The sequence below is a fragment of the Leptonotus elevatus genome, chromosome 1 (assembly GCF_054856555.1).
Source record: "Leptonotus elevatus isolate MCC_2025b chromosome 1, RoL_Lele_1.0, whole genome shotgun sequence".
Taxonomy (NCBI): domain Eukaryota; kingdom Metazoa; phylum Chordata; class Actinopteri; order Syngnathiformes; family Syngnathidae; genus Leptonotus; species Leptonotus elevatus.
Window position 1 is genome coordinate 5,494,379 of NC_141239.1, and position 144,179 is coordinate 5,638,557.

Here is a 144,179-nt window from a genome sequence, read left to right on the forward strand (position 1 = left end):
GGGAGAGAGAGAGGGAGAGCAAGAGAGAAAGAGAGAGGGAGAGAGAGAGCGAAAGAGGGAGAGAGAGAGAGAAAAAGAGGCAGAGGGAGAGGGAGGGAGAGAGAGAGAGAGAGAGAGAGCAAGAGTAAGAGAGTGAGAGAGAGAGATGGAGGGAGGGAGAGAGAGCGAGAGAAAAAGAGAGAGATAAAGCCTTCACCTGAAGCTACTGTCCACCTTCAAAACTCGCTCCTTCCCGAGGTTGCCGCCACATGCTTGATCGTCCGGCACGGGTGTGAGGCTCTCTTCATCGAAACAAGCGTCCTGACTCGGAATCGTTCTTCTCCCTCGAGGAGGGCGAGTAACGGAACCCAGTCCAGGGAGCATCTGCGGTCGCTTGAACTTGCGCACCACAAGGGGACATGGGGGATAAAAACGCCGGTAAGAACGCCTCATAGCTCATTTTTGTCAAGTTGATGTTCATTTTCTTCTGCTGGATCAGTTGTCAGCTGTTTTGTGTGTTGAGTCAAAACTGCATCCGTCTTACCTGCATTCAAAAGGTTGCGCACTCTATATGGGTTATGTTGTATACAACTGCTGGGTCAAATCAGAAGTAACCCAAATTGCGTGAAATAGCGAGTTAAAATAATGCTGGATTATTTACACTCTAAAAACAGTTGGGTCAAAAGTAACTTAATTATGGATCAAAAATTGACCGATCCACTTCATGGGTCAATTTGACCCAACTTTCTGGGTTGTTTTATACAAAGTGACCCAATTTTTTAAATTTAAGTTATTTTACACTGAAAGACCAATTTCTCACTCAAAGTTGGGTCAAATTGACCCAAGCAAAGGATCGGTCCATTTTTTACCCATCGTTGGGTTCTTTTTGACTCAACTGTTTTTAGAGTGTAAGGTATACCCAGCGTGTTGGGTTCCGGATTTGACCCAACACATTGGGTCAGGATTTTGAAATTGGGTCAAGAACTGGGTTACCAGGTTATCAATATGGCCGTAAACTAGTGCCAGGACTTCTACACTTAAAAATAACCCATAATCAACTGAAATGGGCTATTAATTGAACTCTTTGCCGAAAAATACGTCATAGTCCCCAAAATGAAAACTCCAATTTGGTCATGATGGTACATAGAGTGTTTTATCTACATCATATGTTGTCCATAAAGCACTTTACCGAGACTCACTGCTCGCTTTTTGGAAAACATACAAAACAGTCGCTTAAACATACAGAAATATTTTCCTTTTTAGTTTAAAATAACTTACTTTAACCCGCAGGATCCCTCCTCGTACACGGGGCAGCGGCAGAACCCGGGGCGTTTTTTTTTTCACTTTTGGTTAAGTCTATCCGCGTCACTCATCCATGTCACGCAAACTAGCTTGCGCTAAGCTAACCTCGGAGGGTTACTCCGACATTTGCAAACTTCCCTCGCGCTAGGACGGGCGACGGAGGCCAACAGCGAAGTAGCGCCAAAGAAGACGGATCAGCCACCGAGTCATCCAGCCGGCGCCAAAGTCTTCTAAGAATGTTACATTTCATTGATTTGAACGTCAGTACCCAACATTGCCCAAAAACGGCGACCGCAGCTTCAGCTCGTCAGCCTGCCCAAATCGGACTTTCAACAACCTAATTTGCTCAAAAAGTCGCGGTTTAGGAAAACAACCCAGCTTTTTTGAGTGTGTATGTTGTTGGAGGAATGTGTTCATAAGAAGCCAAGTAAGTACAATTTCCTGCTGCAGCATGTGGTTAATTAAAAGATCGCTCCTCATCTTGTTATTTGTGATTGGGTGGGAATTATCATGCCCAGTGCATTGACGGTAATTTCTCCACTTAGTTTTCTTCTCATATATTGTAGATCACATGATTCATTCTTTTTTTTTCTGGGTCATTGAATAGCTTTAAAAAAAATATATATATCGGACTAATTTTTTGCCAAACATAAGGTTCGGAGTTACGGGCCCAATTTTAGGTCGCCAATTGTTTCAGTAAAATGCTATTTATAATAATATAATATAAAAATAATATAAAAATAATATAAAAAATATATAAAAATAATATATAATAGTAATTTATTGTCAATTAAGCGTGGTTTTTTCCATTTATGTTTGTTCTATTCTGTACATTAGTATATGGTGATGTTATTGCAAAATCTAACTTATTTTAGAAAATGTGCCTTGGTGGAATCAAATCTTTTTAATTTGAGTGTTTAGCTGAATAAGTCGGCAAAAAATTGCCTTGCTCAAATAAAGTAAGTGTGTCTTGTCTTAGGTGAACAAAGCGCACACACTTTTAGCTATCTTGGATTAGGATTCGTTTCCATGACATGCAGTGGTGCCTTGAGATACGAGCTTAATTCATTTAACGACCACGCTCATAACTCACAGCATTGGAATCAGCACATTTCTCCATTGAAGTAAATTACTGTTCATTCCAAGCGCTCCCACCCCAAAAAAACTTTACTAATAAAATACCACTCTACAATATTGTACTTAAAAAAAACTATACAGTATTGACATAATTAAATATAATGTAAAGAATTCAACAGTTTCTACCCTTTTTTTACTCTTGCGACATCGTTTGCTGCTCCTTGTGAAGCGAGTTGAGCCACCAGACAGCACTCGTATATCATTTTGCTCTCAAGTCAAACCAAACAAATTTGTCAAATGACAACTTGCGTCTCGGGTCACACGTATCAGAAAACAGCACACGTCAACGTACGGTTGTGCTTTAAAAGTTGACAAACTTAAGAGCACGACTGTAAATGTGACACAAAAATGCTACGAATTGTCACCAAAACTATTGCAAAGTATTTTGGGATTTTATGGCCATTAAGCCTTTTTTCTCATCATAAAGTGTGCTCCTAAATTGACATATTAATAATAGTAATAGTCGCGTGTGCACACATTTGTTATCGACGTAAACCGTCTGTGCGATCCAAATATCCCGATAAATTGACTGTTACACAAAGTGTCTGCATGATGAAGCGACTCTTTTACGTTCGCTCCGCTGTGGGCCGCACTGCCGTAAACCACCGAGTCATCCTGGCATCCCTCGTTTTTACTCAGCATCTGTTTCACACGATGTCAATGAAAACCTCCATCCCGGATAGAAGTATTATCTATGAAGCCGTGTTGAAGTGAGCTGAGGAGTTTCATTCGGACAAACGTAGTTCTTTGCTGCCCTCTTGTGGAATCTTTAGGTGGATGAGCTATGTTGAAGTGTGTTGTAGAAGTTTCACTCAGGCAAAAAATATTGCAGAGTATTAAGGTGAGAAACTTCAATGAGACAAAAATAGTGCTTCGCCACCATCATGTGGCATCTTCATGTCAAGGAACTTCAAATGAATTGAGACGCTTCATTTGGGTAAAGGTAGTGCTTTACCACCATGTGGTGGCATCTTGTGCCATAGAACAATGCTGAAGTGAGTTAAAGCGACACTAAGGAACTCTCAGTTTACCTTGATTATGGCGACGCCATATGGACAAAAACAGTATTGTTATGTCTGAAGGAAGACCACATTTCCTATCAGGACAAGCAAATTGCGTTTTTTTTTTTTTTTAGCTCACTCAAGCGAGTGAAATCCGGGCTAATGTTGATTCTGGACTGTTCTTTTATCCGGGGTAGCTTTTGACGTACGCCACAAAGCAGTAAGCACATTTGTCGTTTTTTTTGTGGCAGTGTTCCTACCATCCTCCTCAAAGTTACCTAGTGCCAGTAAAAATGATACAGACCCTTTCAGGCAATGGCAAAGGTACCATTCCACTAGTTTTAAGTTGATGTTCCATCAGAAGAGGTATGGGAAATATTTTATTAAGGTTGAAAAGTTCCTTAGTGCTACTTTCAGGAGCTTTTACGTTCTAAAATGAGTGCTTTGCCGCAATCCTGCGGCATCTTGATGCAAAGGAACTTTGTTACAGTTTGTTGAGGAGCTTCATGTATAAAGAAGTTGTGCTATGCTGCCATCTTGTGGCATCTTGGTGCCAAGGAGCTGTTTGAAATGAGTTGAGGAGTTTCATTCAGGAAAAAAAGTATATATGTATATATATATATTTATTTAGTTGAAAAACTCCATTGAGACAAAAGTAGTGCTTCGCCACCACATCATGGCATCTTGATATGGAAAAATGGAAATAGAAATGGAATTTTATAGTCATTGCACGTCACAAGTACAGAGCAGCGAAATTCTTTTAACAGTTTCAACCCGTCCAAGAGACATAAAAAAAACATCAGGGAAGTCTGACGGCTCACCAGGGTGCGCCCTGAATTTCTTTAGATGGAAGAAAAAAACATAAGAAAAGAGGAGGGGAAAACAACTATGCTCTTAAAAGGGAGTGGCAATGCATGAATAGAAGACGTCTTTTAGAGGACTTATTTATGTGAATATTTTCATTGCTCATGACAGAATTGTGCCATTTTTTTTTTGTCCTGCCCGATTTGAATAGCACAACAACATGTTTGTTTGCCTATCGCCTTCCAAGGTGAACTTTTCACCCGGCGTTCTGCGCATTTACTGCCAGCGCAGGTGAAAGCAGAGCTGTCTTATCTTTCCGTGGTGTCATCACATGCAGATGAGAGTTTGTTCCGAACGCGCTCAGGACATCTTGTTTGAGGGAAGGTTAAAAAAAAAAAAAAAAAAAAAAAGGGCAGCAAAACACTTGGAGACAGAAAGTAACACGACTTTAAAATAAAAATTAAAATAACATGACTTAACCGTATATAACCCGTTTCTACTCTCCCAGTTGAATATTCAGCATCGTCACGCTATCAGCATGCCCCTCCCACTTTCCCTGGCCTCACCCAATGGCTGCACTCCTCTAATTTGCATGGCTGCTGCTGCTGTTGAGACGTTTTGCTGACCTGAAAACATCCTCGTATGTACATCGTATACATTAAAACACTGACAACGTGTAAGGCCAAGGTCGGCGGCGACGTAATTATGTTGTGCTTGTCGTGCAAACTTGCACGAAACCTTGTTAGTGCTGCAAATGCTCATTTTTGCAACGCCTAAGGAAAATAGCGCTCTATAATATTGTACTTAAAGGGGATGCTTTACTTATGTAGTCATTTTTTGCCAGTAAAAAGTAAACCATCGGTCTAAAATACATTTTATATTTTAAATTGTACCTGAAAAATAAGGAATATAGCAAATTAATTCCAGACAAAATATGAAGTTTTTATTGCTGTCATGGGCTAAACAAGTGAAGTATTCCTTTAAATCCATCCTTGTGAAGTTTCATGACATTCAACACAGTGGTTTCAAATAAAGGAACACTCTTAAAACTGCTGGGTCGAAATTAATAACCCAACGTTGGTCAAAAATGGGACTATCCGACTTACCGGGTTGTTTATTATCAAGGAACTACATTTTTTATTATTATTATTATTTTTTTTAAATAAGACAACAAAAAATTTACTGTTTTCATAAAAAAAGAAAAGAAAAAAAAGAAGTTGCCCAAGTAAGACCCAAGTAGCGCGTCAGTCTAATTTTTGACCAAAATTTGGTCTTAATTTTGATCCAATAATTTTGGGCTGCACGTTATTGATGATGTTTGCTATCGTTATTCAAAATCGATTAATGGACTGGTCCCTCTAAATTGTGGGTCAATCATTTGAAAGCACTGCATCGGCCCCAAAAGAGGCCGGCTCACCGGGTATCTGCCCTGACATCATACGTTGTTTCATCTTCTGAAAAAAAAAAGGTGTATTATTTTAACCTTTACTGTAACTGATAACATCGTAGCCTATTTTATTGGTAGCTTCAACTCAACCGCATGCAAGCGTAGTTTTTACCCCATGTTGGATCAAAAATCTTGACCCAATGTCCTGTTTGGACCCAATCCCTCAATTTGTGTTACTCCTAGCAGTCATAAGCGTATACGTTTTATTAGGAGTCTTTCTAAACACATCTATGTAATGACTTCTACTCAAGTACATCATGTGAGTACTTTTGTCACCTCTGGCGTAAGCCCCCTCCCTCCCCCACAAAACTAGCAGCAGCAGCAGTAGCAGCAGCACTACCCGGCACCCCCTCCCCGATCTCTCCTTTTTTTTTTTCTTCTTCTTTCTTCTTCTTCTATTACGTCCGCTGCCGGTGCCGTACGATTGGAGCACGGCGCGTCCGTCCTTGCGTTGCGTGGATGACGACTCCGCTCTGTAGACGAACGCGACGAGGTGGCGGAAGGTGGCGGCGGCGAGACCGCCTCGAGATGCCTCGTTGCAGCCTATAACGTGTCCTGCGGACCGTGCCCTTCCGAGGCTGTAAAGCGAGCGAGCATAGAGGCGGGCTCGTACCCGCGAAACGCGATGCTGCCCGAGCCCGCGCGCGCGCCGCGCCGTCCTCCTGTGCCATTGTTTGGACTGAGGAGGGCTCCCGTCCGAAAGGCAAATCAATGAGGATTCTGAGGCCATTCCTCCAGAAAGGAGCGCATATGCTGCAGTGCTTCTGCGGACAACGATCGAAGTCGACCGCTATCGCCGAGGGTGAGAGAAGCACACGCCGCCGCGCTCGCTTTGCATGATGCCGAGGATGAAGAGGAAGGCGCTCGCTCGAGCGCTTTCATTGGCCGCGCACACAACAAGTCCGAGTGCTGCGGGCTCGTCATTCGGCCCCAGTTGAGTGTGCGGTGCGTGCGCCAGTTAGCGCCGAGCCCCCCCGCAGCCTTCTTCCACGAACCGCGCACACGCCGGTGCGTCAAAGTATCCCCCCCCCCCCCCCCCACCGAAACAATTAGCAGGCAGGGATAGCGCAAGCAAGGCAGCACAAGGCCCAGGCTGGCAAACTTTTCACTTTTGCACTACTTCTACCGCTTGCTCTGAGTTAGGCAGCGACGACAGCGCATTACGCAAAGGTGGCTAAAGTACTCACACGAAAACCGCAGCGTCAAAAACAAAGAGTAACCCAATTTTGGTCCAAAAATGGAGACTGACCCAACTTTCTGCACCGTTGAAATTGCTGGGTCAAAAATTGGACCGGCTCACCAACTTTGACTTATACGATACGATATGATACGATACGATACGATATACTTTTATTTTCCCCGTGGGGAACTTTTTCCTGGACTCCGTCCAGCTGCAGTTACAGTAAGGAAGAAACAACAGAATAGAAAGAGATAAAATTAAAGTTAAATAAGAAGTGCAGCAATAAGAAATCTTCACATAAGTATACATGTGTAGAGAAGTACATACATGAGGACTACATAAAGACAAAGAAAGAAAACAACCCAATTTTGGGACTTATATTTTACCCAAAAAATAAAATAAAAAATTGGCACCCAACAACCCAGGAAGTTGGGTCAAATTGACTAAAGTGACCAGATTGGTCCAATTTTTGACCCAAATTGGGTCTTTGTCAACCCAGCAGTATTAAAGGTGTACAGTGGCTACATCTTTAAACCTGCTGTTTGAAAAAAAAGTAAAGGGCCAACATTCTGTCTGACAAAACCAAGGTTGAACCTTTGGCCAATTCCTAAAGGTATGCTTGACAACATATGTCGAGGAAGCATGGTTGTTTCGGCATCATGCTTTTGGGCTGGAACCCTAGACAGGCTAGAATGATTTATAAACATTATTTCCAAATACGAGCAGTCAATGCTTGTGAACAAAACCTTTATCAAATTTTTTTTTAGGGAAAGCCTACTACAACTTTATTTGCGGTACTTTAAAAATAGTGGCTGTTGTGTGTGCTGACTCCCATGACTTTCAATGTGATTGGTTCATTTTGAACACAATCCTAATTTTTAAGGTGTGCACACATTAGTTTGAATTATGAATTGTACAGGTTATTGTACTTTTAACTATTAATAAACATTTTAAATGAAATTTAAAAAAAAGCCTGACATTTGAACATGGGGTGTGTAGACTTTTTATAGTCATTTTAGAGCATGAAAGTAATGAAATCAAAACAGGCTGACAAGTTTGACCGTGTTTAGTTCAATGTATGCCTGATGTTCTCCATTTACTCAGCACCAAATAAGGTTGCCCTTAGGAAGCACTTCCAAAATGAATTATTAATTCAGTAGCTTACACGTTTTTAAGCTTTAATTAACCGCTGTAAGTCATTGAATAAGGACGGCACAAGTGACCTCCTGCGGCAGTAAAGGCTGATGGTAATGCTCTATATCTAATATATGTTTGTTTCCCTTTTGTGCCATTGCAGTTGTCTTTAGCGTAAAAGTGGCGTCCAATTGCAGTCCTACTTACATGTTTAAGTGACTTTACAAGCGCTTTATCAAAACACTGTTTGTTTGTTTTTCCACAGTAAAACTGAAGCGTGACCTCTCTGGGTCCATAACACAAATAAAACTTTTCCGAGATCCCGCCGTCTACCTCTTCCATTGTTGGTGACAAAAAGTAGACACGATTTTAAACTAGAGGTCTAAGTTGTGGCGCAGGTGGCCAGATTGTGAGCTCCATGGTATTGTATTTCATTCATAAATGTGACAACAGCGTGGGGGAAAATCCCTGTGAATCATTGTCGTAATCAGTTCATTGATCAAATTATTATCACTACCATCTTAAAAATATTTTAATAGCACCCCTCTGATTGCGCAGTGAACTTAACTGTACTTTACAATACTGTACTTAAGATTTTTTCATTGAAATGACGTAAGATCTGTGGGAAGCCAATAATTATCATCTGCATTCATTCCCTAACTGTATTACTTACTGTATGTCCCTCCACTATACTCTTAAAAGTTACTGGATTGTCGTAATCTTCAGTATTTCAGTTGAAGTCTGTCTTAAAATTCAGGCCAGTCAATTAGAATTAAGCACAGTCGACTCCTCAGAGACAAGTGGACCAAAAGCAGCATATCGTCGCTGTCCTGTGAAAAACACTTATGTCCATTTTTGTCTTTTTTTTAAAAAACTTTTTGGGGATATCTGCATTCAGTTTCATCCCATAAATGTAAAAATGTAAAAAAAAAAAAAAAGAAGACCAAAATGGATGTCTGCATTCAGTTTCATCCCAGAAACATAAACATGTAAAAAAAAAAAAGTAAAAGAAAAAAAAGAAAAAAATGAATGTCTGCATTGAGTTTCATCCCATAAACGTAAAAATGTAAAAAATAAATAAAAATAAAAATATGGATGTCTGCATTCAGTTTCATCCCATAAATGTAAAAATGTAAAAAAATAAAAATAAAAAAAGACAAAATGGATGTCTGCATTCAGTCTCATCCCATAAATGTAAAAATGTAAAAATAAATAAATTGATGTCTGCATTCAGTTTCATCCCAGAAAGATAAAAATGTAAAAAAAGGAAAAGAAAAAAAAAGGAAAAAAAAAAGTCAAAAATGAATGTCTGCATTGAGTTTCATCCCAGAAACGTAAAAATGTAAAAATAAATAAATTTAAAAAAGACAAAAATGGATGTCTGCATTCAGTTTCATCCCATAAACGTAAAAATGTAAAAAAATATATAATAAAAAATATGGATGTCTGCATTCAGTTTCATCCCAGAAACATAAAAATGTAAAAAAAAAAAAGTAAAAGAAAAAAAAGAAAAAAATGAATGTCTGCATTGAGTTTCATCCCATAAACGTAAAAATGTAAAAAAAATAAAAATAAAAATATGGATGTCTGCATTCAGTTTCATCCCATAAATGTAAAAATGTAAAAAAAATAAAATAAAAAAAGACAAAATGGATGTCTGCATTCAGTCTCATCCCATAAATGTAAAAATGTAAAAATAAATAAATTGATGTCTGCATTCAGTTTCATCCCAGAAAGATAAAAATGTAAAAAAAAGGAAAAGAAAAAAAAAGGAAAAAAAAAGTCAAAAATGAATGTCTGCATTGAGTTTCATCCCAGAAACGTAAAAATGTAAAAATAAATAAATTTAAAAAAGACAAAAATGGATGTCTGCATTCAGTTTCATCCCATAAACGTAAAAATGTAAAAAAATATATAATAAAAAATATGGATGTCTGCATTCAGTTTCATCCCATAAATGTAAAAAATATATATAAAAAATGGATGTCTGCATTCAGTTTCATCCCATAAACGTAAAAATTTAAAAAAAATAAATAAAATAAAATGGATGTCTGTATTCAGTTTCATCCCTGAAATGTAAAAATGCAAAAAAATAAATAAAAATGGATGTCTGCATTCAGTTTCATCCCATAAACGTAAAAATGTAAAAAATAATTTAAAAAAATGGATGTCTGTATTCAGTTTCATCCCTGAAATGTAAAAATGTAAAAAAAAAAATAAAAAATGGATGTCTGCATTCAGTTTCATCCCAGAAAGATAAAAATGTAAAAAAAAAAAAGGAAAAGAAAAAAAAGCCAAAAATGAATGTCTGCATTGAGTTTCATCCCAGAAACGTAAAAATGTAAAAATAAATTTAAAAAAAAGACAAAAATGGATGTCTGCATTCAGTTTCATCCCATACATGTAAAAATGTAAAAAATAAATAAAATTTAAATTAAAAATATGGATGTCTGCATTCAGTTTCATCCCATAAACGTAAAAATGTAAAAAAGAATTAAAAAAATGGATGTCTGTATTCAGTTTCATCCCTGAAATGTAAAAAAAAGAAGACAAAAATGGATGTCAGCATTCAGTTTCATCCCATAAATGTAAAAATGTAAAAAAGAATTAAAAAAATGGATGTCTGTATTCAGTTTCATCCCTGAAATGTAAAAATGTAAAAAAAAGAAGACAAAAATGGATGTCAGCATTCAGTTTCATCCCATAAATATAAAAATGTAAAAAAAGAAAAAAGAAGACCAAAATGGATGTCTGCATTCAGTTTCATCCCATAAATGTAAAAATGTAAAAATAAAAAAATAAAAAGACAAAAAAGATAAAAAAGACAAAACAGATGTCTGTATTCAGTTTAATCCCATAAACGTAAAAATGTAAAAAATAATACAATTTAAAAAAATGGATGTCTGCATTCAATGGACATAAGTGTTTTTCACAGGACAGGGACGATATGTTGGGATCTGCATACCATCTTTTTGTTTGCCCTTACAGTGGATAGAAAAAGTCTACACACCCCTGTTTTCATGCCAGTTGTTTTGTGTTATAAAAGAATGAGACCAAGATAAATAATTGCAAATCCTTTTCCACCATTTACGATACGCAATAAAACGCAATGTCCTCAAATGTTTGTGGGAAGAAAAATGTGGAAGTCGGGTTCTAAAAAAATGTATATGCTCTTTGTACCTAATTTAAAGCTTTGATTTAGGGCAATAATTTATTCCTTTAATTCTCTTTGTTGGTGCAGAACTTCCAACGATGCATTTTTCTTTGTTTTTGTTCTTCAAGGCAGCTAGTAGCACTTTCCATAATTCCTCCTTCCCTTTTAATTTCTTTTAGTTTAACAAAGTTTTGTGCTGTCTGAAACGCTTTGCCTTTGGGAGAAATCCAGTATGCTTTCTGAAGTCTGTTCCCATTCTGCTCGATTGCAAGAATTGACTTCAAGTCAGTTTGGGGGTCAAACAAGAGCACATAAAGCAGGAAGTGCACAAAGTGGGCACTGGGCCAAAGCTGCGTAAGATATTTTGCGTTGTCTTACATTTGGACCCCCCCCTCCAATATTAACTTGACATCAGGCTTTAACACATGTCAATAAAAAAAAAGGCAGCAGGAATATCTTGTATGGATGATTAGTGAATTTTGTGGTTGATTGGCAAATTATAAGAAGTCCATATTGAGGGATGATTTTATATTTAACTCATTCACTGCCATTGACGGGTATAGACGCCAAAAATTCTATTATTTTTTTTTTTTACTTTTAGATGTAGGGAGTTGTCTTCTATAGCCTCCAAAATTCTACATTGCTTCCTTTATTTTTAAAATCGCTTTTCCACAGCATTGTTGTTGAGTGGTTGGCACATGTCTTATTATTTGCAGGTACTTCAGGTAAATCAGCTCTGACTGTCCTGTGTGGAATTTCCTATGCATATATTCTCCCTTTATTGGGTTGAGTTTGCTTTGACATAAAAAAAAAAATCTGCATGTTTGGTTTATTGAAGGCTCTAAATCAAAGAATGACAAGTTGGCTTCAATGTGTCAAGGTCACTAACGTAATGATGAACTTGAGTGGACAAAAACTTCCAAGTACCCTTTAATAGCTGTGGTTGGGTCTATGACCACAAGGGGGCAGCAGACATAAAGAAATGCATTAGTACCACACTTCAGTTATATATTGGTGGCTTTTTGGTTCATTTTCTTCCTCATGTTCAAACGCATAAAGTGGCTAAATTCAACATATTCATCGTGTATAATCAATCTACTTATAGTATATAGCAGAACATAACATTTTGTTTTTACTGCAGCAAGCTTTCATGCGCCAGCAGTTGTTTCTTGGCTGGAAAAGAACATCAATTGTCTCTGTAGCAGATGCCATTAAGGGGATACTTTATACATTCATAATATACACCACCCAAGCCCAGCCATTCCTGTGAAACCTCATTCCACATCCACCAGACCACCAGCTGATGCCCCCCGCCCCTTTTAACTCATTCACTGCCATTGACGGCTATAGACGTCAAAAATTCATTTGAACTATTTCTATTAGTTTAACTTTTTTTTTCCATTTTTGTTAACAAGAGTATGAAAACCTAGAAATTATTTTTTTGTACATTTAGAACAGATATAAAATTTGTGATCCATCGTGAGTTAACTAGTGAAGTCATGCGATGAATTACGACTACAAATTTTAAATCGCCTGATGCCCCTAATTTTAAAAAATATTTTCTTTTAATTTTACTTTTTAATAATCTTTTTTTTAAAGAAAAGGTTATTAAAAATGAGGGGGGGTCAGGCGATTACAATTTTTTTTATCGTAATTAATCGCATGACTTCAGTAGTTAACTCACGATTAATCACAAATTTTATCAGTTCTAATACAATAAAAAAAATTCTAGGTTTTCACACTCTAAAGTGTGAAAAAATGTTAAACTAATAGAAATCGTTTAAATGAATTTTTGACGTCTATAGCCGCCAATGGCAGTGAATGAGTTAATAACACAACACTCCTGAGAATGATGGATGCGGTTGTTATCGACGCTTCTTTTTACAGTCTTGACGTATCCTTCCCACCAAGTCAAAACAAGCCAATCGCATTTCGGCGAGCTATAAATGAAGAGATGTTGATTTAGGCTCTTGCCGAAGAGCCCATTTGTCTTTTGCTATCTTTATTCTCTCCCTGGGAAAAGCCTGCATGTGTTTGTCCGTCTTATCTCACTCTCAGACAAGAAGGGGGGGGGGGGGGGGGGCTCCACCGATGATATTCACATCTTATGTAAGGAGGGAGTATGAATAAAATACGTATTTGTCCCTATTGGAGGGAATGTGCCTGGGAAAAACCTTTAAATGTTTCATGCTTTGCTGTGTTGGTTGAGACTGATACTCGCTCTCTCTGTCACGCACGCACACTCACAAACACACACGCTCTGTCATTGTTTGAGTCTTTACTACATTGCTGTGTGCTGATGAAACCTGTTGTTCATTATTGTGGCCCGAAGCGGGGTACGCATACTGAGTTTTAAAATTGCAAAATGAAATGAAAATGTAAAAAAAAAAAAAAAAAAATGCATTTTTGACAAGAGTGTGTAGTAGTGTACTCAAGACGGTCAAGACAACGTAACGAAAAATAATATGTCTGCCGCAGTACCAAGACTGACCTGTGAGAGGCAGCATATACCACAGGGCATCCAAATTTGCGAGGAAGTAGTCGTAGAAGAAGACATAGCGGAAGCTAGGCTAACTGTTATCTGATAACTACATGGTTGTAGTGAATGACGCGTGGGACACATACAAACGGTCAAGTTTAGTTTCTTGTCATATTCATGTCAAAAGTACAAAATACATTCCATTGAATTGAGATTTGTTGTGGCCTGGCACTCTCTCAACCCTACGTTGTAGCTAATAGGTCTGTAAATACATACAACCGAAAAACATAGAAACATACCTCACAAACACATATCACACGCATAAATACATATGTTGAAGTTTTAGGCCAGCTGTTTTAAATCTTAAACAATCCCTGAGGCAAGACCCCTAATTTCTTGTAGGCACCTACTTAACTCATTCACTGCCATAAATTCATTAAAAAAAAAGAAGATTCACACAAGCCAGTTATCCCTGTGGTAACTTTTCTGACTCCTCCTGCTTGAAACCCAAAAAGTAGTTAACTCACGATTAATCACAAAATCTGTTCTAAATGAACAATAAAAAAAAAATTCTAGGTTTTCCTACTCTTGTTAACAAAAGTGGAAAACATTTTAAACTAATAGAAATAGTTCAAATGAATTTTTGACATCTATAGCCGTCAATGGCAATGAATTAATTAAAAAAAGAAAGAAAACAAAAAATTTGAGGCGTCAGGCGGTTAAAATTTGTAATCATAATTAATTGCATGACTTCACTAGTTAACACAATTAATTAAACATTTTATATATCTTTTTTTTTTTTTTTAGGTTTTCCTACTCTTGTTAACAAAAATGGAAAAAATGTTAAACTAATAGAAATTGTTCAAATGAATTTTTGACGTCTATAGCCGTCAATGGCAGTGAATGAGTTCATGGGAAGTACCTCAAGAGAATGTGTGCTGGATGGCTACAATCTGCCAGGATATTAAGAGCTTTCCTCCAACTGGTGTGGTAAATATCTTGAATCTTTAAGAGGGTAGACAGCCGTTTTTCTTCATCTGATTTCACTCCCCTTGTTGCTTATGAAACAAAACCACTTGCTCTATTTATGTTCATCCTCGGGTCGGAAAAGGCCCTCGACACACCACACCACAGGATAATTGGTCAAAGATCATTTTTTAATCCGACAACTGGGCCTTTGCTATCTTTGTATGGCTGTGTTAAAAAGTATACAGCACATACCGTTTGTCAGGGGTGACGAAACTTTGGCCTGTGGGTCAAATACCTTTAAGACCCCAGAGGAAAATATGAATAAACCTCGCTGTATATAATAGGGGTTGAACATCTTAGGATTTTTTTTTTGGGTCGATGCTAAGGTGATATAGTCGAGTCGACATTGATTAATCGATGATTTTCAATTGTTTTGTTTTCGTCTTTCGCCGCCAAGCACAAGCTCGCTAATTGACTTTACCCTCCGTCCTCGTTGCACAGGCCCCGCCCCCCGACTTGTTCAACCAGTCATCTTCAGATACCTTCGAGCACTCACTGACAGTCGGAACTTCTTAACGGCAATTCATGTAACAACTGCAGGGTCACTACTTGCTACAGTGTAACATTAACTAGCGCTCAGACTTGAACCAAAGATCGGCATTCACTATTTGTGGTATTGACATTAGCCAGCAAATGACCGAATCGAATCGAATGATCATAGTCCAACAAATGAAAAATCCAATTTGATCAAAATGTTACATTGAGTGCACTTAAATTGTGCTTTATCTTTATCACGTTTACAAAGCCACATCCTGGCCAACGTCAGAACAAAGGATGTTTTTTTGTCTTCGGTCCCATTTTAAATCCAGCTACGTTGATACTAGCCTCATCCTAGCTAGAGCTAAGCTAGTTGGTCTCTCAGGTCTGGCATCTAAGGTTGAAAACTTTTTGTTTGTTGCTATCAAGGCGTTAGCAAACCAATAGATGCTAGCTGGCCAAATATTTGCAAAACGACTTCCAGGCATCTGTTCAGTTTTGCACATAGTACAAGTAAAACAAAAAAAGATGTAAGTAGTGTTATCGTCACTTTTGATACCAAAGAGGTTTTGTGGCTCCCAGTGAATTCTTTTTGGGTCAAAATGGCTCTTTGAGTATTTAAGGTTGCCAGCCCCTGGGCTAGACGGATTGCCACTCAAATTTGATAGGTTCCGAATGTCGAGACTTGAGTGAAACGCTAGCTGTTGGCGACATTAAACATTAATTTTGACAATAAAGAGTTTACTGATCAGCCACCGCTTGTCTTTGTTTTGTCGTCTAGGCAGAAGCGACGGTCTTCTTTGTCTTTTAATTATTACCGGAGGGCATTTGGTGAATTTGCTGACGGTGGACATGAGGATTTAGACTGCTTGATGTGTGTTCATAGCAATTGTGCTTTTGAATATTTGAGGATAGACTTTGCGTATTTTACTAGTAAAAGTGCTTGAATATTTTCAGGTTTTGCTGTACTTGCAGACCACCTGCTGGTTTCAGTGAGGCGTCCGTGTTGTTAATGCTGAAAGACATGATTGAAGATTAATCAACTTCAAGCTACAATATTCATTGCGCAGAGGTAAAATTGAGGCATTGACTAGTCAACTAGTTGTATAATAAACATTTGTTTATTTGTAAACCGTTTCTCAGCCCTGAGATACAAACGTCCTCATATAATTACGATTCGATGACCACGTTGCTTAACATCCCAGATTCATCCAAAATGGAGCAATAGTGAGACATTTAGCAGCGCCCTCAACTCACTTCCTTTTTTTGCCTTCTCATTATTTATTCACATTTTCCACCAGCGCTCTCATTTCATGGCTGTGAGAATTTCTAATACAATCACGTATGATTGCGTTAAAAGAGTTGGGAGAGAAAGGGAGAGTGGGGAGGACGAAGAGGAGGAGCAGGAGGGGGAGGAAGAGGGGGGAGGCGGTCTATGGAGCGTTCACTTTGTCTGTCGGCGCTGGAACAAACCCACAGCGTCCACGCAGCGAGACACGCCGAGGAATAACGCCGCTCTCGTTTTTGCACTCCCGTCAAAACTAATTGTTGCTTTTGAGACGGAAATCCCCCCCCCCCCACACCCCTGCAGACTTCTATCACATCTCTGCAGCATCCTTTACTGCCGACCCCCCCTCTTTTTTTTTTTACCCTCATTGCATTGCATTGAGAGGTGCCAACCGAAGCGTGCAGTGTGCATGCACGGGCTCATCTGGACTGCCGCTCATGCGCATGGATTAAACCTCTTTTTGTTGGCGGTCCATATGAAGAATTGTTAAAAAGAAGGCAAAAGGAGAGGCTTGGCGTGCGGTTGAAGGATTCAGAACCACGCCGTTCAGACGCTGTTCACTTGGAATAGCAGAAGGCAGAAGCTCTCCGATGACACGAGACTTATCAACACTGTTGCATGTGTGCACGGTCCACCGGGTAGATTGATCGCAATTAAGTCCCGGCAGCGAGACAAAGTTCTTCTATATTGCACGAAGATGCAACTGGAATGTCAATGATGTTCCGGACTCAGTCCCTCATCAGGATGACATTTGGTTGAAGCGTCTGACACTCAGAATCTACCGTCTCCTTCCTTTTTTTTTTTTTTGGCATCAAAATTCTGCGCCAGCTTCTCCTGTCAGACTCTTGGCAGTTTTTTGACTCGGCTCGGGGAGATGGCCGCGATCGCCAGCTCTCTGATCCGCCAGAAGCGCCAGGCGAGGGAGTCCAACAGCGACCGGGTGTCCACGTCCAAGCGTCGGCCCAGCCCCAGCAAGGACCCCCGCTCTCTGTGCGAGCGGCATTTTTTGGGGGTCTTCAGCAAAGTGCGCTTCTGCAGCGGCAAGAAACGACCCGCGCGCCGGCGACCAGGTCAGTGCAGTGCTCCGGCCACCCTGATGCGCGCAATGTATGCGAATGGACCCCTCAAAATAACCCCCCCCCCCCCTACAAGCGAACCCAACCCAAACCCTCCCCGCTCCTCTTCGGAGCAGCATTATGCTGCAGTCACTGGCTCCCGAACGACCCGCAGAAGGTAGAATGTCTCCGCGGTGCCAGAAAACAAATCCACCTGTTCCGTTCTGATGTCTAGAACATGTCTCGGCTGTGACGTCACCCCTCGTTTCCTGATCAGAATCCACGAGGAGTTTACCGTCGTGCATGTGAACAATGAGCACACCCCCGCCCCCACCCCCCCAACCCCTTCGCCCCTCAAAGCTTTAATTCCAAATGAATGCTGATTGGGGTTTTCCATAGGAGGGGAATAAGTTGCACCGCAGTGCACCACAAGGCTCTTTTCAGATTAAATGTTTTAATGGTAAATGTTTATTGCAGAGAGTGGCATTACTGCAGTGGAGAAATGGGGGGGGGGGGGGGAGGGGGCGTATGGCCTCAGTGATTAAGAGCTACTCGGCTTTTATTGATGCCTCACGGTAGTTCCGTGTTGGTGCGCAGTGATGTAAGTCACCCCCAGGTAGTTCTTATGGGAGAGTCCCGCAGACAGACAAGCAGACTGATTAAAATCTCGTATGGATCAGCGCCAGTAAACAATTCCGCTGCCATAAAATGCCAGATGAGAAAATGAGTTGGCCGCTGTTTGGCAGGTAGGTAACGCTCGGCCGGGTATTACACCACAACGTGATGATTCTGAATATGAACCCCCCCACCCCCCCCACTGATGCCTTGACATATTTTTCACTGGATTCACTGGATTTTTTTTTTTTTAAATAAATCAAATCTGCCTGTTTTAAAAGACTGTTTCTCCTTCTGTCCCAACCACCCCCCGTACTTGGTAAGATGCACCCTCGAAACCTCCACAGGTGTCCCATAAGGGCTGCAGGCTAGGTCAGTAGCTCAGCCTCCATCCGTGTGTGCTGTGTTTCTTCTTGTCTCCACCCCATCTTGCGCCCATGTCGACTCCCCCCCTTTCGCCCCCCCCCTCCTCCTCCTACTTTTTGGGCCGGTGGGGGGTGGTGGGGAGGGACACATAGAGGAAAGAGGGGGGGCTCCGTTGGGCTTCAACACCTGTCTGATTGCTGACTTTTTTGCTGATTTTTTTTTTGTCCTCTCATCTCCGTGTGGCTGCCTTTCAAAAAAAAAAAAAAGATTTGGCTCTGCCTCATTTGATTTCTGCTTATTTTTATTTGTGGTCAATGTTGGATTTCAAACCCTTACGGAAACGCGGAAGTGCCAACGTGGGGTAATATTTTTGACTGGCAAATACATTCAAACATATTTGCAAGTATGTTTGAACATATTTAAATACGTTCAAACTAGAGCTGTCAAACGATACATTTTTAAATCAAACTAATCACATCTTATATTTTGATTAATGTCTTTGCAAATACATTTAAATATATTTGCAAATACGTTCAAATGTACGTGAAGGCTAAATGTTAAAACATTTTTCCCACAATGCAACGGGATAATCACTTGTGCATGCGCAAGTAAAAAAAAAAAAAAAGCATTTGGCCTACATTATATACAATGCGTTCATAAATTAATTACGTAAGCATTGTTTATTTGTTATTTTTATGACTTCATAATTTCATAATACCAAGTGGCATTATGGGAAAAAATGCTATGTTTTCAGCATTTAGCCTACAAGTATGTTCAAACGTATTTGCAAATACATTTAAGCATATTTTCAAATACGTTTTAAAATATTTGCAAATACGTTAAGTTTGAAAGTACGTTCGAGCGTATTTGCAAGTACGTTTGAACATCTTTAAATCCCTTTGAACGTAGAGCTGTCCAAATTAATTAAACAACAAGTAATCTTTATCAAATTAATCGACAACTATTTTAATAATCGAGTAATCGTTCATTCCAAATAGTCCAAATCCTCTGATTTCAGCATATCAACAGTAACTGTTCACCGATTTCTGTCGTCCTTGATGAAAGGAAAGACTGATTATCTTCTGTGTTTAATCAAAATAAGACATTTGCAAACATCTGTTTTTACTTTGGAAAACAATGAACCGGTAACATAATACATCAATCCACTTAAAAAAAAAATCACTATATGAATAAACACCAGCCAGTAATCAGGGGATTTTTTTTTTTTGTAATACACTTTAATGTAAAATTACAATGAATCCGATGAGTCGATTAATCGATTGAATAATTGACAGATTAATCGACGAAAGTAGGTTCGAGTGTATTTGCAAGTACGTTTGAACATCTTTAAATCCCTTCGAACGTACTTGCAAAAATACGTTTGAACGCATTTGCCAGTCAAAAATGTGAATTCCACATTGGCAGTTCCGCGTTTCCGTCAACCCTCGCTCCTCCTCCGAAGTCTGTAAATATTGTGTGTGTCAAGCTCTAGTGTAGGTGTACATTGGTGTTGATGAATATGATGTGTGTGTGTCCCCCGCTATTAGAACCGGTGATCATTCACCATTTCACGGCCATGACACCATTTGTCAGCGTGCCTAAATGTCTTGTCCTGTTTAGTATGAAGTGCGTGTGTGACCTTTTTATACTGGCTGCTGTCAGCCATCACGCTATACACATACACACAATGGCAATCATTACACTATTGTGTGTCTTTGTTGGTACTGCACCCACACAGTACACATTCAGTGTTCAATGATCGGAACTGATGAGCCAGTCAGTGACGGCCACACACGTTTATGGAAGCGCGCGCTTATCGCATGTCATTTACTGACGTGTGTGCACGGGCACGTCAGCCAGCCTGGGAAGGACGATGAAGGGCTCGTCCCAGGAATGGATGGCGCTCGGGGTTAGGTGAGTTGGTGATTGATTGATGTCTTGGTTGACGGACGTTTGAGTTGATACGGACCTCTTGCGTCTGCACATCTCTGATAGTTGTTTTTATTGAACTGTTAATCAAAGAGGTGTATTTTGACATCACTTCGGTTCTAAAATACGAAAAAAATTGACAATATGTGCCTATTGTGTAGCTCGTACACAAACTGGATCGAACTGCAGCCTCAATGAGAATCGAACCGATTGTATCCAGAGATGTCCGATACCACTTTTTTTTTAGACTGATACTCAAATAAGTCAGTACTCACCGATACGAATTGCCGATATCATTAGTACTCATGACACAGAAAAATTTCCCCACAAAAGACAGATAATTAAAAAAAAAAATATATATATATATATATGTATATATATATATATATATATAAATAAATAAATAAACAAATACATAAATAAATAAATATAAATATATATATAAATATATATATATATATAAAAATAAATATATATAAATATATATAAATATATATATACATATATATATATATATATAAAAATAAATATATATATATATAAATAAATATATATATATATATATATATAAATAAATATATATATAAATAAATAAATATATATATATATATATAAATAAATATATATATATATATATATATATAAATAAATATATCTATATATATATATATATATAAATAAATAAATATATATAAATATCACTTCCATATATATATAAATATCACTTCCGTGACTTAGTGACGTCAAACGGTTACGGAAGTTTAATCTGCCCGTTTGAAGCACACAATTCAGATAAGAGGAGAAAGCTAAAGAAGTCGCGGACGGACTTTTTTCATACCTGGTTGGATTGTAGACGGGCCGGGGATGCATATTATTAATAGAAAACCCCACTAAAGTGCATTTTCATACGATGGGACCTTTAAAATAAAAAAATGGCAATTATATTTTTTCAACAAGTCATTTTGCATAGAGTACACAATAAAATGAATTTTATAGGAATTCAATAGGACTTCAAGTAACATGTTAAGAATTCCTCAAGCTGTTTAGTGTGTGATGTTTAATTATATCTTGTTTTGAAATCCATGCTTTTAATTTGGAAGGCTGCTCTGTATTTCCGTTTCCTGTTTCACGTTCTCCGTTCATTACAAATATAATGTCGTACGTATAGGAGCTATAATTAGCAACTGCGTGGGTCGTAAACCGCACCGTTCTATTTTTAGCACCGCAGCTCGATTACGTTAACGAGGCAATTAAGCGCACGGCAAACGTAAACGAAGCAATTAAACACAACAAAGTTACGCGAGCTACATGCATATATAACACACTTTGGGGGGGGGGGGGGTGGTCAGAAATCAATTAACATTAAAAAGTGTTAATTGATTAATTAATCCCAAAAAAATTATCGCATCAATCATGAATTAACGCAGATTAATCGCACTATTAATTTTGACCATAAATGATCCTTTAGCGAGACAGCGGATGGCTACGTTTAAGATAGCGCAGGTTGTGTTTGAGCAATAACCATAATTTCATGCATTTAATGAATGTTTGCATATCACATTAAGAATATTTGTCAAAATATTGGGGTAAGTTTTTTTCCACTTTTAAATTATGCAAGTAATTAATTAACTGATTCGAAAAAGAAGGATGAGCGTGTGTAGTTGATCAAATTTTTGACTTCTTCATAACCGGTGCTCTTCAAATTTGGCGGGAAAAAAAAGTAGATAAAAAATGCTTTTTTATTAAGCGATTAATCGTGATCAATCAAAATGATGTGATTAATCGGATAAAAAAAAGTTTTATCGTTTGACAACTCTAGTATTCTTTCTACCAGGGTGCTTGGTTTACAAATGAGTTCCAATCGTATTGGCGGCAACTTAAATCCAAATTACAGTAAATATTTGCATAAATTGCATACATTTCTAGACCACAAATACAAAACCAAAAAAAAGAATAATATCAAATGAAAGCTAGGATGTATGTTGCTAACTAAGCGTTTGCTGCATTCTTATACTGCTATGCAAACTATTTCATGGTCATCACGCTGCTCCAACGCGTAGTACACTTTTTACTCTACCCACGGCAAATTTCTCAAAGTAGGATCAGTTTTTAAAACCACCAAGCGGAAGGCCTGCTACGACTGCCACTGATGAAAACACCGAACTCCTGGAGCAGGCGTTTGCACAAAGCCAGGGAAAGTCAACCCGCTGCATGACGTGCTTACAAGAACTACAAATTGAGCCTTAGTTGTCAAATGGTGACAGCCTCACATCTGTCAGGATGTTGAAATGAAATAGAACGTTTTGGGCCACCCTGTAGATGGAACTGATTCCGACTGTACCTCTGATAGTTTGGTGATGTCTACTGCAGTTCAACTTGAAAATATATTTACCTTTATTACTTTTTTTCTCTCTTATTGACTGTGGTCTGAGCTCCTTTTTTCAAAGTGCTTTATAACAGCATTGTTTTTAAAGACACACACGGGGAACCTTATTCAGTTAAAAAAAAAAATATGCTTGAATGCTTCGATTAATTTAACTGACATGTTAATGGACTCAGTGACCAGCTTTTTACAACCACATCGTGATGTAAATTACGGCCCTAGGGTCTGTTTTAAAAGGGGCGTGGCTACTGTGATTGACAAGTAAAGTCTTTCCTGTGGAAAACGGTGCCGTGCCCGAAACCAGAGCAAAGCCATTGTGACAAACTCAATATCCTTGCACACAAAAATATTGTTGTAATAAAATTAATGAATGCCATCCACCCATTTGTTTCCACTTATCCGGGGTCAGGTTGCAGGGCAGCAGCTTTAGCTCACACTTCCCTCTCCCCAGCCACTTCGCCCAGCTCTTACGGGACAATCTCTCCAGTTTGTACTGGTTTGTCCTTGGGGCCTCCTTCTGGTGTCTTGTCCCCCGAACACCTCACCAGGGAGGCGAGGAGCCATCCTGATCCGATGCCCGAGCCACTTCATTTGCCACTTCATTTGCCTCCTCTCAATGCGGGGGAGCAGCGGCTATATTCTGAGGTGCTGCCAGATGAGCGAGCTTCGCTACCCCATCTCTAAAGGAGAACCTGGACAGCCCGCAGAGGAAACTGATTTTGGCCGCTTGTATCTAGGATCTTGTTTCTTCAGTAACGACCCACAGCTCGTGGCTATATGTGAGGATAGGAACGTAGATGGACCGGTAAACCGAGAGCCTTGCCTTTGGGCTCAGCAACTCTTCAACACAATGGGACTGATACAGAGTCCGCATCACTGCAGACGCTGCACCGATCCGTCCGTCGATCTCCCGTTCCATTCTTCAAATCAACTCATTTGCTCCCAAAAAGTATAAAATCGTTCTATTTTATATACTGACATGGTCCCAAAAACGTATTTCTACGTTTTTTAAGTTTTTTTTGCTAGAACATACAAAAGGCTTTCATGCAGCCTCTGATCTGAAGAGGACGCTTGTAGCAATAGTAGATATTAAAAAAACGCCCAGCAGGTGGCAGCAAAGTAAAAGAGATCAAACAGGGCCATGTTGAAACTTAGCTATATTCTAAAGCAAATTGCTGCAAAATGTAAAAAGACACAAATATCCTTTTTTTTCCCCCTGATGAACGAAGAGACTCTACTCTTATTTTGGTAGGTTAAATGTTTTTATAGCAATAGAACACAATATTCTGTGGGCCTTGCAAAATCAGTCAAAATCCAGTAAAGCAGCCGGGAGCGAAGGAGGTTGCTTCAGTGAAAATAGCTGGGAGTGAATGAGTTAATGTTACAGAATACAGATATATATTAACCCGACCGAGTGATGATTAGGGCTGGGTATTGATTCTAATTTCCTCAATCGATTCGATTGAGATTTTTTCAGATTTTTTCTTCAATTCACTTCAGTTCAATTCGATATTGATTAATTATGGAACGTCAAGTCTTATTAAATATCAAGGAACGCCACAAATATTAAATTCCAAAATTCAATTTTGCAAAGGTAGAGACCGGTTCAATGATTTCGTTTATTAATGAAAGTAACGCATGTTCTAATCACTTAAGCGTTACGCAAACATTGACATGAGCAAGGATGAAATAAAAATATTCTCATAATTCAAATTCAATAATTGTAAATATAAATTAAAAAGATTCTGAATTGTCCTAAAGTGCAATAAGTCAGGTCTTTTATAAATGTAAGAAAATACTTTTAAATTCATGTGAACAGCAAATTTCAAGAAAACCGTAAGATACCCCAAACAATTCTATTTTTTGATGAATTTCTGGGAAAAATAGATATAAAAAATAATAGATTCATGGTTTTATGAATCAATATCAGGCTCGAAAAGGAAAATCAATTCGCTAACGATTATTCAAATTTTTTTTTAAACCCAGCCCGAGTGATGATGCAGATACATGGATTAAAAAAAATCGAATTGTGTATTGAACCATGGATTACAAATCGAGATTGAATCTTAACTCCGACGTATCGTTAGCGTCCAAACAGAAACCATCGGATGAGGTCACAGTGGCTGCGTCCACCTTGACTTTTTTTTTCTTTTTCTTTTATACGTTCCATTGCAACATCCCTCTTCTTCATGGGCCTGCTGTGCCCGCAGCAGATGGCCCACGATGAGCTGACATCAGCTCGACATAAAAGTTGAGGGAAAAAAAAAAAAAAAAAACGTGTTCAGTAGTCTGAATCCTGAGCCTTCAGCTCTCCAGAGATGTAGTAAAAGTAACTCGGGGGGCTCTGTGTTGCTTCCCTTGAATGGATCGACCTCAAAGTTTGTTATGACCTTGGAGGACAATTAGGCTTTCACTCAGATAGCAATTTTTTCAGAACTTGTCACAAAGGATATTTCCGCGTTATGGAACATTGATAACTAGAACTCGGAACGCTGCTCTGCATACATTCGACTGGTCGCTTTCCCTAAGGGTTTCTTCCATACATTAGAATAATCGTTCTCCAATTTCTACCACTTTATTTTGTAGTTTTAGGCATGCATGTGCAGTCCACTTATGCATGCCATCCCGCATTCCCGCGTGTGCCTAAAATAAGCGCAAATGCTCGCAGATCTTCAACAAATCTGCTGTGACAAACTGCATAATTTGTTCCCTTTGTCAGCCGGAGAATACAAAATGATTTGTTTTGTTTTGTCTCCGTGCTTCCGCCCCCGAAAGGCTCATCAATTGCAGGGAACAAAAAAAAAACAAACAACTAAACAAATTTCATTACTAGCCTCCAACCTTATCAAACAGCGCTATTTGTTTTCTCACGCATCCGTTCTCTCCCTGGCATTGCCAGACGCCCGGTGGTTATTTCACCTGATGTCCGTCCCCCTTCCTACCCCCCCCCCCCCCCACCCCCCACTGAAGCGTTGAGCATTTCCAGCAGCGCCCTGGCGAGGCACCAGATGACACAGCCTCAAAGTTAGAGGTCAGTCAGGGTTATCGTAAATGAAAAAAAAAAAACTCTGGAAACTTTGAGATGAAGAAATAGCGGTCGTCAGTCAAAACTGTTTGTTGAATCTCCTTTCCGAGGATGATTCCGTCAGGGGGAATTCCATTAGCACCAAAACACAAACGTCTCACTACAAATCATTATTGGTGATCAGTTGGTAAGGTTCAAGTTCCATTAAATGTATTCTTAACACATTCTGTTCTTTGGTGTTCACTTCAGCCTTCACTATAAATCTAAATATGCGTTTGTGGTGAGACTATGAATTGGTGGTTTGTTTCAAAATTGTTGTCTGACATATTTCTTGCCGGGCCGGGGGGGGTGGGGGTTGTGGCTTGGCCCAATGTGTGTGTGTGTGTGTGCGCGCGTGTGTGTGTGCGTGTTGCAGAGCCACAGCTGAAAGGCATCGTGACACGACTGTTCAGCCAGCAGGGCTTCTACCTGCAGATGAAGCCTGACGGAACCATTGATGGCAGCAAGGACGAGAACAGTGACAACAGTGAGTAGCGTCTTCGCATCCGTTTGAGGAAAAACAAGTCATATCTACATAGGTTGACAAAGGATGTGCTGTAAAATCCTGTGAATATCATTCTTTTTTTTGCAAAATCCCAAATTAAGGAAAGGTATTATCCAAGGGTCTTAACTCATTCACTGCTAATATAGACGTCAAAAATTAATTTGAATTATTTTTTATTATTTTATTGTAAATTTAGAACAGATATAAAATGTGTGATTAATCGTCAATTAACTATTGAAGTCATGCGATTAATTACAATTAAAAAATTTAATCGCGTGACACAACTTATAGATTATTAAAAATTCGGGGCGTCGGGCGATTACAATTTTTAATAGTAATTAATCGCATAATTTCAATAGTTAACTCACGATTAATCACAAATTTTATATCTGTTCTAAATGTACAATAAAAAAATAATTGGTTTTCAAACTCTTGTTAACAAAAGTATAAAAAAAAAGTCATCCTCAGTCGACAGCAAGTGGCAAAATGGCCGCCCCCTGAGATGGATAAAAATGGCTGGATTTTGCTTCATAACTCATATTCCACAAACGTAATATTAATCAGAATGTAATTTTTAGACTAGTAAGGTTTCATATAACGTATTATTGTCAAGAAATGTTGATGGTTGACTTCCCCTTTAACTCATTCATTGCCATTAACGGCTATAAACGTAAAAAAATCATTTGAACTATTTCTATTAGTTTCACATTTTTTCCCACTTTTGTTGTATGCTTAGAACAGATATAAAATTTGTGATTAATCTTGAGTTAGCTATTGAAGTCATGCGATTAATTACAATTAAAAATTAGGAGCGTCGGGCAATTAAAATTGTAATTAATCACAAATGTTATATCTGTTCTAAATGTACAATTAAGAACAATTCTAGGTTTTCATACTCTTGTTAACAAAAGTGGAAAAAAATGTTAATCGTCTGACGCCCCTAATTTTTAAAAATATTTTTTGGTTTGTTTGATTACTTAATTATTTAAACTCAAGATTAATCAAAATGTTTATATCTGTTTGTGTATAAATGTAAAAATTGAAAATTTAAATCCAACCCTTAAAAATAATGCATGCGCTGCGAACAATGTGAACTGTTGCATCAGCGTTATGTCCCTGTTACTTCCATGACTCATGCCTCGTGATCGTACGCCATATTATTGAGATGAATTGAACATGGAGGCAGGTGTGATTATCGCAGCAGTTTCCTCCCTACAACAACTCGAACTCTTATAACACGCTTAGTGTTGTTGTAAAGGTTACTCTGTTATGTCACGAGCAGTTTCCTCTCTTCCTGCAAAGCTCTTCCACCTTTCTCCTCCCAGTGAAACACAAAATGCGAATACTCAAACACAATATAGATCGTATGATTTTGGGTAGAATTCTGAGGAAAAGTATGCCACTCGAGTTCAGTGAGCATCTAAGGCCCACTCTCGCACACCAAGCGATCGAGCAACGCACATCTACGTAGCGGGTTTTGAAGTTCCATACACAATATTATTCAGTTTTATTTTTTACTGAACCATAAAAACATGCTGCGATTGTCAAGGGGGAAACAAATTGCCACAAAGACAAAAAGTAAAGGAGGAAAGAGGACAATCAGGCTATCTGAGTGGATATTTTGAGAGATTGTTCATAATGATGTACCCCCCCCCACCCCCCACCCTTTCACTGATTGCATCCATGCATCTTGGTGACAGAGACTTTCCACGCTATGCGCTTTCTAGTCTTAGGCACATGTGAAATTATAAATATATTTACATGTTGTTCAAAAACCTCATTTGTCTACAGAAGCGTATTGCATTCACTTGGAAAAAAAAATCCTGTTTTTCTGACAAATTTTTGTTTATTTTCCTGTTTTTTATGACAGAATTTTTTTTTTCAGAAAAACAGGGAATTTTAATTTTTTTTAAACAGAAAAAATTACTCATAAAACCAGAAAAAAATAATTCCAAAACCAAGAGGGGGGGGGGGGTGGTGTTTTGTGGTTAATTGCTCGAAAAAACAAACAAGCCCCCCCAAAAATAAAAAAAACGGGGATTTTTTTTTAAACAGAAAAAAACATACTCCGAAAATCAGTCACTTGGAGTTCAGAGGTCAAAAAACAAAAAAATCTGAAAAACAAAGCACCAGCTTCTGTTTTTCGGAATTTTTTTCAGTTTTTTTGAATAATTTAAATAATTTTTTAAAACCGTTTTTCGGAATATTTTTTTCCTCCTGTTTTTCTGTTTTTTTAAAATGAAAAATATGCACTTAAACAGAAAAAAAAACATTGAGAAAAAAAAAAAAAAAGCTCTCCCCAAAAATTAGTCAGAAAAACAGGATTATTATAAAAAAAAAATTATTCAAGTGAATGTAATACGCTTCAGTATTGTAAGTCCAGTTCATATTTGCGCCACAAATCTATACTATTGGTCAATCCTCACAAGGGTGTGTTACTTTTTACAAATTCCTGATTTCAAGTGTTAAAAATAGATTTTTGTCTTTAATAATGCAATTTGAATGGATCAGCAAATATGCCTGAACGTGTTGCGATGCAGGGAAGTGATGTCGCGTGTCGCTGTCCTGACTGCTTAGTTCAATATGGCTAAAAATGACAAATTCTACATCAATAATAAATGAGAAAGAAAAGAATAGAAAGTACAATGCAAGTCTGCTGTGTTTAGTGTTAATGTGGTGTGACTCACCTCCCAGATACACGCAGTAAACCTATGTGTGCAGGTTCGTCTGAGCTTCATGCCTCTTACTCCTCATTATCGTTTTCAAGATTTACCGTTCAGCGGTTGACTTCGTTTTACAGTTCCAATTGTCAAGGGGAAAATGTTAACCCTGCGGAAGACAAGAAACAGGACGAGCACATGGAGAAAAATGAGAGATTGTTCCAGACGACCCGTACAATAAGTGGAATCCAGCATATAGAAACACAAGATTGAAATTCTTATAGGCAGATTTTTTCCTTTTTCTAGCATTTCCCAAATTTTCTACATTTTCACCCATAAATTCCACATTCATTCCCGATGAGGCGGAATTTCCCTCAAGGTTGTTTATCATTCATTCCCAATGGCACATTCAACTTTGAAATCTAAATTGTTCAGCTCATTAAAGTTACCATGAGAACCATTTTCATCTCCCACTGACCAAAAATTCAACATACTCACCATTAAAATCCCACAAAAAAATCCCTTACTGATCCCCAATGGCATTTTTAACATTTGAAATTCAAAAAATGACCAAAAATTCAAAATTTTCTCAAATCCAGCTCCCACAAAAGCGCTACCCATCCATTATTTTGATTTTGGTTCGTTATTGAACATATAAACACAAAGAAAACACATTACAAGTCTAAAATATAAATTGAAGTAAAAAAGAAAAAAAGAATAAGAAGAAAGAAAATAGTTTGTATGTTCAAAAGGGGTAGGAGGAAGTTATCTTATCTAATCCTACCCCTTATTCGTTTTATGTTAATAAAATAATAAGGTACATTTATTTCAACAAAAGGAAATGTATAAACCTTGTCATATATACAAGAGCACTTTAACATACATAATAGACGAAAATTGTATATGTGAGTATGAGGATAGGATTTATAAATGTATGATGGTATATATCACACTCATACCGATACATCCAAAGAAATTACAGCATATGTACATTTTTAACAGCTCATGTCTGATGTAAGTAATTTTTTTAAGCAATTGTTTTTTAATTCAGCAAGTGACTTGCATCTTTTGAGGTCAGTTCCAAAATTATTCCACAAATTAACACCTTTTACAGAAAGACACATTTGCTTAATATTTGTTCTTGTTTTAATTTTTTGGTATTCATTCATTCACTGATTTTCACTGCGTGACCTAAAAAACAACATAATACGCTTGTCCTCAGGAAATGTGGTCTCCCTTTAGGCAGAACAGTACCGCTTTCAACGTAAAATCAACGTAAACGGAAAGTTCCTTAGTGTTGCTTTAAAGTCAGAATTCTCACTTAAATCTCAGAATTCAGATTTGAATTGTGAGATTAAAGTGAGAATCTTGCCAAACTCGCCGCCCCCCTTCGCTGGCCCTAATAATTTAAAATAAGGATTACAGTGGATGATGTTAAACCAATTTTTAACAACAACTAGCCTTTGCTGATGACTTCCTGGTTTTCGTTCTTCTTGTTTAAAATTTACAGAGTCTCAGAGTAAGTTGTCTGCCACACCATAGTGGTAAAAAATGGAATTGGTTCGAAAAGACGAGATTTAGAAGAGCATATTTATTAACTTTAAATGTACGTGGGGGGGGGGGGTTGGGTGATGGAGTGGGATTTATTGTATACCGTAAATAAATGAACCCCTAAAAGGTTCAACCAGCATCTTGAAAGTGAATGTGTTGAACTTCAGATTTCTAATGTTTTAGAACATGATGCCTTTTCAGTGATCCGCGATAAGGAAGATAAGAGGAAATCATATGTCAGTGTTGAATGGTTTGTTGGAAACCAACCCGTGATTTTGTCTGAAAACGTCTTGCCAAATCATCCGGAACCCGGCAGCCTTCTGGTGGACAGAATTAGCTCTCTGTTTTCTATGTTTTATGAGGATAAATCCTCAGTTGGAACCATCCATCCATTCATCTTCTATCCGGGGTTGGGTCGCGGGGGCAGCAGCTTTAGTAGGGAAGCCCAGACTGCCCTCTCCCCAGCCACTTCAGCCAGCTCCTCTGACGGGATCCCAAGGCGTTCCCAGGCCAGCCGAGAGACCTTAGTCTCTCCAGCGTGTCCTGGGTCGTCCCCAGGGCCTCCCGCCGGTGGGACATGCCCAGAACCCCTCCCCAGGGAGGCGTCCAGGAGGCATCCGAACCAGATGCTCGAGCCACCTCAACTGGTTCCTCTCAACGCGGAGGATTAGCAGCTCAACACCGAGCTTCTCACCCTATCTCTAAGGGAGAGCCCAGCTCCCCTGCGGAGGAAACTCATTTCGACCGCTTGTATCCGGGATCTTGTTCTTTCGGTCACGCCCCACAGCCCATAGGTAAGGGCAGGAACGTAGATCGACCGGTAAATCGAGAGCTTTGCCTTTCGGCTCAGCTCCTTCTTCACCGCAACGGACCGATACAGCGTCCGCATCACTGCAGACGCTGCACCGATCCGCCAGTCGATCTCCCGCTCCCTTCTACCCTCACTCGTGAACAAGACCCCAAGATACTTGAACTCCTCCACTTGGGGCAGGATCTCATCCCCGACCCGGAGAGGTTGGAAAGGGAACCACTTCTACATTAATGTCATGGCAAGAGAAGGATTACCGCACAAGGGGAAAGACAGTTAAGTGAAAAACATTCATAAAGATGGCGCGTTTTCGACGCTCTTTCAAAGGCTTTCTGTTTCAGGGCATCTGTTGTATTCTTGAGGTTTTTTTTGTAGTATGTTGAGGGTTTCCCCCGCCTTGAGGTAATCCTCTTGTTAAGCAGCGAAGTCCGCCCAGGGATGAAGGGCCGCAGTGAATTATTCAGCCGCATGAAACTAAAAATACCACCATCTCCGTTTGTACCCAATAAATAATTCTCCATATGTGGTGCAGCAAGCGCCGACGGTTTGAAGGTAGGAAGAAAATGGGATGGAGAGGAAGGCGATGCTAGAAAAGGCTGGAGCAGCACAAAGAGTTTTGTATTCAGATTTGCCACGGGCGTATTGATTTAGATGCTGCTGTATTTGAATAATAGATCAGCCCTCTAGCCTTGAACCGTGCTCCTCTTTCTGCCCTGCGACATCCTCAGCAGCAAACGGAAAGTGTCATTTATTTTCAGCGGCTATTCCGCATACAAGGTGCGACCTGAACCTGAAGTGATTTCTACTGACGTTTTTTTTTTTATTTGCTCAATTTATGCACTCAAGTACTTCAAGATGGGGGGGGGCGACGTCGGTGCAAATACAGAAGCATTTATTTTGACAGCTTGTTAACACTGAAGCCTGTGAAACCTCATTCGATTAATTAACACCCATTTCAGAAATCAGAGCTGTTATTAATTGGATGGCCATCCCTTGATCGTCTTCAGTAATTGCTGGCACAGCAGCGAAAGTTATTTCTTATTGGTTCTGACACCTTCACACTCCATCTGTGTCGAATGATCAAAGCTGATGGATGGAATGAAACAAGGCTTTCTAATGACTTCCGCTCCTGGGCGGTAATTTGGAACGGTTTCTCAACCCATGCAGATAAATTTGATCTCGACTTTGTGGGATGCACAACAGGCTTTTGGCTCTCCTTAAATTTGGATATGTGACCTTGGCATTCAAGTTCATAGACATTTTTTCGTTCACTGTGTGATTGGGCCTTTTGGAATGTGTTCTCACAAAATACCGTTGTGGTCCAAAATGTCATGGATGGCTGAAATCTTAACATTCAGGGCTAACTAAGTCCACCCTGAGTTACTCCCAGTGGTTCTCGAACTTTTTATACCAAGAGCCACCTAAAACATTCTCAAGTCAAACAGAAGTTTTATTCCTAAAGTAAAGCGGATTGGTTGCTTGAGATATCAAGTACAAGACAGTAATGTATGGCAGTAGCAAATTTCACGACAAGCAGTTTGGCCAATAGTGAACAATTCTTCAAAAAAATATAGAATTATAAAGACTTCAAACTGTTTAATGCCACTCTAAGTTCACTGTCAAAATTAACGTAAATCAAACAATTATACATTCTAAATTAGGGCTGTGCAATATGGCCCAAAAATAAAATCTAAATTTTTTTCAGTCCTTCTGTTCAACTAAGATTTTAATCAATTTTATGTGAAGTAATAACCATTTATTCAACGGTTTCATCTATTGTGTACTGTACAAAATGTTCCGACAACAATAACGTCTACTGGTTTTAAATAACATAAACTCAACATTAATCGCTGTGCAAAAAACAAACAAAAAAAACTTGATAAAACATCTTGTAATAATCCGGAAGACAAGAGTGTATTTATATGTAGGCTTATCTCTATTTTATGCTTTAGCAAAATTTTCAATGATTCAATTAAATTTATTGCCCAGTCCTATTCTAAATTTAAAACAACCACATAGCATTTCCTTGAAATCCGCTAGCTTAATGCTAACACATAATGAGAAACGCCATTGGCGTGCTACTGCTAACGATGGCGGCGCTATGGGGTCGATGCCACGGACTTCCGTAAGTCACACACTCATGTCGTTTCCGGCCCCTGCTGCGACACACTCGCACCCGCACCCCTGCACCCTTCCACCGATGGGCGCGAGCGCACAAGGCGACTCAGCTCTCTGAAACACTTTGGAGAACTGAGACAAACACACTACACACTGGCGCCCATCAACGGGAACGCGCAACCGAGGGCCACAAGGGCGGAAGCGCAAGTAACGGGACGTGGCCCATACGTCGCAAACAGCAACTGGAAACAGTGCGAGTGTGTGAAACCGGGAAGTCGGAAGTCCCGCCTCCTCCGTGGCATATATCCCATATTTTAAGCAACAAATATTTAAACACAAACAATGACATCCTAGCAATACTCACGAGAAGTTTTTCTTTATCCTTTGCTATTCAAACTCACATTTGCACCATCACTGAATTGTTAACCACTGAATAATCCACAACTGCAATAATTACTTTCATTTTAAAAATATTCAGTTTTAGTAGCGGTCTTGATTCCTATTGAAAGAAATCAAAATTTCAAGACTGACAGCACGGGTTGCCTCACTTTTGCTCATGATGTAAAGCTTAAAGCTGCTGAACGCAGAAAATTCAATTTCGAATCGCTACTGCCACCTGTGGCGGAAAAATGAAACTACACCCCCCCTTCTTCACGTACACAATTTGCTTACGACGTCACATTTGCAGACAGAGGGTGGGAAATTCGAACCCGAATCCAGTCTGAAAACTATTGGCCAGAGGCTACCCTGTGAACAGCTAAGGTGTTAATCTGAATTAGAACATGTTTCAGTCATTAACTCATTCACTGCCATTGACGGTTATAGACGTCAAAATTTCATTTCAACAATTTTTTTATTAGTTTAACATTTTTTTCCCTTTTTGTTAACAAGAGTATGAAAACCTAGATTTTTTTTAATTGTACATTTAGAACAGATATAAAATTTGTGATTAATCGTGAGTTAACTCTTGAAGTCATGCAATTAATTACGATTTTAACTGCCCGACGCTCCTAATTTTTTATTGTAGTTAATCGCAAGACTTCAATAGTTAACTCATGATTAATCATGAATTTGATATCTGTTATAAATGAACAATACCTTTTTTTCCTCGGTTTTCATACTCTTGTTAACTAAAGGGGAACAAATTGTTAAACTGATAGAAATAGTTCAAATTAATTTTTGACGTCAATAGCAGTGAATGAGTTAATGGTCAAATAAAAAGTATGTAAAGATATTTTGGGGCAAATTGTTACATAAAGCCACGAGAAGAAATAAAACAATTGTGACCGAGTGTGAAGAATTTAGGGTTCAAGCGGCCCCTTATGCCTTTGCAATAATGCGTGTGCCTCAAGCGTACACATTACCATAACAGTTGCCCGTGTGAATCAGCTGCGTCAGTGGCCCGGGGGCAAATTTCCACCACCGTCGACGGTCGTGAGCGGCAGTCAATATTTTTTGAGCGAAATTCAATCTCCTCTAAGGACGATCTTGTGGCGGCACGTCTGCCCTCGGCCCCGCCAGTCTTATCTGATGTTCCCCATCACCACTCGCCGGACAATCATCGGCACAATACAGGGGAAACCATCGCAAATGTCCCTTCAGAAAAGTCCATGAAAGTCACAGTCGCGTCCTCGCATTCAGTCCGTGTGACGCCACAGAGATAGCAACGACTCTTGGCTATGTTAATGAACGCAGAAGAAGCAAATTGCTTCCAATCTGACATTTCCTGATAACCACTGACCTGGATGATGAGAATTTCTAATAACCACTTTCTTATCGTTGCTGTGATCAACATCCTCCAGGAGGTCATCTTCCTGAGAGTCTTCCGCGACGATTTCAATATTAAAATGCGCTGTCATGGCTGTGATTTACGAGGATTTAACAGCAGCGCTTATAACGGGATTGGATATTTGGACATGAGTAAATTCTGCTCGTCTGTGTTTTAGTGCAGCGCTTCGGCGCCATTCAGCATTCAGTGATAACTGAACGCGATAACGACGCGGAGGCGCCTCGCTTATGTTGCCGAGTCAGTCAAATCGGATCAAAACTCGCAGACATTATTGTGATAAAGCAGAATAGCTGCATGCCAGAGTGCGCTCTTTTTGTTGTATTAGTTTGTGCTGATGTGTTGCTTGTGGATTTTCTTTTGTTTGGCACATTTTGCACTGTAAGACATTTTGTGAATCTTGTACTTGACTGAATAATCCTGTCTGACACAAGAGGCCAACATATTACGATATACTTGTCACATCGGGCAACCTAAGCGATCAAATACGTACTTTAAGAGTATGTAAATATTAGTCGGGCAGGGGGCAAATAATTTGACTACAGCACTACACTACAACTCATTTAAAGGGGAAGTCAACCTTAAACATCTCTTGACAATGATATATGTGATTAATTATTCTGATTAGTGTTACATTTGTAGAATATGAGTTATGAAGCAAAATCCAGCCATTTTGATCCATTTCAGGGGGCGGCCATTTTGCCACTTGCTGTCGACTGAAGATGACATCACAGTTGTTCAGGCAACGACCAATCACAGCTCACCTGTTTGCTGAAGCTGAGCTGTGATTGGTTGTTACCTGAGACCCGAGCAACTGTGATGTAATTTCCACTCGACAGCAAGTGGCAAAATGGCCGCCTTCTGATATTGATAAAAAATTGCTGGATTTTGCTGCTTTATTCGTATTCCACTAACACAATATTAACCAGAATATCGTATTTAGACTAGTGGGGCTGCATAGAACATATTATTGTCAATACATTTTTGGGGAGTTGACTTCCCCTTCAAGTTCATGTTAGCGTTAGATGCTTCATTACAATGGAACTTCCAAAGTCGAAGACAATCTATTATGTGTCCTTGGTTGACTTCAAAGTGTTTTTTTTATTTTCCTGCAGGGAATAAAATATGTGAATTTATGTGTTGGAGGCTCAAACTGGTGCCATCATAAAATATTTGATGAACTATGCAGACAATATTTTAAAAAACACATTCATATTCCTAACAAAGAGTAGGTAACCCATTAACAAAACTATAGAAATGGGTGATATTTGCATTAGGTCACATTAACTTGCGCATGCAATTGATATCTATTAATCATATTTATCCTATTGTACTCAAAAGCCAATCCTAGCCCTTTCTGAGTAAACCCACAGAACATCGAGTTTTAGTTTTCGTGAGTGGCAGACTAGCTTTGTTGGTGTTGGAAATTTGAATCGTACAGTTGTGCTTGAAAGTTCACATACCCTTGTGGTATGTAAACTTATGAGCACAACTTTAAATGTACAAAAGTTAGATGTCCCTTAACAACACAAAAATGCTTTGAATCGTCGCACATTGCTGCTTATGTCAACTTCAACTTCTGAAAATATCAAAACAATAGCCACAGTATTTTTGATTTTATGGGCACTAAACTTTTTTCTCACCATGCAGTGTGCTCATAAGTTTACATACCCCAAGGGAATGTAACTTTCAAGCACAGCTGTATATCGAGCAAACTTGTCATTACAGTCTGAGTTCCTTTTAATACACGATTAATACGGCAATTTTTTGTGATAGAGCAAATGCGTTAATGCTTTAATTTTGACAGCACAATTAAAAACATATTAAAAAAAAAATTTTGGGGGGGGTGGGGTAGTCAGGAACGGATTAAGGACATTTCCATTCATTTCAATAGAGAGAGATGATTTGCGATCAAGAGAAGCTAAAGATGCCAAATCGTGAACGTACGCGCTAAACACTAATACAACCAGCCTCTCTGTTATTATTATCATGTGATTAACTATCAATGCATCGCAAACTTGTACCATAAAAAGCGTACTGAAGCTGCCAGTTAACTCATTCATTCGCAGCCGTTTTCCCTCAAGCAACCCCCTTTGCTCCCGTTTGACTGGATTTTGACTGATTTTGCAAGGGCCACCGAATTTGGTGTTCTATTGCTATAAAAACATGGAACCTACCAAAAGAAAGATTAGAGTCTGTTCTTTCATCAGGAAAAAAGTACATTTTGCATCTGTTTCCGTTTTGCAGAAATTTGCATTAGAATATAGCTAAGTTTCATCATCTTTCACAAACCTGTTGAAAACACTTGGAAAAAAGAGCTTGTTGCAACATGGCCCTGGCTGATCTCTTATACTCTGCTGACACCTGCTGGCCGTTTTTGTAATTACTATCATTGCTTTGCCCGTTCTCTGCAGTTCAGAGGTTGCATCAAAGCCTTCTGTATGCTTTAGCATAAAACAAAAAAGCAAACAAAAAATATATAAATATGTTTTTGGGAGTGCAGGACAAAGTATTAAAAAACATATTTAAACATTTTGGGTTTGAATGAGTTCATGATTTTAGTTTTGACATACTGTTGACTGTGGAAATATACTGCCGGTTTCAGTGCAACACCATCGCTCAGTCTGTCATCGCCTGTCAATCAAAGGAAAATCCCTGTCAACTTAGCTTTCAAATCTATTTGTCTTCATTATGAAAAATCTGCATAATTTTGCAGGTTCATTTGACTCTTCAAACATTACCATCGAGCCAATCGTCTCATCTCGTTTGACAGCAAAATGAATAAAGCCATATCATATCCCTTATTGCCAAACTTTGCCTTTAAAGCTCGTCTGGCAGGTGGCAGCCGTTGTCCACGTCTTGTTCCGTCCACTTTGCCGCTGTCAGAGCGCCAGAAAGGCAGCGCAGAGAGATCAGACTCTTCTGTCTACGAGAGTTAAGTGAAAACTAAATTGTCTTCTTCTTTTCCTTTTGTCTCTCTGTACATGCCGCCTGACTTGGCCTGCGCAGCCCTGTTTAATCTTATTCCCGTGGGTCTGAGAGTGGTGGCCATCCAGGGAGTGAAGAGTGGCTTCTACATCGGCATGAACGGCGAGGGCATGCTCTACAGCTCGGTAAGAGTGTGCGAGTGTGTCCCCAGCATTTCTGCATTCGGCACACGTTTTGTTCTATCCTCTTTGATGACTATCCAGCATTAGCACAAGAGCCCTTGTGATGTACTGTTATTGTGTTGTTGTGAACCACTTATCCTCCCACTTTGTTGATCAAGCAGCATGGCACATGTTTTACATTTAATTCGACATTGAGTTCAGGACTCATTGTTTCAAATTGCCAGCTCTCGTCTTATTGACTCGCCCGTCCGGTTTATCTGCAAACAAACGCTGCGCTCGCTTGTTGCTGGATATGCACTGAGAATAATTCAGATCGGAGAGCTGGCAGAGGGATTCGGTTGCAAAGTTAAAATTGATATCAAAACATCACAACATATCATTGTATTGGATGTTACCAGCATATGTTTGACATCCAAGGACTTAGAAAATACTTTGAGGTGATGTTATGGCATCCCATCCATCCATTTTCTAAACTGTCCATCCCAGCTGACCCCCACCATGGACTGACTGGGTGGTAGCCAATCACAGGGCACATACAGACCAACAGCCATTCACATTCAAATTGATACTTATGAACAATTTAGAGCACCAGTGTCAATATTTTTTTAGTGCTGTGTTTTTGTATTCCCCATCTCCATGTAGCTTAGAAGTGTTCCTTTAATTTTGCTAGCTAGCTAGTTGTGCTGGACTTAACATTGCAAATCCTAGTTAGGACGTTGACTCCCATCACTATATTGACAGAGCACTTTAAAACAACCACCGCTGTTTTCCTAAGATGGAACCCAGGGGCAGCAGATACAATAAAAACAGCAGAGGCCCCAGAATTGAACCCTGTGGAACACCATGTGTTCCGTTACACATGTGAATTCATATTGCACATACATATTCGTCCGACCACTTGCTTTCTTCGACATAGTATGAAGGGATTGCAATAATAAAGAAATCTCATGCCGTGCCATCATAACAATCAAAAGTCGACTACTGAGCGCACCAAATTCTATGCAGCATAGATCGGTTAAGCAAGTCGGGTGTGTGTCTTGACCTCCACCGAACCCGTGAGACTGACTTACCGAACTCCTGGGCTTCCATCAAACTCAAGTTAAGAAACACTGAATTTAATTGCCTCCTTATATTATTACTAATGTTGTTCCGATACCGTTTTTTGGCCCCCGATACTGATTCCGATACCCAGCTTTGTAGTATCGGCCGATGTCGATACCATACCGATACCAATTATTTTTTTCTTAACATGAAAAAGCTGACGTGCCATTGGTTCAAAGCATTCAAGGGCCAATAGGATATCTTGGCTCGGCATGCAGTGAACATGACACACATCAGTGAATGTTGTGCAGGAGCAAGACACAAGATGCTGCATCCAAAGTCCTATATTAGCGTCAGAATTGATGGTATCGGCATGTTACTTGTTAGTACTCACCGATACCACCGTTTTAATGCAGTATCGGGGCCTCTGCCGATACCAGTATCGGTATCGGAACAACACTAATTATTACACAACAAATTGGTGGATACTAGTTTTGGAATCAGTCATTATAGTTTATTCAATTATTGTTCAAGTTACTATAACTCAATCATGGGGACAACTTGCAACATCTACACAGGAGGGCCTAGACTAAAATATGTAGACTATTTTTGATCAATTTCATGTTAACTTCGTTGGGGGAAAACTTTGACTGTCAGTAGTAGGGGTTGAACCCATTAGTCGATTCTACTCCTGTGCGTCGATTTTTTTAATGTCTAATAATGACTTTTGTGACATCTAGTCTTCCAATCAGCCATTTTACACAGGACATTCAAATTGCCAGTCTTCTGCTATCATTAGACTCATAACTCTCCGGTCAACAACACAACTCAGTCATACGTCTGCGTGGGTCCGATAATATCAAAAATAAGATGGTTGTGGCAACGTATACATAGTGGTCAGCCTCACTAGCAACGTATTCAGCTCTATCCTCAAATACAATAAAAGCACAAGGGAAAAAGAGAAATGTTTCATTTTTGGGAGCCTGGCTACAATGTCCCCTTTTTACGACATGCTAGCTATGTAGCATTAGATGAGAACGGCCAGCTCACTGAAAAGAAAACATGCGCTCTCACTAACGGCGGAAGAGTGAGTTGTATTTTTTCATCGTTTGGTTTTAAGTTTGTCTATAACGGTCCGTGGAAATATGTCTTTACGTGAAACTGATCCAACTTAGCACACAGAAACGTCTACGTGGTCATCTTATGTGTAGCTCCGTTACATACACGTTTTGCTAAAAAAAAAAAAAAAAAAAAAACTTTTCTATGTGACATCAAACCTTTGAATCATGATATATATTTCTATATACTTTAAAAAAAAAAAAGAAATTTCTTAGTGACCCCAAACTTATTATTATCATCTTTCAAATGAAAAAATAATTTAAACAGTCTTTTGCACATTAATATTTCTTATTGCTTGTCAGCATTTTTCATTCCTTGAATTAATATGAACCAATGATAATTTTACTTTTATATACCGAATCCCGCATCAACAGAATTATTATTCCACTAGGGTTCCAGAAATGAACACAGCGGGGGAGTAAATATTACGCGGATAGATTTCTTATGCGGCGTAAGATGCGAGAAGCGCGGGCGAGTGTGGGTAGCCAATCGCCGGGTCACGGATGTCAACTTGAATTTTGCTGCCCGTTACAGTGAGGATGAAAACGCGCTTCGGTAACACACTGGAATGTTTGACATGCAGAGGAAGTGAAAACGTGGCATACGCGCAGATACAGTAGAGACAGAAGCACATCCCCTAGTTAACATACTTATATAACTTGCAGTCTCGTGGTGCCTAACCCAGTTGGAAATGAGAGTAAATGAAGGAAGGAAGGGGGTTTGTGTTAACCACAGCCCATCTGGCCGACTTGTTTCTAAAATGTCAAAATCCTCATGAAACGTTTGAAGGACAGACCAGCGTGTGTTTGATTGCATGTACTGGTAAGGGAGCAGTTTTATCAAGAGTGAGACGGGTCCAGATGGTGACGATTTTGCTCTAGAGACGCAATATCCAGCAAATTTGTATCATTTCCGACCTGAGCGGGCTCCTGGGCCCGTGCGGGTTCAGACAAGGACGTAGAATACGTGAGCAAACGTGACTCGTCTGGCGAGACTGATTTCATTCATAACTTAAGACTCATAAACAAGCTCGCAATGCTCACTGCGATTACCTCCCACAGTCTAATTAATGTTAAATAGCACCCGGGCCGTCGTGTGATTCATTGGAATGACGGCAAATTGAGCGCACGGCGTGACCCGGGCCTGCGTGCACCCCGTTCGTGAAAGCATCATTTGTATCCGGCGGCGTTATGATTATTATGAATTACAAGCCGAGCAGTGCTCTTCGGTCAAATGGCGACTTTCAGCCTAACAGCCATGACACTCCATTCATCCTGGTAATTATCCGCTTTATGGGCCGGCAAATGCAATTTTGACCTTTCTGGCCATGCACTGGAAATGTTTGTCAAAATGGAGTGTTTTTTTGTGTGTGTGTGCGTTGACCGTAAGAAAGTGCATTTTGATTAAAAACATGAGGCAAATGCACTTTGGTCAGGTTGCCGGGATGGGAAACATGGGAAATCCGCATGCATCAGTAAGCAGAATGTTTAGAGAGCTGGACTTATGAGCCTCGGACGGTGCTCATACAGTAGATGGACTAAATTAGCATATGGATTGCAAAGCGCATATTCCCGCATACAATTATTCAGCAGTACAGGTTGCATGTAGAAGACAGTGTGGGAATTTAGTGGGGCGGAGTAACTTTGAAAAATAAATTGAGCTTTTTGCCCTCAATATTGCGATTGTGATTTAACATGCAATGATTTAGCCCTCTTGCCGTCTAATTTTCAAACAAGCAATAAATTATTAAACATAAATAATAAATAAATATGTGCTAAAGAGTAAATAAATAATGAATACAATTAATGAATGAATTAATTAATTATAAGTGTATGACAATAAACAATAACAGATTTATCATACATAAATGTGTAATAAATAAAAGCAAATGAACCATACATAAATTATTATGACAGTTTATCAACTTCAATTCGAGTTACTAACGTACACTAACTTACTAAATTGAGATTTTTGCCCCCAATATTGTGATTGCGATTTAATATGCGTTATTTAGTCCTCTTCCCGTGTAGTTTTTAAAAAACACAAGCAAGAAATTAATATTTTAAAATAAATAAATAATTAATGAATAAACAAATCTGTGCTACAGATTAAATAAATAATGAATCGAATTAATTAATTAATTATTATCTGTGTGACAAACAATATGAGATTTATTATACATAAATGAGTTGGATTTATAGGTTAAATAAATAAAAGCAAATGAACCATGAATTAATATGAAAGACAGTTTTCAACTTCAATTAGAGTTCTTATCTCACTAAGCACTTTGACTTGCAGTCTTTCAAGAATTCACTACGACTATTTAACAAAATGTCTGGCATGCAGGCCGATGGGCGCAAACATAAATCAGTATGCCATAAATCAGATTACAACAATGCAAACACATCTAAAGCTTTATCACTTCAACTTTTCATGTTTCATGAAACAATGATATGTAAAAACAAAAACAAAAAAAACAATCTGATCTGATTTCAATTAATTGTCCTGCCCTACAATTTAATATGCGCTTCAAGTGGAACATTTGTGTTCACACATTTACGACACTTCACATGGTGCAATGACAGCCATAAAATAAGCCCTTCACTTTTTACTTTCAATGCAACTTGCGTTTATTATGGTTTGCCCATACTGTTCTCTATCTGACAAGCTCTTCATCTCTCGCCCATCCATGCGCTTGTTTTATTGTCTTACTATCAACTCTCTCCCTAAAAATCTCAAGCATACACAGCAATCTCTCTCATGGGAGGTCATTATTGTGGACTATCCTCTTATTTTGGTCACGCTTCCCTCACTGCTGCTTTTCTGTCTCGTCGTGGCATGGCGACGTGAGATTTGGGAAGCCATTTAGGTAGCTGTTATCTTTTTTTATGCCGCCGGTGTTCATCAGTTTAAGTGGTCGCCGTTGATTGGTTAGAGCCCTATTGAGGCTTTTGCTGATGAGGCTGTGAGTGAGCGGGCTTGATAATGCTTGTGTGGAGTGTTTTAGCCCTGTTAGTGTGTGGGGGCTGAGCAGCTACAATGAAGATACCCCTTCCATTATTCATAAATTCTTCTCAATATGACCTAGTTTGCTGTAGCTCGGCACAGCAGGAATCGGCATTCTATCTATCTATCTATCTATCTATCTATCTAGTTAGCAAAGTTTCTATCTATCTGGCTAGCTAGTTAGCAAAGTATCTATCTATCTGGCTAGCTATCTAGCTAAGTATCTAGCCAGCTGGCTAGCTAGCTAAGTAATTAGCCAGCTGGCTAGCTAGCTAGCTATCCATCCATCTATCTATCCATCCAACAGACAGTGGAAGCAACAATTCCATTGATTTTCAATATTATTCCACACTCCGTGCCCATGTTTTACTGTCTTGTCAATGCAAGGACTTAGGATTCCTGATCGTTAATTACTTCTCTTTTTTTGCAGGTATTTAGCTCAGTTGACGTACTGTGTAAAATTCTTAGATTTGTTGTCTTAAACCCCCTTTTCCCAGCAATGAATTTGCCAATAGCAAATATTAGGACACAAAGTTAGAATAGACAGAAATATCACGTAAGTCACATAAGTTTTGTGTGTATCAACATAAGCCAAGAATTTCAGTGAGTGAGCATCTGGCAAAATGTGCGGGTATAAGAATTTCGTTTCAGCACATGAGTAACTTGTAGTATCAGTGGAGAACATCATAATGGTACCACCCATCTGTTTGTCATCCTCCATTAACAAAGAAGTAGCCTGATAACTAACAAACAGATGGGAAAGCAAAACACAACGCTCCGCTGAATTTTCTTTGGTGGAGGTATCCGATTTCTCTTACTGACTCGCGTCCAATTCTTTGTGCTAGCTACAGCATTAACTGCTTGAGAGTGGTCCAAGACTTTTGTACAAATAGCGTATATTCCTTGTCGGTTGACTGGCCTATCATCTATCTCGATCCACCTACCCATCGAGCTCGGGCTAACTATCCATCCATCTAGAGTAACTGTTCCTATTCTTTTTTTATTTAACTAGGGACTAAATTCACTGCTTCTTATTTATGTCACGGAAATAAATGACACGTCACAGTAAAACCTTCACTGAAGGTCCTAAAGGAGTGAGTCAAAGTTGTGGAAGGTTAGAGAGAGTGGTTAAGTTTTGTTCGAGGTAAAATTTAAAAAAAAAAGGAGTCAAAATGAAATGCTGCCTTGGCTTTCACGTTTTATATCGGCATGCATAGTTTTCAGTGCATTGCTTCATTTGTTCTGTTTAAAAAGCTTGAGCTGAGATCACCAGATTTTATGGGTAATGCCTCAAACAGCTTTTTCTTTTGTCTTTGATTATGAATTATGCGCCAAGTATTTAAAAAATATTAGTTGCCAGAACCTTTCAGACAAAAAGCATTTTTTTTGCCATTCAGCTATTTCTCTCCTTGACCATTGGGATATTAGCACGTGTTTGTGGTTTGCTTTCAGTCATTTATCATCACAGTCTTCTCTGGAAGGTCTTCAGCAAGGTCAACACACAACCACATGCTGACTCTTTGGAGTGACCAAACAGAGAAGTGGGGAGTGAAAAGAAAAAGTGGTGTGAGAGCATCAACCAGTCTAGACCATACCTGACCTGAATTCTTGACGGAATATGAATGAGCACCTTGGGGATTCCATGTCAGTCCTGGGATTTTCTTTAAGGCCAAGTTTTTCAGGTACATTCCTGGCTCAGGCCCAAATTCAAATGGAAGTCCTTCCAGAATCCTCTGCAGCCTGGTACAAAGTCAAAGAACACCTGTCGCCAACACTCATTAGGATTCTGAATGCGTTCAACGCAGCTCTGCTGGCAGCCCAGTTTCATATCCATTACATCTCGCTGTTGTTCTTTTCTCTTCGTCTGCCAAACGACGTCACCACTCGCCTCTCGCAGGGACCTGACACACAAATCAATGATCACAGACTTAATTTAAGCAGATAGAGATGTGGAATCATTAGGAAATTGTGAAAACTAAACACAGAAAGGTACAAAAAAGGTTGATTAATGACTTTCATGATTGATAAAGTTTTAATGAAAGATGCCTTTTTTTTTCTTTTTTTTAAATGCACGAGTGAGTTTTTCATCCTCATCCTCTCTGGAAACCTATTCACCAAAGTTTTTCCCATCTATCTTCTACCGCTTATCCAAGTTCGGGTTGCGGGGGCAGCAGCTTTAGTAGAGAAGCCAAGACTTCCCTCTCCCCAGCCACTTCAACCAGCTCCTCCAGCGGGATCCCAAGGCCAAGGCCAGCCGAGAGACATAGGCTATGTTCACACTCCAGGTCTTAATGCTCAATTCCGATTTTTGGGTAAAATCAGATTTTTTTTTGAGTAAGCGTTCACATTACCTATTGATTGCGACTTCGGTCTGTCTGCTGTGTGGACGTAATGCGTCCCCAAAATGACAACGTCACTCACAAGGCTGTGTTTATACGTATGGTCCAGCATGTCAGGGCCTCGGCAGGAGGAGGTAGTCATAATATTTTGTGAAAATGAGGCGAGTCTGTTGGAGCGCCTCAACTCACTGAGACCTCTCCTATTTTTTCTCCCCTAACGATGACGTCACGTCATTGCCGCACATAATAAACGAGCCGTCTGCGTGGCTAAATTGCTAATATCACCACCACAAATGTAATATTTAGACTTCATGTTTTAAGTGGGATTAAATTAAAGTCAGATATAAAGTCACAACTGTTACTCGATACAACTTTGCCGATTCACGTACATCTCCCGAGCCGAGCAGACCACCCCGGATGGGTCAAGCATGAGCGCATATTGGATTTTTGATGACGTCAAGGTCGGATATATGCGACCTGGACGTTCAGACTGCGGTCGCATTGCAAAAATTCGGATACGTATCCGATCTTGGACCACATATGAAAGTGACCCAGGTCGGATATGAAAAACAAATTGAGCCGTTCAGATTGACAAAAAAACGTCAGATACAGGTCGCATTTGGGCAAAAAAACTCCGATCTGGGTCGCATTTGCCTACAGTGTGAACGTAGCCATAGTCTCTCCAGTGTGTCCTGGGTCATCCCCGGGGCCTCCCGTCGGTGGGAACACCTCTCCAGGGAGGTGTCCAGGAGGCATCCGAACCAGATGCCCAAGCCACATCAACTGGCTCTCAACGTGGAGAAGCAGCGGCTTTGATCAAAGTCCCTCCTTCTTCAACACAACGGACCGATACAGAGTCCGCATCACTGCAGACGCTGCACCGATCTGCCTGTCGATCTCCCGCTCCCTCCTGCCCTCACTTGTGAACAAGACCCCAAGATACTTGAACTCCTCCACTCGGGGCAGGATCTCATCCCCGACCTGGAGCGGGCACGCCACCCTTTTCCAACTGAGGACCACTGTCTCGGATTTGGAGGCGCTGATCTTCTTCCCAACCGCTTCACACCTGGCTGCGAACCACTCCAGTGAGAGTTGGAAATCACGGCTTGATGAAGCCAACAGCACCACATCATCTGCAAAAAGCAGAGATGCAATGCTGAGGCCAGCAAACCTCAACGCTTCTGCTGCGCTTAGAAATTCTGTCCATAAAAGTTATGAACAGAATTGGTGATAAAGGGCAGCCCTGGCGGATTCCAACCCTCACTGGAAAATAATCCGACTTACTGCTGGCAATGCGAACCAAACTCTGACACAGGGACCGAACAGCCCGTATCAAGGGGCTCGGTACACCGTACTCCCAAAGGTACCCTCCACAGGGCTCCCCGAGGGACAGAGTTGAACGCCTTCTCCAAATCTACAAAACACATGTAGACTGGTTGGGCGAACTCCCATGCACCCTCGAGGACCCTGCCGAGGGTGTAGAGCTTTCTTTAATTTAGTGGGATTTTAAACAAAATTGATTGCCATAATTGTTTTTTCAAGTGCAATTTCCTAATGTATTCTACTTAAATCACCAATTACCAAAACTAATTAATATCCTAATTCAGTGGCTTTTTTAGGGTTTCGGTGAGTCAGTCTCAGGGGTTCAGCAGAGCTCAAGACACACATCAGACTCATGATTCCTGACACGGACGTATCGTTTCTTTATTTTTGTAATTCCTTCATACTAACTATTATGAGAAAAAAAGAAAGTGATTGGACGAATATGTGCAATATGAATTCAAATGCACATTACATCGTACTCGACCTACGCCGTTTCGACTTTACGGTGCCTGTGCCGATCAGGTGCGCCACATTTCCATGCTCCGGCTCTTCCGGGTCACGCAAATATGTTTTTTTAAAATTACTGTACAAGGTATTTTGATGTAAATACTGGTTTTAAAAGTGAAATCTGACTTATTTCAAAATTCGGGTTACATCGCCAGCGTAGGAATGGAACTCGGCCGTAACTCGAAGACTTCCTGTATTACGAAACGTATGGTGTTCCACAGGGCTCAATTTTGGGGCCTCTGTTGTTTTCATTCCATCTGCTGAGTTAGTGATGGGAGTCAATGTCCTAACTTCATTATTTGCAATTCCAAGTTGAGAAGTTGCAGCACAACTCGCTATCTAGCAAAACTAAAGGAACACTTCCTTAAACTGCACGGAGATGTGGAATACAAGAACACAATGCTTTCTGAATTCAAGGTGAAGAGAGCCACATTCAATTTTGATACAATTACAATCAGCCATGACTTGAATTCATGGATACTATTTTTTACATGCTCACAAATCTCTGTTGCCAGCCAAAACAGCAGCACCAACTGATGCACATCAACATTTTTAAGCACAAATTCTAGAGAAGAATATGGATGAGAGGCCCGAACAGAAAAAAAAATATCGTACTTTCACCCCTCCTGAAATTTTTATCTCACAGCCTCAACTTAAGAACCCCTGAGATTTGAGATGACAGAAGGGATTAATAATGTTAGAACATTAATACATGCTCCATAATTCACATTTATATACTGTTCCACAGTTTTGTTCCCCAGTGTTTTCTTTCGCTTCCAGCTGAAAAATGGAATGGCACTTGTGAGCAATACCCTTTGCCAATTCTCAGTCCTATATAAATGTGATGTAAATTAGAGCTGCGCCCAGCTTTTAACAGGCCCTCGCACACTCTTTATGATGGCGAATCCCCAAAACGGTCATCAGCCTTTGATGCCATGCTCTGCCCACATGAGGTGGTGTAGACAAAAAAAGCTTTGCAATGTAGCTTCACCTGTCTAGGGCAGGGATGGGCAACTTATATGCTGCAATTTTTCATCAGTGCTACTCGGTGTCACACTTTCAAACCAAATGGAAAAATAAATGCAAATATGGAGAAAATACATGCATACATGCAAAATACGTGCTCTTAATATATGTAATTTTCCATAAAACATTTCTCAATGCATGTATAAAATATCGGCTGCTCTATGCCAACAACAAAGGGTTTGAAGAAAACAACAAAATAACCACATAAGGTGATTTTTTTTTTCCAGTGCAAAGGGCTCTCTTGCATAAAAATTACCATTCAAGGACGGCACAAAACTGCTTGAACAGCAAACCATCATTAAGTGCAAGAACTCATTTTGTGCATTTGTCCCCCCCATATAAATCAACTCACTGAAAATTTAAATATTTTTGAGGTTCTCTGCATATAATTCCAAAGCTGAAACAATTTTATCAGGCTATACTCATGTTGTAATATAGGACAGAATAAGTGCAACTAAGCTATGTCTGCCAACTAGTGGTGACTCATGATATTACAATTTAAAGCAAAAATACAGTGAATGCATGTTTGCATTTTGATACCCATGAATTTGTATATTCGCTGTTTTTTTCCACTCTTTTTTCCAATAATTTTTTTACATTTTCTTCTTTTTTTTCACAGATATTTTCCCCCAATATCTCCCAGCTTGTTGTGGTGGTTTAAAGATTTTTTGTGGGTTTGTAAAAAATGCGGAAAAAAACATTTATTTAAGTATTTATTTACTCATTCAATGGTCTACGGCTGTGTTTCTCAGCCAGTATTTCAAACACACACAAAAATCTCACAGAACACGACCAATACAAAAAAACACACAAAATGTATATACTGTATATTAAGCCTGTTGTATGACCGGCAATAAACAAAATGAAAAAGAAAACTGCAATTTCAAGATGACCCTCATATGCATTTTTGTAATCACTTTTCTGTTTATTAGCCCTGAAATCTTCTTTTGTAGCTCTAACAACTACGCTTCATTACGTATTCCTCTCAGACAAAGCAACTCAGTCGGCGAACCACTTTGCATGCATTTTAGAGTGTGAGCGTGCTGCACTCCTTTTCGGTGTTTATTCCTCTTCATTGTGTGCTTCACGCGAATCCATTAAGGATATTTCATTAATCATGAGAGCCTGCGACCCGCGTTCCTCACCTCATTTTTCCCACTCAGTCATCGGCAAACAAGGCGCGCTGTCAGACTTCAAAGTCACTTACATGCTGCCCTTATCATTCCCAAGAGCTTTTTCTTCCACACGCAACAAAAGTCCAAGCCAAGCTCAAGGAGTGATGATGTCCTTGCGCCTGCGTTGCTTGGAGGGGACACTGTGGCGTGACAGCTTCTGAGGAGCAGTACAGCGCTCTCATGCTTGTGACTTTTTGGTCCGGGCACCTTTTACAGGAGAGAAATTTTGCCAATTACAATAAACATAACTATCATGTGCACTCCTAAATGCCATGGGAATTGTTATATTATAAACATTTTAAACCGGAGAAAGCAACTGAGCCAAATCAATTTAAATGCAATTAATACAGTAGTACCTTGACTTCTGTACAAACGATCCAAATAATTGTGTTTTTTGTTGCTTGACTTTTGTTTTCTGTGTGCTTTGACTTGCGAGCAAAACTGCTAAATAGTAGCAGCGCTAGCTAAACAACGAGCAGCTATATGGCAGACATTTCTGTTTATTACCATTTCCAATTGAAGTTTATTGTCAAACCAAACACAAATCAGTGTTGTTATGTCTTTAAAACAACCACGTTATACTTGGGAAAGTCTGCTAGCTTAATGCTAGCTTAATGCTAATACAATGCAAACCGTCATATATGGGCTAACTAGTGCTGGGCGATATGGAAAAAAACTTTTATCACGATATAGGCTACATCGTGGTATATCACGATAACGATATACGACGATATGTTTTCAGTTTTTCTATAAAAAGAATTACACAGCACACTACGACATCAAAAGAGAAATTCATCTAGTAGGGCTGCTATATAAAATTATCAAATGTTCACCAAAATAGGTACAGTAAAAATATGTCAGTGCACTGACATTTTTTTTTTATAAATGTATTTATGAATCTAAATGAAGGAGATACAAAAAAAAATTTTAAATAAAAAAATTAGATATACTGTAATGTTTTGAAAATGAATGAATTTATTTTGAACATGTATATAAAAAAAAAATATCAACAACACAAAGCACATATTCGGAAAAAGAGTAGGAAGAAGTATACACTTTTTTAACTCCTAACCATTTACAACTTATAGCCTATACAAGTACAACCCCAACTGTTATAAGTCCACGTGAAAAAAACATGAACATAATCTACCAATTATATCCTTATAAAGGAATAACACAAACATACTACAAAAGACATAATCACTCGCATAAATACAAAAGTTTGTTTATAATTATTCTCAGCTTTATTTATACCTTCATCTCAGTCCTCTCTAACATATTTCCTCTTCTCTGTAGTTATCTATCAATACCTTCTTATACTTCTTTTTAAACACATTTATATTTCTACTTTGTTTGCAAATTGTTCCACAAAGTCACACCACACCTTGATATGCACATACTTCTCATTTATTGTGCAGATTCCAAGTCAATATCAAAACTCAGGACTGCAGTGTGAAAGCAAATATTTAGTGATATGAAAGAAAATGGATGGATGAAAGATATTCACTTTCCATCCTATCCATCCATTTTTTGTATTGCTTATCAAGCTTGTTGTTTAATCTTCCTCCTCCCGGTTGATGTATACGAGACGCCGTAACAATCACATCACATCACTTCCGTGTTTAGCTGAGTGTGTAGCATTACTCTGTCTCTCCAGAGATTCATTAAAAGGCCAGCTGTTTTTCTATTAAAAGTTTTGATACGCTCCGCTTTAACGCGATACCAGCGAGAACTTGGTAAAAATTTTAATCGATCACCCATGTACTTAAATTAATGCCGGTTCATCGATAACGTTAGCCGGTTAGCAAAGCGGTTAGCATAGCAAGGCTTCTATGTCTTTTCGTAATCTGTTCGTGAGAACTTGGATACTTGTAACCGAAGAAGTGCTTCTTATACGCCGCCGCGGAGGATGTGCTTACTAACTTATGGCGGCGTGTTTATGTGCGACGTAAGTGGTAGAACCGATCTCGCCTCAACTTAGTACACCCCCCCCCCCCCCCCCCCCCCCGCTTGCAGGTAACGTAAGCATCCCAGTGAAGCTTTTGGGGGCTTTCTCCGTTGTTCAATTTTCAGAAAAACTTGAAAATCCGTCTTTTAATTATGCTAAAACTGCTTGACACAGCTGTAACTATTTCAATGAGCCGAAAGGAGTACCCAGCATGCTTTGAGGTAGGCTTAAAATAAATAAATAAATAAAGTATATAAGTAATAATAAAATAGTTGCGTTTTTCAAAGTAGTAGTATTCGTTATTTGCATTTACCCACCTCATATTCGGTTAATTTTCATTGATTACAAGCGGTTCAGATAACGGATGGATGTTAGGTTTATTTTGGCACCATAAGCTTGGACTGTATGACGGCTATGTATAATCCACTGCCGTGACTGCTTGTTCAGGCCGCCACCTGGTGGCAGCTGTGTGAAACAAACATGCAGAATGAATGCTTTCGTCTGTCAAACTAGCGTTCTGTCACTTCATTTATTTTATTTTTTTTGCTTCTTGCTGAGTGGCAAATGACACGATAGGAAGAAAATGACCCCCGAAAATGTTTTCAATCGTCTTCACGATACATATCTAGGGCTGACGAAAAGCTTCGATGCTGCGTTGTTATGCTAAGTCCGGACCCAAAAACGAAATGTCGCTTCACACCTCAACAGAGAAGAAATAGAAGTCTGAACATTGGTAGCAGGGGTGGGTGATATGGCCTAAAAATTATATCACGATATTTCAAAGAAATTTACGGTGACGATATTTTAGGCGATATTGGTAATAATTACTGAACGATAGATTTGTGATTGGTGCGTTCACTGCTTTGGAATAATAGAACTTTTATTGCAGCACAATATTTAAGCCACCTTGCTACCGTGCAAATACAGCAATCGTAATGGAACGAAATGGAAATAAAAACAGGGCAGGTCGTGTTTACCCTGCGAGGTCTAATTGTAGTTTGTAACATAACTGCTTAAAGCACATAAGGCACATTTACTTAGCAAAAACAAACCTTTAGAAGTCAGTAGCAAATGGCATGAGTCAAGAAAGTCCATTATTTTCTCCTCTGTGGTTGATCGTTGTGTTGTAGAGGCAAAAAAAAAGATACGGTAGCAGCCAGTCTAAATGTTTTCCCATGCGATTGTTTAGGCAGTGGTTATTTTGCCGTAACCGGCAACCCTCCCGTGAGCGTTATTTTGCGGTGAATGTCACTGATTGGTCAATAAGAGGAGCGAGAAAATGCCGTGATTGCTTGTAGACATTACTAGTGGGTATGAATAACGCAAACGCGCATGTTTACGCCATCTTGTCGAGAGCACGTTAGCTTAGAGGCCGGTTAGCATAACAAAGTCACGTCAAATATGAGGAGAGTTACCAGTCACGTTTATCTTATCCAAACAATACCCGACCGCTTCAGTATGATCCAACAACCGTCTATTTGTTTTTGTTTTTATAAAGAGTGCTCCACTAATGAACTTTTGTTCACGTCAAACAACACAAGCTGTGTCCATGTCCTCCTCGCGTGTCTCTTTTTTTTTTTTAGCCTGTGCATCCTCTTAACTTTAACGGCAACACTTGTCCTGCACAATTTGCAAACGATTGTATTTTGTGCACCATATCTGACCTCTTGTAACCAAACAGCCTCCACACGACGAAAGTAGCTCGCTCCCACTTTGCCGACAGAACTGGCTGCAGATCACAGCCTCACACGCTCCGACATTGTTTTTATGCAGCAGCGAGCGACGCATGTACGTCCAAATAGAGACGAAGATGTATGATGTCACGCATCACGTCAATTTCACGATAGTTCAAATTTTATTCATCCCAAAAAATACACCGGTAATATGATATGGACTAAAAAATGTAGTTAGTAACGTAATCCAAGTACCATAATATTTAAGTAATGCAACTGGATTACTTTTGGATTACTCCAATATTGAGTATGCACATGAAGACAAAATAAAAATAAATATCAGCACAATATATATTCTATACAATGTGCCCCTTTGATTTGCGGGTGATAAGGGGGGCAGCCTACAAATAGCAAAAATCCTTGTGTAATTAAAAAGCATGTAGGCTATTGATTGATTGATTGATTGAAGGCCATATGCTGTTTTCGAACTGTCACTGAAAGCAACCTCACAGATAGATAGATAGATAGATAGATAGATAGATAGATAGATAGATAGATAGATAGATAGATAGATAGATAGATAGATAGATAGTCATCCAATGAGGATGACGATGTGACATCAACTGCAAAATTAACTTTTATCCCAGTCACAAGTTTAGCCGTGTATATGTTGTGTATGATGTTTAAATAGTGAATTGGTGGGAGGAAGATTTGTTTGGAAGGTGTAACTCACATTATGGTTGTAGGCTAGCGGGCTAGCTAGCAAGAAGCTACAGCGCGTAGCATGCCGCTGGACTCGCAGCTCAAACTTTCGCTCCGAGTAAGTTCCAGTGAATACTGGTCGCCACTTCCTCCTCCCGTCCGTGAAGCTTTTTCAAACTGCCCGCGTGTGGAGGACACGACTAGTCAGTTCGTTCGTTCCCACCTCCCTGACATGTAGCAACTGTCCCACTCGCGTTCTCTCTCTCACTCTCTCTCTCTCTCTCTCTCTCTCTCTCTCTCTCGCGCTCGTTCTCTCTCTCTCGCGCGCGTTCTCTCTCTCTCTCTCTCTCTCTCTCTCTCTCTCTCTCTCTCTCTCTCTCTCTCTCTCTCTCTCTCTCTCTCTCTCTCTCTCTCTCTCTCTCTCTCTCTCTCTCTCTCTCTCTCTCTCTCTCTCTCTCTCTCTCTCTCTCTCTCTCTCTCTCTCTTTCGCGCGTTCGTTCTCTCTCTCTCGCTCTCGCGCGTTCTCTCTCTCTCTCTCTCTCTCTCTCTGTCTCTCGCCCTCTTTAGCACTCTCTCTCATCGTAGAAATTGTAAACCCCCGAAGTAATCCTCATTTTTAATAAATGTACCTGTAATCTGATTACATGTTTTTTCCTGTAGCTGTAATGGAATACAGTAATATTGTAATCTGATTACGTAACGGCGGTACATGTATTCCGTTACTCCCCAAGCCTGGATATGGAACACCCTTAATTGGTAGTCAATCACGTTGCTGGTGGTCATGCTAAAACTTTGGCTAAATGCTATTGCTATCTTGGTTGACAGTTCAACAGCTGTAAATAATAAATACACTTACCAGATACTTGTTCCCCATTCGGTTGGCTCGCTGCTGGTGCCTATGTGATATTTTGCCTTACATTTTTTTCTCCACGCTACCAGCACAGGACGCCGTGTGTATGTGCTGTGTGCGCCACACTAAGTAAAACGACGACCAACTTGAGCGAATTAGCTCGCCCCACTCACGTCACCCAACACAGATGGCCAAGACACACCATGAATTAATCATGACGTTTACTTCTTTACATTCGGTTTAATTATTTAGCCTATTATATGTTTTTATAAAGTACAATACTGCAAGTATGGTCACGGCATAACTTAAAAGCTGCAATTAGAAATGAGCTAGTTTACAAAATCACAGTCAATTAAAATATGTTGTACTAATTAAATTTAGCTAATAATTTTTTTGTAGAGGATAAAGAATATATACCTGTTGGTATTGTTATATTACTACAACGTGTTGCACCACTGTTTGTGTTGAAATACATGTTGCTTCTAAAACTGAGACTGTTAGCATATTTTGTTTGTTAGCCTTAAGCCAGTTTTCCTAAGGCAAAGCTTTGTGGTTACTTTAAGCCTCTCTGGAAGAGTTGTTCAAAATTTGCTTAAACTGCTACTTATTGTGAAATAAGTTGAGTTGGGTTCACTGCTACCATAGAGCGCTGATATCTCAAGTTTGATAATTGGTTTGGTATGTTCGTGGACCAGTGTACTTTTACACATATGTGCTACATTTCAAAATGAAACATCTTCTTTGGCGAGGTCACATACTGTATACACCCATAAACAGGCAGTTATCATCCGCCTTACTCCTTCCTTATCCTTGCACTAAAACATAAGATTATATTATTCACGAGGTATTGTCAAATATGTTGTATAATTGAAAAGGCATGCATTTTCCAACAATATTTATTGCAAATTAACTCATTCACTGCCATTGACGGATATAGATGTCAAAAATTCATTTGAACTATTTCTATTAGTTTCACATTTTTTTCCCACTTTTGTTAACAAGAGTATGAAAACCTAGAATTTGTTTTATTGTACATTTAGAACAGATTTAGAATTTTTTTGATTTATCTTGAGTTTAAATAATTAAACAAAAAAGAAAATATTAAAAAATTTGAGGCTACAGACGATTACATTTTTTAATTGTAATTAATCGCATGACTTCAATAGTTAACTCATGCCTAATCACATTTTATATCTGTTCTAAATGTACAATACATTTTTTTCTAGGTTTTCATATTCTTGTTAACAAAAGTGGAAAAAAATGTGAAACAAATAGAAATAGTTCAAATGAATTTTTGACGTCTATAGCCGTCAATGGCAGTGAATGAGTTAATTTATGAACCCCCAAATTATAGCTCTCGGACCCCAGTTAGAGAACCACTGCTGTAATGTGCTTGACCTGATTTGGACTTATAACAGATGAAGAAGGGCCGATACTTGATGGCGTGCACTGTGTCATTGTCTGCCTTACACACACACACACACACGCGCACGCACACGCGCATGCCTGCCGCCAGACAGGCAGGACGTGACCCGGTCAGCCCCAGCCCAGATAGAGACTTTTGCACTTTGACGCAACGTCTGCATGCCCAGATAACTCGATCCTGCTGCTGACCCGCGAGTGGCGTCCATATTGCGCTGACCTCAGTGACCTCACCTTCCCAAAGTCCTTTACGGTGCTTGCCTTGCATGCTCGCGTCTTTTAGGAATGATCGGGCAGTGACTCAAGCTGTTGCTGAGCTGTGCAATGCTGGGTGAGCATAGCGCCCGTATACACACACACACACACACACACATACACACACACGCGCGCATCCTCTTTAGACAACATATGGCAGCCTTTATTTTTAATTAGTCCATACTTTGTAACACCAATGAGATGAATACACACCGATAAACAACGCAATTAGCTGGTGAGCCGAAATGGAGATGGAGTTTAATTCCTATCGGTGCTTTTAATTAATGTCAATGGTATGTTCACAGTTTGTTGTACTGCCCTCTAGTGGTCAACAGCACCACTAAAGTTTTATAATTCAGGAATCACAATAGAAGAAGACTGCTAGAACTTGGCGCCACGCCAAAAACGCTCACAACTGCTTATATTAAAAGTTTGAATAAGGAATAGGCTACAAACTTGGATAACCAAGCAACTTCAAACGTATTTTATTTTAACACTACCCTTAATAAATGACTTATCCGAACTACCATTAACAACCCAGGGTTCTCGCCGACATACAAAGCTTTGCTCTCATACTTCCTTGAGACCAATTCCTATTTGCACAGTGCTTTGGGACAATCTTGTGACATTTAAGAGTATCATAGAAAGTGCACAAATACCACAAAGAAGTTTTTAAGCAAATAAGGGAGTACACTGAGAAAACCTACACTGTACTATTTTTTAAATTACTTGTGCATAATTGAGCAAATGTAACAGGCAGAAAGAATATGTCGAATTAATTTACATCCTCAACTTTTTTTTTTTTTTGGACTAGCTGTACTTTAATTCTTTCTGTGACTTTACACATGCACACATGTGCACGGACGCACACACACACACACACACACACACACACACACACACACACACACACACAAACACACACACACACACACACACACACACACAGCATGTCATAAATGGTCGCCTCCAGCGGGAATTGGAAATTGGCCAACTTTAAAAGGGCACAGAAACCTGCAGGAGATATTGCCAACACACACACACACGCACGCGCACACACACACGCACGCACACAAATCCTGCTTTAAAATGAGATTAGGCTGTGTAGAACCAATCCAGCTGTTCTGCATCGCTACAGCTATCTGCCCAAATACAACTTGACTCATTTTCAAGGTGTCTGCTTCAGATAAAGACGGAGTGCGGAGGGTATACATTCCCCCCCCCCCCCAAAAAAGTGCTTTTTTTAACAATTTAAAGCAATTTCCAGGTGTCTGGACATGCCTTTGTCAAAAATACTCCCCCACAGAATTATAGCACATTTTTAGCCTGGTTCTGTCTTATACAAGTGAACGACTGTATATCCCCAACCTCATGTACACGACTGGTCCCTTGATTACAGCTCTCATTACCATAACAACTGGTGGTGGAGCCTGAGCCTTGGAGCAGAGCCCAGAGTATGTTGGAGGGAAAAGTTGAGCAACCATGAAGTCATTAAAAAACTTTTCACTCATGAAGGCAGCATTTTCACCAAACACAAGTTCACCTTGCAGGAAAAAAGAAAAGTCACGACGAGACAAGATTTAAAGTCGTCATGATGAGATTTTAAGTCATCATATTGGAATGATGACTTTAAAACTTGTTGTGACGAGGTATTAAAGTTGTCGATTTCAAATCCAATCACGATTTCAAATCTGGTCACGACGACTTTAAAACTCGTCACGATGCCTTTAAATCTAATCATATCATGACTTCAAATCTTGTCGGACACAATATTAAATGTTGTCACAACAAATTTAAGTCTCATGACTTAAAATATCGCCACGACTTTAAGACTTGTCACAATGACTTAAAATCTCGTCACAATGACCTTTAAACTCATCACAATGACTTCTAATGTCATCACAACTAACTCGTCATGACGGCATCAAATCTCGTGATGACTTAAAATCTCATCATGAATTCAAATATCACCACAACTTCAAATCTCGTCATGACTACAAATCCCATGACTTCAAATCCCGTTAAATCATGAATTCAAATCTCATCACGATGACTTCAAATCTCATCACGACTTAAATTATCGCCACAACTTCAAATCTCGTCATGACTACAAATCCCATGACTTCAAATCCTGTTAAGCCATGACTTCAAATCTCATCACGATGACTTCAAATCTAATCAGGATAACTTCAAATCTCATCAGGATAACTTCAAATCTCATCCCGATGACTTAAAATCTCGTCTTGGCTTTAAATCTCATCATGATTTAAAATCTCACCACGACTTCAAATATCGTCACGACTACAAATCTCGTCAGTCACAAATTCCAATCTCATCATGACTTCAAATATCGCCACAACTTCAAACCTCATCGCGACTGCAAATCCCATGACTTCAAGTCCCGTTTAGTCATGAATTTGAATCTCATCACAATGACTTCAAATCTCATCACAATGACTTCAAATCTCATCACGGTGACTTCAAATCTCATCACCACGACTTCAAATCTCACCACGACTTCAAATCTCACCACGACTTTAAATATCGTCACGACTACAAATCCCATCATGACTTCAAATCTCGTTAGTCACAAATTCAAATCTCATCATGATTACTTCAAATCTCATCATGACTTCAAATATTGCCACAACTTCAAATCTCGTCACAACTGCAAATCCCATGACTTCAAGTCCCATTTAGTCATGAATTCGAATCTCATCACGATGACTTCATATCTCGCCTTGACTTAAAATCTGATCATGACTTAAAATCTGGTCATGACTTCAAATATGCGCTATTATTTAAACGATGTCCACCATGACGTTAAAATGGGTCAGAAGTGCCGAACAGCTCGCTTACAGACACATTTTCAGAACTAGGCAGACAGCAAAAGATTTACGTGGTGGTTTCATTTCACACTTCATGGGTGGACGGGCACTTCAGAGAGCCAACTATTTGTATACAGGCCATTAAAAAAGTCGATTTTTCCATAATATGTCCCCTATAAATTGAGACCAGGCTCCATAAAACCAAAGCATCTGTTCCGCATCAACTCCATCTATCTGCACAAATATAACTTTACTCATTTTCAAGGTGTCTGGTTCAGATAAAGAGGATATCCGGGGTGCATTTTCAAAACGAATATGTTCATATTAAATCCATTTATGCATGGGTTGACTGCTGCTTAAGAGATGATTCTGCCACCGCCTTAAACTTTATGTGGCTATGGTATTCTTGTGATGATACAGTGTTGTCTTTGCACCATAAATACTGGAACTTTTGGTGTTTTGACCAAATACTTAACCTTCATTTTGTCAGACCACGAAACATTTCCCCACATCCTGGTGAATTTCTTTCTTTGTAAGAAAAGACACAATGCACCAGCAGAATGCCATATTCAAGGTGAAGGCTTCTTCTTCTTCAGTTGGAACTAAGGTTTTAGTCAGGTTAATTTTCGCATAAAAGATAAAACCTTCCGGCTTCCACTAGAAAAGCTCAAGATGAATTCATCAGCATACATCCAAATCCGAGCCTAGATGTGAATCGGAGAAGTTCACTCCATTTTGCCTCAATTGCTCCAACAGGTGAATCATGAACAATCAATTCTTAAAGTGGAAGTCAACCTTAAACCTTTCTTGACAATAATGTGTTATATGTGACCTCACTAGTCAAAACATGGCATTCTGATTAATATTATATTTGTAGAATATGAGTTATGCAGCAAAATCCAGCCGTATTTATCTATCTCAGGGGGCGGCCATTTTGCCACTTGCTGTCGACTGAAGATGACATCAATGTTGCTCAGGGCTTAGGACACAACCAATCAGAGGCCACCTGTTTTCTGAAGCTGCACTCTGATTAGTTGCAACATTGATGTCATCTTCAGTCGACAGCACGTGGCAAAATGGCCGCCCCTAAGATGGTTAAAAACGGCTGGATTTTGCTACTTAACTCATATTACACTAATGCAATATTAACCAGAATACCATAATTAGGCTTGTGGGGCTAAATAAAACATTATTGTCAAAAAAATGGGGGGTTGACTTCTCCTTTAAAGATTGATTAATGTAGTATTTGTTCTAAATTTTAATGTACACAGTACATTCTGTATGTAGAGGGACCAAATAGACTCAGTTTTAGAGTAAAATTTACACTTGGAAAAGAGCAAATTAAAGTAAAAAAAAAAAAGGAACGAACACATGACCTTCAGCTTGGGAGACTGCCACACTCCACCTCAGCTATGCCAGTCCTAATGTTTGCTTATATTCAAAAGGAGACAAAAAACATTGTTTTTGGTGGATTTTGCATTTTTGTCTTCTAAAATTTTTGTCTTCTAAAAGATTCCAGCTGACAAGTGATATACTGACAAGCGGCAGGAGCTGCATGGCTCAGAGAGTAGATTTGAATTTGTGGGTTTCTTCCTTGACCCTTGAGTGACTTTTTTTTTTCTTTACTCTCTTCCAAGTCAAGTGTAAATTTTACTCTAAAACTGAGTATTTGGTCCCACTCTAAATGAATCGTATTTCGAGTAGGACCAAATAGACTCAGTTTAGAGTACAAAGGTACTCTACAGAATTTACTGTGTAGTATTTGTAGCCAAGCAGAGTCGGGGTGATGATGTTGAGACAGTGGGAACAGTGAATAAGAGTCATTCTGAGGGCGTGGGAAAAGCCGTAGTGATGGAGTAGGACGGGGCAGGAACTCCCGGGAGAAGGTGAAAGTGAAGTTCTTCATGACTGAACCTTCGCCAAGGCTTCGTTAAAACTGATCGCATTACTCAAACGCCTGCTCGGTCCCGGTATTTGTTGGACCTTAAAGTAGCACACACACCGTAAAGTTCCACAATGGAGATGAGGAAGTGGGCGGAAGTGCCAGGAAGAAAGTAGACATTAGAATCAGTTTACCAGTGGGATGACATGCATACACAGAGATGAATTCGAAACGCACGCTCGCACACAGGGCGTGATAACACAACAAGCATAACATACATCATTATTTGTTCCTCCGCTCTGTTATGGCGGAGCCGATACCATCTCCTTTCCATCTTTCCCGCGACTCATTGACTTTCTCCTTGACGTGCTGCTTTGATAATGATGTGGAGCGATACAAATCTGCCATTGTTGCCCATGCATCATTCTGTTTGGATTCCCAAGGACACGTGTTTGTGTGTGTATGTGGTGTATATCGGCTGACCTTGGCAATGTTCACATGTTTGTGGTGGGAGCACATTTTGAGTGAGGAAGCAAAATGGAGGCTTTTGCCATTTCGAATGAGTTTCCCGTTGTAGATTGTCGTTGCTATGTGGAAAAACACATGTCCAATTTTCACCCCAATTTTTTTATTTTTGGGGATTTCTGCATTCAGTTTCACCCTAAAAACATAAAAATTGTGATTTAAATTTTTTTTTTTTACATAAGTGGTTTTCACATTTTTAGGTTTTTAGGATGTCTGCATTCAGTTTCACCCCATGAACATAAAAATGGGGGGGGAAATGGACATAAGTGTTTTTCATATTTTTTGGTTTTTGGGATGTCTGCATTCAGTTTCCCTCCAAAAACATAAAAATTAATAAAAATGGACATAAGTGTTTTTCGCATAAAGAAAAAAATAAATAAACAATGGACATAAGTGTTTTTCACATTTTTAGGTTTTTGGGATGTCTGCATTCAGTTTGCCTCTAAAAACATAAAAATGAAAAAAAATGGACATAAGTGTTTTTCACAAAAAATGAAGAAAAAAAATTGACCCGTGTTTTTTTCACATTTTTAGGTTTTTGGGATGTCTATCTTCAGTTTCACCCCAAAAACATAAAAATGAAAAAAATGAAAACAATGTACATGTGTTTTTCACATAGCAGCGACGATATGTAATTGCTACATGAATTGGTTATAGTGTGTTAAAAAAAAATCCAAGAATGCCCATTTTTCCATTTGTCTTTATGCAACCCTTGATTTATGATAAATATAAGCACAGTACTTTATGTGTTCCCCTCTCACAGGAAATGTTCACGCCGGAATGCAAGTTCAAGGAGTCGGTTTTCGAGAACTACTACGTGATCTACTCGTCCACTGTGTACCGACAGCAGGAGTCGGGCCGGGCCTGGTTCCTCGGCCTCACCAAGGAGGGACAAGTCATGAAAGGCAATCGGGTCAAGAAGACCAAAGCCTCTTCTCACTTTGTACCAAGGCCCATTGAAGGTAACACACTAAAAGAAGATTCTGATTTATGACATTTTATAGCAGCAATTGGTCGTTTTATTGTTGCTTGCAATTCACTTTTTAAGGTTTTACCGACAAAATACAGTAAGCCTTTTGTCCAAAAGACAGCTGAGATGGGCTCCAGCTTAGACAAAGACAAAGGTTACAAAAAAAACCTCTAACGCCAAATACCCAAAAGTTATTTTCCACTAAATGGCCCGTTAAGAATGTGCAAAGTCTCTGTAAAATGAAAATAAACATGTTTTATTAATTTACTACCACACCACAGAGAAGAGTTTTGCAACCAATCCTTACATGCTGTCATGTCTGACTTTTCCCCCCACTCACTCTTCCATCTCCTCTCCGAGACATGTGCACATTCACAGTGGACAACAAGGCGCTCTACAGTGGCCACGTCAGCCCAAAGTTCTGGACCAAGCCATGTCTGACTTTAAAAAAAAAATCTATCCTCCTCGCTCTTTCACTTTTCTCTGGGTGACATGCATACACTTACAGCCGACAACAAGGCGCTCTAAAGCGGCCATGTCAGCTCGAAGCCCTGATTTTTTAGAGATAGACAAATATGTTTTTTTCAGGGCAGTCAAGGACGCCAATAACTGATATTTGGAGCCGATATTCATTTTTACTAAAAGGGAAAATATTGGCATCAAAATAAAATAAAATAAAAAGCTCCAGCTCTTAATTTATTTTGGAATTTTAAAGCATATGTTTATTGAACAACTTTTTATTTTGTATTTTTTTATATATATATTTATTTATTTATTTTTAAATCGTAGTAAATACACATCTTTGTTTTAAAAATCTAACAACACGTTCCGGGATCTCCCAGGGGCAGTAGCATGTTTTCAAAAGTTAAATAAAAACTTAAACAATTGTTTTCTACAGTAAATAAAGCATTTCAAAATGTCAACATATCTGAAGTATTACATTTTTGCTTATCTTAGTTTTAATTTTAAACAAAAACAGAAGGGCTGAGTTCCCAGGGTCAGCAGAAAATATATATATGTACACATATATATACATATACATATATACATATACACATATACACACATACACACATACATATATATATATATATATACACACACATATACACATATACATATATACATACACACACACACACACACACACCCACATATACATACACACCCCCACATATACATACACACACACACATACATACACACACACACACACACACACACACATATACGTACACACACACACACACACACACACACACACATACATACATGCATACATACATACATACATACATACATATATAAACAAATCTGAAATCACTTTACAGCGCCTTTCAATGTTACTTAAAAGTGTCTGTACTGTTAATAAAGGTCTTAAGGTGAAAGTTTCCCCTTTCCATGATTTCTCCAACATATGAGAGGTCAAGGTGGACCGTGTTGTGTTTGAGAGGCATTGCATTGTATGTCAACAAAATCCAAATTTGTCCTTTCATCCTCCATTTACTGTCTGATAACAAATTGCACGAAAAGAGGGAACAATAGTGTGTCTATCCTTGTCTATTGTTCTTCGTGGCGCTGGGAACACTAAACAGTTTGTCCCTGAAATCTAAAAAAACAACAACTGTACAATATTGTGCTTTTACTGCTATTGATTATCCATCCAGTGCAGGTTTTGTATTATAATTCCACAAGCTAAATCTCATCAGTCAAGTTGATGGAAACAGAATTAATAATTAAACCTAAGTCGGGTATGGAGAATGAACTCGCTGACTTTTTTGTGCTTGTTGTAAAGATAGATGGATAATGTGTTCTTGTTGGGATTTCATGTTATATTTTGTCAACATCCGTTATACAGTAAATTAATTATTGAAAAAAAAAGTTAATCTTAAAGTGGAAGTCAACCTTAAACATTTCTTAACAATAATATTATATTTGACCTCACATTCTGATTAATATTACATTTGTGGAATAAGAGTTGTAAAGCAAAATCTAGCCATTTTTATCCATCTCGGGCGGCGGCCATTTTGCCATTTGCTGTCGACTGAAGATGACATCAATATTGCTCAGGGCTCAGGCAACGACCAATCACAACTCGCCTGTTCTCTGAAGCTGTGCTGTGATTGGTTGTTACCTGAGACCCTGTCCACACGAGTTTCTTACCATTTAAGCCGTTCGTCCACATGACGGCGCGGTTTCGGACCTTGAAACCGATCACTTTTGAAACCGAGCTCCAGAGTGGAAAGATTTCAATACGCGCCCCACACGCGTCCGGCTGGACACCTCATGCAGGAAAAACAAGTGTCCGTCTTCTTCGCTGATTCTTCTTCTACGCTTTCCGTTAACTCCCTGTGGCTGCGCTACAGCGCCACTCCAGACTTGGCATATACATTACAGCCGTTAAACGTCCTCAGCGTCTTCTTTTGGACACACACGCAAGTCTTGAAATGCTTCTGTGTGTACGAGATTTGTTTGAGGAATGACGGGGCTTGAGACCTGAGCAACATCGATGTCATCTTCTGTCGATACCAAGTGGCAAAATGGCCGCCACCTGAGATGGATAAAAATGGCTGGATTTTGCAATATTAACCTGAATACAGTATTTAGACCAGTGGGGCCTTATAGAACATATGATTTCCACTTTAAATCTTTATTTATTTGTATGATACTTTCTAGTATCTGTTGTAGTTAACGACTTCCTAACCTTGCTCTTTACATTCTCATTTCTTCATTTCGGCAGTCTGCATGTACCGCGAGCCGTCGCTGCACGAGATCGAGGACAAGCACCGCTCCAGGAAGAGCTCAGGGACCCCCACCATGAACGGAGGCAAAGCAGTCAACCAGGACTCATCATAGCAACGAGAGGGAGGGGCTTCCCCATCAGGGGCTTGACCTGAATGCCAACCACCTAAAAAAAAAAAGGGAGGGGCCTTTGGAAACTTCCCGCCTCGCCCCAAACGTATGCACCGTCGCTTCCTCGACCGAGGAGCTATTACTGTACCCTTATGACAAGACGGGACAAACTTTGAACCCTTGCCTGTGAAAACTTTTAGAAGAATTACTATGAAACAGAGGAAAACTATATATATATATCGATATCTATATAAACATTTTCAATCAGGACTCGACCGATATTTTATGCAAAAAAGAGCTGTGACGCAACGGATCGGGGGCCACTCCTCACACAAATATCTCATTTACATTTTATGCTGTGAAAAAACAAAAAAAAGCTTTAATACGTGCTTACTTTTCATATGCATTCTTTTCTAAATGCTCTCTTGTTTGCCAATAGTAAGCAGTCAAACGCTCCAATGTGCTGTGATGCTGACCATTAGTATAACAATTTTTTTTTTTGTTTCTTCCTTTTCCTTTGTGGGCCTGACTCACACTTAAAGTTTCCTCATGGATTAATCTTGAATCACACGAGCTGCTCTGCCTGAATGTATTCGCTGATGTAGTCACAAGAGTGCTTATGATGGGATGTCAGTAACTCAGGTGTGTTCTGGAAGTGTGACTACAACTTGTGTCCAGTGTCAGAAGTAGTAATATGAACAGTCTAAGGAGGTATTTAAGGTGGTATTATTAGCAAGTGTCACTGAACTAAATAGAAGACGAAGTATTCAACAGCATGTTTGAGAAAGGAAGTCCAGGAAATATTGCTCTCCTTCCGAAAAGGCAATTTGATGAAATGAGAGAAAGAATGGGAGATATTTTCTTGTGAAAACAATGTTGCCCGAGAGGCTTCCCCACCCTACGGCGGCACACACACAACCTCGCCCGGCTTTGTGACCAATGAACTGCGGCGGTCTTTGCAAAGCGTGTAAATGCTGTGCACGCTACATTACCTTATTCCCGGTCCTCCAATTAGTGTGTCTAATGTTTGTCTCAGGAAGTGTTAGTCGGTCCAATGAAGCGCTGTTTCCCCAACCAAGAGTTAGAAAGTTGGTCAAATCTGCGGGCACACGAAAAAGTATACAAGTAAAGTGTGCTTGCTTTAAGCTGTTTGCCACTCACAGTTCTGACAAATAAAATTTAACTTATAGCTACCAAAACAATAATTTTCTTTAATAAACGTTAGCTAGCTTAATGCCAACATATGGGCGAATTACAATTAACAGTACGGTAACACAAAACCAAACATATAACAACACATGTCTTTGGTTCAGCGTTTGTGAAGTCACCTATAAATTTATCTACCCACTATTTGCGGAAAACACAAATCCTTTTTTTCATATGGCAAAATACTGTCTACATTATATTTGTGTTTGAAATTCTGCGAGCATCTTCCAGTTTTAAGTATCATAATTTGTGGTATATTTATAGTTTAAATTGCTATTACTTGTTCGGCGGCATGGCTCAGTGGTAGAGTGGTCATCTCGCAACGCAGAGGTTGTGGGTTCGATCCCATGCCATTGTCACCATGTCGAAGTGTCCTTGAGCAAGATACCGAATCCCCAGTTGCTCCTGATGCTGCGTCATCAGTAGGTGAATGAGTAGTTGAATGTAAAGCGCTTTGAGGTCTTGTAAGGTGGAAAAGTGCTATATAAAAGAAGGTCCATTTACCAATATATGCAGTTAAACAAATATATTTGTTTACATATTTGATGTATTTTTTTGTTTATTACATCTACGGACAATTTACGCACACATTAATCAACATCAAAAGACATGAAGAGATACTTGGCACCAGATTTAGCAGAAAGCTAATATCCATCTGCGTCCAGAACATAAAACAAATAAAAACCCCAAACAACTAACACAGACTCAATGAAAATATGAAGTTTGCAGTGGGAGAACAATGCTAACATTCTTACAGATTCAATTTATTTTGTTTCAAAGCATCTAGAATTATAGAAAAATTTTCTAGGAAGAAAATATGAAAGTTATTGGTTCCTAGCCATTGTACTATTGGAACTTAGTTGGGGTCCTTCTCTGCCTTTTCTCCTTGCTCTCAGTGCTGACCGGCATGTTGCGGCACACCGTGGTACTACACAAAAATCTGACTTGCTTGTGTACTGTAAAAACACGCAAAGAAAAAAACATTTGTTTAAGAGTCTGTGAAATACGGGAATACTGCACACTGAAATAATGAACTTGTCTCAATTTAGTCACAAATCTTATTACTCAGTGTTAGGCTGAACAAAGCTATTATTCTGGTGTATGAATGGCAACACACAGGTTAATTGTAACTTCTACCATATAGTGGAAGAGCATTTAATTATCCAACGAGTGACTATAATGGCCTGAATAATTAGTTCAAAGTCACACTGGGACGTGGTGTCAGGTTCGAGGCCTAGTATGGCCACTGCATGACGGTGGGAATTATGACTTCATTCTATGAATTGTACAGCGATACAGTATGGTTGTATGGTAACAGAGAAACTGTCCTCCCATTAATTTAGTAGAATACTAATTACTAGTAGAATAGAGGGAGGGGGGGGGGGTTGACATTGTGCGCTAAAGTCATGAGAAATAAAATAGTAATATCAGAAAAAGATGTAATTATACCATCTTTAGCCCTCTTTTTATTAGCATGAAGTTAATGTCAACATATACACTACTTGACTGTTGAATTAGTCTGGAAATTTGGGCTTAAATCTAAATAAATACGTTTATTCTTCTAACATTGACTTCTACGCCTTGTAATATTCTATTTTTGTAAGATTGCGACTTCCTTGTAAACATATCACTTCATTTCATCACATTTTTTAAATCTGACTTTATTCTCACAAACAATGCAACTTCAGTCTTGTAACATTACAATGCCAGCTAGCAATACTGAGCTAGCTTTAGCACAGTAAACAAGCCAATGCTAGCCACGGCTGCTACGTTGCTAGCATGACTTGTTCATAACGTACTATAACACTAAATGTTACCTCATTTGTTTGAAATTTTATTTTTGGGGAATATAACATCAATTTAAAATTATAATGAGGTGATAAACACCTGTCCAGCTGGAATGATACTAATTTGGCGTCGCTTCTGAATCCACTGAGCTGCCTACGGGGGGTTGCGTAGACAAACGATTTGATGAACGAATCTAAAGATTCAGTTCACTTAAAAAAACATATCTTGTATTTTTATCCCCCTTAAATTGATTTAAAAAAATGTATGATAACGTCAACCCTATTTGAATAAACTGCTTCATAATGATTGCGTTTTTAGCCCAGCAGTTTAGCCATATTGTTTTACAGGTCATATTCTGTGAGAGTTGCTAGCATATTGTTCAATTTGATCATATTGCATTGTTTACTTTTTTGCACAATTCCCTACTAAATTCTTGTGAGAACATGCTGACAGCCAAATGCAGATTGTAAATGATTAAGGATGTTTGGGAGAGTTCATATTGGTATCTAGCAGCGTAATAGCGACACATACATTATATTTGCCAACATAAGAAGTCAAGGGGTGTGGCAAGACCAGCATATAAATACTGTATATGAACATATGTATCTTTTCTACAGAGGTTTATATTGGTGCAAATGTAGATTCAAAGTGATGCATGTCATTGGATGTACTAAATGTTGACAGCAGATTGAGAGCATTTGTGAAAAAAATAATGTTGACGAATGAAAGGTTACAGCAAAAGGCTTTCTTTCATTATACGAGATTTTAATTCGTTATTTTTATGTTTGCAGATGATTTCACTGCATCAGAACACGCATATATGCACTATGAATTGTGAGAAAAAAATATGCATTGATGATGAAAAAAAAACAAAAAACAATCCGAATGAAGTTAGTGATTGTTTAAGAATAAAGATTATGTTACCAAAGCCAGCCTATGATTTATTTGCTGTAAATGATGACTGGCAGTTGTTGTGAGTCTCTTATTTGTCGGACTACATCCATCAGCCGGCGGCTTTTCGCATTCTCCAAAATCCAATCCCCTTTACCTCCGCTATCAATTCACCCGCAGTGATTTACAGTCTCGCTATCCTCTTAAATACGTCGTGTCATTTTGGAACGGCGCTCCTTCGCCCTTAATTCTCCTGTTGTCATGGAAACAGACCTTGCATGCCGGCTGTAAAGAGAATGAGCAGGAGGAGGAGGGCGAAAACTGCCCTGACTTTCAGCCCGTTCTCTTCTGCACAATGGCCGCAGCACACAAAAGGGACAAACAGGACAGGGAGACAGTCCATCCGTTTGTGTTTTTAAGTTGCATTTTCGATAAACCAGAGATGCTGATTATTAAATGTATTCATATGTGCAGATCTCATATAGACATGCACGCTTTGAGAGTCAAAATTGACTGTACAGTACTTGTTTTTGCTCTGACCAACCAGTGATAGAATGGATAAATGCCAATGTGATCGAAGGCTAGAACTCTGGTCCTGTGAGGACAAATTTGAAATATGGTTAGCTAACGAAACAGTACAAATAGTTTGATATTTAAGGACAAAACCGTAGAGTGCACAACCTATCTAACAGGAAGAAATGCACCCCGCTAATGCTAGCTTACAAAAGTAAAATGAATTCACCAAACCTTCTATAACAGGAAGAGAAAAAGAAAGAAAGAAATATGCTGTAGTATCTGCTTAGACGATGAAATGAGGACAGGCGGGGTGGTCGATCAATAATCTCTTTATTGTGAAAATGAAAGGTTAACGTGAGCTGTAACTGTGCCGCAAAAAAAACAAGCCGCAGACAGTTGACAGCAGAGAGCTGTTTTTTTCCCTCCATCCAGTCATCCTACCCCTGTCGTACCCACTCAACCACAAATCACACAAAAAATGGATTGGTTAAAAAAAAACTACCCAATCTAGTAGGTTAAGCTCATATTGGCTTGATTAACCAATAGATTGGTCAGACATTGACCATTCCGGGTGGTTACGGGTATACCAATTTTATTGGTTAGCCAAACAACCAATGAAATTGGTTATAATAGAAAGTAAGTCTACTTGGAAATATATTGTATACATTTAAATGTATTTATTAATTATTATGTGATTACGATATATTATAAATAGTGTTTGAAAATGGAAATGTGTGTCTAGATAGATCACTAGGCGTGACCAGTTCAGTGGGCCTAGTGGTAGAGTGACTACCCTGAGACTGGGAGGTTGTGGGTTCAATCCCTGGCCGGGTCATTCCAAAGACTATAAAAATGCTTGACACTCAGCATTAAGGGATGGAATTGGGGGATTAGATCACCAAATGATTCTCGAGTGCAGCCCTTGCTTCTGCTCATCGCTCCCTCAGGGCATGGGTCAAATGCAGAGAACGAATTTCGCCCCACTTAGGTGGGTGTGACAATCAGTGGTACTATTTTTTTTCGGGCGCAAAAAAATGTCAGCCGCTAACACAGATTAACCAATATCTTGGCCAGAATGGCACATTTGTATCTGTTGGCCTAATCGCCCATATATATTGGTTGAAAACGCATACCATTCTAGAGTGGTTGTTTTAACCAAAGGATCTGTCGGACACATAACTACCAGCTAGATTGGTCAAATTTAACCTTTGGGGGGGGGGGGGGGGGGCAATTTGACCAATCTGTTTCTAGGGTGTTGGACACTTTTTCAGGCCCTCGTGTACAGTCACTGCTTGTGGAACTCTGGCAAGAATCCACAATAAGGTCTATGGCAGACTTCGTGTCGGGCAGTTTTGGTGATGGTAATAAAAGCAAAGCAGGATGAAGCGCAAAAAAACAAAAAGCGGCAAAACAAGACACTCTGAAGAATCCAAATGCTAAGCTAACCGAGTACAAAGAAACAGAACAAAACTCAAATAGATCAAAGTTATGGAAAAAAAACATAACATGATAGGATTAACTTAACAACAACAATAAACAGACACAGACTAATTATTATATATATGTCATTATTTATATTTATTAATATTTTTAAATAGAACGGCTGGCGACTTCGGTATGTCTATTGACATCTATTTCCACTCCCAAACATTTGTGACCTATATCTACGTGCTGGTCAGTGTGATGATTTAAAAACTATAATAATAGTAATTCAGAGGATTTGATGGCCAATGCTGTCATATTTAGTAATGAAATACGATCACATCCAAGCACATCCGATTAAATTCACCAATATTGCATCGCTGCACCACTATTTAGATGTGGTCCGAGCAAGTCTAACTTTAGACCAGTGGTGGGCAAACTCAGTCCTCGAGGGCCGGAGTCCTGCAGGTTTTGGAAGTTTCCCTGCTGCAACACAGCTGATTGCAATCAACAGGATCATTACCAGGCTTATGCAGAGCTTGCTGTTGAGCTGATCATATATCAGCTTCATTTTCCAACACTGTTTGCAACTATTTCAGTCACTGTGTTATAAAACCTTAAAACTAGACGTGTGCTGTTTACAATGGCCACTTGTGCATGCTTTTGTGATCTTCAAGTGAATACTTGCTCTAAGCCAGTTGTACTGTTTCATTTAAAATATCAGCAATATTTTTGGTTTGCACTATTTTGCACCAGAGATTGCGGACTTTTAATTTTGATTTTAATTTTGCACAATAAATGGTGTTATCCAAAGTCAATTTATTCAGTAACACTTTGTAATAACGTTTGTTGGTTAACCATTTGTAATACATTAGTTAAAGATGAAGTCATGAGAACTCATGTTGAATTAATACATTGTAAATATAAAAAGATTAGGTATAAATAATTGACAAATTGTTAGCTAATAACTTGTAAATGCATTAATGTTATGGAGCGCCTGTGACGGTCCGTCACTCCCCGACCGGAGCGCGCTGCGGTCGAGCTACGAGGAGCGGCCCGCGTGAGGTCTTCGTTTCCGCGGAGACGAGCTCCGTCTGTTTTTACACAACCCACACAAATCCCCCCCCCCCCCCCCCCCCGGAATTCGACACTTTCACAAACTGCTCACCTGCCACCTGGACTCATTCCTTTTCCCCGTTGTTGGTGCCGAGGGTGCACACTCGACACAGACGCACGACGCATGACACGCCAACGCTCACCTGCATTCTGCGGGGTCATTGGACAATGAACACTAAACCGAAGCACTTCCTGATTCCCACTTAAATAGCGCTTTTGCCGCGCTTGAAGTGTCACATGACTATGGACTATACCACAAAAGTAGTTTATTTTATTATTTAATGAGTTTGTTCTTTTTTTGAGAGAAGTTACGGATTGTGAATGGATGATTTTTTGTTATAGTTAATATATTTTGCAGATATTATTTATTTACATGCGTTAATTATTTTTGGTATTATACCCCATGAATGGTTAAATGGTTTGCCCGGAGGGAGGGGCTGGGGGTATTTAAAGAGATCCAAAAATCATTTTTAGGGGAGTGCTCAGCCAAGTGGAATGGTGACTGATTGGCTACCACAGCAAGACCAATGGAACTTGTAAATATGGTTGGGATTGTTTTTTGCACTGGACTTTCACTGTAAGAAAAAAAAATAAATCACATTTTTTATGCTGTGTTGGTGTAAATAAAAACTTCTCACTAAAGTTTTTTGACTGCGCCATCATTTCCCCCCTCCTTTCTGAAATGAACCCGTGACAATTAACAAAAGCTGAATTCATGATGAACTAATAGTTTGCAACTATTGGAGAATTATGAACTCATAACTTGCAAATATTAACTAAAGATTAACTCGTGATTAAGAAATATCCATTATTAATCATTAAAATGCATAAGAAAAATATGAAGTCATGATGAGCAAATGTTAACTCATATTGAAGTACAGTAATTTGCAACTATTGAAGAATTATGATCTAATAATTTCCAAATATTAACTCATGATTCAGAAATACTATTACTAATAAGTAAAACGCATAAGTAAAAGATGAAGTCATGATGGGCAATTATGAATTAATATTGAAAAATGTGTATCTGTGGTATTGACTGTAATACAAACCTTTTTTTTTGCAGATCCATTCCAATGTTCAATATTGGTGAGTCCACCAATATTTGCAGACTGTTATCATTTATAACTTATATTTTAATGTGAACAAATTCTCTGCAAATGCCTTTCCAGCCACTATTCTAAAGTGGCAACACATCATCATGTTCAATGTATTACCAAGTTCTCTGCTACCATTTGTTTTGATGAACAAACTACATTTTCACATCAACAATTCATTTACTCATCTTTTTTCAACCCCTATTTTAAAGTGGCAACACATTATCCTGTTCAAATGCTTACCATGTTATCTGCTACTATTTGTACATCATGAACAAGTATATTTTCATGTCAACATCACATGTGTAACAGATTATTGTACATTTGTTTATTTATGTATTAATTTCTCCAAAATCATTGCATTTGATATTTCGAGTGGGTTATTATTGAACAGGCGTGGTTTTATTTTGGTTACTTCCTGTGTTTTTGTCAGTTAGAGCTTTTATTTTGAAAGAATGGGGGATATACTGTCGTTGCTCCCCTGCGTTTTCAGATGGCGTCTGCTTACAAAGAGGTACGTGTGTGGGGAGAACGGCTTCGATTAAAAAGTTCATTTTTCGAATGTATAAGTGTAAAGATGAAGCAAAAATGTTTTTATATGATGTTATTTGAAAGAATGTTCTACAACTGCTGGACTGTATAGTGTAATTGAGCGGTTTTGGGCGGTTGGAGAGTAAGCTTTTTGTTTGAGTGGCTCTTCCTATATGTGTGTGCGTGTTAATTTGTCATAGCTAACTGCTTAATTTTTGTGCTAGGCACGTAACACACGTGGGATCACGCAGCTTGTTGCCCAATGTTTGGTTTTTCTTTCACACTTACAGGTATGTGTTTGCTGTTTATTTTGAACGTCATTCAGTGTGTTTTACATTGTATACATATTCATTACGAAGTATCAAAGGTAGTCATTTTAGATCCCTACAAGAGATGCAGAGGTTTGGGGTCGTGTACCAATGCCATTTATTTTTTATTTTTATTAAGATTGTCTTAGACACAATCTTAATACTAAAACAAAACCGGATTAATCAAAGAAAGCTGTGCCTAGAAATTTCTTCATTATTTCCCCATCATTATTATCAAAGCACACAGTAGTGGTAAATACAATTCTCTCCTATTTGGTCACAGTTAACCGAATACAGCCCTGCAATTCACTTTAAGTGCGTCAAAGTGAGATGTTTAGGTCTGTAGGGGTCGCCTACAGTGCACACACTAACAAGTGACTGCTTGTTGTAAAAAAAATATATATAAAAATAAAAAACGATGTTCCTTACTTTCATTGTCAGCAGTTTGTGGAGGAAGTTGTGCGCCATTTCATAAATAAAATGGATGCATGACGCCAGGCAACAAGTAGCGTGTAAGATACGACCGCATAAAGCTGTCAAGGTCTCCACGGGTGTGTGATGTTGTCACTATGCACGATGATGCCGTCTTCTTCTTTCCTTTCCTCTTTGCTGCTCCCGTGGGACCTCATCCCGTTTCTCTTTTTCCTCCTCATTCTATTCATTATAAATAATTGGCCTGCGCTCAATTAAAGCTATCTGGTGCTCCTTTGATGTGCTGCGCTTTCGAGCTGTGCGGAATATGGAAGAATCTATTCTAATTTGTTTACTTCTGCATGTAGGGCAGACATGAGAGAAATGCATCTGGGTCCATACACGTCCAAATTGTTCTGTACTTACTGTATTTTGATTTTTGTTGTTGTTGTATTTTTAGATGGTAGCTGAGTGGTTAGCACGTCTGCTGCATATTTCTAAGGTTCGAGGTTGGAATCTCTGTTCAGTCATCCTGTGGTGTGAATTGGCAACTCCTCAAAAAGTTCCCACTTGTTTCACGGAGGTTGTGTTTTACGATATCGTGTATCAAGCAAGTTACAGGCAACCAGAAGCAAAATATCACTGATGGCAAAAAAATGTAGTCACAAAATCAGCGTCCTTCTTTGCAAACAGTGTTCGATGAAATAAAAAGCCTTTTATTTACTAAGTAATTTTTAGATGAAACGATTGGATAAAACTACAACAGCCATTGGTGGAGAAACTCAGTGTGGGTGTGGTCATTATGTTAATAAGTACGGACGAGCGAGTACAGCACCTGTATCTGTTCGACCATCTAAATGATCTGTATCTGTATTCAGAGTGGGCGCGACATAAACTGGAAGTGGGTGTGGTTTAAGCAGATATGGGCGTGGCTTAACAAAAATGGGTGGGGCTTACATTAATGCATTACTGTATTTTTTTGTATGAAATTGAAAAAACAAAACAAAATTTAGTTTAATTGATATGGATTGATCAAAAGTAGTCACGATCAAATATTTTTTGAATCGATTAATCGACTAATCTGATCCATTTTAATTTGCATTAAAGTATATTACAAAAACATTTTTTTTTCCTGATTACTGTTTATTAACCAGTGATTGGTGGTTATTAGAGGTGGGAATTTTTGAATGTCTCATGATTCGATTCGATTCCGATTTTTGGGCCTGCGATTCGATTCAGGATCGATTTTCGATTAAGAACTTTTCGATTCCAAATGATTTGATTGACAATTTTTGCTTCAATCTATAGATGTGAAAGGAATTGTAATGATCTACTCTAGTCTGACTCGCTAATGCTAATTAGTGCGCTACTCGCGGCACTTTTATCACTCAAAAGAACAGCTCCACACTGCAAAAAAACAACTTTTATTGGAATAACTTGATTGTTTTTCCTTCTACTCTCTAACAGTGTATTAGACCGCGTGGAACCACACTGCCCCTCAGTGGCCAAACCGGATACAACATGAACAGCGCTCCAAATAAAGCCACACACAAGACAGTGTAAAAATGATTGATGTTACCGGTATGGTCATTGTTTTCCAAAGTAAAAACGGTGTCTTACAGAAGTCAGGGAACAATTACTGTTGAAATGCTGAAATCAGAGGATTTGGACCATTAACTCTTTGACCGCCAAAAATGTTTAATAACGTTTAGTAAAATCCAAATGAGCGGCGCCAAAGACGTTAAAAGACGTTCACTATGTTTTTTGTTTGTTTTTGTTTTTAAAACGGTTGGAGGAAAGCCTTGGCAAGCGGTGCTGAAAGTATCAAGCAGGTCGAGTTAGTATAATGCCTATTTTTGGGCACTAGATGGCAGCGATGACTCTCTTTGGACAAGATCGGGTAGGCGTCAGTAGAAGACGTGAGGCGGAGTTAGAGTGTTGAGGGGAGAATGGCTGAGGAGGCGAAAATGGCGACCGGTTGCAAGCAGCTCACGCATTTTTTTCAAAGACGGAAAGCATCGACCAATGCTAAAGAGCACATTGATGATTGTGATGGTGACTCCGAGGTTGACGCCGAAGTTGGAAGTGTTGACGCCGAAGTTGGAAGCGTTGACGCGGCAGCTTCAATCGCATCGTAAAGCCTCACCGGCTTGCGCTGCTAACGGCGGAAAAAACGAGCACAGGCGGACGTTCAATCGGACGATGGAGAGTACCCCGAGTCCAATGCATATTCATCGGTGGAACGGGTACAGTCTGATCACGGAGAAGACACTGTTTCTGGACTACGATGCCACCATAAATGGAGTGGATAAAATGGATCAGAACATCTCTTACAACCCGGTGTAGCAACTGAAGGACATGAGGAAGCCAGACGTAACACCACCGTAACGTAACCGTAGCATGATCCTGATATTAGACTTGATGGCAACACACACTGCAGTATATACTTGCTATTCCCCGGAAAAAACGGCCGGCAAGAAAGTGCACGCGAAGGGGCAATCGCAGTGAAACTAATCTGTTGTGCAAATGCTGTTGCGTCTCCTTGCACGCAGGGAAGTGTTACACAAAAAGAAAAACTATCGTTGAAACATCCACATAATTGTAAATAGTACCACAGTTGCACACATTTGTAAATAGTTTGCCAAATTGTTGTCAAATTGTTACACTGTTGAATGTAAATAAACGTATTTTGCTATCAAAAAACACTTTTTCATTGTTGGTGATAGTGTTTTACATAAGTAAAGCACTGTTTAGATGTTTGTGGCATCATTCATGGAAAAAAAAGGTGTCAAATTCACTAGAGTGCATGAAATAATATCGTTTCACAAAAAGCTTGATTTCTCCGTATTTTGTTCCAAAACAGAGCATTTGGGTGAAACTAACCTATTTTCTATTGTTGATTACTGAAGAACGGAATAAGGTAGAAACAAACTTTTTTTTCTGATAAAAGATGAGAGTCCAATCTTTCATTTGGTAGTACGTGTGTTTCCATAGTCCGAACAGAACATTTTCTGTGGACCTTGAAAGATCAGTCAAAATGCTTAAATCGGCTGGCACTGACGGCATTCTCTTTTCTGAAAATGCTTGGCAGTCAAAGAGTTAAAAAATGAGGCTCCAAACGATTACTAGATTATTAAAATAACAAATAATAAAATAGCTCTAAACTAATTTCTATATTTTTTGTTTATTTGAAAACTATTGACAAAACAATAAAGATTCAAATCAATTATTTTTCAATCAAGTTTTTATAAACTCAGAAAATCTATGCATGAATAAAAATTTACAGAACAGTCTGAGAAATGAGATTTACTGTTTTGTTTTTATCACAGTAGTAAGGAAACGCCTTAGAACAGGAATATTTTAAAGTGTTTTTCATGCTTGATAGTTGGCAGGCACTCCAGGGACCCAACTATTTGGATCCAAACATTAGAAAGTCAATTTTCCTTTTTTCCACTTGCTTCCCTTCTCTTGGGTCCACTTGCTTGCCTTTTGCTTTCGCTCCACCACAACGACACTCCTGTTTGCACACAAAGCTGGAATGCTTGCGAGCGCACTCATCCATGAACAAGCGACTCTTGCGCCCACTCAGCTGTCCGCCCACCAATCCCCGCCTCCGCACGTGTGCTTGTTTGACCAGAGCAGGCATGCATGTGTGGCAATGTGAGTGTGTAAAAATGGATGTTGGCGCTTCCTGTTAGAAAGAGAGGTTAATTGTCAACATGCATTTTATTTTCCGCACTCGTATATCTACTTTCTGCAGCTGTATGGGGTATGACAGTATACTTTCCGGGTAGAAGCCATGTCAGAAGTGTAGAAATACTTTAAGGTAAACAAACCATTGTGCGCACTGCTAATTATGCTCTGCAAAATGGATGGTCAACCAATCAGCGCTGGTTGTCTTGACTGCTTGATACAATATGGCTAAGCAACCATATTAACTCATTTGCGCCCAAAAACATATAAAAACGTTCTATTTTAAATTTTGCCATGATCCAAAAAACATATTTTATACGTTGTTTTAAATATTTTTTTATGCTTGAGCATACAGAAGGCTTTGATGCAACCTCTGACCTGAAGAGATGGCTTAAAGGTCTCATATTATTCAACTTTTCAACATATTAAAATAGTTCTCAAATGTGTAAAAGACATGTCTGTGTAATGCATTCGTCAAAATTGACTTTGGATCTAATATTTTTGCTGTCCCTAAATCAGCCAAAAAACACTCTGTTCAAAACAGCCTGTTTTAGGGGTGTGTCGCTTGTATGTAAATAGCTGCACCAGGCCACGTATAGGCCACACCCTTCTCTCTCGAAGGGGCAGTGATTTGGGTCATGGTAGCCATGTGCTAATGTTGTGAATGGAAACGAGTGGTCATGCGAGCAGAAGAAAAGAAAAATACAGTCATGTCTTTTACACATTTAAGAACTATTTTAATATGTGGAAAAGTGGCATAACGTTTTACCATAAGAAAAAGTAGTAGTTACTACAGAGACTATGTTGTAGCGTTAGTTTGTGATTGTTTTGCCGTAACCGTCAAATCTCACGCGAACGTTATTTTGCCGTGAATGTCTCCGATTTGCCGTGAATGCTTCTAGACATTTACAAGCTGTTATGGATAACACAAATGTGCACATATAGGCTATTGCGCGGTCGCAACGTGCAAGCCGTCTCGTCGAGACCACTTAGCGGCCGGTTAGCATCACAAAGTCATGTCAACTAGGTGGCGAGTTGCCAGTGACGGCAAATTAACGGATTGTATCTTGACAAAACAATACGCAACCGCTTCATATTATCCAACCACCGTCTGCTTTATCATATCTGACCTCTTGTAACCAAACAACCTCCACACGACAAATGTAGCTCCCACTTTAGACACTAAAAATACACCAGTAATATGCTAGAGAGTGCACAACTCTTATTAGAAAGGATAGGAAGGAAGGCTAAATCAAAAACTTGCATCTTTCCCGTTTGCAGTCGTGTCACACTGTTGGGACCGATCCATTATGTTTTAAATTTAAAGTTTAAGCTCTGAACAGGCTTTCACTAACAAAACAGTCCTTTGAGAAATGATGTCGGTATATGTCCTTCAAAAATTCAATGAATCCACTGACTTCTGAAAGACTTGGGTTGTTTCCCCTCTCCACGGAGCATTTGCGAGCACGGGAAGAAAAAGAAGCAGCCAGCTTCTAATTTCAGTGGGCGTGACAAACCTTTACCAGAGGTGGTGCCACTAACCCAATGGGGGCGGGGTCGAGTGCACTTCCGTGTCTTTTTGACGTCACTAAATCACGGAAGTTTAATCTGCCCGTTTGAAGCACACATTTTAGAAAGGAGGAGAAAGCTAAAGAAGTCGCGGATGGACTTTTTTCATACCTGGTTGGATTGTAGACATGCCGGGGATGCATATGATTGATAGAAACCCCTACTAAAGTGCATTTTCATACTATGGGACCTTTAAAGAAATGGTAGTTATTACAAAAAACGGCCAACAGGTGGAAGAAGAGTATAAGAGATCAACCAGGGCCATGTTGCAAAAAACTCTTTTCCCCAGTGTTTTAAACAGGTTTGAGAATAATGATGAAATTTAGCTATATTCTAATGCTAATTGCTGCAAAACGGAAACAGATAAAAATTTACTTTTTTTCTGATGAAAGAAGAGACTCTAATCTTTCTTTTGGTAGGTTCCATGTTTTTATAGCAATATAACACAATATTCTGTGGGCCTTGCAAAATCAGTCAAAATCCAGTAAAACAGCCGGGAGCGAAGGGGCTTGCTTCAGTGAAAATAGCTGGGAGTGAATGAGTTAAAGACACTAGTAATATTACTTGAGCATAACATCAAGTGCAGGGCTGGACTGTCAAAAAACAAACTAAAAAATCTGCCCTGGCATTTTGACTTAAGTCCCACGGCCCAGCCCAACTGCTGCCTAACATGTAGTTCTGCCACTGATGTTTGTTGATGTTTCAGTTTGCTATCTCTATTCGAACTTGATTAACGGACTGGTCCCTCTAAATTGTGGCCAGTCTTTAGAGGTAAAATGTAGGAAAATAATAATTAAAAAGCATTGCATCGGACCCAAAAGAGGCCGGCCCACCGGGCGTCTGCCCTATATGCTAGATGGCCAGTCCAGCATCAAGTGCCACAAACGTAGACTGCGGTATGTTTTAAAAGACTACTTTCTATATAGCGCTTTAACTACACTATATGGTGCCCAGAGCGCGTTACAAATGACAATGGCTGACACTCACACACCAATGGTCGACCTGGCGGGTTCACAGGGAGAAAATTGGGGTTCAGTGTCTTGCTCAAGGACAGTGGCATGGTCACCAGGGGTGAGGATTGAGCATGGGGACAACCACTCTACCACTGAGCCACGGTGCCCTGTTAATGTTATTTAAATTTACGTTTTAATATGAGGTGGCGAAATTGTCTGTTTTATTGTCAAAACAAAGTCTTAAAAAAGCTTTCATCAAATGATTTATGAGGTACAGTATAAGTCCATGCGGCGGTTTGTTCCAAATTGATTTTCAATCTCACTATCAGGCTCCCCTTAAAGATCAATGAATAACAGCACATTAAATATGGCTCATTAAACTATTTATTGCTTTGACTATAAAGAGCAGAAAGCTTGTTTTTACACAGTGTTAAAATGTCATTTAAAACTTTGCATTTACATTCATGTTTTCATATGGTGGCAGTTTGACTCTAGAAAATATTGTCTGTATTTCCCTCTAAGTTGAAAGATTTATTTGAAAACTAAATAGCTCTCACAAGAAAAAAGTTTAATGGCAAACAGCATCTTTTGGGTAAAATATTGCAAAACAAGAGTCAAATCAAAGAGATGCTTTAATGTGATACATGAGTTTACCGGCCATGACAGCTCTTGGATCGCATTAGCATTGATGCTAAGACCGTTACGTAAACAAGGCTTTCATAAAATGAGCTGATAAATGTGATGCAGATTGATACGAGCAAACAAAACAAATATGATAATCGGACAAGAATGCAGCCGCGTGGTTAGCAAGCGGTCCAGGACTTCCAGAAGAAGATTCTGCATCCCGGTCTGCGAACTTCACGACTCGCTTTCCTCTCCAGTCCTCCTTCCGTCTCGTTCCCCTCCACCTGCATCGTCTCGCCAGGTTTTTCCGGCACTATTTCGTTTTCCCGCTTGAAGAGTTTGTACAACAACTGCATCGCGTTCTGTTTGTCTGTCAGCTCCTGCAAAAAAAAGTGAATGGAAATTGCAAATGTCTATCAGTTCTTTTTAAAAAAATTTTTTATAAAAGCAAAAATAGACATACTACTAAAATAAAGTTTGAGCAATTAAAACTGTATTTTACTTAAAAGTTAAATACAGCTGAAATACACTTAATAGATATAAAATACTGTACTGGATTAAAAAAAAGTTTTAAACATTATACTGTACACACAGTTTGAACATTTAATTAAATGATTCTTTCATGTGCCACGAGGGGGAACCTGCGTACCACTAGTGGTACTGGAACCACACATTGGGAATTACTTTTACTAATTTTATACAACATAGTACGAATATCTTAATTACCATTTTGCCCAAAAAAAATAAATTAAAAAATACATTGTATGTATAATTTGACAATTTTCTTTATTTAAGAAAATTTAAAAAAAAAACTGAATAATTAGATTTGTGCATACAGTACATAAAACATGACACAATTCACACATCTGCGGTTTATCTTATGGAAGTCATACGTTTACACCTTTTGGAAAAATATAAAATATATTTGTATTTGGACATCGCCTGTGGGGCATAACTGAAATATTCAAATATCGCAAATACAATTCTAATACCCTTATCGTCTTGTAATTACTGTGAATGAATCCAAAGTTATTGTAATTAAGTAAAAAAAGAAGAAGTAATAATTGGATTAAAATGAATTATTTCATTGACAATTTTTTTTATTTTTTATTGTGAACAGATGTTAACATGTTGTTTAACATTAATCATTTTGATTGTAAATGAAAACCACCAGACAATCTGTGGTAAGGGTGACTATAATGCAAATCCTGCAATATCTAAGCTGCAATTTCACAGATGAACGACTGAGGAGATCAGAGTGACAAAATCTGACAGGTGACTCTGACAGCCCGTCAGATTTCGGGGGGAAAAGATTCGAGATAATGGATCCGTATTTATATTTGAGATGACACTATGCAGTCAGGATGTCCTTATATGGGCCTGCTGAATTTTTAGGAATTTTGCCCACTGCAAAAACATTCATGCTAAGTTCATTAAGGACTTCATTAAGGTCCATTAGTGTGAATGTCCAGTCCAGTCCAGAGCCGGTCATCGTAACTGAGCAAGTATTCCTCTATCTCTGTCCAAACAGAGATAGAGTGGAATTGAAGCCATCTTACCTGTTTGTCGTGAATTTGTGTGAGCCATGGTAAGTCTTCACCAAGTCGCAGGTCTTCCAATTTGCTTCCTGGCTTCCCCACTGCAAGCACGATCAAACAAAAAAGTGCCCCAATGCAAAAGTAGTGCACCATTTTACCTTGTCCTGTAGTTTCTGGATAAGTCCAGCACCTTGCCTGACTTTAAAGTGGCTCAAGAAGGCGGAGGTAATTTGCATATGATGATGTCGGGAGGTGTAGATCCATATAAGGGCATCCTCATTAACTCACAACGTTTGCTGTAAAAGCAACTCATGTATGATACGGATAAAAGCAACACAGCGTCGATGCGAGTAAACAATGGTGACAAGAAACTTGCAGGTGCCATAAAGTGTGACACGCACACAAATACACAACACTGCGTGACGCTCAGAGGTCGTAAAGGTCGTGTGATCATTTGTTCCATGCGGTAAGTTTTTAGTGTCGACCCCTAATGAGATTTCTGCTCTGCTTAACTTAACTGGGTTGAAATGAAGACAGACTCGTCACTGTTTTCAATGTTTATGGTGACACACTAATGCAACTCCATCACCTCATGGTAATTTATTTGCATAGCAGTGTTTCTCTTACTGTATTAAGCCAAGGCACATATTGTAAATTAGAAAAATCATAGGGCACAATGCCGAACAATATTGTCACTATATGTATTAAAATATTAAAATAATAGCATTTTGTGGTAGTATTTAATTGGCCATTCACCCACGACCATACTTTGAGTACCCCTTAATTAATAAAAATAAATAAAAAATACATTCTAGGGACTGGCAAAAATGCACGTATATTTGATGCTCACTGAAATATCTCGATTTTTTTTTTTATTAAAGAAAATCAAAAAAATATATATTAAAGAAAAACCTGTTAAAAACCTCCAATGTACATTTTCCATGTAAAATGGGAGTTTGCTCCCCCACTTCCAACAAAAAGTGTTGGAAGTGAGTGTACGGGGGTCTAATGTAGCACATGAAACATGCTTATAATTCACTGCTAAAAATAAATGAATAGTTTTTCAGCACTGGAATCACTTACGTGCTGATTTTTTTCCCCCAAAATTGTGGGGGGAGTGGGGGAGCAAACTCCTATTTTTAATGGAAATGTATATTGGAGGTTTGACAGATTTTGTTTTTTTATATATATATATTTTTGGCTTAAAAAAAAAAAAAAAAGGGCTTCAATTATACATGGATTTTTGCTGTTTGTGGGCCGGCCCGATCCCTATCTCCAGCAAATAGTGCAGGCCGATTATATAGTTTCAAATTGTAATATCACTATTCACCATTAGATGGCAGACATGACTTAGATGCTCTTGAACCGGGTGTTATACTACCCCAAGAAAGATAAGGGGCATAGAAAACGAATGGATGGTGAACATATCTAGAGTGGATTCAAAAAGTCTACACACCCCTGATCAAATGCCAGAATTTTATATATATATATAAATCTCAAGATAAATAATTTTAAAACTTTTTTCAAACAACCTCATTACGGCTGTGTTCGGAATAACCAAATACAATCATGATAAATGGGAGTCAGTACACACCTGCCACCATTTAAAGTGCCTCTGATTAACCGCGAGTAAAATGTTCTAGTAGGCTTTTCTTGTCATGTTTTGCTCTGTAGCAGAAGCCTGACAGTTTTTTGCTAGCACTGACTGCTATTTGTGACATTCCAATTAATAATTCCTTCAAAATTGACTAAAGCCCCAGTTCCAGCTACAGTAAGACCTGAAGCATGATGCATTTAAGTATGACGCAATCAGAGATTACAAAGAACAACATAGCTAGACTTGTAATCTCGCTAAAAAGCATCAGGTAATTATCTCTGACCCCTCTCCTGCGCGGAGAAATGAGGAGAGGTTGATCAGATTAACAGCTAGCTGGCTAGCTTTTATAGTAAGCAGAGTTTGTAGTTCGTCGATAATTGAACCTCCTTCTGGTGAAGACCTGACCTGCTGAGGTTGAACGACCTTCACCCTCAGTTGGAAGGTGCCATCACTCTTTTTAGAAATATAGATTGCCGATGAGCCTTGCCGGGTTACAAGTGATTAGCAAGCTAGTAAGAACGGGTGTGGAGTCTGCAAGGCTAGAGATAACTAGCGCTATGCTAGATTCTTACAACACACGTAGCTTTTTATGTAGAACAGAACGTTGTACTTTGAATAACGTGCAAATTCCTACAGTATTATCATCCTGCCGTGCCTACAGTCACCTGAAATACAATACGGGAGCAATGCGATCTTATTAATATTACAATTTGGGATCCTGTGAGGGCGATAGCCAACTTTATTGAAAATTAGTCTCATTGTTATTAGATCACTCTTATGTAATGCCTGACCTTACCATAGACCACAATATGATTGGAATCGGAAACGCTTACGATGGCGTTTCAGACAACAATTGATACTTTCGGTTCTGCGCTTAAAATAGATGAAGTGACCCACAATAATGGAAATACTTCCGATTTGGTACGAAGGTCTTGTCTTGTTGCTACCATCCTGACCATAAACAAAGCTGCCGCAATATTAGTTCTTCAACTACAACTGAACTACAACCTTTGGCAATTGCTTCCTTTTCTTCTCACATTGGACTGATTGATAATCTCACAAACGACTGTAAATTGTTCTGTATAATGGCCTTGACCCCGTAGCATCATTAAGACTTAAAACTAGTTCTAAGAGACTTACTTTTACTTTTACTTTTACTGAATCCCAAACACTTGCTTGAGCGCAAATGGCCTGTGATTGAACTCAAGGTCTTCTGTCATACATGTACAATTTAGAAGCTCACGTTTGAGCTAAAACTAATTATTTCTACAGAATAATTGGTCTTTAGTCTTAGAGTGGAGGCAAGCACAGAAAGCATGTACATCATGTGGAACAAACTGTCCTTGAGAGGTGTCAACCTTTCAACAAATGCTAAGCTAACACGATTAGAAAGGTGTAGCATGCTCATCCGGCTACCTAAACAATTAGTAAACGCAATGTGGTGAGTAGAGTAATCCTGTTATGAAGGCCACATACTTGGGAGCTGACAAGCGTTCGCGCTTAGCCGTGTTGGGTTGGACTTTAATTCCAGGTGGCATCCGTCCGCAGAGCCACTTCTTCCTCATGTCACAGTGCAGTTTTATGTTGCAGTGAAGACTGCTGGGAAGTCCCATGAGCTCGAGCCACCCATCCATTTTCGAAACTGCTTATCCTGTTTACGGTGATGGGGAGCTTGAGCATATCCCAACTGACTGCAGGCCAAAAGGAGACTACAACCTGCAGTGGTTGCCAGTCAATCACAGGGAAGATTTAGTGACAGGGTCTCATTCCCTTTGTCACTAAGTAGGAACTGAACTCATGATGCCTGCATGGAATTCAGGTGAGTGATTCTATTGGTTACAGGCGTGCTCATGAGTAGAAATGCTGCCCTGCGGTTAGCTTTAATTAGTTTTCGGAGCAGGTTTGTTTGTTTTTATTAGTTTTAGTTACTCTCTCTCTCTCTCTCTCTCTCTCTCTCTCTCTCTCTCTCTCTCTCTCTCTCTCTCTCTCTCTCTCTCTCTCAAATGCATCATTTTAGGTTTCATTTGTTTTAGACAGCATTATTTTGTTGTGTATTTCTTGTGTGCAACTGTAAAAAAAATCTTTATAGTTAATTTTAAGTTTTTTTTGTTTTTGTTTTCAGAGTGGGATCCCCCCCCCCCCCCATTTTTATTAGTTTTAGTTTTTGCAAAAAGGTTTAATTTCAGTTTAAATTTTTATAGTTTTAGTATTTTTTTATTTTTATTATTTGTTTGTGTATTTGTTGCATTATTATTATTAATAATAGTAATAATTTGTGTATTTCTTGTGTGCAACATAAAAAATGGTTTGGGAATTTCATTAAAGTGTTTTTTTTTTATTTAGTTTTCATTAGTTTTCAGAGCGTTTTTTCCTTCATTTTATTAGTTTTTGTTTTTGTGAAAATGCTTCATTTCAGTTGAAATGTTATTCATTTTTGTTTTTTAATTTATAATTTTTGTTTTTATTGTGTGCAGCATTAAAAAAAAAATCCCGGTAAGTGTTGTGTAGTGAAAATTCAACAAAAATATTAATTAAAAAACAACCATCCACAAATCAGATACAGGTGTTGTATTAAAGTCTACAGACTTTGAACCACAGTAAGTGCAGGAACGATGTCATCTGGTGGCACTTTTTTTTTTTTTTATCAGGTGTTGCTGCTAGATGACATCACTTCTACGAATAGGGAAATGAAAAAAATTCAAATCAACCCCAAATATTTATGTATTAAATTAACTGCCAAAGACGAAAACCGAGGATGTTGTAAATGTAAAATATAGTTTCAGTTAGTTTTCATTTTTAAAAAGGATTTTTATTTTATTTTATTAACATTTCCCCCCCTCAATTTTAGTTATTTCGTTTTTTCAAGGATGGAAATACCAACAGATGAGCCACAAACTATACGTATCAGCGGTGAAAGGGAATTTTGGAAGTTGTTGATGATAATGATTAAAATGATTATCTTGAGATCTGAAAAAAAAGAATGTCTGCTTTTATGTTTAGAAAGCATAGGACGAAAAGTGAAGTGTTATATTAAAAAAACAATATAATCAATTATCATTACCACAGTTAGGTTTGGTTTGGCTTGAAATGAGACCTATTGTGTGTTTTCCCCACAATTCAACTGACATTTCAAACGGCAAATGTAGCATTGATAAAAAAAAAAAGCTCTCTGTAATCAAGAGGTTTTGCTCTCCTCTTCAGCAGTGTTATGTGAAAACTTGACATAACATCTGATATTTTTGTTATTTTTGACTGCCACCCATCGATTGCATGGGATCCACGTGTGCCAAAAGGCAACGGTATTTTGGGCATGCTATTTGTTTCAGTGTAAACTATGGAGGGAGATTCCATCGATTGATCCCGGTGACATATATGGATGAGTCGGCTTGAATAACTGCTCCCGAGGGGGGGCATTGCTCTTTAGATAGTTTTCTGGGTGAATAGAGCAGAAAGGCACAGTGATGAACAACAACACTCAATGTGTGTCCAGGTATTAGCTTCCTTCTGTATTTTACGCGAATGGAAAAGTGTGATCATTTTACACTATTTGCATATGTTACCTCACATCCTCCAAGCAGCCCATTTGGAAAAAATGGCTTCAATTGAAACATGCACAATTTACCATCATTACAAAAAGAGCTTTTAAAGTGACAGCATAGATGACTCAAAGTTCAGATGCGAACAACGCACGAATTCCCAATCAAGAGCATGTCATTCACTTTTATAGCGCTTGCAACGAATGAGTCATCATTTCCACAGCGACAACACAATTCTCGATGCTGTCATGTGTTATTTATTGAGACTGCGCCGTTCATTCACTGAGTGTAGAACCGGTGTACATTTGAGGCTGTATTACTATTAAGAGCATGATTATTTTGGTGAAAACTTTATGAAATTAATTACAAAATCTGATATCACTGTAAATAATATATAGTATCTTGACTTTAACACAACTGGCCAGGGTAGGAATCATTAAGTTTGTATATTATACACTGATGTCACTTGTGCTCCCATTCTTCATGAACTTTTTCATGAACTCCAAGACACAAGACATTTTCTTGGTAAGCACTTATCCATTGCCAAGGTAATGTATCCACCTCACAGGTGTATTATAATGTACATAAAAAATGAGAGCAAAAATAAATGTTGCCTTTATAGTTTAGTTAATAAACACTTAGATCTAAAATCATTCATTGTGTTAAACTCAAGATATATTAATTTCAATAATATAATATTGGCTAATTTCGTAATGTGTTTTGACCCCCTAAAAAGTCATACTTATTTCAATGCAGACATATACAATGTTTTAAATTGACAGTTGATTCAATGCTAGCATGAACTAAGATCCTTTAAAGGTATACTTGACTCCATCCATCCATCATCTACCGCTTATCCGAGGTCGGGAAGCGACGGGCTCCCAAGGCATTCCCAGGCCAGACGAGAGACTATAGTCTCTCCAACGTGTCCTGGGTCGTCCTCGGGGCCTCTTGCAGGTGGGACATGCCTAGAACACCTCTCCAGGAAGGTGTCCAGGAGGTATCCGAACCAGATGCTCGAGCCACCTCATCGGTTCCTCTCAACGCGGAGGAATAGCGTCCCTCCCGGATGACCGAGCTTCTCACCCTATCTCTAATCCGACCGGTAAATCGAGAGCTTTGCCTTTCGGCTCAGCTCCTTCTTCACCACGACGGACCGAGACAGCGTCCGCATCACTGCAGACGCTGCATCGATCCGCCTGTCGATCTCCCTCTCCAACCTACCCTCACTCGTGAACAAGACCCCAAGATACTTGAACTCCACTTGCGGCAGGATCTCCTCCCCGACCCGGAGAGAGTACGCCACCCTTTTTCCAACTGAGGGCCATGGTCTCGGATTTGGAGGTGCTGATTTTCATCCCAACTGCTTAACACTCGGCTGCAAACCGCTCCAGTGAGAGTTGGAGATCACGGCTTGATGAAGCCAACAGCACCACACCATCTGCAAAAAGCAGAGATGCTATACTGAGGCTACCAAACTGGACCCCCTGAACGCTTCGGCTGCGCCTAGAAATTCTGTCTATAAAAGCTATCAACAGAATCGGTGGCAAACGACAGCCTTGGCGTAGTCCAACCCTCACTGGGAACAAATCCGACTTACTGCCGGCAATGCGGACTGAACTCTGACATCGATCATTGCAGTCAAACGCCAAATCCACAAAACACATGTAGACCGGTCAGGCGAACTCCCATGCACCCTCGAGTACCCTGCCGAGGGTGTAGAGCTGGTCCACTGTTCCACGGCCGGGACGAAATCCACACTGCTCCTCCTGAATCCGAGACGAGACTTCCCGATGGACCCTCCTCTCCAGCATCCCTGAATAGACCTTACCAGAGAGGCTGAGGATTGTGAACCCACTATAGTTGGAACACACCCACCGGTCCCCCTTCTTTAAAAGTGGGACCGCCACCCCGGTCTGCCAATCCAGGGGCACTGTCCCCGACAATCCACGCAATGTTATAGAGGCGTGTCAACAACGACAGGCCCACAACATCCAGAGCCTTTAGGAACTCCGGGCGGATCTCATCCACCCCTGGGGCCTTGCCACCGAGGAGCTTTCCAACCACCTCAGTGACTTTCGACCCCAGAGATAGGGGAGCCCACCTCAGAGTCCCAAGACCCTGCCTCCTCAAAGGAAGACGTGTCGGTGGAATTGAGGAGGCCTTCGAAGTATTCTCCCCACCGATTTACGACGTCCGGAGTCGAGGTCAGCAGCACCCCATCTCCACTATACACAGTGTTAATGGCGGACCAGAATTTCTTTCGAAGCTGTCCGGAAGTTGTTTTCCATGGCCTCACCGAACTCAACTGTCGGGAGTTTTTGCCTCAGCGACCGAAGCTGCATTCTGCTTGGCCAGCCGGTACATGTCAGCTGCCTCCGGAGTCCCACAGGCCCGATAGGATTCCTTCTTCAGCTTGACGGCATCCCTTACCGCTATACTCATTTAGCCATATTCAGCAGTAACATTTTTATATTTTGTCTCGAATTATTGTGATAACTTCTTTATTTTTCATGTACACATAATACCTTTAAAAACACTTTTTGCCACTCGCGGTCGATTAAAAATGACATGTCAGGTACTCAAGAAACAAGTACTAACAACCAATCACAGCTCACCTGTATACTGTGTTGGCTCATGTGATCTTAATAAACTGAGCCATGATTTGTCGTTCAGTTGACAGCAAGTGTGTTCTTAAAGGCAAAATGTGTTTTTAAAGATATTGTACATGAAAAAATAATGACATTATGTACCACATCAATTATAGACAAAATATGATCTTCTTAATGGCTGAAAATGGTTAAATGAGTCAAGTATCCCTTTAATAATGGTGCAAAAGCTTGACCAACAGACCAATTTCAAAATGTGCAAAATTTGAAGTAATTAATTTATTATTATTATTATTATTATTATTATTATTTTATTTTAAAACTTTTTAAAATTAATTTATTTTTATTTTTGTTTCATATCTCATACAACGTTTTAGTATTTTGGAACTTTCCAACCAAAACATACCCTTAAAATAAATTACTTTAACTGGATATGATTTTTTTTTTTTTTTTGCATTAACTGCATATGATTCAGCACTAGATTTCTTTATACATATACAAATACACATACATATGTTTATACATTTAAACAATAGTATGCATATATTTGTGTATATAAAAGAATAGTGTTAAATTAATACTGTACCTCAATGACAGTAACAATCATAAGTAAGAGCTAATATCATAAGTATATTTGATGCAGCTTTTGTATTAGAGCTTTTAAGGCATCGCTAATGTTACGTCCAATGAGCAAACCTGTACTGCAGTGACTGCATTTACGACTGAGAAATACATCACAATGCAGTAATTAAACGCACATGGCACGCTACAACCTATGTAAGATATATCGACTACACATTTCATTAATTTTAACGGGCATTAGTATTATCATCCGGACTTAAATAGCTGCCATTAAAATGAAATTCCGCTTGGTAAATGCTGAGGTGTGTTTTATTCAAAGGAGCGTGAAGTAAGGCTTGTAACAGGAAAGTACCACATCATCATATAGCACACATTGATCAAAGTGTGTCATAGCCTGTTCTCAGGAGAATCTACTCAGACTTCGCAGCCCCCCAAAAATGCATAGATTGACCTGTTTTTATATTCCAATAAAGGTTATTAACTCTTTGACTGCCATAAACGTTATAAAACGTTTAGCATAAACCTAGGGAAGGGCGCCGAGGACGTTAAAAGACGTCCCCTATGTTTTTTTTTTTTTTTTTCAAAAACGGGTGCAGGAAAGCCTTGGGCAGCTGTGCTGAAAGTATCAGGCAGATATGATTAGTCAAAGACTCGTTTTGGCCCCTAGAGGGCAGCGATGACTCTCTTTGCACAAGGTTGGATGGGCCGCCCACCGTGGGCGTCAGTAGAAGACGTGAGGCGGAGCTAGAGTGTTGAGGAGACAATGGCTGATCCAAGCCACAATGGCTAGACCAAGCAACCGGTTACAAGCAGCTCACGCTTGAGCATTTTTTTCAAAGACGGAAAGCATCAATCAATACTAAAAAGCGCATTGATGTCAACGATGATGATGACAACGAGCTCTACGCCAAAGTTGGAAGCTTTGGCCTGTTACTATCACGTAGTAAGCCTCACCGGCTACGCGCGGCTAGCGCTGCTAAGGCCGGAAAACGCGCACAATAGCCGGCCGGGTACTTCTGCACAAGCGGACATTCGATCGGGCGATGGAGAGTTGGCATCGACCAATGCAGATTGATGATGATGATGATGATGACTGCGAGTTTGACGCCAAAGTTGGAAGCCTGGACGTGTTTACGATCACGTAGTAAGCCTCACCGGCTAGCGCTGCTAACGCCGGAAAACGCGGAGCTGCACAAGCGGACATTCGATCGGACAATGAAGAGTACCCCGAGTCCAATGCATATTCATCGGAGGAGCGGGTACAGTCTGATCACGGAGAAGACACTGTTTCTGGACTACGATGCCACCATGAATGGAGTGGATAAAATGGATCAGAACATCTCCTACCAACCCGGTATAGCAACTGAAGGACACGGGGAAGCGAGACGTAACACCACCGTAACGTAACCGTAGCATGATCCTGATATTAGACTTGATGACACACTGCAGTATATACTTGCTATTCCCCGGAAAAAAACGGCCTGCAAGAAAGTGGCACACGCGAAGAGGCAATCTGTTGTGCAAATGCTGTTACGTCTCTTTGCACGCAGGAGAGTGTTACAAAAAGAAAAACTGTCGTTGAAACATCCACATATTTGTAAATAGCACCACAGTTGCACACATTTGTAAATAGTTTGCCAAATTGTTGTCAAATTGTTACACTGTTGAATGTAAATAAACGTATTTTGCTATCAAAAAACACTTTTTCATTCTTGGTGGTAGTGTTTTATAGAAGTAAAGCACTATTTAGGTGTTTGTGGCATCATTCATGGACAAAAAGAAGTGTCAAATTCACTAGAATGCATGAAATAATATCGTTTCACTAAAAGCTTGATTTCTCCGTATTTTGGTCCAACACAGGCGAAATTGGGTCAAACTAACCATTTTCTATTGTTGATTACTAAAGAACGGAATAAGGTAGAAACAAACTCTTTTTTTCTGATGAAAGATGAAAGTCCAATCTTTCATTTGGTAGTAGTCCAAACAGAACATTTTCTGTGGACCTTGAAAATCAGTCAAAATGCTTAAATCGGCTGGCACTGGCGGCATCCCTTTTCTGAAAACGTCTGGCAGTCAAAGAGTTAACATTTTTGCTGCGGAATACAGAAATTACAGGGAAGTATCTTCCTTGTAAACTTAACTTTTAATTTAATACAACCACAAAAGACATTCAAATATGTGAAGTTGCAAATATAATGAAAAAAAAATAGGGGTGTTTAAATTAGTGCGTTGATTTTGAGTTCATTTAAAGTTCCTTTAACGCAACACATTTTTTTAATGCGCGATTAATGACCGCCCCTTACTTTGAAAGCCTGTACTGGCGGAATTCCAGTCACAAAGCAGCAGATACGTCCACTTCAAAATTTAGCAGTAATAAATTTAATAATAATGCTTATATTCGTGGAGACTGGGGTCAAGTTGAATTTTACAATTTAAAAAGTGCAAAATTTTACAAGCTCTTAATATGAAAAGAAAAATGCACTGAGCTGTCACCGTCTTACAAATGCATTTATGCCATCCAGTGGAAGAAAAAATCAACGCAAATCAATATCACACTCGTTTTTTACAGTACAGTACTTTTTTAAATTTTTTTTAATCAATTTTATTATGAAATTACTGTATCAATGACGATGCAGCCATATTTTAATTTGTTTAACATTTTCTTCCACTTTTATGTAACAAAGAGTATGAAAACTTGGAAAACAAATATTTTATTGACAATTTTATTGTACATTTAAAACATATAAAATCTGCAATTAATCGTGAGTTAACTGTCATGCAATTAATTACGATTTAAAACATTTAATTGCCAGACCCCACAAATAAAATAAAATAAATTGTCAAAGGATCATCTTTTTGGCCATTGCATTTTTTGCTTTAAGTAAAACAGCAACAACAAAAAAGCAACAACAAAAACATGTTTTATTTGTTCTTGTAAATTTAAATAAACTTTAAAAATGTTGGTTCACTGGAGAAAATAAAGATTTTATCTGATTTAATGAAGACCTCAAGTGCAGCCCTACACAATATTTACTCAAACCAAACAGTGCTAAAACTTGTCATGTCAAAATGTGCTCAAAAGTATCTCTGTACATCCATCACACTTCTCAGGTGACTACAGTTTTGCGGCAAACCCGACAACGGCCAATTACGTTTTCTAGAGAAGGCCCCTTCACCGTCTGGGGAACTGGTTTACTGTAAAAGAAGAAGCAAAGAAAAACACACATGAGTCATCAGATGTAAAAGCGCTTGTGAATTGGATCCATATTCCAATGTACCTGAACATGTCGGACTGGTTGAGGGATGCCAGCCAGTAGCTGTACGAATCAGGGTAGTAGTTACACGTCCCTCTGCCATGACACTCTATGAACGGCACTTGGCGGAAATGTTCAAGGCACGAACCGGGAGACACCAGCGGCTGGGAAGAGCCTTCTGCACCGGCACCTGTTTGCTGGTTGGTGAAAAGCCAAAATGGAGACATACTTATTGAATGCTGAGAATACGGAGCATGAAAATACGCATTGTAATGATTTGTTACCATGACAAATGAATATCCACTCCAGAGGGACTCCCAGTCCCTGGGACATTGTGGGGTCAGAGTTGTCTGACTGTGGACCGCTATGATATTCGAGGTAGTTTCACACACAGCGCACCTAAGACAAAAGTGTTCAGATATTCAGTGTTGTCAGACCGTGATGACAAGACAGAAGAACTCAGTAGATCTAAAGACTGAGAGCAAAATACAGGGAGCCATCCAGAAACAGGAGAAGCGGCTAAACCCATGTTGGCTACATGAAAGACCAGTGTTGGGAAAGTTCATTTTTTACGCACACGAGTTAAAAGTTTTGCTTATAATTTTTTTAATGAGCTAGTTCAGTGCATTATTCAGAGGTGAAGTTCATCATTCCAAAATATTAACTTGTAGTTCTTTTGTTTTCATTGGTTTTCATTTATTACTCTTATCTAGGGGTGTTAGAAAAATCAATTCAGCAATATATCGCGATATTACAGCGCGCAATTCTCGAATTGATTCGATATGCGGCTGAATCGATTTTTAAATATAATTTTTTTATGGGAATATTCAACAAAACGTCTTACTTAAGGTTAGGATTCACACATTAAGCATGGAAGAATGTTATATTAATGGAACATTAAGCCTTCATATTTTATTTCAGTGCTGTTCAAACATGAAACAGACTGCAACCTGTTTCCTAAATGAAATGTCAGATTTTTCAGATAAATAAATACATTTTCATACAAATCTTACAGTGTACATGTACAAGTTTACTGATTAGTATTTTTCAAATTCCAAAAAGATTTCTGTTTCGTCGTCCCCCCAAACATACCTTACTTTATCGTCCGACATTGCTTTGGGACTACAAACGTGTCAAAACGTGCAACGTGTATCCGGTCTTGCCAGTGGTTATTCGCAAAACCTCTTTCCATAACCAAAATTCACATTTTCCTTTTTGTTGATACGCAAAACTAATTAAGGCTAGTTTATGGCGTATTTACTTGGGTTTTCTCCTTGTAGTCTAACAAGAGAAAACCTGGTACCCTTGAACAAAATTCAACCACGTTCAAAACCATTCATTGGCACCAGAATGAGCTTGTTCACAGAAACGTACAGACTAGGAAAAATACACTACTTTCAATTCATGTTTGCCCAAAATATGAACACGTTTTGGTACAAAAAAGCACGTGACCAGTTTTACCAATGCTCGAGTATATTCACAGACAAAAAGCTTCAGTCCCACCTGCTGATGTAGGAGGAAAGTCGCTCCCCTGTCAAAGCAACCATGGACGGAAGCATAGGCGCATCAGTGGACAGCCAGTAGGAGTAGTCGTTACGAGAAGCATAGCGGCAGTTTGCCTCCGTGTCGCAGAAGAGGAAGGGCATGGGGGAGAATCGAGGTAGACAGCTTCCCGAGGTGCCTGACAGACAGTTGGAAATGTTAAACAAAAGATCAATTACGATATAGAGAAAGGCTTCTGGTGCTTGAAAGATTCTCTTACCAAGGTCCTGACCATGAGCGCGCTCATTTCCATTAATGAAGAGGAAAGAGTAGCCGTAGTAAATAAGGGTGGTGCCTCTTGGGCACTCGGGCAAACGAGTACTTTGACTGTGTCGCGCTATCAGGAAATTAGCCACATAGCCAAATCTAGAATCTCCCGGTAAACCCTTTTGACCTTTGTTGCCTGGATTTCCAGGGCCGCCGTGTGGACCTGAAAAAAGGAAAGGTAAAAACTATTACCTGAACTGTCCACCAATCCATTTGCTATTAGGCTTATCCTGTCAGGGTTGCAGGAATCTGGAGCCTATGCCAGCTCAAAATAGGCAAAATACTGGAGACACCCTGGACTGGCATGACAATTAATCACAGGGTCTGCAGTGACAGACCACCATACACACTGTACACACCTGGCAACCCTGGTCCTCCTTTGTCTCCCTTGTTACCGGTAAATCCAGGTGGTCCCACCCGGCTGGAACCTGGGACTCCTTTGGGACCTGGGGGACCTTTAAAACACAACATATAAAGTCATAATACCGTACCAAGTATGCATGTTACAGAGTAGTATGCATATTGCATTTTACAGAGAGTTTAAACTTTGTACCTGATTGGCCTGGTGGTCCACCAGGTCCAGCGTTTCCAGGGGGCCCAGTGTTGCCAGGAGAACCAGGTAAGCCTGGGGGTCCTGGTTCATATATTACATTGCGATATCCTGGTTCACCTTTGACACCTGAAGACAAAAAAAAAGAAGAAGAATATAGTGATGTGGAGTCTGAATTTTGTGTTCTAAATAGTGTACTCACCGGGTCTTCCTGGAAAACCCTTTGATCCAGGCGGACCAGGTGGGCCCGGTATATTTCCAGGGTCTCCCTTTTCACCTGTTAAAACAAAAAGTCATTTAGGACGATTGCCACTTTTTTGAATGACATTTAATTTTAAATCTTACCAGGGTACCCATTGTTTCCAGGAGGACCAGAATCACCATCTGATCCTGGATTTCCAGGGGGGCCTCTTGGACCCTGGGGAAGTAAATCAATCAAGACCCCCTTTACTTTCCAAAACAAGATTTAAATGTAAATTAATAGAGGATTCAACATACAGGTGGACCAGGATTGCCTGGATCTCCTGTTGGTCCATTGTAACCTGGGATCCCTGTTGGGCCTGGGTCCCCTTTGTCCCCTTTTAGTCCAGGTCCAGGAGGGCCTGGAGGTCCAGGTGGACCAGGATAACCTTCGAGCAACAAAAGCCAAGTTTGATCATTATTGTGTGTGTTTGACAATGAATGTAAGATAGCTGTGAGTCACTACATTTGGGAAGCAATGTTGTCCTCACCTGGCCTACCCGGACCGCCATTAAGTCCAGGGTCTCCTTTTCCCCCGGGTAAACATGGTCCATCACTTCCCGGTGGTCCTGGGGTACCAGAGAGCCCGCGTGGTCCAGGAAGTCCTTTGTCTCCTCTTGATCCAGGATATCCTGATTTAGCCGAGCCAGGCAAACCAGGAATCCCAGGAGGACCTACGAAACAGGAATAACAGTTCGTGAGTTAGTGAATTCAGAACATCTTTTTAAATCATTGTTATATATTCTGAATGAATCGAGTGGGAAGAGCGAAACTGATATATCTGCGAAGTCGGAGACTCACCTAGACGTCCTGGGTCACCGGGGGGACCAGCTGGTCCCTCTGTTACAACTGTATACAAGTAGGAATAGAAACAATGAAATTACATCCAGTATAATGAAAGTACAATTTGACAAACACATATTCCAATTCTTGTAAAAATTACTGCTTTGTCATTGACAAGATTGACACAATTTCCTGTCTCTAACCTGTATCTCCTTTCTGTCCTGGTGGTCCGGGGAAGCCATCCTGTCCCTGGTGGCCTTTGGGACCTGGAGAACCAAGACCACCTGGTGGGCCTTCGGTACCTGAAGACAATGAAAAACAAAAAAATAATCGTATATAATACAGACTTATTCAGTGACATTCTTCAGAATTAAGTCATTGCAATGGACTTTGCCTGGTGGCCCATTTGGTCCTCGCTGTCCTTTGCCTCCTGGAGGTCCATTTGAACCTTTTGGTCCTTGATATCCAGGTGGACCTGCAACAGTAGGATTGGCAAAAATAAGATAGACCATTACTAGCAAGTAAAGGGTATAAAGGCACTCATAAATGGCCAGAGATTGACACCGTTTGGTCCAGGGAGTCCTGGGTCTCCTTTGCTTCCAGGAAATCCTGATGAACCTGGTCCTCCAGGAAAACCAGGCTGGCCTTTTTCACCCTTCATTCGTCGTGTGTCGGTGAATCCTTGTTCCCCCTGAGGACAATGAGCATCCAATATTGCTTATTGACACATAGTGATACATTTATGCTTTTGGACATTATTTCTGGGACTTCTACCATGGCTCATCTACCATGGGTAAGTATCTTTTATGTTTAAATAGTGTTATTTTGTCATGTTTAATTTATTCTGAGCTAGTTTTTTGTCTTAAATGTCCGACTCATGTTATGCTATGTAGTTAGCTAGCTTTCCTCCCCCCAAAAAATTTGTTCGCAAACGGTTTTATTTTTAAATATACCGGATCTACTTTGATGCCAACGCTTGATTTCTTGTCCAGCTAGGTGTCATTTCTTTCTTCAGCTTCATGAAAATCCGGCGTCCAGAAAAAATAGAACGCTTGCGGAAACTTTCCGCAGTGCCGCATCCGTTCTGCACTGCATACGCACTGCACTGCAGCTGGTGTGAATTGACACACAGACTCAAATGCTTTCTATTGCTTGCAGCGGCCGTACGGAAATCGCACCGCGTCCGTTCCGCAGTCAGTGTGAATTGGGCGTTACTGTCTAGTCAGTTCCTGTTTTATTTTGAAAATCCTGACTCTCCTTCCATTTCAGGTCACTTGCCCTTCCTAATGTGGCATCATAGTTAACCCTGATTCCTGATTGCCTCCACCTGTTTCCCATTACCCTTATGTGTTAAATAGTCAGTATCTCCCCTGTCTTGTGCCAAAGTGTTTTGTCACAATCGCTGAAGCCCATCCACAGTCGCGGTCCATTGTCTTGTTGTCCTTTGTCTCGTGAGTCTTTTTGTTGTAACTTTACATAGCCACAGTTTAGCCTTTAGTTTAGGAGTGCTATTTTTATTGGTTTGTTTTTAGCTTAGATATCCTCCCTTTTGGAGCGCCTTTAGTTTATCTTTTCAAAGCCTTTGTTTCATTTTTCCCTCAAAGCGAGGAGTTTTTGTTTGATAAACATCTGCCTTGGCGGCCAACTTCTCTTTGAGTTCTGAATTTACCATAGACTGTCACTAGTGTCTTTTTTTTTTTCACCTTTTGTCCAACCGGTCCAGGTGGACCATAATCATCAAAGTTTGGTTCTCCCTTTTGTCCCATGTAACCCTTACGACCTGGTTCCCCATTTGGTCCAGGCCCTCCAGGGGTTCCATGGTCTCCTTTTAGTCCTCTTGGTCCTATTTGAACATTATATTAACAAAATTACAGATTTATGAAAGAATACAGATGAATGTACTGTACATGGCAGGCTATTAGATGAGAGCTCATACATACTGTTCAGGTATACTTACCAGAATTGCCTTTTCTTCCTGGATCTCCTGGAAACCCAGGAGGTCCAGGTCTTCCTCTCAAGAATGATGGAATACCTGGGTCACCTGGGGGACCTGGACAGAACACATACCATTTTCAAAATTAGTATTGTAATTATGTTGTACACATTGATTATGGAAAAAATATGCACCTTTCACCCCAGGCCTTCCTGGTTCTCCAGAATTACCCCTTGGTCCTCTTTCCCCAATACTTCCAGGATCTCCCCAGGGACCAACTGGTCCAGGGTTACCTGAAACAGTGCAATTAGCACAGAATTACACAACACGCACATAAATATCAAATGCCGCACAGATACAGTGCATCCGGAAAGAATTGACAGCACTTCACGGTTTCCACATTTGTTACAGCTTTATTCAACATTTGAATAAATTATTTTCTTTATATTTCTGCACATAACGGCTTATAGTGACAATGTGAGAAGATTGTTTTTTTGTGTCCACCTGTGGTAAATTCAGTTAATTGGACATGATTTGGAAAGGCACACACACCTCTCTATATAAGGTCCCACTGGTGACAGTGCCAGATCACAAACTTAGCATGAAGTCAAAGGGATTGTCTTGAGGCACAAATCTGGATAAAGAAAAAGATATTCCTTGCGATTTCTCGGTCGGGGATTTTCAGGACGCCGATATTTCTCTTCGAAGCAAGCACAGGAGGTTTTTATTTTTAATTAAGTCAGAGAAAGGCACCTCACGCCTTATTCACTTCGACTGATTGTCAGCAAAATCAAAGTTTTTGGACATTGTTCCTGTCAAGCAGCGTAAGAATGAATTTATATTACCTCATAGTTTTAATGTTTTGTTGGCATTAATAGTAAATAGTCAACAAACGCATGGACGGTTAGCTACCCGGAGCTATTGTTAGCCTATGGCTAAAAACAACAATGGAGAGCATTACCTTAGTGCAGACACTTTTGTGCGCTGGAAATTTTGGAGGGATTCACAACTGGTCGTGTGGTCTTCCGTAATGTTTGATCCAGCGCAGACATTCTTCGTAGTTGTTTGAGGGTTTAGGGAAGGGAACCGGACACAATGATCTCTCTTACACAAACCGTGACCACAGCAGGATGCCGGTTAGTCAATCGGGATAACGGTACTCTTACACAAGCCGCGACTACAGCGTTTAACCATTTTTATAGTTTTTTTTTCTTGCTTTTGGATAACCACGCAATGCATCACCGGGAGCTAGACTGCTATGTTTGTCCACAGCAAAACTCGCGTGCCGACGCAGACATGACGTCTTGTGTCTCGATTGGTTTAGCAGGTCACGCGGGCGCGGTTTACGGTAAGGTCAATTGGGGGTGAAGGGTCTTTGTCAGGGAGGCGTCCAAGAACCCGTTGGGCACTTTGTGAGCTCTCCAGTGGTCTACTGACTGCCAATCTTGTGGCATCATATTCAAGAAGATACGAGGCTGTAATTACTGCCAAAGGTGCATCAACAAAGTACTGAAGTCTTTATGTACGACGGCGTATTAGGGCCATGTATAAATATATATTTATTTAGAGGGCGGGGGCAATATTGCGAGAAAAAAACAAAGTGGCACATTTGAGAGAAAAAAACTTATAAGAAATACACATACTACCTGGATGTTTGTGCCAATACTTTTTCAGTTGGGTTTTCAAATAAGGAGATAGTAATGACCTTAATGTTAAGCATTCACACTTGGAAGCGGTTGGTACTGCCATTGACAAAGACACCTCGCTTTGCGAAGGTCCACACCCTGAGGATCAAGTGTTTAAGTTCATTTGTTAAAATAAATATTTACTTGTACATTTATGTTTGCAGGATTATTTTTGACATATTCATACATTTTGGTCTTTTTTTTTTTATAAGTAGCTAAATTGATGCGTCAAATCTGCTGCTCTCCGTCATTCACTTGCATTTACCTAAAGTATGCTAGCTTCTGATTGGTTAGTGTTAGTCAGCTGATAGAGGATCAGGAAGTGTTGTCACTCCAGCTGCTGTGTATGACGAGTAAAGTTTAAATTAAGAATGAATCCGTTTCTCTCCTGCCTTTTCATTTTACAAACAGTGTCCCATTAACCACTAACAAATCCTCACATTAGTTTAGACTATAGCTACGCTACGTGTATTTCTTGTAAAGTTCTTTTCTCGCAAATTTGCAGATTTGTGAGTTTTTTTCTCGGAATATTGCCCCCGCCCACTAAAAAAATAAAATATTTATACGTGGCCCTAATAAGCCGTCGTAATTATATGAGTGGTGTTTGTACAATTTTCTTCTTTTTTTTTTGGTATTCCAATTTGGGATAAGACTTTAACAGAAGTGAAAGGCTGTGAATGCGTTCCAGAAGCACTGTACATACAATAAATTATTGGTAAATTAAGACACCTGGCAGGCCAGTATCTCCTGGGGGGCCAGGATATTCTATAGGTTCTGGAGATGAAGCTCCTTTGGGACCCCTGGGTCCTGGGTCCCCTTTCATTCCTGGAGGACCCCAGGAACCTTTCTTTCCACCTCGACCAGGATCACCTGTGAACAACCCATCAAAAAAAGGTGTATGAGAAGAAATATGTCAACTAAAAAGTTTCTGATGATGTAACACTTTATTGGCCTGACTTCATGTCGGCAGCTTGGGTTCAATTCCAACTCTGTGACGGTGTGAACTGTCTATATTTGCAATGTGATTTGACTGATCAGACAAGTGTGTAGTTTGCCTTTCACCTTTTCCTGTGACCCTAATCAGGATAAGTAGAACAGAATATGGATGGTTGGATGATGGATAAATAGATATACCCAATATTAATTCATCCATCCACACATTTTCCTCCACTCATTTTGTTCAGCGTCACCGGTGAACTGGAGCCTATCCCAGCTGACTGCTGGCGAGAGACTGGATGCACCCGCAATGAGTTGCCAGTCAGTCACAGGTCAGAATCATACAGCAATTCATATCAAATATCAAATATGTGACCTATATCAATTACACTGCCCGCAAGATGCCAAATTGAGCTGTTTGTCAAGTCAACTTTATTTGTATACCGATTGGGCCTGGTTGTCCTATAATTCCAGGCGGTCCCGGTGTTCCAAATCCTGGTAACCCATCTGGTCCAGGGTCTCCGCTGAATCCTGTGAAAACCCGAGTGGATTAAAAACTCATCTAAACATATTTCCCATATAGTGTCATACCTGGTTGGCCCGGTGGCCCATTTAGTCCCTTAATTCCTTTTACTCCACGCGCCCCTGGTGGACCTGGTACTGTTGGCCCGTGAGGACCAGGATCACCTCGACGACCAGGATTACCAAACCCAGGAAATCCTGTGTTACCTTTTTCACCAGGAAACCCGTCGGGTCCTGTGACGAGGGAAGTGAACATAATGAACACAATGGTGATAAGGTGAACATACAAGAAAAAACAACTTTTTTGGGAGAAGGACACTTACCTGGTTGGCCAGGATCCCCATCTGGTCCTGGTGGCCCCGGTAGTCCGGGTAAAGAGTCACATGGGCCTTTATCACCCTCAGGTCCCTCTGGTCCAATTTCCCCTTTTTTTCCTGAACGTAACATGAAAGCAGCAGATGATCACGTTTTTTTATTTTTATTTTTTTATGGATTTACACTGACATTTTTAATGTGGAACAGTCTATGAGAACCTCTTCCTCCTTTTGTCCCCGGTTTTCCTGACAATCCCGGTATCCCTGGTAGGCCAGGGGTTCCGGGGTCTCCTATAAGCCCTTCATCACCAGCAATTCCAGGAGGGCCTGGTTCGCCTTTGAGTCCCGGCAGTCCATAACCCTCATCACCCTGAACATGACATTAGAAAATAAATTGAGCCTTGCCAGTCCTCAGTATCTTTTCAGACTTAAGATTGCGTTTATTATTGACCTTCACTCCTGGAAAACCAGGAGGGCCTGGTCGACCTGGCAGACCAGAAGGACCAGTACTTGGGAGACCTGGACTACCTGGCAACCCCCTGTCACCTGTATAACACACACATACCTGTAGTTCAGTACTGATGTAGTCCAACTCATCACTATAAAGTTACATGTGGCTATATTGGGTGTTTATAGATGACCTTTCTCTCCGGGGAACCCTGGTGGTCCAGGATACAATTCGTCACCTCTTTTCCCTTTCTGTCCGAGTGAGCCTGGACGGCCTATGTCACCTGGAGTGCCTGGAACACCTGGAAATGTGTTTTAGTCAGCGTGAATGACACTTCCATCAGTTACTCCATATCACTGGATACAAACTTGTAGGTTACCTGGCCTTCCTGGTAATCCTGGCTGACCTTTATACCCTGGTGGTCCAGGAAAACCTTTTGGCGGTTTTCCTTTTTCTCCTTTTGGACCTGCCATGTAAGATAGGAGAATAGATCTGGTGATGATGTCGGTCTCCCTGTCTTTCTGATTTCTGCATTTATATCAAAATGTTTGTACACCTGCAAATCCAGGTGACCCTGGGAACCCAGGTGCCCCCTCATTCCCCTTAGTTCCTGGAGGTCCCACAGACCCATAGCCCTCCGGCCCAGGGTATCCCGGTGGTCCTGGTCTGCCCAAAGCCCCCGGTGGACCTGGAAAACCTTTCTCTCCATCGCTAGTAAACTAGAGGGAAAATACTCTATTTACAAAGAATCCGAATTTTCTCTCATATATATTTCATGGTTAAGGCTTTATAGGGTTAAACAACTAGAAATGTTTCTCACCGAATCCCCCGGAGGGCCTTGGACACCTTTGGGACCTCGCAATCCTGGAGGCCCAGGGCGGCCATCCTCTCCGGGCCTGCCAACATATCCTCCGTCTCCTTTCTCTCCTTTTTCTCCTGGTCTGTAATCATTAGATGGCTCTCCCTTTGGGCCAGGGAAGCCTGGAACACCTGGTATACCAATATGACCCTTGGCAGAGGAATGACAATGACACACACAACATTTTTTTTAAAAAGCAATTCAATAATTAAAAATAAAATAAATGATACTACATTTCTTACCGGACCTCCAGGCAAACCCGTAATTCCTGGGAAACCTGGGTCACCTTTAGGTCCTGGTCCTTGATCATTACCTGAGCATATATAAAATATAAATTGTGTGTATATCTATATATCTATAAATCTATATAAATATCTATATATATATACATATATATATATATATATGGCTCTGGCTGGAGATAGCTGTAATAAGTGATTCATCAATGAACTGATTTTTTGGAATTAGATTGTCCATTGAAGCAAAATGGGGTACATGACTAAAATGCAATCCGCAGAGGTGCTGTTGATTTGGTATCAACTAGTTCTCGATCGAAAGAAGAGCAACATAATTTCAGTTACGGAAGCTGAGCATGCGATGGCGACTTAAGTGCAACTTGTTAAAATCATTTAAGTGATATGGTATGGCAATTTTTTTTTTTTTCGTCTTGGGATGCTACATGTGCCACTCTAATTTTTGTACCCGCTGGGCTCTGTTAAACCTCTGTAGCGAGCGCTACAGACCCTTTTTATTTTTTTTGTAATCGTGTGTGGCATCTTTAAAATATCACATTTTTCGCCAGGCCCAATATATGAGCTAAGTTTGATGAGTTTTCATTCATCTCTAGTTCCTCAAAAATCGGATTATTTACGGATAGTAATAATAATAATAATAACAATAATAATATTAATAATAATAATAATTAGATGTGCAATTTCTGGAGAAATTTGAATGCATGTGGAATGATGTTGAATGCTTTATTATAATAGCAATATGAAATGATTATTATGTGAAATTGGGCTTGGACTAACATCTGCTTCAACTGGGATTCGAACCCGGTGTCTCTTGCTTTAACCACTGTACTGTTGTTGACTTCTGTGACATGGTATGTAATTTTATTGAATAATGCAAAATAATACTTAAATGTGTCATTGAATTTGTTGAATGCCATGTTGAATTTTGTCACTGAAAATAAGGAATAATATTGATGATAATAATAATAATAACAATAATTTGAAATTACATTAAATATAATGGATGTTAAATAGTTGGACACTGATTATTTTATCAAATTGAACTAAAATCTGCTCCAACCGGGATATGAACCCTCGTCTCCCTCGCACCAGACATCTGCACTAACCGCAGTACGTAGATTTGAGTACAACTCTGAAACATGGTTGCTGCTGTGGCCCGAATAATCAATGACAGTTAATTGTACAAGGCCAGATTTTATTTGCAAGATCATTGAGCCTTGCTTTTTCAGTGCTGGCAACATTTTAACATTGCAATATTTACAAATTATTAGAAACTTTTACCTGGCCGTCCTGGTCGACCCGGTTGACCGGGTGGGCCTGGTTTTCCTTTCCCCCCACAGTCTCTGCAGACGTCACCCTTATCCCCTGTAACAAGCAGCCATGGAGATATTTTTGAAAGTTTTAGGTTACATGTTCAATTCACTTCAAATTAGGAGTCAGACTTGGAACACATTAACTGCACTCGGCTGTATGTAACCGTCAACAAAGCAATTAAACAGATGACATTTTCAGGTCAAAAGAGATTCAACAATGCTTTTCCTCACCTTTTAATCCATACGTCCCCACGTACCCCTTCGGCCCAGGTCCACCCTTGCGGCCCTTCTCTCCCGGCGGACCTTTGATTATGTGCTTTTCTACAAGCACCAAAAAGACGTCTTAACACATGATGATGAAACTAATGAGCAATTGATTAAAAACAAAATCTTTCCATTTAAATTTTGTTTAACCACAGCAACATGTTAGGTGCATTGTATCCTATTGGACGTAATGTTTCTCTGCTTGTGTGGTAAATGTTCTATGCTGATATAGCAGATTATGGCAAAGAGAGCAATTAGAGATGATTGTTTCATATATACGTGCCATAAACACATTATTAAAAAAAATTTAAATCCCTTTTTTTAAGGGAGATTCATCAGTGAAATTTCAGGATGACCCTAAAATGCCGTCACCAGTCAAGCTTTAAAAATGCAACAAAAAACTTCGAGGGTAATATTTTGGGGAGACACAGTAAAGAAAGCCCACACTGGCGACTGCCATGTTGCCATGATGCATCTTTTGTGAACAAAAGGTCGTGCGCATTATGACATCACAAATATGTGACACTACCATAGGAGAGGGGAGGGGTTGAGGAGTTGGGCACAACTTGAGCCACAACAGATGGACCAATGTGGCGTGTCTATTATTACCAGAGGTGGCAAATCCAGGTCCAGAAAGTAAAAACTGCCACAGTTTGGCTTTAGCCCTAGGTGCTAGCTAGCTGGCATGGTGCTCGTTTACCTGCTAGGGCGCTAGCTCGCTAGCTAGCGTCAATGGTGAAAGCCAAACTTTGGCAGGGTTTTTACTTTCTGGACTGCATTTGCAACCTCTGATTATTACCGGCGAATTTCTTTATCTGGTTTGTCTGTATAACGAAAAATTGGTCACCGATATTATTATAATTGACGGCAATTGAAATGCATGTAAAAAAAAATAAAAAATCAATAAACTCCTAAAATTTTTCAAAAATGCTGATAAACATTAAATATAACATATAATGAATGTCTTTTTTCGTGGACCGATAAAGATCGATCGGGTAAATTAAGACATTCTACATCTGATAAATGAGTTTTTATAAATTGCTAATTATCGTCCAATCCCGATCCAGTTGTGAGATCTGTGTAAAGTCTAGTGTATAAGTTTGGATACTATAAATGGACAAAATTCGGGTAACATTTACATCGAGTATTTTTAAAAACAGCAACACATACCAGTAGCGTCTGCAGCGTCTCCTTTTCGGCCTCTATCCCCTGGCGGTCCCTGATCACCAGGAGCCCCGTCTGGACCAGCAGGCCCTGGATAATTTGCACCCGGGTCGCCATGATCTCCTTTGGGACCCGGCGGACCGTCAGGACCTGGTGGCCCGCCTTCATCAACTGAATCTCCTATATGAACATTTAGTGGATGGTGATTAGGAATGTGTATGTACACACGTATTTGCACAAAAAGGGCAAAAGTCTTGGAACACAACCCACAACTTAACTCATTCACTGCCAGCCCAGTTAAAATGGATCGTTGACGTCTATGAGCTGTCAATGGCAGTGAATGAGTTTTAGGGGTGACTAAAAAAAAAGTGGCTCCATCTGTCATGTTTCGGTTCTGCGGAGGTTGGGTTTTTGTTTGTGATGAGTGTTCTTGTTGTTTTTGTCTGTGGTTGGTGTTTTTTGTCTTGTGTTCCTGGTTTTCTTCCCTTGTCTCGTTATGTCTAACCACGTCCACCTGTGTGCGTGTCTTGCCTTCCCCAGGTGTGTCTCATTAGTGTTGGTGTGTTTAGTCGGTTGTTTGTCTAGTCAGTGTGGATGCATTGCCTGTTATGTGTGGAGGTTTGTGCATCAAGTCACAGCCACATCGTCTTTGTCACAGCCAAGCAGCCTTCGTCCCCGCCAAGTAGCCTTCGTCCCCGCCAAGTAGCCTTTGTCACCGCCAAGTAGCCTTCGTCACCGCCATGTGGCCTTCATCCCCGCCAAGTAGCCTTCGTCCCCGCCAAGTAGCCTTTGTCACCGCCAAGTAGCCTTCGTCACCGCCATGTGGCCTTCATCCCCGCCAAGTCGTCTTCGTCCCCGCCAAGTTGTCTTCGTCCCCGCCAAGTAGCCTTTGTCACCGCCAAGTCGTCATTGCCAAGTCGTCATCGCGACAGCTAGCCAAGTCGTCATCGCCGAAGCTAGCCAAGTCGTCATCGCCGAAGCTAGCCAAGTCGTCATCGACACAGCTAGCCAAGTCGTCATCGTCGCATCGCCGAAGCTAGCCAAGTCGTCATCGCCGCATCGCCGAAGCTAGCCAAGTCGTCATCGCCGCATCGCCACAGCTAGCCAAGTCGTCATTGCCGCAGCTCGCCAAGTCGTCCCAATACTTTTGCCCATGCATTGTAATTCGGTTGACTAGTGAACCTGGAGGGCCGTCAAAGCCAGGTGGTCCCATGTCGCCTGAAAAAAAAAAAAAAAAAAGTTTATTTTTTTCACCCGCCTGTAATAGCAAGTTTTTGGAGGTATATTACTGCATGCATGGTTATTCACCTGGTTGTCCACGAATTCCAGGTAGGCCCGTATTTCCTGGATCTCCACTGTATCCTTTTATCAGTCTAACAGGTTCGGTCGGCAGCACCTGCAAATAAATAATCACTTTAAAAAACCCATTGTTTAGAAGGTGCACAGCTCTCATTAATTCTTGATGAACCTTAAAGCGGACATATTATGGGAGAGTGAACTTTTTAATGACTTGTATACAAACAGTTCAGTCTTCGGGTGCATCAAGGGTGAAATTAAACAACCAAGTAAATATTTGTATCTTTCTCTGTGAACGAGCTGCGTGAGTGGGGCTTATATAATAACCGCCATGACTTTCTTTGTCCGTTACACGACACTGTCTGACAATCCCCCCAATGTGACACCCCAGTTGTAAATGAAAAGCCAAAGGGTAAGCAGAGCTGCAATGAGTTTTGTTGGATGCACATCCGAATCAGATCTAATGGCCAAGTATGTAAAAACACACAAGGAATTTGTCTTCACAGTCACTAATCGTCCGAGAAACACGAATATATATCTTTTAAAAATACCAAATACATGTCAATATATGAAATTGATACATTACTAGTATATTCCCGGGTGGACCAGGTGGACCTCTGTCTCCTTTTTCACCCTAGAAAGACAGAGCGCAGAGTCATAGATTTTAATCAAACAAGGCAACCCATTAAAAAAAAAAACTGCAATTAGAGATGAACAATAAGTGATTACCGATCCTGGATATCCTGGTTCACCTCGACGACCAGGCCTTCCCTAAACACAACGATATGTTATAATCAAGCCAATAACGCCACAATGTGCAAACGGCATCCCTACCGCAAATCCATGTTGTCCGGGGTCGCCATCCTTCCCGGTCTTTCCCTGCAAGGACAATTAGGTCCAGTGAGGACATTGGGTCCATGCATTCAATCAGTAGCTTGTGGTTGCGAGAACGAGAACAGTCGACGCGGTGCCGCCGGCATTGCGCTCATTTATTTTCCCATTAGAGTTCTTTTTGGTCCAGACACATTACATGCCAGTCATCATCAACGCAATAACCGCTTCTGTTGCATTATTCACAAGGTCTGCCTTGAAGGAGGTGCGTGGCCAAAACTGTATTACGGCGAACACATTCTTGTTCTCATTCGAAACGGTGACGCCCTTCAAAGACGTTTAATTCTCAATGAGAATATTTCAGTCTGTTGTGACATATTCTATTAAATAAGGACGTGCAGAGCCCATTGACTTTAGTGCTGCATATTACTGCCCTCTGCTGTCCTTAGTTCTTTAAATGGACTCCTCTAAAAGAAAAAATGCAAACATATATATATATATTAGTGATGGGAAAAAATTTTGACTCCCCTAGATGGTGCTCTTGGTTTAAATATAAAGGCTAGTGCAAAGGAAATTGATTACATTTCCACTGCATCTTTCAACCAAGAGTGGCATCTAGAGGAGTCAAAAAATATTACAAGTGCTTCACGAAGCTTCATTTTCCCATCACTAATATATATATATATATAACTTAACTTACTTCTGGACCCACTGGGCCTTTTTCTCCCTTTTCTCCTTTTATGGAGTAGCCGCCACCAGGGTCTCCCTGAGGGGAGAATAGTACACACATAAAATTGGTTAGTTATAATAATGAAACTAACATAATAAACGTGAAAGACTATTTGGTCAACCCTGAAAAGAAAATTTAACTTAAGAGCAAAAAAAAAAAAAAAAAAAAGTTGTACTATTACTATTTTCTACAACATAGTAGGTATACAACTATAAAAATAATATTAATAATTATAATAATAATAATAACAATTAAAATATTATTAGTATTGTCATCATAACTTTTAATATACATAGTTTGTTTTTAATATCATGAGAATAATACAAGTAATACAACAAAAATACATTTGTCATTTTTTACGCGGGGAAAGTTAGATAGGGAACACATTTGTAACATTACGAGAATTAAGTTGGGATTTACTGAACAAATAAGTAAGGAGGAATATTTTCCCAAAATAAAATCATTTTATGTGGTTATGTCCACGTGGGGATTTTGACTTCACTTTAAAATCATGTCTCCCCCCCCCCCCCCCCTTCATTTTAATGACTTACTAGAGAACCTTTGCAGCCCTTTTCTCCGGTATCTCCTTGGTCTCCTTTGGCACCCTAGCACCCAATTCACATGAATAACATTAGTGCCCTTAAACAACATGTCATCTTTGCAGTTCTGCATCAAGCACTAAATAACACAAATGTGAATATGTGAAGCCAAAACTAATGTTCTACCGTAAAACATGCACACTGACTTTTACAGACTCACCTTGTAGGCAAGGCTCCCAGAAAAATAGTCCCTAACCCGACCCGGTGGTCCTGGTGGGCCTTGAGGGCCTTGTCTCCCCTAAATTAAGACAAATATCACTTATTGATGGCAAATACAACCAATGAGATTCTGTCATTTTAAACTGCAAGGTTAAATATCGATGATTATAATGCTCTATTTGATTGAGACGTACACTTCTCTTTGGCATGGCATGAATAATACATTACCAGCGTCTTTTTAATAATAAATTACCTTTGGCCCGGCTGGTCCGAGGGTACCTCTGCCTCCTTGACCCTAGAAGATTAAAACACAAAACAAACCTCAATATTCAGCCATAAAGTTGTTGTTTTTTTTGGCAGAAATATTCCGTATTACCTTTGATCCCGGTATCCCCTCTCGTCCTGGTAGTCCCTGTTAATAGAGAATCATCAATATACATTTACAGTCAATGCTGTTTTAATCCTGCAGAATGCAACCAATGTACTCACTTCAGGGCCATGCAATCCCGGGTCTCCCCGTGGTCCAGGGCTTCCCCGTAAACCTGGCTCTCCCTAACATTATATACATGATCCATTATATAGATGGTCCATTTAGACAACATAAACTCAAATTGCTCAAAAATTATTATTATTTTTTTTTTGTATGTTAACACCTATGAAAACCGTTAATTTGGAAAGCATTTACCGATTCTCCATTTGTTCCTGGAAGTCCTGGTGCCCCCGGAGTTGCAGGAGATATTACTGCAAACGAACCCTGCGGAAAGGTCCAATTCATTTTTCCATTTTCCGAACCGCTTATTCCTCATATCGACGCCTTCTTAAAATAATCGCTTAAGTGATTTTTTCCGATTTTTGCATCATGAGGAAATGATTTAGGCACAAAAATGACGTAGGCAGTTATATTAAGAGGATGACGATATACAAAATAAACACAAGATAGTTTGTAAGAAGAAAAAAAACAAAGAAAGTTAGCAGTAATTCAGAAAACGATCACATGAATGAGTTGCACATTTTTCAATTTTAGAGCTGCTTACTAATGATTGTTTTGATTAATTGATGAATCACATATATATATATATATCGGGTGTGATTGAAGGTGCAATTCAGCAGTATAGTAGCATATTCCAAAGCTAATATTGAAGCAAGCAAGCTATTGGTCCCACTTGAACGTGTTCCAAAATGAGCTCAGGGAGCTCGGGGAGGCTCACCTGTTAGTGCCGCGTCATGTTATTATAATTTCTTTATTTTTTTTGGGGGGGGGGGGGGGGGTACACATCAGGCAGGATCCTGCCAACAAACTTCCAAAAGGACAGTCCTGGGCACTTTTATAGTTTTCCTAAATAAACTGTTGTATAAAAAGTGCTTAGCAACTGACCTCAGCTGGCGCAGCATGTATTTTATTACCTTTTGCCCAGGAGGACCCGGTGGACCCTGTGGGGAAAAAAAAAGAAAGAAAAGAAGTGAGTTCAGTTTAAATATTAAATACAGGATTTGATGGCAATCATGAGGCAAATATGGTGTCATGAAAAACTCAAAATATAATGAATGGAGATGCCATTAATCAATCCAATTAATCCATTCCATCTTCTGAAATGTGTTTTGTAATTAGGAGAATAGCTGGCAAGCTGGGAAAATAGCTTCTTGTGGCATCTTGGTACCAAGAAACTAAGATGAAGTGAGTTGAGGAGTGACAAAAGTCGTCCTTTGTTGCTATCTTGTGGCGTTATGAACCATTTTGTGTACAGATTATTTTGCCGTGGGGTCACATACATTTTGACTGTACCACTGTTGGCCACCAGATGGCAGTAAGTAGACTATCGTTTCAATTAGAAAGAAGAAGATCGATAGCAGGAAGTAGGCCTACCGTATTCAGTCAACCTAGCTTGTGCTAAAAATTATTTTATGTTACATCATCTGTAATCTTGCTTTATATGTCTACGGAAACTGGCGGCTGTCGATTGATTTTATAACGTACGTCTTTGGGAATGATTATTGATGTATATTGTGAGAGGATAAGTTAAATTTGTGGGGAAATAACGGGATGTTTACTGTAACACTGGTTGAGCAATGTTTGCCTCATCTATTGCTATTGCTCTCTCTCTCAGTGTATGATATGTCTTTAAACATGTTTATATTATATTATAAATGTGTTTAAAGATTTTTTTTAAAATCAGTACTGTTAATGCTACAAAATATGCTAAGGTTATCTTTATAGTGTATTCTATTTAGCAGAATTCACTTATTGCCGGACTGGTCTAAAACGTTAGCCCTTGTATGGAGGTGGGGGGTTATTGTATATACTCGTATAAAAAACAGGAAGAATGTAAACATGTTACGTAAAACATTGCCTGAACAAGAAGGTTGGAACATTTTTATCAGCAAAAAAGTTACAACAAATCTGGACTTGGTTCGACTTCAGAGGAATGTTTGAATTGCATTGTTATCTTACAGGAAGTCCGTCAAGTCCAGGGAACCCATTAGCACCAGGAAGTCCATCTTCTCCCTAAAACAAAAAAAAAATTCAAATCCTGTGAAGCGACATTGCAATTCGTAACAGAGCATTTCAAAAAAAATTTGAAGGCACATTTGTCACATAATCATGACAATGCCTAAAATGTTAACAGTTTGTTCATTCTGAACAGAGATACAGTGAGTAGAAATAATAAAAAAATTTTTTAAAAATCTTACTAAAACAGTGAATAGTTGTACAGTATTGCAATCACTTGAAAAAAAAGCTTTTTTTTGTTTTTGTTTTTGTTTTTTTCCCTGTTTTATTGAATATTTTTTAGTATATATATTTTTTTAGTTTTTCCGGATTTTTTTTTAAGGGGTTTCCCCTCAGAGATTAGAGAACAAACCACAAGTTTTTGTTCTGAATATTTTTTAAAAATATTTTTGTCTGCCTGTTTTGGGGGATATTTTTTTTGACAGAAAAAAAAAATACTCCAAAAAACAAAGCTCCCTCAAAAAATTAGGAAAACAGGAGTTTTTCTTTTTCTCAAGTGAATGCAATACGCTTCCATAGTTGGGCATCAATTCAAAATTTGAAAATGTCAAAGTATCAAAAAAGGAAACCGCACTGATGACTAAATGTTAACACGTGCCGCTATCATTCCATTGAGTTTCCTTTTCAGAGAAACTCTTCAATAATGTTACATGAACTTGAAGCATTTTCTCACATCTGTTCCATTGTAGCCCGGAGCCCCTGGTGATCCAGATGGACCCTGCAGACCCGGAAAGCCCTGTGAATGAAGACACGCGCATAAACAGAACATCAATCAGAGAGCAAACACAGCAACTCATGAGGTAATTAAACAAGAGTTAAAATGCACCGGTGAACCCTGAGAGCCTGCAAAACCCTCTTTGCCTTCGGGACCCTGGAACACACACAGCACAACCGTGACTTATTATAACTTTAGATGATGTCCAATAAACAGGCACAAGACTGTGATGTGTTTTGTTACCGGATCTCCGGCAGGGCCGACGGGTCCGTTAGGCCCAATGTTGCCCTGCCAAATACAGAGCACAATAATGATTCCCACTATGGTCTTTACATACAATATACTGTAATATTAGTAGGATTGGAATTAGTCTGAAGTGTACCTTTGGTCCGATTGGCCCAGCATGACCGTCACTTCCTTTGCGGCCTTCGAGTCCTGTCGGACCGAGGTCTCCTGGAGAACCCCTGTCTCCCTGTGAGGGAAATGTGTGTAATTTACCAACTAATTTACAGTCCAGAGTGCATCCTGCCTAGAGGATAAGGGTTATAGAAAGTGGATAAATAGATCCAAATGGGAGCTTTTATAGAAAATAAATCTGGCCAGGTTAAAAAATATTGTCATATAATAAGAAGCTACTCTAACATATCAACACATCAATTCCATTTTCACGTGTGCTCTCATTAACTTATAGATGATTGTAAGTGAAAATAATACTCACTGGGGGATTTAAATGTGTATTATGATCCATCTGGTCCAGGGATGCCACAATATTGTCGTCTTTGTGTCACAATATTTAAAGCAGCACATCCATCCGTTAGAAAGGTGAGGTTGTATTTCATTTGTGCAGTTCTAGCACCCTCTGGTGGTTAGTTTATTAGTGCAATTTAATTTTAAACAGGAATGTTTTGCTCGCTGCAGCGGTTAGCACTCCTATAAATCAGTCATACCAGCAAATATTTTTCAATATCTCCATTTAAAAAAAAAAAAAGAAAACTTTTGGCCTGCTTCAGCCAAACACAACAATATGTGCTTTTTTTTTTAAACATTTTTTTTAATGTATTTTATTTTTTTATTTTACAATATCTTTTTACACATTATTGTGGGCTTTTCTATATCGCCAACCTTCCCACAATATTATGATAATTATCGTATCGTGAGGAGAAAATTATAAGTAATGATGGTAAAATTAATGACATTTTCCCATCACTAACAATAAGTAATTACTTCAATAAAATACTAAAAGCAATTACTTCAATAAAATAAAATTGATGAATTATTATTATTATTAGGGCCGGGCAGTTTTTGTTGAAATTATTATAAAGTTTATTCTTGGTAATCAATCACATTTTTGATGGCCTAAAAATAAAAACTCACCAAACTTTGCACACACATTGAGCCTGGTGAAATTGTTTTTTTAAATATTTTTATTTTCTTTTAATAATAATATTTTTGTCAAATTGCTGGAACAGCTCTGAGTGTGGCTGAATATGGATTATTCTTCTCTTCATTCTATTGAGATTCTTGTCTCATTCATTCATGTCTGCCCTTGAGTGCAAACGAATAATATTACATGTTCCTGGTAACAGCTGTGGTCCTTAAATGGGAGTCATGAAAAAGGGCGAAAGTTTAGACCACAGAACTTGAGTTTGGATTTGACTCCATCTGTTCCCTCCTAATAAGGTAGGAATCAAGAATGTTGAGAAGCTAATTCCTGTTTGCGTTTGTGTATCTATGCATGTATTGCTTTGCATTAAACATACTTAGGAAAAGATGTAAAAAATGTAAGGCCGGATGAAAAAATGCTAAACTGTTATAAACAGGTTATAAACGGTTGCTACTAATGCAATAATTGTTCATAGAAGAGTACACACACTGAGCAAACTTATTTAAACGAAGCAGATGTCCTAGGATAAAAAAAAAAATGGAATGAAAGAATGTCATAGGTTTTATTAGGATATATCTTATAGATTTAGCCCAGGGAGTGACTAGCGACTGGTCCTGGATTCAGTTCATTCATGAGCATAAGTGCTAGAGAAAATTCAATGGATGGATGGATAAATTATACTCATACTATGCTTTTTTTTCACAATTTATAAGAGTTCACAGGTGCCTTAACACAACGTAGCCTATCTGACATTCTGTTGCCAAAATACACAAAGGATAAAGTATCACTGTACACTTAACAGTAATGTGAGATGGTTTTCATGGCTGGTGCCGTTAGAGTCCGATTTTCAAGTTTGGAGAGAATTTTAAGATTAGTAATCCATGTTTGGCTTTGATTTGGTGCAAAATTCTGAGCAAAATGTGGGAATGCACCGTTTGCATATCGCAGTGAGAAAATGGACCTTGCAAGATTGCCCCAATTGAGAAAGGAGAGACACCTATGTGTATTAATAGTGGGAAATATTCTGACTAATATGTTTGATATGTCTGTTTATTATTATATTTTTGACAGGTATAAATGTACAAATTTAAAGATTTTGTGACCGAATGTATCGAATATGACACAAATCAAAAGTCATATGTGGAAGTTGATTTTCAAAAATGTTTTTTGTTTGTTTGTTCAATAGGAACAATAAATACTCTATTTACAAATAATCAGATTTTTTTCCTCCTCATATATTAAAATTTTCAGGCTTTATAGGGTTGAGCATTTCTGATGTGTGAATTAAGACTAATTGCTTAAAATTGAAACAACTTTACAAAGCAGGTTTTATGAGACACTTGGGGTCCTTAGAAATCTTGTGGCCTCAGGTAATTGCCTAATGGTAGATTCACTTGCCACTTTTATCTATGTATCACAAATATTGCATAGATTTTAAAATGATGCTACTGGTCTGTAAATCACTGAATATTTTACATCCTGAAAATGCCGGTTGAATATAAACCCAGAAGGGCTCTGAGATCTGCAGACTTGGCTCAATTAGTGCAACCCAGAGTTCAAACCAAACATGGTGCATCGGCATTTAGCTGTTATGCTGCAAATGGTGGTGCTGTTTCTCTGTGTTGATACATTTTGTTTTCTGACTTGTCTAGTGACTATTTTTTCAAAAAGTGACGCAACAAATCGAGTGACTTTTTATGTTATTTTTCAGGACTTTTGGATATTCAGACAATCCCTTGAGAGCAGAAGATGCTCACCGCTCTGCGTCCAGACTGCAAATGAATGGCACTTGACCAAATACATACAGTACCGTAGACTTACCACATACAACTCATACTTAAAAAAACATAAGAGACGCTTTACTCACCCTGGTGCCTTTGACTCCATCACAGTGACACGGAGACGTTCCTTTGCATACACACTGAAACACATTACACAGGCAAGTGTCAGGCCTTCCTCTGCAAACCCAATCGGCTCATATGGGCGATCAATGCGTTTGATGGGCTGCCTGCGGAGGAGTGTTTATGTGTTTGTGTGCGTGTGCGTGCGTGGAGGGAGGGAGGGGATTTATGGGATCAATTTCTTCCAATAGCAGCGAGTCATCAAATTACACGGCAAACTCAATGTTATGAGTCTAAACCTTCAGCATTTGCTCAACAGAATGGCACTTAATGGATAATAATAATATATATATATTTTTTTATATATATATTTTTTTTGTAATGCAGTTTATATTTCAACTCTCTCAAAGTGCTACACAGTAAAATGCCAGCAAGCTACTGTTTATGATTGGTATTATATGGCCACTGAAGCGACTGTAGATTCTACTAGTAAACCAGTGATTTCCAAATTTGTGTGTCATGGGAAACAAGTTATAAAGTAGTCAAGTTCACTAATTTGACTTGATGGGGGGAAAAAACTGAGATCAACTTTGAATTCTGCACATAGGAAAAAGAGAAAAACAGCTGTCAGACATAACGCCACTAAAATTGCCCATCTGTCCTTGTTTAAATATCGATGCCAGTGAAGCAAAGTGACAGGCAGAACAATTAAATGCTCTTCCACTAGGTGGCGGAAGTTATATAATGAACCAGTGCCATGAATGGCATTTCTGGCTGTGCCTTGTGAGATTTTTCTAATGTGAAACTGATCTAGAGGCAGTGGTATTTAATGATCTTTGCTAGAACTTAGCCTCTTTCATAAAAATAGTAACCAGAACAGGAACACAGTGTGATGTTGTGCAACCAGCACAATATTATTATTATTATTATTATTATGTGTATAATGATGTCTTAAGTAATGTTTATTTTTATTTTTATCAACTCTTGTATTAGATCACAATAAGGTGTTGCAGGTGTACCTAATGTTGTGGCCACTCTGTGTCCCTTTCATTGTACTGAAATGAAATATGATTTATTTTGGCGTGATTACATGTGTAATGCAGGGCAAGAGGTGGCCATGGTGACCTGATGATATAGCATGAGCATCTCATCACCATCATTGGCCTGGTCTGTATCATTTTGGTTAGTTAAGTCAAAATTAAATTAAAACTAGCGATCATGAAAAATCTAAATGAAAAATCCAAACTATTATAATCTTGCCCAAAATGAGCTGAGATAGGCTTCAACCCAATGGATGGAAGTCAGGCTTATTGTTTATGTTGATTTATGCCTCAATGACATTTGAACTGGTGCTGTTTAGTATTTGTGTGTAACTTAGCAACATAGTAGTAGTTTATTGCCCACACCCTTGAAAAAGTTGCTGATGTTTGCAGCAAGCGCAGCTACATATATGAACGGACAAATGAACACTTTTGTTTCACATAAATTGAAGCCAATTCTGTTTTTATGTTTTAAAGAATTGAAACAGGCTCCCAGTCAGCTGTAGAATGCCATTTTGCAATCCAGCTGCTGGTCTATAAATGACTGAATGGTTTTGAGTCCTGAATACATGAAATAAATTCTAATTGAATAAAGCCAGTCGGGCTCTGAGGTAGGCAGACTCAGGCCAATTAGTAGAGCCCAAGTTCCGAAGCAAACATGGTGACGCAGCATTTAGGTGTTATGCTGCACGCAAATAAGCTGGATGGTGGGCCACAAATGACCCCCGGGCCATAGTTTGACGGAGAGTAGAATTTAATGCTCTCCCACTACATGGCAGAAGGCACAATTAACCTGTGTGACCACCCAATGCTGTCATAAGTACATTTTAAGTGTAAATGTAGACAAGGTCATCAATATTTAAGTATATTCACAGTTCTCTTTGTGACATTTTTCTCTGGTGGAAGCCGATGCCGTGAAATTACGTTAATATAAAACATGTCATGTACCTGTAAATTGTAGCTACGGTTTCTTTTGGAGGGCCCTTGCTGACTATGAAACCATATCAATGTTTAATCACCTCCTCATATTGTTACATACACAGCGCACAACACGTTGACAAATAACTAGTTCTTAAGTTACTGTAATAAGAGATTTGGTGACAAGAAAATACTTGCAATATCTACACTATTATGTCTACACTAATTTGAAATGCTGGTAGGGATTTTAGCAAGCATCATGGAAGTTGATAATAATAATAACATTATTATTATTATTAAGAATAACAATAATAATTAGGGTTGTCAAAATTAGCGTGTTAATTTAAAGTTTCTTTAACAACACCATTTTTTTTTAACGCACGATTAATGAGCACCCCTTACTTGGAAAGCCTGTGCTGAAAGAATTTTAATCGCAACACAGCAGGCACGTCCAAGTCATAATTTTGCAGAAATAAATGTAATAATAATGCATACATTTGTGGAAATTGGGGTCAAGTTGTAGTTTTACAATTAAAAAAATGTGCAGAATTTCACAAGTTACTTCAAGTTAATGATTAGACAGCTCTCAATATGAAAAGAAAAATGCACTGAGCTGTCACCATCTTACAAATGCAATTATGCCATCTAGTGGCAAAAAAATGACCTCAACACAAATCAATATCACACTCGTTTTTTACAGTACAGTACATGCTTTTAATTTTAACTCAATTTTATGAATTATTATGAAATTACTGTATCAATGACTAAAAGATGTAGCCATATTTCTATTAGTTTAACATTTTTCCCACTTTTATGTTAGCAAGGGTATGAAAACTTAAAACAAAATATTTTATTGTACATTTTATTTAGAACAGATATAAAATTCGTGATTAATCGTGAGTTAACTATTGAAGTCATGTGATTAATTATGATTTAAAAAAAATAATAGCCAAATAATAATATATTCAATTTGTAATGCACTTCTCATCAGCAAAATCTCAAAGTGCTTGCAGAGAGAAAAAAAGTAATACAAAAAAAAAAGGAAGTGATGTGGCGGGCCTTGAGTTTGACGCTGTGCTTTAATGTTTGGAAAGCACCGTTTCAGATCACTTGAAAGTATTTTGTTTAATTCAGCGTTCTGTCCTTTGCCCTCTGAGAGATCTCACACAAAGGCCCACCAACACGGTCCGCCAAAGAGCATGCTGCATGCTTACAGTCACACAAACAAACTCCGTTCGTCAGGATGCAGGATGTTGGCAGGCACTCCTGTTGCAAGCACGCCAAAAGTTGAGGCTAACATTTTTTTATCCAACACGGAATACACATTTGACAAAAGTTAGGACAATTCGAAATACTTTTGTTTTGCTCTCATATCAAGTTTTCCGAATGAGTTGTCAAATATTCTTACCTTCTTCTTGGCCCCCGCGTTTGCCAGCATCGCAGCAATCAGGATGAGAGGGAGCAGCCACTCTCTTCTTCCCATGACTTTCTTTCTGTCTCCTTCTCCACACAATTCATAAGCCGAGCAGTCAGGAGTGATGAGAGCATCCGCACCCGCTCGCCTGGATGCTGTGACTGCGACGTTAGCTTCCGCGCTGCTTTGACATTCGTGTTCACGCTTCTTGATTGCGTGACCCTGAGAGAGGGGAGGTCCAAACGCGACGTCCAGCCCAAAACGACACGCTCGGTCGGCCTCAGCTGACTAGGCGGCTTTTTTACATTCACCAGTCACATCGCAACTTGTTGGACATCGTCCTGCCTATAATGACTTTAGGCATCTGAATTTGGGTAAGTGTGAATTTTTTTGTCACAGACTAAAATGGGGACTGATATAGTGAGATGAAGAGACTTCATATTTAATAACTTTGTTTTCTTTTTAACTAAGAGGCTTTCAGGTTTTTATTAATTCAGTGTTTCGTGCAACATTTGTAACTGTCGCAGGTGGAAGTGTTGCATTCACTGACCAGTTTAGATGGAGGTCAAGATGAGCTTGCCGTGTTCAGCTTTGACATGGTGTGCCCTCAGGTGAGACGATCTACAATTACAAGTTTTAATTTGTATTTCCTCATTCACTTTAACAATGACTGACTCTAGAAGGAAGTGCTTTTCTTTCAACAGACATTTCTAAGTCACCCCAACCTTTCAAAAGGTCGTTTATGCTTTTAGTATTTCATTTACTAGTGTGGAAACAGTGTCCTGTTGGCTCATTATTTCTGTGATTTACTGATTCTAATATGTATTTTATAGTTAACAATATTGTATTTACTTTTACATTACTATTAATGTACATCAGTGCAAAAATCAGTTACTTTATTTTGTTAAAAGTGGCAAGCACATATAGTAATCAATTATTTGATTATTATGACATATTGTTTAATTTCATTAAAGCAAAAGATTTTTTAAACTCAAATCTGTTTACTGTAAATGGGACTTAAAATGAGCTTCATCTTTTGTAAAGAGCAGTAAAAAAATTTTTTTTTTTAATCAACAAATCTAATAATGCTTTTAATTTTTGTTTAATTTGGGGTTGAGGTCAGTGTCCAAGCACAGTGGTTCTCAAATGTGTGTTTATGTTCCCCTGGGGTACGTGAGATTTTAAAATAAATTTAAGAAGTAGCATCCATGCAATTTAAAAAAAAATATATATATATTTATGTAATATTTCAGGATACTTTAAGTTCACAAAAGGAATTTTAGATTCAGTAGACTGTTATGTCCATGGTCCTAAAAAACTTGTCTCCCCAACCAGAATAGTTTGACCCAAGGTGTCATATGCTACATCACAAAGGACACTTAATGGTGATACTTTTTAATGTGCACAAATCTTTATTTTAATGAAGTTAATTATTTCTTTTTTCTGGTTATATATTTTGAGTTCCAAATAGCTCAAGAGAGGCCACTGATTCAGTAGACTGTTATGTCCATGGTCCTAAAAAACTTGTCTCCCCAACCAGAATAGTTTGACCCAAGGTGTCATATGCTACATCACAAAGGACACTTAATGGTGATACTTTTTAATGTGCACAAATCTTTATTTTAATGAAGTTAATTATTTCTTTTTTCTGGTTATATATTTTGAGTTCCAAATAGCTCAAGAGAGGCCACTGTTTTAAGTCTTTTTTTTTTTTTTCTCAACCAAAAATGCTTTGCACTGGTTAAGGGGGTAAAAAATCACAGTGAGAACCACTGTCCTAGCAGATAATTTCAATTTCAGAATGTCCAATAAAATGTTGTAGAGGCTTACACAGATTTCTGATGAATACTGCCACAGTGCCAAGCAACAAGTAGCTGGGATGATGTGGCAGGATGTGGATCAAGGTGGTGAGCAGCAATGCTAGTTTTGATGCTAGCTAGCTCAAATTTCATTTCAGTTTGGGAAATCTTATGACGAATCACAGATCATTTTGTGTCGGAAGAGGAATCAGAGTGTTAAAGGGTACATCAGACAGTTTAGGTTGTGCTACTATTACTACCCCACCAAATGTGTTCATAAATTACTTTTCTATAACCGTAAGATGTTAAAACAGTATTCTCTCAGCAGTGATGTCGGTAATGCATTTACTTCAAAATGTGCACATTTTAGTGAGGCACTGTGGGAGTCTTCATCTTCACATTCCCGTCTGAGGGAGTGACGTCACGAATGTGTCATGTCACGTTGATGACTCCTCACGTGTCCATACCACTCTCCCCGAGAGCGAAATTCATGTTTTCAAGCTGGAAATGTGAGTTTTTGTCGGCTAAAAACAAAAATATTAAGGTTTGAGTACACACTCTGTGCTGTCAACTCTACGTCAAAAAAACAACATATATTTCAATCTTAAAAAGAAAGTCTCACCATATTGTGGTTCTCGAATTTTAAATTGTTATATTCACAATGTACATTATAAATGTTGGGTTCTGCTATTGCAACATTAATATTTATATATCCATCCATTCATTTTCTTAAGCGCTTAGTCCTCACAAGGGTCGCGGGGGGCGCTGGAGATAATGTCGGTGGCGTATGTCAAGTAAAAAAGGCTGCGTTAATTTATTTTACATTTTATTTGAAAATGTATTTATGTTAAGTGAGGACTAGAAAGTATGACTTTTTGAAGTCAAATCCAGAAAATACAAATTTTTTCCAAATAAAAAATAATTATGTGAAGTCAAAAAGCATGTCTTTAATTTACTTCTAATAATATATAATTCATTAATATAATATTTGTTAAGCAGAGTTGTCTGTATCTGCTGAATGTACAAACTATTAAAGTAACTTGTAATCTAAATTACTTTTAAGTTCCAATAACTGACTAAATTATTTTTTAAAGCAAGTAATCAGTAAAAGACCTAAGTTACCTTTTCAAGGTAACTGTGTTAACACTGGCCCTTAGACTGTATCACAACGACACTAAACACACTTCTTGACTGTTTATGCAGGCGATCAACACATCTGCACACTTGTAATTTGCAGACAGTATAAACTGAAATTGACCTTTTGCAGTCTAGATACTTCATGAAAAGCAAATTTCCCAAAGGCTATGAATCCATTTGGAGTTTTCTGATTTTACCCACATATTGATGACAGTGGGAGAAGTGTGCGTTTTCATTTTTTGAGGCAAATGTGGTCAACAACACCTACTGGGTTGCTTCATTCTGAACATGTTCAAAAAAAATCTGTACATGATAAATATATATTTTTAAAATTAGGTACTTATCTTGGGATGATGAGTTGTCTTGGATTCTATAGCCAATAATATACACCTTCATTCATACTGTATTATCTTTGCAGGTGGATCCTCATCCTGCTCATCACTGCGCAGCAGCTTAATGCAGTAAGAATTGCCCTTGTCTTATTTTTCTAAATGTTACCTGTAAATTCAAATAGTTCACCAACACAACAGCTGCGCTTGTAAAGCAGCACAGCCTACTACAAATATGACACAATGTGGCTGTCACTTTTTTTATCGATAATATCAGCTGCAATTATGTTGCAAAGCATCTCTGTCAAACACGTTGTCTAAACTTTGTTACTGTTTTGCTTGATTTGTATAAACCGGGCCGTGCGGCGAGAGCAGCTGTACAATGAGAGCAAGCATAAACAACTTGGAACTGTCAGGAAGTTTCTAAGTGTCCGATTCCTCAGTGCAGTGTCAGCAGCACAATTCATTCACTATCACTTACATACACATCAAGTTTATTAAACGGTGATATGATTTTTATTTTTTTTACAGCAACCTCTTTCCTTATACCAAAAGCAAGCTATTGGACAGTTTTAGCACCAGAAATGAACACCTGTGTGTGTGTTTAGTTATGCCTTGAGATATGAACCTGTGTCTACTGAAATTGATTTTAGGTTAACTGAGATGAATTATGTGTGTAAATCAAGAAAATAGTGGCAATCGTGGGAAACTGTAAAACTCTACATGTGATAACAGTCCTTAAGAGGGAACTAGAAACCTGAGAACTGTCTGTGTTTCTACCGCATTTGCACAGGTTCCCTTCCAAGCTCATGGGAGAATTTTTGTTGGCCCTAACAGCCCTAAAATGGTCCGGGTCCTATAGAGGAAAGTTGTTTGTTGGCCATTGGTTTTGAATCTGATCTAATGGTCATGATGTGGAGTTGCTCATGGGTCATTCCATGGACCCCTTTGATTCAAAAGCTTCAGAACGCCAATGTTGTTAACATGGCTAATTGGCTATGCAGATAACGCACAGCTCTATGGATCAATGTCCCAAAATGACAGCAGTTCAATAAACGTGTTGTTGTCACGGTCAAGACTAGAGCAAACTAATAACTTAGATGAACCAAAACTTCTTTTAGCTAAAACCAAACCAAAACAGCAGGTTTTATTTTTGTATTTTTTGTTTTTGTTGTTGTTTTTTGCCGAAAAAGAAGAAGAAGAAGACTACGACTGCTGTGAGAAAACACCTAGTCACTGTCTTTATAAACCAAAGCAAAGACCGAGTCCGAAATTTGGGGGTGTTGAAGGACTCTGACCTGACTTCCAAGAATCAGATCAAATCAATCACTAAAACAATACATCATACAGTACTGGGCAAAAATAGTGATACAAAAACGACCGTATGTAACAAGAATGTCACTCAAGTAGTGTGAAGGCCAAGACAGGTGGAAGCATTTTGGTTCCATTTATGCTCTCATGGTAAGAACCAGTGAAAAATGAATTCATGTATACTCACCTTTGTCCAAATCCCCACCAAACTAAATGGCTTTGCTTTCCTACTAAGAGTTTGGAATTTGGTCATTAAAACAGCAAAGCTAATGGAGGCATGAGGCTTTTACACGTTTTACACTTTACAGTAAATATACAGTATCCAAAGTTTTGTCATGGCCCATGCTCTGCCTGACCCCAAAGGAAAATGTGCATTTGGTTTATCGTATATAAACTCCTCTAAATATTTTGCGCTGTAAGCTAAACATTTATTTGTCGGAGAGACTATTTAGAGAAATATAAAGCTTCCGCAGGTCTTGCATCAACGTCAGCGTCCTTATTTGGTCATTTTGTAAACGCTGACCTGTTGAATGCATTTCTGCAGTTGGCGACTTTCCCCAGGAAGGTTCTCGTGTTCTAAAGAGGACTTTATGTGACTTGACACACTCTGACCATGTTGTTTGCCTTATACACACACATACTCTTCCTCTCTCTTAATCTTGCTAATATGGAGCTTCTAATTGAGATGTATTTTTGTTGTCTTTATTCAGGGGTATGTTGACGGTCCATGTGACAGGAGTAACTGCTCTCTATGTCAATGCTTTCCTGCCAAAGGTGCACGGGTAAGAAGAATCTCATCAAGATCATCACTTTGGGCTTACTTCACTTCTGTTGGCAACTTATTTCATTTGCATGCAGCATAGCAGTTTAATGCCGCTTCACCATGTTTGCTTTGAAATCTGGAAATGCGAAATACAAAGAAACAACTGAGAGCAGGGCTAGATATAGATAGCCTTCAAGAAAACACTTGATGGAAAAACATTCATTGAGAGACCTCAATTGAGATAGCAGGGTTGAATGCTTGGAAGCAACCCTTAAACACATGAAAGAACAGCTTGCATGGAAGAATGGGGACAGGAAACCTCGATGTACTGACAAAAGTGCCACTCACAAACTCTCGCTATTGCATGGAACAATTCTAGATGACAGAAGAAAGGCCTATATGATAAATTAAGAGTGACTAGGCAATATAAGAGTGACTATTACAGGACCATAGCAACTGCTTAGCAACTGACAACATAATCGTAAGGGACATACCAACTGTATTGCAACTTCAAAATAAATTGAATAGACAAACTAAGAGTTACTATTGCAGGGAACATAGCAACTGCAAAGTACAAGTGACTAGACAAATAAGAATGACAAACACATCCTCATCATAAGGGACATAATACAAGACCATAACAAGACAATGACCTCATGACCCCATGACCCTGCCCCTCCACTGAGCCAACAGCTCAATCGCATTGCCACATTCGTAGTACAATGGCACATTTTAAAGCAATTACCTAAAGATCACGAATAATTTGACCTATGACATGACTTCCTTCTCTTCATTCAGTGTTGTGAAGAGAAATGTTGTTACTTTTAGCATTAGTTGTAGTTTCTTTGTGCCTCAGCATGCAAAACCATTTCATTATTATTATTGTTATTGTCATTGTTGTTAAACTAGTTGCTGTAGCTATCAGGGGCATCACATTCCTCCACTTTTTGACATCCCTTTTCGCACTGCGCCTCCTTTAAAAAAAAAAAACAGTTTTGTGGGCTGTCGAATGTTATTTTTTGCATATGTAGTGGGCTGCAAAAGATGGAATATGCCATAAATGCCGACCGCGGGTGTAGAGACGGTCGTGCATTAACCAGAAGGTTGGCTGTTCGATCTCCGCCCTCGCCAAGTCATCATGTGTCGTTGTGTCCTTGGGCAAGACACTTCACACACATTGCCTCCAGTGCTACTCACACTGATGTATGGGAGGTGCGAATGTTTGGTGGTGGTCGGAGGGGCCGTAGACGCACACTGGCAGCCACGCTTCCGACTTAAGTAGCTTACCGCCACCACAGTGTGGATGCGTGAATAATGTATCCATTCCATTGTAAAGCGTCTTTGAATGTCTAATTTGATAGAAATGCGCCATATAAATCCGATGCATTATTATTATTATTATTATTATTATTAAATGGCCCCTGGGCCCGTCAGTTGGACAAAATAGACACCTCTTCTGCCCTGTTTTAGTCTGCACATGCACACATTTTTGGACCGCTCTCATTGAAAAGGCAGAGCTTGTGATCTTTGGTGCCCTCTGCTGGTGAGAACAAGGTCATACTGAATTCATGTGTTTAGTGATGCTTTTAGATATCGGGCTACTTATGCTTTACTGCCGTTATGTCTAAAAACAACCAGATTGTCAGTTTACTTTTTTAATTCTTTGGCCAGTATGTAAGAGGGCGATCCTTTGCTCATAAAAGTTGGATTACTCCTATCCTGAGCAATTAGCTCACTTCTAAAATGATAGTTACTCCCATCTTTGTTCGTTTTTTTTTTTTTTTATCTATGCCAGCGACAGGGTGACTGGCAGAACAATTGCAAGTACAATAAACCTCTCCTGTTGCCATTCATAAAATATAATTTTAAGTTCAACCAAACAGGCCCAGGTTTAGTAATGTACATCTAGTAAATGTGTGAGTAACTTGAGAAGAGAGAGTCGTTATTTCAGTTTGTATACATTTTTGTGACATTAATGTTTGGTTTTCAAATGTAAAATACAGTACTGTATATACCTGTAAGCAGGGTTGGGGAACAGTTTGACTTTGGCCACAGGTGCTTCTACTCAACAGGTGCTTCTATGAGCTTGTTTGCCTGACAGTTAAGTAGAAGCACCTGCGGCTTTAGCCAATCTGTGGCAGGGTTTTTACTTCCTGGACCTGGATTCCCCAACCCTGCCTGTATGCCTTGGTGAGACGCTGTTTTACCTGTACAATATGCAGACCAAGCTTTGGCGCCCTCTACTGGTGACTCAGATCTTGCGCTAGGGACCACATAATAGAGTACAAAAAACTAACCAGCGTTTCCTAACTGCACTTGAGAAATGATTACAAACAGTATCGAATAAATAGTCAAATGAAGCAAAATATACGTCCACCAGAGTGACTGACCCATTTCCTTTGTAGGGACAGCCCGGTAAAACAGGCAAGCAAGGCTCTCCCGGGCCCACGGGACCATGGAGCAGTGAGGGGCCGCCTGGCGAGAGAGGCAGGCGGGGCTTAAAGGGATTGCCAGGCCCAGAAGGGCCTACAGGAACCCAGGTAAACTCTTCAGCATTTTAGTTAGAATTCAGTGTCATGATAAATGATATAATGATGCTTTTTTCCCCCCTTTTAGGGTAACACAGGGGCTCCAGGTTTTCCTGGTGGTGATGGTTCACATGTAAGTCAAGATTGGTTCAGGAGTACTGCCCCCTCCTCTCACTTCTTCTACAATCTTTATTTAGAAGGTATATATTTTTAGGGTCAACTTGGAGCAGTTGGTGAGCCAGGTTTGCCTGGAAAGGACGGGTTTCCTGGGGCTAATGGTCAACCTGGCGTCCCCGGTATTCCTGGTGTGGATGGTCTGCATGGGCCACCTGTGAGTAGAACATTCCAATTCGGAATACATCCAAACAGTGAATCTTGCATATTTGCAGTTTTGCCTTTGAGTATATACAAAGGGCTTTTTTCTGTTCCTTTGTTTTGTTTTTGTTTTCCGTTATTTGTATTAAAAAAAAAACACCCTCACTCGCCTAGTCGTTTTTGTGCTCAGGCCAAAGCTTGAACAATCTGGTGGCGTCTTTATGCCAAAGAACTGTTGAAGTGATTTGAGGTGCTTCATTTAGACAAAAAGTAGTTATTTGCCACCATCCTCTGTATGTATAGTCAGTTACAGTGTAGTATAAATGAACCTTTTTGGGAGTGCCTTGATTACTTGCAGATATTTCCCTATACGCAAAAGGGCTTGGCCACTGTCTACAAAAATAACTACAGAGGACCCCAGCTGATCGTAGGGTGATAATGATCAGGCCGGGCCACGATCCACAAATAGCAAAAATCTGCAAATGTTTGGCGGCTATTATATTTGCGTTGAAAAATATATATTTGTAGTTTTTCTTTAACTAACCAAAAGTCTTGAATGAATGGAGATATACAGCGTTTTTCACCCCAAAAGACAAAACAGTTGTCAAAACATAAATTTAAAAAAAAACAAAAAAGACTACATAATATTAATAATCCGGTGTTTTTATTTATATTTTTTAAGCTTTACTTACTAACCCCATGAATAATTTCTTAGAGTGATAGGAAGTAATCGTTTCTCTCCTTTTCAGGGATTTCCTGGTTTAAAAGGTCTTAAAGGAGATCCTTCATATGCTGATTCCCTTCCTGGTCTTCCTGTAAGATTAAAAATTATTATTATTATTTATTTATTTTTGTAATCGTTACCATTTCCATTGACACAATTTAATTGTTATTGGGGTTTTCTTTCCTACAGGGAGATCCCGGTCACCCAGGAGTTATGGGTCTACCTGTATGTACTGTATATTCTCTTCAATAGAAACTGTAAAATTGAGGAATGTGGATAATCTGGAGTTCCTCCAAAATATTCTGAGAAGTGTTTGAAAACAAATACCGTTCAAACTGCCATCATGCTTAAATCTTGTAAGATGACTTTTCAGTGAGTCTAAAATTGGATTTGTAACATCTCAGTGACAGTCGCTAGCCTCTGAGAATCTGAATTTTTGCTGACTTTGATCAAAATGGAGGACAAATATAATAATAACAATTTCACCCAATTGATGTGTATGTACCCTGCTTAATTTGTGATCTTTTGTATCTTTTTGGATCCACAGAAAGATACCAGTCATGACAAAGAGGAAAATTGTAATGATAACTATGGAACCAGAAATTTTAACTATTTTGATACACTCAGTACAATATAAGCAATGCAATTAAATATCAATTAGATACACATTCATTTAAACAGATGACTTGTTTGCCTTAAACCAAGGGTGTCTACCCTAAAGCCCGGGTGCAATTTTCAGTCCACCATCTGTTTTAGATTATTTCATATGTTCCAATGGTGAGAAAGCAAAGTGCGGAGAGTCTCTGTACCTGAAATGTAGTCAGCAAATTGGGCGATTGATCATTATCAACAGCCTCTCAAAATAGCCTCACTTTCTTTATTGTCACCTCTCTTTGTGGCAATCCGCTGCTTCCTCAACAATCTCCCAATGTTTTTGTGGTTCAATGAAAACATTTTCTTCATTATATCTCACCTGTGTGATAATAAAATAAAATAAGAACTTTGAAAATGTTGCTCCCTCTGACCATAATATGCATTCATTTGTGTTAATTCAGGGCTCAATAGGAGTCACCGGAACAAAAGGCAACATTGGGGCTCCAGGTCTAACTGGAAATCAGGTGAATATACTTTACAGTATTTAATATAATAACTGCAACATTCACCACTGCCATATAGTGGTCATTAATGTCACTGTTGCTCCACTCAGGGCTCGATAGGGAATAAAGGTGCCCGAGGACCATCAGTGAGTTACTTGCTACACAGTCATTGCGATTCTTTTCTAATAGGGAATAAAAATCCGCGTGGATCGAGGATAAGACAAAAATATGTTTTTACAGGGTGACCCTGGAAGACCAGTGCCAGGCGAACAAGGAGATGATGTAAGTCACCAGTTCTATTTAGAAAATGGGTGTGTGTATGCGCGGTGCAAACATCTTCACCACTTAACTTCCATGTACTGTGCCAGGGTGAACAAGGCCCGCCCGGGGAACAAGGACCCGAAGAATTAGTTGAGTTCCCCACAGGCTACCTCTCACCCAAAGGCGACAAGGTGTGTGTGAATCGTTGCCATTGATTTTATGAATCATTTTGAACCCTTTAATTAATTTCACTTCACCGATATCAATCCATTTTTGTGTATACCAGGGAGACAAAGGTGGTCCTGGACAATGTGGACCAAAGGGCCGGCGTGTGAGTGGAAATCTTTTGGCACAGACAGAGAACTGTGACTTCATAATTATGACCTGTATGTTTTTTAAAGGGTGATCGAGAAGACAACTTCGTTCAAGGGATGAAAGGAGAGGAAGGAATTCTGGGTTTTCCTGGACCTCGGGCAAGTCATTTACAGCGGCGACACCGAAAATTAGCTTCATGCTAAAATGCAGTGAGAAATGCCATAGATGGATAGATGCGGTCATTTTGAACCCTAATCATCACGCTTGTGTTACTAACATTAACTTTAGCATAAACAAGGCAGTAACATACAAATAGAAAAAAACAACAGTGCATATATAGTGTCTCTGCTCTGTGGAAAGAATTACTACTGATAGCAGAGAGAGAGAGAGAGATTGATTGATTGATTGATTGATCGGTCGGTTGATTGATTGGACGGACAAACAGACAGACACATTCTTTTAGTGTGTGCAGTTTATATACCGGTGCACTCAAACGACTGGATTTTTCCAACAAACTTCTTCCAATATTATTTTATACTTTTTTTTTTTTTAGGGTTTTCAGGGGATCCCTGGTAATCCAGGACCTCCAGGACCTGAGGTACAACCAGCAAAATATGAATAAACAAAATGTTTACCTGTAAGATATGTAAATTATACCATATATGTTGATATTTAGGGTTCACCAGGGGACAGGGGGCTCCCAGGTCTCATCAGAACGCTTGGACCCAAGGTGAGTGTTTTTTTTTTACTTTAATTGAACATGATTGCAGGCTTCCATAATAAAAATGAAAAGTGCAGAGAGGTGATACAACAAAAAACAGGCACAACATAATCCTTTTGTCACATTTAACAGGGCTACCCTGGAGATATAGGTCTCCCTGGTCCCCCGGTGACTGTGAAAGGATCTGCAATCATAGGTGAGATTCAAAGTATGCATGAGAAACGCTGTCTGTCGAAATGAGAGGTAGGGCAAAAAAACAAACATACTGGTATACTACACAATACAGTACAGTCTGACAGCTAAGAAAACTTGTGCACTGCCAAATGCAGACTTTTAACGTTTTTAGCTTCCTGTTATGTTGTGGGTCAAATTGACCCATTTGGAAAATCTAGAGAGGAGAAAAAAACCCTCAACTATGTCAGCTGGTTATGTGTTTGTTTCTTAACAATGTGTAAGGGTTAATGTGACCCATTCTAATGTTTAATCATAAAAAAAGAGAGGAAAAGAACACATAACGCTGCTAAATGCTATTTACTGTGTGTGCTCTGTGATTGACTGGCGACCCAAAGTCAGTTGGGATCAGCTTCAAATCACATTTGAATAATTGTGGTATTATATACGCAGGAGAAAAAGGTAGCAAAGGCTATCCTGGAAGTCCTGGAACACTTGGTGATCCTGGATTTAAGGGTGTGCGTGGACCTCCCGGCCCAAAAGGAGAATCCCATTCAGGTTAGTAGTTTCTGGTTGGTAACTTTCCCTTGCATGACTTGATGCATGATTAGTGAATATGTTTAAGCACATGCAAGAACCTGGATATGATGAAACGATGCTCGTACGGTATACTGTGTGTTAAAAACTCATTTTGACTTTGAGTTACCAGTAACGTCTCAGTTTTGAAGAGTAAGATGGACTTTTTAAGATGTCTCTCACACATGATAGGCTTGACTCTATCTATATATAAAAAAAACATTCCTAGATGGGAGTAATGTGCCTGGTAAAAGAGGATTTCCGGGTCCCAAGGGCTTTAAGGGAGAGCCAGGGAGGTTCACCGACTTAATCAACTTAATCCCAGGACCAAAGGGAATAAAAGGAAACAACGGGCCTAAAGGTGTCATCGGCACTCCCGGTCGTCCAGGTATAAAACACCTTCAGGTCATATTTTGTAAATTGTGTTGTGAATATGTGATCTAACACCGTGCTTTGTGTGTGATCCATCAAGGATGCGCCGGTGAGTATGATTCCCTTTTTTTTTTTTTTTTAAACACCTCCAATATCAATGTGTCTATGTTGAAATGACCGTGCCTTACTTATAATTTTACTTCCCTAGACCATATTTGTATGCCTGGTATGCAAGGTGACCCTGGTGATCCAGGACCCAAAGGACCTCATGGAGACAGTGGCTTGAAAGGATGTAAAGGTGACTTGTGCCTGTTTGTTTTATGAATCTAAATGCTCTAACACGGAAAAAACTACTTTTATTTCCACAATACTATCATAAAGATAATTATTATTTTTTTCCTTTTCTAGGTGTGATTACTATTTGAACACTGAAGAGAGCAGTAGGAATACTGACTAACCCATTTTCTGATGATCCCCGCAGGTTGTGTAGGGGAATGTGAATGTGAGTTTACTCCTGGTGATCCAGGTGGCCCTGGTCAGCCTGGGTTTCCAGGACCTCCAGGATTACCAGGATCTCCAGGGATGAAGGGGAACCCAGGACTTAAAGGAGATTATGGTCCACCAGGACCACCTGTAAGGACAATAGGATAACCAGTATACACTCTAAAAGAGATGGGTCAAAAATAACCCAAATTGGGTCAAAAAGGGACCGACACAACGTTTTGGTTTATTTATTCAAAGCAAAATGTTGATTCAAATGCATAACCCACCAAACAACTGTTTTTTTTTTTTTTTTAACAAAACAACTCAATTTTGGGGGGACTTACCCAACTTTTTAAGTTGTGCATTAAATATAAAACTTGGGTAAAAAAATAACCCTAATTGGATCAAAAACTGACCGACCCAACGTTTTGATTCATTTATTTAAACCAAAACGTTAGGTCAAATGAATAACCCACAAACAACCCATATTTAGGGGGTTGACCCAATGTTTTGGGTTATTTATTTACTTTGTAAACCAAAAAGTTGGTCTAATGAAAAACCTACCAAACAATTTTTATTTTATTTATTTATTCTTTTTTTTTCAGGTCAATTTAACACACATATAAACCAAAAAGTTGGGTCAAAAGAGTAACCCAAGACCCAATTTTTTTTCCAAACGACTCTACCTTTGCCTGGGCTCGGCTCTTTTTTAAAGGTAGCTTTCCATGCTCAAATAAAAAATAATGATGCTAATGTTAGCTATTGGAAAATTGTGTGGTAGCAATAAATAGCCAGCAGCTTGATAGTTCGCCTTTCCACACTCACCCGACCAACCAGGTAACACGCAAAAGTTGTGTTCTTTCTTGCTTACGAATGCTTGTGAATGCATTGCGTTTGTGTGTACAATAAAGAAGGTAAGATCACAACCACCGTCTGCTGTTAACATGCTTGAGAAACGTTACAGTGCTGTATAAAGAAAAAATTGAAAATAGCAACTGGAAACAATGTAATTCAGCCCAACTTCGGATGCCTTGGACGTCCGGATTTCACGATGATATGTGCTTAGCCTCATGGGAAATGTGGTTCTTTCAAGGGAAATTCAAGGTCCAAAGGTGCCGCCATAATCAACGAAAGCCAAATGCTGCTTTGTTTTGCTTTAACTGATGAACCCAAGCATTTGAGTCGGTCCCTTTTTGACACAATTTGGGGTTTTTTTCGACCTAACTTTTTTGTAAAGTGTAATATTCTGTGCAGAATAGTCAATACATTAATGACTTCTTACTGCCCTACAATGGGTGAGGTTTTGTTGTAGTAAGATATGATTATGATGATGATTATGATGATGAGTGCATTTGTATGTTCAAATGGATATTGTCAAACAGGCAGGCTTTCAATTGTATCTATTCTTGTATGTAATTGCAGGGGTTTAAAGGATATATGGGTGTGAAAGGAATAAAGGGAGACAAGGGGGAAGCTTTTGGTGCAAGAGTTAAAGGTGAGTAGGTTAAAAATGGTTGAAATCCACTAGTAGTATCCCCCAAATAATCAGACTTTTTTTTTTTATGACTAAAAGGTGAAAAGGGGAACCCAGGAGACAATGGATACCCTGGCTCACGTGGACAACCGGGTAAACCAGGACTCGATGGATCTCACGGGTTTACAGGAGACCCTGGACCACCGGTAGGTAGCATGTTTTGAATACTGTAAATAAATACATATGACTTAAGAGTATTTTGTGCATAACGATTAAAGACTTGTTTTAAATTGATACTACACATATTTTCATAGGGTGGCAGTTATCCAGGTAGACCTGGTCCCAAAGGAGAACCAGGTGTGGCTGGTCCTAAAGGTTTTCCAGGCAATCCAGGGCTCCCAGGTCCTGGTTTCCCAGGCCCCCCGGGTTCAGCAGGACTAAAAGGAGACTCGGGGTATCCGGGCCCTCCAGGAAATCCTGGGAGAATGGGCCAAAAAGGTTGCATATTTTTCCTATTCCGTCAATTTTCCAATTTATATGCGCGTGTGTAATTCTGAAAACATTTTGTCACTGCATGTCATTAGGTGAAGCAAGTGATGAAGTGACGGGACCACCTGGTATTAAAGGACAACCTGGGGACCCAGGTAAGACTTTGGAGATTACCTGCCACTCTACCTAACTTTGTGCCGTTATCAGTTCTTATTGCAATTCAATGTCTTTGCTTGTTTCTTTGTTTTAATCCTTAAAGGGAGTCCAGGTGAGCGTGGAAGGGATGGATTACAAGGGCCCCCAGGACCTTCAGGACTTAAAGGCGTGAGAGGAGATGATGGTGGAGAAGGATTAATTGGACCTCCAGGTCATCAGTCGGATTTTATAGTCTAATATCGCTGATAAAAGGTTATTGGTAATTTTAGCTAATTAACATCTTGTATTTTAACAGGGCAACGAGGTAGAAATGGAGATCAAGGTGACCCTGGTATTTCTGGAAAAAGCTTCGATGGTCCTCCGGGCCCTCCTGGACGACCAGGACCATCAGGGAGGAAAGGTTCCCATGGAGACGTTCTCGATTCTTTGCCAGGTCCTCCCGGCGAACCTGGCCGAATTGGAGTTAGAGGCACAAAGGGTTTTCCTGGCAGTCCAGGAAGGCCAGGGTTTCCAGGTAAGAGGACATTTAACAAACATTAGTTCAGTCATTATCTCAAACATTTGACAACATTCACAGGTGCAGAAGGCCCACCTGGATATCCAGGTCAAAAAGGAGAACTAGGGTACGATGGTGATCGTGGACCTACCGGACTTCCAGGCCCACCATGTCCATTTTACGAGTTAAAAGGACGTCCTGGACCCCCCGGTCTTCCGGGAAGGCCTGGACCAACAGTGCCAGGTGAGGATGCAGCGAAAAAACTCTCAATCATGGATGCGGTATGATTTCTCTCAAGTGTAAGTGAACATTCCTTTTCATCTGTAGGCATTCCTGGTCCAAAGGGTTTAAAGGGAGATCCAGGATTCCCTGGTCATGGCCATAAGGGTGAAATGGGTCCCCCTGGTCCACCTGGTATATCTGGTCCAGCAGGACCAAAAGGCTCTGCTGGTCCTCCGGGGGATCATGGGAATGATGGATGGCCAGGACGCAAAGGTGAACCATGTCAAATCCCTAAACCCTAAAACCAAAAGGAAGCAAAACGTCCATTCAGATGGGAGTACTTATTTCTTCTTGCTTGAGTGCTAAATATATTCTGATCTATTCTTAAGGTGATTTGGGGTTCCCTGGCAGGCCTGGGTCCAAAGGATTTCCAGGGACTCCTGGACCTCCAGGTCCTCCAGGCAGGCAAGGGGAAGTAGGCTTTGATGGTCCACCAGGTGGTGCAGGAGATCCAGGATATCCTGGTATTAAAGGTACAGTATTTATGACATTACACTGGTTCACTTCACTTGCTATTGACGACATCGTGCCTAATGGTTTGGAAACGCCAACACCATAAATATGCATGTACAGTAGTGGCCACTGTTGTTCATGAACCAAACTGTACAAATGTATATAATTTGTGATTGGGGCATTCAGGAAACCCTGGTCCCAAAGGATTTCCTGGAGAGCAAAGGCTAGTTATTTTAAAAAAGGGAGAACCAGGAATACCAGGCCCAAATGGACAGCCAGGTCTACCGGGACCACGAGGCAAGTGACCTATTAACAAAAAAAATTATACAGTACTGATCACCTTACAGAAAAATACACTTTTGATAAACTCATCAGAAGATTAAATTATTTTCTTTAGGTGGAAAGGGCGAAAGAGGAAGGCCAGGTGATCCGGGACCAGATGGTTTTTCTGGTTCTCCAGGATTTAAAGGTGATCCTGGTGTCCCAGGCAGACATGGTATACCTGGAGATCCTGGGGACCCTGGATTGAAGGGCTTTCCTGGACCACGGGGAGACAGTGGGATTGATGGAGATTTGGTATGAATCAGAAATCATTATTGGCCTTAATATGCCAGTAATCATTTTGCATAACATAAAATTTGGCCAACTGAGGATTAAATATTTTGATAAATGCTGTACCTCATATTTTGGCGAGACGGGTTTTTGTCAGTGGTTGTACCAAAGTGTTGCCTGCTTGCCAGAGCTGAAACACTACACAACATCCAACCATCCATCCATCCATTTTCCGCGTATTCATAAAAATAACAACATTGTAATTAAATAAAGAAATATCATTATATTGTGGATGGATGGACGGAGAGATGAATGGATAGTACAATTTTTTTTTTTAATAATAATAATAAAAATAACAAATAAAAATAAAATAATAATTAAAAATAATAATAATAATCTGTCATCTCTGCATCTTTTAAAGGGAAACCCAGGATCAAGGGGAAATCCAGGAATTCCAGGAAGTCAAGGATCATCAGGAGCCAAAGGTAAATCCACATCTATAAACTGTATTTAATATTTACCAAATGTGAACAAAGAAAATAATCGTAATCATCTGGATTTTGTAGCTGCTTCAACTAATTTAAATCCATACTTTTCTAGGTGATCCCGGAGACTCTTATGGCGTACCCGGACCATCAGGACCAAAAGGAGCTAAAGGAGAGAAGGGATTCAGCGGTAAGCTTAGAGCAGTGGTTCATAACCTTGTTGGAGGTACTGAACCCAACCAGTTTCCTATGAGCATTCACCAAACTCTTCTTTATTGATATATATAAAATGTATCCAAATTCAAGACATAGGTAAAAGGTTTGGTTGAGTAGCCTTTTCATCAAATCTGGCTCTCTTCACCTTGAATTCAGAAAGCGTTGTGTTCTTGTATTCCCCATCTCCATGCATCTTAACTCATTCACTCACAGCCATTTTCACTGAAGCAACCTCCTTTTGCTCCTGGCTGTTTCACTGGACTTTGACTGATTTTGCAAGGTCCACAGAATATTGTGTTCTATTGCTATAAAAACACGGAACCTACCAAAAGAAAGATTAGAGTCTCTTCTAAAGTAATACAAGTAAATAAAAGTATTTATATATTTTTGTTGGAATGAGTTAAGGAAGTGTTATTTTTAGTTCTGCTAGCTACTGCTCAACTTGGCATTGCAAATTAGCATGCTGTTAGGACGCTGACTCCCATCACTTAACTCTCACACCTATGAACAATTTAGAGTCTTCAAATAGTCTAACAAGAGAGAGGGGAAACATGTAAACTCCATTCCCACCCAAGATCTCAGTATTGTTAGGGACACGTGCTACTCACTAGCACACCATGCTGCACCTACAACCACCAACCAATCTGAATTAAATAGTGCAAACAAGCAACCTACAGGGTGTGGTTTACTAACATCTCCTATCTTTTATATCCAGCACCGATTGGGGATCCAGGGGATCCAGGCGATCAAGGTCCAGATGGATATCCGGGAACGTCTGGACGGCCGGGCACTACTGGTGAACCAGGAGGACCTGGTGGACCAGGTGATTTCTCCTGGCTGCTTTCTTTGTGAATTACTCTAAAAGTAAGTTAAATTGTTGATGTTTGAGTCCTGCCTTTTCTTTATAGGTTATCCTGGGCCTATTGGTCCAACGGGTAATCCAGGTCATCCAGGTGTTCCAGGTGATAGTGGGTATCTGGGGCCCCCGGGTCCACCAGGCCCAACTGGACGTTCAGGTATTGATGTCGTCTTTTGAAACTATTAAACAAAATAATAATCATGTCTAATGTCATGTCAATGATACAAATTTGTTTGTAAGGACTCCCTGGGCCGCCGGGCCTTCCTGGACTGGATGGTCTTGGAGGAACAAAAGGGATGAACGGAGCAAGTGGTAAAGAAATATTAAACGTTCCTTTTTACTATACCATTGTTATTCAATTAAACTGTCTCTTAAAAATCTGTTCATTTGTTATTTGAAATAGTAAGTAGGCCCGGCCCTCCAGGACGAGATGGCTTTCCTGGAGACAAAGGTTCCCAGGGAAAGCCTGGGCTTCCAGGATTCTCTTATCCTGGGCCGAAAGGAGATACTGGTCCACCTGGTGACACAGGTATCAAATACCCAACAAATCAAGAAAACACCATTAGGGCAAGAACACAAGCAGCAGTTTTCAGATGAGGCAAAAAACAACAAAAAAATTTGGGGGTTGATCAGTAACTAGTGAACATCAGCCTTTTATAATTGCTGATGCTGAACTAAACTGAATTAAACTTCCTACTGTTTATTTTTCCACAAGGTCCTCCCGGTTATGCAGGTTTACCCGGTTTTCCTGGGAAAGAATGTAAGAGACCTTTGCCGGGACCTGTAGGAGATCCAGGATCTGAAGGGCCTCCTGGGCCGCCAGGTCTGTTCATGTCTTCCTCATATGTAATGTACATTTTATTTGACGTCATACTTTTTCTACCTAGGTTCTCTTGGGAAGAAAGGTGAACCAGGCGGTGTTTTTGCGCATAAAGGAGATCCAGGGCTACCTGGCCTACCGGGGCTTCCCGGCCGGAAGGGAGAAAGGGGATATCCAGGAAGTAAAGGAACTTCATCATATCCAGGACTTCCAGGACCAAAAGGTCAAATTACCTTAAACTGTGATTCTAAACTCCAATTATTAACTCATTCACTCCCAGCCATTTTCATGAAGCAACCCCCTTTGCTCCCGGTTGTTTTACTGGATTTTGACTGATTTTGCAAGGCCGACAGAATATGGTATTATATTGCTATAAGAACATGGGACCTACCAAAAGAAAGATTAGAGTCTCTTCTTTCATCATTTGTATCTGTTTTCGTTTTGCAGCAATTAGCATTAGAATTTAGCTAAGTTTCATCATTATTCACAAATCTGTTGAAAACACTGGGTTGTTGCAACATGGCCATGGTTGATCTCTTATTCTCTGCTGCCACCTGCTGGTCGTTTTTTGTAATAATTACCATTGCTCTAAGCGACCTCATAAGGCCAGAGGCCGCATCAAAGCCTTCTGTATGCTCTAGCATAAAAATAAAAAATAAAACGTATAAATGCATTTTTGGGACCATGCCAATATTTAAAATAGAACATTTGTATACGTTTTTGGGAGCAAATGAGTTAATAGTAGATTAAACTTATTCCCGAGCCTCACACGCATATTTACAGGTGAGGGAGGCCGTCCTGGTTCCAGAGGTTTTCCGGGAGGTAAAGGACCAAGAGGTGATCCTGGGCATTGGGGGAGGAAAGGATTACCTGGCCCATCTGGAGACAAAGGTAAGTGGTACAAAAGCTATGAGATATGGTGAAGGCTTATTTACAACTCTTTATATAAAATCGAGTATAGATATCATAATTAAATAATTGCACAGAACGAACATACATAACCGGGAATAACTGTGTCATGTACAGGTGCTAAGGGTGCTGTGGGTGATATTATTTACGAACCCATTAAGAAGGCTCCAGACGGCCCTCCAGGACCACCCGGTTACCCAGGATCCATTGGGCCGCCAGGCACTCCAGGTTTACCTGGGCGAAATGGACCAAAAGGCAAGAAAGTCTCATATTTATTTAAATGTATATATGTTTTGCTCACCCCTTGTTGACTTGTTAGTTCGGAAGCCTAAACAAAATTTAATTTCCATTTTGATTAAATTTGTTATCAAAGGAGTCAAGCTTAGGGCAACACAGAATTGTAGTTGTGTACTCTCTCATCTCCAGCTAACCTGCAACCCCAATGAGAACCTTTAAAACATGGATGGATGAACCAAGTTATTCATCCATAGCGGAGGTTTATGCTCGACTGAGAGCTAGGGATGCACCGAAATGAAAAATGCTTGGGCGAAAACCGAAACGCAGAAAAAAATTATGCAAATTCTTACTATCATTGCATTTATTATAATTAATTAAATTAGAATATTATTATAAAATATTCATTTAGCACTGGCATTTTAAACAAGCACAATATAAATTGAAATGTGCCCACACCGCAGACATGTTGGCTAATGGTATATTAAACACCAACCGAGGGTTGAGCATTTTCTGGCAGTGCGATCGCACCTTATAGTCAATGTAGTTCGCACAGGCGGGCACGGATGCGTGCGGCGGGACACAAGGTGCGGCGCACTTCAAATCAACACATTCACATATTCACCAACGTTTAAAAATAAATAAATACATTTGTTCGCAGCAGCTCATCGGCTTCGGGAACGGACTGCAAAGTCACACTTGGCGTCCTGTACAGGTCTGTCGCCACCCGGAGATAGCGTTAAGTGTTTCCGTGTTTAAAACTGTTGATAGCAATGGTGCTAACATTAGCTAAAGTATTTAGCATGGCCACTGCGATGCCGGTGAAAAAGTGGAAGCGTTTGAGGGGCTCTTATAAAAAAAAAAAAAAAAAGGAAGGCGCTGCAGGAGGAAGAGTGGCTCACCCGTACTCAAGTACACGACAGTTCTGTCTTTTTTTGACCCACCTAAATGTTGTACACCAAGCCACTCCCCACTCCTCGGGTGTGCGCAATGACCCCGGGAGCTGCTGCGACCGACCGGTGCAAACTCACACGGTGAAAAGCCAGTGAGAAGAGAGGCGGACACTCACCCCCGCGTTCGCTATTTAATTCAAACAGACGCTTGCTTGCAGCCTTTTTTTGCTTGCGTCACCACAACCTATTTCGGCCATATTCTTTCGGCTTTAATTTTATTTCGGCCGAATGCCGAAAATAGCAAAAATAGCTATTTTCGCCCGAATATTTTCGGTGGACGAATATACGGTGCATCACTACTGAGAACCATTCGTTTTCTCGTGTTTCAGGACCAAAGGGTCCAACTGGTTTTCCGGGGACCCCTGGACCTCCAGGTCCTCCTGGTTTTGATGGTCCTATTGGTGATAATGGAGATTTTGGTCAGCCTGGATTTGTTGGGCCTCAAGGTGAGTTTTTAACCTCATATATTGTAGTCCATTCAGGTACAGGTATTTGGAATTTTAGTCAACACAAACTCATCCACTGTCAGTCCTTTAACTCATTCACTCCCAGCCATTTTCACTGAAGCAATCCCCGTCGCTCCCGGCTGTTTTACTGGATTTTGACAGATTTTGCAAGGTCCACAGAATATTGTGTTCTATTGATATAAAATCATGGAACCTACCAAAAGAAAGAGTCTCTTCTTTCATCAGGAAAAAGTCTATTTGTATCTGTTTCCGTTTTGCAGCAATTAGCATGAGAATATTGCTAAGTTTCATCATTATTATTCACATTCCTGGTGAAAACACTGTCAAAAAGAGCTTGTTGCAACATGACCCTGGCTAATCTCTTATACACTGCTGCCACCTGCTGGCTGATTGTTATAATAACTACTATTGCTTTAAGCCACCTCTTTATGTCAGAAGCTGCATCAAACCCTTCTGTTTGCTCTTGCATAAAAAAAACGGAGTTAAGGATAAATTATTAAAAAAACCTATTTACACGTTTTTGGGTTTGAATGAGTTAAAAATGACGTCCATAGCCGTCAATGTCAGTGAATGAGTTACAACGCCTGCTCCCTTTTTTACTCCTAATATCTTGTAACACATGACACTGGGGAGGGAAAATGAACTGAGCTCAATTTGTAAATTTTCACTTAAAAGTGTACTTACTTTTGTTGTGAGGTAACAATAAATGGCTATATTTGGCGTTATTTGGATGAAACAATGCATTTACACTGTTATATAAGCTGTACACTGACTTCTCGACATGATGCTAAAGTGTCATTTCTTCAATGTTGTCCAATGAAAAGATATAATTAAATATCTTTAGAAATGTGAGGCGTGTACTCCCGTTTGTGAGTGACT

General features: G+C 39.5%; 3 protein-coding genes across 7 annotated transcripts in view; 2 read left to right on the forward strand and 1 right to left on the reverse strand.

Moving 5' to 3' along the window:
* The first annotated feature begins 277 nt into the window (after window positions 1-277).
* Window positions 278-69,727, forward strand: fgf12a (fibroblast growth factor 12a). 5 transcript variants are annotated; one of them, XM_086072106.1, is made up of 6 exons: window positions 6,031-6,472; window positions 18,406-18,453; window positions 26,200-26,310; window positions 38,261-38,364; window positions 62,746-62,944; window positions 65,693-69,727. In XM_086072106.1, the coding sequence occupies exons 1-6, from the start codon at window positions 6,382-6,384 to the stop codon at window positions 65,806-65,808; spliced, it is 669 nt and encodes a 222-aa protein (XP_085928232.1). In that variant the 5' UTR covers window positions 6,031-6,381; the 3' UTR covers window positions 65,809-69,727. The 5 variants fall into 5 exon arrangements, with proteins under 5 accessions (XP_085928250.1, XP_085928232.1, XP_085928240.1 ...); XM_086072088.1 differs by lacking the exon at window positions 6,031-6,472 and adding an exon at window positions 16,539-17,481; XM_086072124.1 differs by lacking the exons at window positions 6,031-6,472; window positions 18,406-18,453 and adding an exon at window positions 278-417.
* A 24,855-nt stretch (window positions 69,728-94,582) lies between these two features.
* On the reverse strand, window positions 94,583-121,777 carry LOC147180496 (uncharacterized). The gene is made up of 52 exons (XM_086072147.1): window positions 121,548-121,777; window positions 118,208-118,261; window positions 115,339-115,428; window positions 115,200-115,244; window positions 115,068-115,112; window positions 114,915-114,977; window positions 114,185-114,238; window positions 113,140-113,166; window positions 112,421-112,489; window positions 112,225-112,287; window positions 112,112-112,147; window positions 111,989-112,030; window positions 111,737-111,814; window positions 111,529-111,582; window positions 110,948-111,013; window positions 110,251-110,295; window positions 110,146-110,187; window positions 110,003-110,050; window positions 109,429-109,516; window positions 109,303-109,338; window positions 108,127-108,300; window positions 106,924-107,013; window positions 106,661-106,744; window positions 105,368-105,438; window positions 105,087-105,275; window positions 104,823-104,985; window positions 104,646-104,732; window positions 104,460-104,567; window positions 104,270-104,364; window positions 104,038-104,188; window positions 103,828-103,938; window positions 103,574-103,738; window positions 103,427-103,513; window positions 102,776-102,916; window positions 100,556-100,654; window positions 100,386-100,478; window positions 100,132-100,271; window positions 98,993-99,119; window positions 98,823-98,903; window positions 98,632-98,730; window positions 98,447-98,494; window positions 98,137-98,319; window positions 97,904-98,034; window positions 97,751-97,823; window positions 97,608-97,682; window positions 97,409-97,534; window positions 97,215-97,310; window positions 96,809-97,018; window positions 96,550-96,727; window positions 95,331-95,445; window positions 95,071-95,243; window positions 94,583-94,987 (listed from the first exon to the last, which is right to left on the reverse strand). Exons 1-52 carry the CDS (start codon window positions 121,620-121,622, stop codon window positions 94,900-94,902), a joined length of 4,971 nt encoding a protein of 1,656 aa, XP_085928273.1. The 5' UTR covers window positions 121,623-121,777; the 3' UTR covers window positions 94,583-94,899.
* Window positions 118,418-144,179, forward strand: part of LOC147180497 (uncharacterized) — a 30,911-nt gene continuing 5,149 nt past the window's right edge. The window contains exons 1-44 of the mRNA XM_086072136.1: window positions 118,418-122,164; window positions 124,908-124,950; window positions 126,840-126,911; window positions 129,298-129,432; window positions 129,509-129,553; window positions 129,635-129,751; window positions 130,485-130,550; window positions 130,649-130,684; window positions 131,515-131,577; window positions 131,667-131,702; window positions 131,797-131,838; window positions 131,925-132,008; window positions 132,104-132,148; window positions 132,219-132,290; window positions 132,686-132,730; window positions 132,809-132,862; window positions 132,986-133,049; window positions 133,478-133,582; window positions 133,830-133,988; window positions 134,073-134,081; window positions 134,181-134,270; window positions 134,454-134,605; window positions 135,878-135,950; window positions 136,029-136,135; window positions 136,244-136,427; window positions 136,514-136,573; window positions 136,678-136,785; window positions 136,870-137,088; window positions 137,152-137,313; window positions 137,398-137,565; window positions 137,682-137,825; window positions 137,992-138,102; window positions 138,203-138,381; window positions 138,779-138,842; window positions 138,958-139,032; window positions 139,774-139,881; window positions 139,967-140,074; window positions 140,158-140,229; window positions 140,321-140,446; window positions 140,633-140,740; window positions 140,805-140,960; window positions 141,521-141,628; window positions 141,764-141,901; window positions 143,163-143,279. Of these exons, the coding sequence (XP_085928262.1) occupies window positions 122,112-122,164; window positions 124,908-124,950; window positions 126,840-126,911; window positions 129,298-129,432; window positions 129,509-129,553; window positions 129,635-129,751; window positions 130,485-130,550; window positions 130,649-130,684; window positions 131,515-131,577; window positions 131,667-131,702; window positions 131,797-131,838; window positions 131,925-132,008; window positions 132,104-132,148; window positions 132,219-132,290; window positions 132,686-132,730; window positions 132,809-132,862; window positions 132,986-133,049; window positions 133,478-133,582; window positions 133,830-133,988; window positions 134,073-134,081; window positions 134,181-134,270; window positions 134,454-134,605; window positions 135,878-135,950; window positions 136,029-136,135; window positions 136,244-136,427; window positions 136,514-136,573; window positions 136,678-136,785; window positions 136,870-137,088; window positions 137,152-137,313; window positions 137,398-137,565; window positions 137,682-137,825; window positions 137,992-138,102; window positions 138,203-138,381; window positions 138,779-138,842; window positions 138,958-139,032; window positions 139,774-139,881; window positions 139,967-140,074; window positions 140,158-140,229; window positions 140,321-140,446; window positions 140,633-140,740; window positions 140,805-140,960; window positions 141,521-141,628; window positions 141,764-141,901; window positions 143,163-143,279 (4,282 nt within the window). The 5' untranslated portion in view covers window positions 118,418-122,111. The remainder of the gene's footprint in view (window positions 122,165-124,907; window positions 124,951-126,839; window positions 126,912-129,297; window positions 129,433-129,508; window positions 129,554-129,634; window positions 129,752-130,484; window positions 130,551-130,648; window positions 130,685-131,514; window positions 131,578-131,666; window positions 131,703-131,796; window positions 131,839-131,924; window positions 132,009-132,103; window positions 132,149-132,218; window positions 132,291-132,685; window positions 132,731-132,808; window positions 132,863-132,985; window positions 133,050-133,477; window positions 133,583-133,829; window positions 133,989-134,072; window positions 134,082-134,180; window positions 134,271-134,453; window positions 134,606-135,877; window positions 135,951-136,028; window positions 136,136-136,243; window positions 136,428-136,513; window positions 136,574-136,677; window positions 136,786-136,869; window positions 137,089-137,151; window positions 137,314-137,397; window positions 137,566-137,681; window positions 137,826-137,991; window positions 138,103-138,202; window positions 138,382-138,778; window positions 138,843-138,957; window positions 139,033-139,773; window positions 139,882-139,966; window positions 140,075-140,157; window positions 140,230-140,320; window positions 140,447-140,632; window positions 140,741-140,804; window positions 140,961-141,520; window positions 141,629-141,763; window positions 141,902-143,162; window positions 143,280-144,179) is intronic.

What these genes read in the sequence shown, in the direction of transcription:
- fgf12a (XM_086072088.1), top strand. Translation starts at nt 17,286, where the DNA reads ATGGCCGCGATCGCCAGCTCTCTGATCCGCCAGAAGCGCCAGGCGAGG. An exon ending in ACCCGCGCGCCGGCGACCAG is followed by an intron (nt 17,482 to 18,405) that starts GTCAGTGCAGTG and finishes GTACTTGGTAAG; the next exon opens with ATGCACCCTCGAAACCTCCA. An exon ending in GGACGAGAACAGTGACAACA is followed by an intron (nt 26,311 to 38,260) that starts GTGAGTAGCGTC and finishes TGGCCTGCGCAG; the next exon opens with CCCTGTTTAATCTTATTCCC.
- LOC147180496 (XM_086072147.1), bottom strand. Translation starts at nt 121,622, where the DNA reads ATGGGAAGAAGAGAGTGGCTGCTCCCTCTCATCCTGATTGCTGCGATG. An exon ending in ACGCGGGGGCCAAGAAGAAG is followed by an intron (nt 118,262 to 121,547) that starts GTAAGAATATTT and finishes AATGTGTTTCAG; the next exon opens with TGTGTATGCAAAGGAACGTC. An exon ending in CTGGGAGCCTTGCCTACAAG is followed by an intron (nt 111,583 to 111,736) that starts GTGAGTCTGTAA and finishes ATTGGGTGCTAG; the next exon opens with GGTGCCAAAGGAGACCAAGG.